This window comes from Mobula birostris, chromosome 7, assembly GCF_030028105.1.
Source record: "Mobula birostris isolate sMobBir1 chromosome 7, sMobBir1.hap1, whole genome shotgun sequence".
NCBI lineage: Eukaryota > Metazoa > Chordata > Chondrichthyes > Myliobatiformes > Myliobatidae > Mobula > Mobula birostris.
The window spans coordinates 72,955,093-73,099,271 of record NC_092376.1 but is presented as its reverse complement, the minus strand read 5'-3'; the positions used below and the strand labels follow the sequence as shown (position 1 = coordinate 73,099,271).

The 144,179-nt window shown below is 40.3% G+C and overlaps 1 protein-coding gene across 3 annotated transcripts; it reads right to left on the bottom strand.

The window, feature by feature from the left end:
- Positions 1-34,383: 34,383 nt before the first annotated feature.
- On the bottom strand, positions 34,384-132,306 carry amotl1 (angiomotin like 1). 3 transcript variants are annotated; one of them, XM_072263405.1, is made up of 13 exons: positions 132,191-132,306; positions 111,127-111,273; positions 109,341-110,268; positions 102,422-102,695; positions 81,025-81,169; positions 79,047-79,139; positions 61,421-61,566; positions 51,623-51,772; positions 49,067-49,257; positions 42,870-42,995; positions 40,892-41,148; positions 37,006-37,179; positions 34,384-36,250 (listed from the first exon to the last, which is right to left on the bottom strand). In XM_072263405.1, exons 3-13 carry the CDS (start codon positions 110,207-110,209, stop codon positions 36,144-36,146), a joined length of 2,532 nt encoding a protein of 843 aa, XP_072119506.1. In that variant the 5' UTR covers positions 110,210-110,268; positions 111,127-111,273; positions 132,191-132,306; the 3' UTR covers positions 34,384-36,143. The 3 variants fall into 3 exon arrangements, with proteins under 3 accessions (XP_072119506.1, XP_072119504.1, XP_072119505.1); XM_072263403.1 differs by having other exon boundaries at positions 34,385-36,250; positions 37,006-37,182; XM_072263404.1 differs by having other exon boundaries at positions 34,385-36,247; positions 37,006-37,182.
- Positions 132,307-144,179: the final 11,873 nt, after the last annotated feature.

Sequence of the window (144,179 nt, the reverse complement as noted above, 5' to 3'; positions counted from 1 at the left end):
ATGTGGGCTCGATATTTATATGCTAAACACAAAAGGCAATCGCTACTTATGAAGTTATAGACAATGCATGGACAATGCTTCCTTTTGAAGCTACATACAAAACATCACACCTTCGGATTTCCTCCTTTCCTCCTGACGCCAACATGTTGGTACTCACAGCCTTTAGGAGTGCAAGTCAAATCCACAATACATTTATTTGGTATTTTACGTGCTAACATAGGACAATTCATATTTATAAAGTATAGGTAATACTGTCTTTGAAACTACCTGTAAACTTCACACTTCCATCCGCAGCGTCTGGCTAGTATCCTGATATTCACAGCTTTTAGGAAGTGCATTGTTGTGAACTCAATCCACAGTACTTTGTCAAACAGAAGACTGGTGGCCAGAGTCACTTAAGTGCCAATGAATCATCTACCCAAAAACTCACTCTAAAAGGCTCGAGGCAGGCTGGTCATGGAACTGCGACGCACTGAGGCCGGGTTCGGGCTAGCCCTCTCCGCCTTCTCGACGTAGTCCCATTCCCACTCCAGCAGGTAGTTGGACCTGTCAGTCAGAGCCTCCAAGTTCTCTTCCAGCTCTCCCAAGGCAAGGGCATCCTTTAGTTTGTCTCGGCGTCTGTGGCGGTACAGAGTGGCCAAGATCCCCCTGTTCCAGCCACTCTCTCGGGACGAAGTCCGAAACTCAATAATGTAGTCGGCTGCTGACCGACTGCCCTGACGCACCTTAATCCGATGAGGCTCTGCTTACTCCGGCAGGATGATAGAACACCCTTCTCATGGCGGCCATGAGCTCCTCCAAATCCAAGAAAATCTCTGACCTTTGCTCCCAATGTGTGGTGGCCCAGGCCAGGGCTCTCCTGGTCGGGAGTGAGATCATGAAGAACACCTTTCTGCACTCCGCAGGGAACTGGGACAGCTCGAGTTCAAACACCAATGAACACTGAGTCAGGGAGCCTCGTCAAGAGCCGGGGTCGGAAGGTGGACTGGTTCCACAGAGTGATCAACAGTCTCACCTGAGTGACTCTAGCTTCCTTCTAGCAATAGTTGGTACACAGTGACCTGGAGGCCGGGTATCTCTAGGCTCTGCCTTGAAGTTTTCTTGCAATGGCTGGCCACAGCTGACGAAAGTCTTGATACCCTAGTGGGTCCATGTTAGGTTCAATTGACCTGTGACAAGAGAACCAGGAGAGGATGATTAGGACCCAAGTGCTGGAGTATCCGGGACTAGAATTGAGACATGAATCGAGACAAGACAAAGACAGGGTTCAAAACGAGTCGCTAGATGAGAATCCAAAGCAGACCTGATGATTGAGCACCGAACCTCAGTTCAAGTGCTCTTGAAATATTGAAACAACACACGCAACACGCCGGAGGAGACTCAGCAGGTCAGACAGCATTGTTTTGGGCCGAGACCCTTCGTCAGGACTGAAGAAGGAGGGGGCAGGGGCCCTATAAAGAAGGTGGGGGGAGGGTTGGAAGGAGAAAGCTGGTAGGTGCCAGGTGAAAAACCAGTAAGGGGAAAGATCAAGGAGTGGGGGAGGGGAAGCAGGGAGGGGACAGGAAGGAAAAGTGAAGGAGGAATAGGGGAAAGCACAATGGGTAGTAGAAGGAGGCAGAACCATGAGGGAGGTGATAAGCAGCTGAAGAAGGGGGCAGAGTGAAACTGGGATGGAGGAAGGGAGTGGGAGGGAATTACCGGAAGTTGGAGAATTCTATGTTCATACCAAGGGGCTGGAGACTACCTAGACGGAATATGAGGTGTTGCTCCCCCAACCTGAGTTTAGCCTCATCATGGCAGTAGAGGAGGCCATGTATGGACATATCTGAATGGGAATGTGAAATAGAGTTGAAGTGGGTGGCTACTGGGAGATCTTGTCTGTTGTGGCGGACGGAGTGGGGGTGCTCGATGAAGCAGTCCCCCAATCTGCGTTGGGCTTCACTGATATAGAGGAGGCCGCACTGGGAGCACTGGATGCAATAGATGACCCCAACAGACTCACAAGTGAAGTGTTGCCTCACCTGGAAGGACTGGGGCCCTAAATGGTGGTGAGAGAGGAGGTGTAGGGACAGGAACGCTTACAGGGATAAGTGCCGGGTGGGAGATCCGTGGGGATGGACGTGCGGATAAGTGAGTCGCGGAGGGATCGATCCCTGTGGAAAGCGGAGAGGGGTGGAGAGGGAAAGATGTGCTTAGTGGTGGGGTCCTGTTGAAGGTGGCGGAAGTTTGCGGAGGATAATGTGCTGAATCCGGAGGCTGGTAGGGTGGTAGGTGAGGACAAGGGGAACTCTGTCCCTGTTGTGGTGACGAGAGGATGGGGTGAGGGCCGGAGTGTGGGAAATGGAGGAGATGCAGGTGAGGGCATCATTGATGATGGCAGAAGGGAAACCACAATCCTTAAAGAAAGAGGACATTTGAGATGTCCTGGAACGGAAAACCTCATCCTCGGAGCAGATGCAGCGGTGACAGAGGAACTGGGAATAGGGAATGGCATTTTTCCATGTGGCAGCGTGGGAAGAGGTACAGTCGAGGTAGCTATGAGAGTCAGTGGGCTTATAGAAGATGTCAGTGGACAGTCTGTCTCCAGAAATGGAGACTGAGAGAACGAGATAGGGGAGAGAAGTGTCTGAGATGGACCAAGTGAACTTGAGGGCTGGGTGGAAGTTTGAAGCAAAGTCGATGAAATTGAGGAGCTCAGCGTGGGTGCAGGAAGCAGCACCAATGTAGTCGTCAATGCAGCGAAGGAAAAGTTGGGGAGCAGTACCAGAATAGGTTTGGATCATAGACTGTTCCACATAACCAATGAAGAGGCAGGCATAGCTAGGGCCCATGCGAGTGCCCATAGCTACACCCTTGGTCTGAAGAAAGTGGGAAAAGCCAGAAGAGAAGTTATTGAGTGTGAGAACCAGTTCCGCCAACCGGAGGAGGGTAGTGGTGGTGGGGAACTGGTGAGGTCTATTGTCTAGAAAGCAGCGGAGGGCTTTGAGGACTTCTTGATGGGGAATGGAAGTGTATAAGGATTGGACATCCATAGTGAAAATGAAGCGGTCAGGACCGGGGAACTGGAAGTTATTGAAGAGGTGGAAGGCATGGGATGTATCCCGGATGTAGGTAGGGAAGGGATGAACTATGGGTGACAAAATGGAGTCCAGGTAGGCAGATTTAAGTTCAGTGGGGCAGGAGCAGACAGAAACTATGGGTCTACCGGGGCAGTCAGGCTTGTGGATCTTGGGGAGGAGGTAAAACCGAGCAGCGCGGGGTGTGGGAATTATGAGTTTTGTAGCTGAGGATGGAAGGTCTCCGGAGTTGATAAGGGCGGTGATGGTACGGGAGACAATGGTTTGATGTTTTTTGGTGGGGTCCTGTTCCAGGGGTAAGTAAGAGGAGGTGTCAGAGAGCTGCCGTTTGGCCTCAGTGAGGTAGAGGTTCGTCTGCCAGACTACTATGGCAACAAACATGCTGCCGTAGTAAAAAAATTATTGAAATCCTGACACCAAAACATGGATCTTTAAAGGGCCGTGCCAGCTATCCATATTCCAGAGAGTTGGAGCATCTTAACCCCCCCAGAATCTGGGGCGGTCTTGTAACAGTACCTCCTTCTACTTGTTAACCAAGGCCTCGATATCCCTCAAAAGCCAAGGTTCTCATTACCCTTACCTTTTACTCTGCAGGAACATACAAACTCTTTCCTCTCAAAATTTCATTTTTGAAGGCCCCCTACTTACCAAACACAGCAACCTGTCCCAATCAATACGTACCAGATCCTTTCTGATACCATCAAAATTGGCCTTTCTCCAATTTAGATTCTCAACCAGAGGACTAGACCTATCCTTCTCCATACTTATATTGAAACCTGTGGCATTATGATTACTAGATACAAAACGTTCTCCTACACAAACCTTTGTCACCTGCCCTGTCTCATTCCTTCATAGGAGATCTAATATCGCGCTCCCTCTTGTTGGGACCTTTGTGTATTGTTTAAGTAAACTTCCTTGAATGTATTTGATAATCCCTATCCTGTTCAGCCCTTTTACAGTATGGGGATTCCAATCAATATGTAGAAAGTTTAAATTACCTACTATTACAACCATATGTTTCTTGCAACAGTTCACGGTCTCACTACAAATTTACTCCTTTAAATCCTGCTGACTATTAGGTGGTTAGAGAGCTTAACATGACCTTGATAACAGAGGATTGGTTGCAAATTTTGAAGCTGGTTAACTCTTCTTCGATTTGTGCCAGTCATTCTCTAAATCAATTTAAAATTGTACATCGTTATTATTTAACAAAGGAGAGATTGTCTAAAATATTTCCTAATGTAAATAGTCAGTGTGATAGATGCAAAACTGAGATAGCTATATTGACACATATGTTTTGGTCGTGTTCTGTATTGAAGCAATTTTGGAAATCTGTTTTTTCCACAATTTCTAAAGCTTTAAAAATCAATTTGCAACCTAATAAATTGACAGTTTTGTTTGGTGTAATTCCTCAACATATTCATGGTATTTCTATATCAGACCAATACGTAATTGCATTTGTTACATTATTGGCTAGAAGGGCTATTTTATTAAAATGGAAAGATGCCTCTGCTCCCACTTTGATACAATGGTTCTCTCAGGTGATGTTATGTCTTAGTTTAGAGAAAATTAGAAGTCGAACTTTTGATCCTAGATTTGACTTTGAGAAAAGGTGGGGTTCTTTTGCCCGTTATTATCATTTGATTTGAGTTAATTAAGATGGTCCTTTTCTGATGCTTGGGTAAATGGATTTGGTTGGCGGATTGATGTCTTTTTTTAAATGGAAGTTTGTATGGCGTATAGCTCTGGGTTTGTGCTCCAAATGGGTTTTTTTCCCCCTTTTTTTGTTATTAGGGGTTTTTTTCTGTTTTAGTTAGCAGGGGTTCTTTTTTTCTTTTTCCATAAAAAGAAAGCTTTAACATTTTGTTTTTTTTATTATTATTGATATACTGTTCAGCTTGGTTGATAGTTTAACTCTTATTCTACATATGGATATGTTGTCTTGATTATTTTGATGTATTTTTCTCTGTTGTTGATTTTCAATAATAATTAATAAAAAGATTTAAAAAGACTATTGGGTGGTCTGTAATATAATCCCATTATTGTGGTCATCCTTCTCTTATTCCTCAGTTTCAGCCCTATAGCTTCAGTCTATGAGCTCTCTAGTCGGAACACAGCTGTGACATTTTCCTGGCTAGTAATCCCTTCCGCTCTATCACGCCTAAAACAACGGAACCCCAGAACATTGAGCTGCTGGTCCTGTCCCTTCTGCAACCCAGTCTCACCAATGGCTACAGTGCCATAATTCCACATGCTGATCCATGCCTTAAGCTCATCCACCTTTCCTTCAATACTCCTTGCACTGAAATACACACATCTCAGGAGCACCATGCTCAACCTTTCAATTCCTGACTTTGTACGTAGGCTTAATATGTTTCTCCACAACCTCTCCTCTACCTGCTCTTGCTCTCTGGTGTGCTGATTGGTGTCACTCCTGTAATATTCTAGTGCATAAGCACTGGTATGGGATCAAGCCTTCAGTACAGGTCTGGCAATTATTGTGATAGTATTGGATTTGCTGATTGAGAAGTTCTAAACTCACATGAAGATGTTAAGCCCTATTGGATATAAATAGCCATGAGTACTCTCAGTAAAGGGACAGAATACTATAACTACCTAAACGTCAAAAACTAGTTTATTTCTCTCTTTTTTCTCAACAGTGAGTTTTAGCTGCCAATACCAAAGAGAGATACTTCCAGCTAACAGAGTAGTTGCAACACAGTTCATTTATTTTCAGTGATACACATTTTAATCCAAACAATGTTCTTTAAACACATTTAATACTCATAGGGAATTTCTATCTTATAAAGCATTTCTAAATTACATACTATTTCTAAAACACAAAGAATTTCTAAAACAATTCCTATAAACAAAAAAAAAATACCAATAGTGCAACGTATGAATTGTCAGCCGTGGAACCCAAAGCCAGAGGAATGGTTATAATCACTTCATCTTCTTATCATTCTTCTGCATGTTCTTCAGCCACTCCTAAAAACCCTAAACTGCTCTCTGCATTTATACCCCATTTCTATCCCTTGGGAGACTTCACATGTACAAAGTGTATATGATATTTCCTCAGATACCCCTTAACACAAATGGTGTAAATGCATTGTGGAGACATAGATCTCAACTTATTATTCACAGTTCACAATTAATGCTAACTTCCTTGAATACATAAACCTTCTAACTATAAACACATCAGTTATTTGATATGATCAATGATATTAGATATCTGGTTCTGCAAGCTTCCTTGAACTAAACAATTTTAAGTCAGCTTGTCTGAAACATGTCAAATTGAACAACTCATTGTTTCATACTGCATCTCAAGCAGTAGTAAACTAGGTGTACTGAGCTAAATCTTACTTCTCACAGTGTGTCTACTAGAGCTTGTTTGTAAAGCTGTTCTATAGAACTACTTGTTTTAACTTCAAGCTGATAATTGCTTTCATTTACATTTAAAGAACTGAAAACTGACTTTGCAAACAGCAGTTAGTTGGAAGTTACTTACAATGGTTTGTGATCTTATAAGTGTCAACTGCTGTGTTTAGAAAGCAAGATTATCAAACAACCCAGAGGCCAACTGGCCAGGTGTGAATATCCATCACCCCCCCCCCCACCCCGCTAAGCAAATACTTCTAACTCAGCTTCTTTGTATGGTCATCAGTTTCAAGATCAAGACTCCTACTGGGACTTCACTTGGGAACATTCTGTCACTCCTTCATCTGTTCCAGTAGGTTACTGTTGCTAGAAAGACTAGCTTTAATCCAATACTTAAAGAACTCATCGGGTATTTCCCAAAGTAGGGGTTTCTGTGTGATTTTCACTTTAGAGTATTCAGTTCCTCAAACTCAGCTGCACATATTTCCCAAACCTCAAAGGAATGCCACCATTATAATTGTCCATAAACATGTGACAACAATGCATCAATGCCCGTATTACAAGTCAATATTAGTCCATTTTTAAGATCTTCTTCCCCACAAGCAGTTCTTGCTATTTCCTTGATGGAAGCAAGTCACTGTCTCTGTCACTGTTAGTTCTTCATGTCCGCTGACCATGTCTCTCACTAAGCTGAAGAGAGTTCAGCTCTTTTTACAGGCATGTTCTCGTTGCTTTCAATGCGATGCCTGACTTCACTCAGGTTTCCTGAAAACGAGTTTCATAAACAAATAACTTCTTTTGCTCAATGTTTAGTAATCTCACAATTTAAACATAAAACATTATATCCATCAGCTACATGATTTCACAATATAATAATACACATAAAAATGAAACATTTACAAAAGTAAGGAAGAGAACAGTTCCTCTGTGAGGATTCTCACTATACCTTTAATTCTAAACTCCCAGAAAAAAGGTGTCACAACATAAGGGTTTTGGTTATGTTCCTCCCAGGTGAATGAACATCCACTGGCGTACTGTAACTTAACATTCTGGTACCACCAATACCATCTACCTGCATAACTTTCTTCCCATTTTAGTGATTATGGACACTGGGTATAATTATTCAGATCTTCCCCCTTTACTTGTTAAGGATTCGGCCTAACTGAGAAGAATTGACACATCTTCCCATCTTTTGTGTTTTCCCAGACAACTTCAACTGAGCAAGGCTACTCAGTCTGTTCTGTAACATGAATAGTGGTATTAATAGGCCTCGTGGCCCTTCTTGTTGCATTGTAAGATTACCACATACAACATAAGTAAAACACATTCAATCAGTTCTACCTTGTGACAATATAACACTTCGTAGACCTTGGAGGCCCTATGATTACATTTCCATTTCCGAAGAAATCACAATGAAATAGGTTAAAAGAGTATCAGGAGTATAACATACCCCAAGTTGAGGCAAGAAACCTGCATATCTTTAGGCAATGTTAGTGATCAGGATGGGAAAAGGAGAGGAGCAAGAATAACATGATCAGGGCAGTCATTGCTTTTCGCTCTTCCAGTTAAAGATGAAACAGAAGAATACTTTAGGTAAAGAGGCAAGTAAAGGCAGGAGATAGCAAAACAGTCATACGAGACATAACCCATAATAGCACAGGCCGGGTATGGGAGCAGAGTTTTTGAAGTGGAGCCATTACACAAAAAACAGAAATCTTCAAACTTCCATTCTCGCAGGCTTCGATGTCTCAACAGAAAGAGCAGCACAAAAACAATAATTCCAATAGCTAGGGGAAATGTCTTATGGGAACCTGCAAAAATAAATCTTGAGCCCAATTTAAAGTAGTGCCAATCCACTCAGAAATGGCATTCACTGCTGCAGATGCTAACTTTGCAACAGCTGCAAAGGTCTTAACTATTGTTTCAGATGGAGTGTTCAGCCAGTCGGGCGCTTAGCATGAATCTGAAAAGGACAGAACTTGTGAAAGGAGGTGTCTCACTTGTCTGACTGAGTCAGTGTAGTGACTCTTGGAATGATAGAGAAACATTCTTTTAATTTGACCTTGAGTTTCTTCAAGCCATTGCTGACGAATACCAAGTCCTTCTAAAATATTCTTTGTGCCATCCAAACTCAGACTTGCATTTTGTTTTGAGGTATGAAACATAAATAAAATCATCAAATTACTCCAGGAGTCATTTCCCCTATAAACGGCATTCATCAATTTCTCTAGTGCCTCACAATCTCCGGGCTAAAGACAAATAGCTTTGCATTTTTCAGTGTATGCCTGTCATATAATGGTTTTAACAACTGAGCATAGTCAATTCTGAAAGCTCTAGCATAATTCAGTAGGCCTAGGCTTCATGGTAAGGCTTTTAGGGTCTTCCGATATCCAACTCGAGCAACTTTTTATCTAAATTCCGGTGTTAAACCACATCCCGGATTGGTAATTGTCATGCCTAGGCCTGGGTTTGTGATGTTAGAAGTGGCAGCTGCTGTGTTTAGAAAGCAGGATTAGCAAACAATCGAGAGGCCTACTGGCCAGGAATGGATATCATCACATATTTCCACAATAATAGTATAAGGTTCGTCCATTGTCATCGATGAAGACCTGGACACCATTGATACTTTTTACGAGGTCAAGTTGCTAGCTCGACACTCAACCCAGCACAGATGGAAATCTTGCCCGGGAGCGGCCCAACTGGATTCAAACTCGGGAACTTTCGCTCCAGAGTCCGGCGCTGATGTCACTGCGCCACCAGCCGGCGATGATGGTGTTGAGACTAGCGTTTGATTTGGATTTAAGTGAGGGAGAGTTGTGCAGCATCAGCCTCACTCTCTCATCCCAATTCCCATCTGGATCCAGTGGCAAGACAGAGTCAAGACGGCTGGAGATGGGACCTGGCGCAATGGATGACTAGGACGTCTTCTGTGTCTTGTCGTGCTCTACACGTTCCACGACACTTGCAGAGACCGCCTTCTTGACCGTTGGACCTTCCATTGGTCTCGTCCGCTCAATCTGCTGGAGTCTGTCTTCACATGCTGGGATAGACAACTCCCTATCTCACTGAGGGTTTGAGACCCGTCGGCTACCCTCACCTGGTTTAGCCGGCTTGTCGAAGCCGTTGCCTGGGGTGTGGCAGCTGTCGCATGCAAACAGCTACAAGGAGCCACAGGTGAGAGCTGAGTTCCAGGTGAGGACCAAAGGTGGACTAACCGCCTTGAAAAGGACATGACATGTTCCCCCCACCAGAGGTGCTACCCCTCCCTGACACCCTATACAGCCCAATAGTATAATAGTATATTCAGTCATTGGAGGATAAAGCAATGCTCAAGTTAAAGTATGATGTTTATTGATCCTCTCTTCAGAAGTTTGGCAGTGATGAAAGGAGTCATAGAGTCCTTTATGTATGGTCCCAATACCTTCCTCTTCAAAGGTAAGTCCTTTCTCCTTTGTGAGAAGCACAAACACACAATTCCTGCTCCTTGTATCATAGATGATAGAAGAGCCATGATTCTCACTGCCATCATCTGCCATCGCTTTTTCCACAACTTTGCAACTGATGTACAGTTTCCATGCTGAAGGAGCACCATTGAGTAGAACATACTGCAGGTCAGGACATTGTTCTCTCACGGTTTTACAATAAAATACTGCCAAATTAAGATCTCGTGTGTTTATTAGTTTCTGTGATTTTAATTTTGTGCATTATTGTGAAAAACAGAATTTTGCCTTTGATTGCTTCATCAAAACCTGAAGACTTATATTGGTGTGGATAAGTTCCCAGGCACTTCCTTAAGAAACAAGAATAGAGGCTGGTGAAAAATGATATTTGAAATGACAAATATTTGGGTAAAGTATTTTGAGTTTCTTTTTTCCTTCTTACTTGATAAAAATTATTGTGAGTCTGTTGCATTCAGAAAGGAACAAAATACTACTTTATTCAATTCTATTTTATGAGTTCCATCACTTAAGCAAATGACTAATCAGGGCAGTGCATTTTTCTTGTTAGGATCAAATTTAAACTCAGGCAAAAATTCATGTGCTACATTGTAGTGATCTCAAATATGATCATCATTCAACTAAACTATTCTGCTGCATGGTATTGATCAGTCTGGCTCATTCAATATATTACAGCTTAAGTCAGAAAATATGTTCACATAGTGCTAGGCAATGAGGTTATTTAAAATAATCTAGGTATTAGGTAATATAGTGAAGCGGACTGGTAGAACTGCCCTTACTTCACCCCAATCCAGTTATTTAAAGGCTGAATTTTATTTATTTCTGGTGTGGTTTCTAAGTTGGGATATCTGACCTTTATGATTTAGCCAAGTGACAGCACAAATACCTGAATTAGGATTCTAACAACTTAATATCTTGACCAGGCAATTGATGATTAGATGAATATTAACCCTACAGGCAACAGAAATGTTAAAAATATAACTTGCATGAATAGCTCGCTGGTTAAATTTACTTTGGTCTTTATTATTGCACCCATACAGAATTGTGTATTTTTTCAATATGTCTCCTGCACATATTAAATTCAGCATAGAGCCGACTTCACTGTCAGCTGTCAAGATCACTTAAATTAAGACACCACCGTGAAGAGGAGCCTTTTCAGGATGAGGGCTGGGCTGCTGCCAGGAGAGAAGAAAACCTAGGAGGAAGTACAGCTGTGCCTTGTTCCACACTAATTCAGATCTCAAAGCACTGCTGGGGCTTTATGAGGCACTGGTCAGACTGTACTTGGTGTATTGTGAGCCATTTTGGGCCCCATATCAAAGAAAGTATGTGCTGGATTTTAAGAGGGTCCAGAGGAGGCTCATAAGAATGATTCTGGGAATGAAAGGGTTAATGTATGCAGCGTGTTTGATGGCACTGGGGTTGTACTCTCTTGAATTTAGAGGAATTGGGGGGGGGGCGGGAATCTCTTTGACACCCACAAAATATTAAAAGGCCCAGATGGAGCGGACAGGGAGAGGACGTTTCCAGTAGTGGAAGAGTCTAGGATCAGAGGGGCACAGCCTTAGAATACAAGGACATCCCTTTAGAACAGAGATAAGGAGGAATTTCTTTTTCTCGAAGATGGCGAACCTGTGGAATTCATTGCTACAGACAGCTGTGGAGGCCAAGTCTTCGGGCTTATTTAAAGTGGAGGTTGATGGGTTCTTGACTATTAAGGGAATCAAAGGTTACAGGGAGAAGACAGTTGAATCGAGTTGAGAGGGAAAATAAACCAGCCATGATTTAATGAGGGAGCAGATTCAATAGGTTGAATGGCCTAATTCTGCTCCTATGTCTTATAGTCACTCAAACCCTCATGTTTCAAATGTGCTAAGGATATAACCCTGAAACCTACGTGCTGCTTTATGTTTCAACTCACTATCGGCTGTCTTTACTCCAGCAGATAGTTGTTTGCACCAATCAAAGAACATTTGTAGGCAAGAGACGATGAGAATGGGTCATATACTCTTAGAATCTGTTGATAAGTCCTTGCTACCAGTTACACAGTTGGCATTTCGGGTAGCAATGAAGGGCCTCCATCTCTGGTGGTGATCAGGGCTTCTTTCATCATGTCAGTAGCTTCCTCTTAGTTTTCACTACTGTCAGTCATGCAAGTCCCAGGTGGAGATTCAGGAACACCATCGTACTCAGATGTAGAAGGATTCTTCATCGCTGTTTCAGTAACAATATTGTTTTACCAGTCAGAGAAGCTTTTGAAAATGGACAAGTGAATTTGAGGGCAGGGTGGAAGTTGCAGAAAAAGTTGATGAAATTGATGAACTCAGCATGGGTGGGTGAAGCATGTCCTCTTTTTCTCCAAAGAACAGGATCTCCCATCCATTATCATCGATGCTGTCCTCACCTGAATCTCCTCCATTTCCTGCCCATCTGCCTTTATGCCATCAGCCCATCCTTCCAGCGCCATAAGATTCCCCTCGTCCTTACCTACCATTCCACAAGCCTCATCATTCTCATAACTTCCGCCCTCTGCAAATGGATCCTACCACTAAGCACGTCTTTCCCTATCCCCTCCTTCACCTGTTTATTTCGACTGTTTATTTCCTTCCATAGATTTTGCCTGACTTGCTGAGTTTCTTCAGCATTTTGTGTGTGTTGCTCAAGCTTTCCAGCATCTGCAGAACCTCTTGTGTTTATAATTGTTTCTGTGATTTGAAGGTTGTCAGGGGTGAGGTTCTGAAGTTTGAGTACTTGGTCCCTTGCTTTTTGTAATATATATTACTGTTTTATACTTAACAATTGGGTTATGATAAAGAGTTTTGTAGATAATTCAAACTTTGTCTGGGTGATTGGCAGTGAAGAAGCTGGCAGGAGATATAAACAATTCAATCGGATAGGTAGTAAACTGGCAAATGGATTTCAATCCAAAGACATGTGAGTAACTGAATCTGGGGAAATACAGCAAGACAAGGGGATAGAGGAAAGGATACTGAGAAGTGTGGAGCATGTCCACAGCCACAGATCATAAAAGCATCATAACATTTTTAAAAAAGAATACTTTCATTTATCATCTGAGACATCTGACATGTTGACAGACCATACGTTGGGATTATTTTATGCCCTGTGCGGCTCTTTATTCAACTGGGCTGAGTAAACTCGTTCCTATTGGAGGAATCGTTATGGTTCACTCATGGTAGGTTATGGATCTGGGGGCAACAGGAAAAGACATATCCATCGTTGAAGAGGTAGCTGATAGAAAAACTTCAGCGACAGCCCACTTGGCTGCTCACTGGAGCCATAGAACGGCAGTGTTGTATTTCACAGAAGTACTTCAGTCCACCACGTCCATCGCAGCCTTTTTGCCTGTCTGCACTAATACCACTTCCCTGCATTGGAACTGTATCTTTCTATGCCTCACCCAATTAAGTGTCTGTTTAAATGCTTCTTGAAATATAGTAAGTATATCGGATTCCACCTCCTCCTTTAGCAGCGCTTTCCGGATATCAACCATCTGTGCAAATAAAGTTAACCCTCACTTCCCTTTCCTCTCATCTTAATATTAAAAAATACCCTGACCATAGGAAAAAGGTTTTGACAATATAATCTTGTCTATGCCTCTTCTAATGTCAGACACTCTATTAGTCACTCCTCAACTTCCTCCACTCATGTTTTGCATCAGAGTGTGTAACCCGGCATTACGTCCTCAAAGAAAGGAATTGATTTTACTGAGGGACTGGTCCTAAAGAATGAAGAAGGATTAGATTTATTGAGCACTTTAGCTCCACCAACAAAATGTGAAATTTCCTTGTGGTTAACTACTGTATTTCAATTCCAATCCCCAATCCTGTTCTGTTATGTTGGTTAATGGCCTCCTCTTAAGATTCCATAAACCTATTCCACAAGACATAGGAGCAGAATTGGGCCATTTGGCCCATTGAGTCTACTCTGCCATTCAATCATTGGCTGATCCTTTTCTCCCCTCCTCAGCCCCACTCCTCAGCCTTCTCCCCGTAACCTTTGATGCCATGTCCAATCAAGAAGCTATCAATCTCCACCTTAAATTCACCCACAGCTGCCTGTGGTAACAAATTCACCACCCTCTGGCTAAAGAAATTTTCCCACATCTCTGTTTTAAATGGACGCCCCTCTATCCTGAGTCTGATCCGCCATTTTAATTGTGTGGAAATAGACAGCCTGGGTTGTTGGTTTGGATCTCCTGCAGGGAGAGTTAAGTGAAGTGTAACAATTTTTGAGGAGTCCAGATGACGGGAAAATAAATGAATAATTAGCTGATAGTTCAGTGAAGTTAACAGGGCTCATGCCCAACGTCAGACTTCCCCACTCAGGACTGGCCTCAATACTCATCTTCTGCCATGATGAGGCCACTCTCAGGATGGTGGAGCAACACCTCATATTTTGTCTGGGTAGCCTCCAAACTGATGGCAAGAAAATTAATTTCTCAACTTCTGGTAATTTTTCCCCTTCCCCTCCCCTTCCCTCTATTTTATTTCCCACTCTGCCCTTTCACCCCTTTTCCTCACCTGCCTATCACTACCCCCGGTGCCCCTTCCCCCTGGATTTTTTATATGGTTTAAGATGGTAGGGCCCCCACGGAGCCCTGATCTCAACATCATCGAGGGGGTCTGGGATTACCTGGAGAGACAGAAGCAATTGAGACAGCCAAAATCTGCAGAACTGTGGCAAGTTCTCCAAGATGCTTGGAACAACCTACCAGCCAATTTTCTTATAAAACTGCATGACTGTGTACTTAAGAGAATTGATGCAGTTTTAAAGGAAAATTTTAAAAGTTTTAAAGGTATAATTGACAAAATCCACATTGAACCACTGTTGGGGTGGTTTACAGAAGTGATTTGTGCCAAAATTGGACACGGTATTTTTGACTGGACTTTAGCCAATCTTGTGCATTTTCTGGGAAAGAGAAAGAGAGAAATCACAGGAAGAGCTGGCAAGAATGATCACTGGATAGACTTCAGAAGTAATAACCACCACGTCATAGATGAACATCGATCTCTCAATGTATGCCAGGGTAATCTTCATATCAGTGTTTACACCTGTGGGGCAGAGATCCTGACAAAAAGTGCCCCTTTTTGTGGAGATCTGTCTTCTTAATGTAATGGACCACTCACCATAAAACATGGTGCTATCCAGAAGCTTGATTCAGGATGCGCGGGAATTTTATATATATATATTCAAATATTCACTTAATGCAAATTGGTCTGAAATAAACATACCTAGGGGTATCTTAGATATAGTCATCTAATTTCTGGTGCTTTTTATGTCCTATCTCCAAAGGAGACGTGGCAGTGATTTAATAGAAATAAATAACAGAAGAAAATAAAATAATGGATAAGTTATACAGAGTAAGTGTAAAATATATTGATCTTGAATATGGAAATTCTTGGCAAGGACAAAGTGAACCACAAACTCTGAAGACATTGATCAGCAATTACTCAACAGCAGGTGCTGCTGTGGTGAGGGAAGATGATATACAATGTTCCTGTACTGGTGAGGATGACCCATTAACATCATCTAATTCTCCACCCAGCTCTGAAAAAGCAGCAGCAAAATTGAATGCGTCACCCTCTGGAGGGAACGTACACACACCACCATCCATGCTGCCAGGCTGCCGCCTGAAACTATTCTTAGTTGCCGTAGCAGCTTTCAAGCTCTTGAAATACCAGTTAATGAGTATGCAAATATTTGATCTATTTTTCCCAATTTTCATTTTGAACTTCAGCATCCTCATCAATACAGAAAATCAAATGAAATCTTTCAGTGCAAAGAATAGACATTAAGACCCTAAACAACTGCAAGTGGTATCTATTATTGAAAGTAAGTAAAATCGAACTGGGACATAACTTGAATCAACTTCAAACAATATTTGTAAAACAAAATATCCAACAACAATGTGAGCTTACTTTTCCATCCACCAGCTCTTGGAGTTTAAGAGCTCAAGGGATTGCTGGCTTAAAAAGCTTCATAACTGACATTTAACTTGGACATCTTAAACATTCATCAGGTTGGGTGCTTTATTCAAAGAATGGAAACACTGAAAACAGGGACACAACCTCTGTCTCATTATTTATCATTTTCTTCTGAATTTCCAGTCCCAAGTAATCTCTTAACAAATGTTTCCAAAGGGATTGGTTATTGATTGAAACCCAGTAGAAGCCAACCAGAGATGGGATACTGTTGTCTAAAACCGTACTGAGAAAGGAGGAAGAGGGCTTTCACCTTCCCCAGTGACAATTCATTCCCAGTGGACTTGTAGGGCATGTAGTCATAGTCATAGTCATACTTTGTTGATCCCGGGGGAAATAGGTTTTCGTTACAGTTGCACCATAAATAATAAATAGTAATAGAAATAGTAATAGTAATATTACTATTAGTAAATAGTAAATAGTAATAGTCATAGAAATAATAAATAGTAATAGAATAGTAGTAGAAAAAAGTAATAAATAGTTAAATAGTAATATGTAAATTATGCCAATAAATTATGAAATAAGTCCAGGACCAGCCTATTGGCTCAGGGTGTCTGACCCTCCAAGGGAGGAGTTGTAAAGTTTGATGGCCACAGGCAGGAATGACTTCCTATGACGCTTTGTGCTGCATCTCGGAGGAATTTACACTGTGCTGATATGTTCACAGTCAATTAAAGGAACATGCCAGCATACACTGGATGAATTCCTCCATTGATAACTATTAGGAATTACAGTTTTATAGTACTGTAGTAGTATTGGTAGTATTCTGATTTGTTCTGAAATTCATTTAAATACATAATTTGTTACTCAATTAAATGGTATTTTGCCTTTTTTAGCAACACACACACAAAATGCTGGAGGAACTCAGTAGGCCAGGCAGCATTTATGGAAAATAGTACAGTCAATGTTTTGGGCCAAAACCCTTCAGCAGGTCTGGAGAGAAAAAGCTGAGGAGTAGATTTGAATGGTGGGGGGAGGGGAGAGAGAATTGCCTGGCAATAGGTGAAACTTGGAGGGGGAGGGATGAAGCAAAGAGCTAGGAAGTTGATCGGTGAAAGAGACAGAAGGCCATGGAAGAAAGAAAAAGGGCGGGGGTGGGGGGAAGGAGCACCAGAGGGAGGCGATGGGTGGGCAAAGAGATAACATGAGAGATGGACAAGGGGATGGGGAATGGTGAAGGTGCGGGGAGACATTACTGTAAATTTGAGAAATTGATGTTCCTGCCATCAGGTTGGAGGCTACCCAAGCAGAATATAAGGCGTTGTTCCTCAAACCTAAGTGTGGCTTATCCTGACAGTGGAGGAGGCCATGAATGGACAAATCAGAATGGGAATGGGAAGTGGAATTAAAACGAGTGGCCCCTAGGAGATCCCGCTTGTTCTGGTGGACGGAGGTAGATGCTTGGCGAAGTGGTCTCTCAATCTATGTTGGATCTCACCGATATACGAGAGGCCACACGGAGTGCACCAGACACAGTACATGACCCCACCAGGTGAAGTGTCGCCTCACCTGGAAGGACCCTTTGGGGCCCTACAAGTGGGATCCCAGTGGCCACCCATTTTAATTCCACTTCCCAGGCCAGGCTTCTCCAGTATGGCCCCTCTTCTCGTTGGACTCTCTACGTGGTGATTTAAGAAACCCTCCTAGATGCACCTAATAACTTCAGCCTGGTCAAAGCTTCTATATAAGGGAAGTTGAAGTCACACTGTTGTTCTTACACCTTTCCCTAATCTGTCGGCATATCTGAACTTCAATATCCCATTGGCTGTTGGAAGGATCTGTGGTATAACCCTATTGGTGTGATTGCAAGAGTCTTGGTCCAAAACATCAACTGTTTATTCCCCTCCATAGATGCTGCCTGAATGCAGAGATCCTCCAGCATTGTGTGAGTTGCTCAAGATATCCAGCACTTGCAGTAGGGGACCTTTCTTAGTTTCATCCAAATAGCGGATGGCCCCTCCACTGTGTCCACTCTGAGCATAGCTGTAATATTATCAAATATTATCCCTGATTAACAGTGCAACTCTCCACACCTCCACTCTTTTACCTCCTTCTTTTTCTTTTCTAAGAACATTAAGCATCCATTCCTATCCCTTTCTCAATCAAGTTCCTGTTATGGCCACAACATCATAGTTCCACATGCTGATCCATGCTCTAAGTTCATTGCCCTTACCCGTAATACTCTTAACGTATTTTAACATGACATTCCCATTATGTATGTCTATTACCCAGTTCTTTCCTGTCCTTACTGCTCATGACATCTACCTTCCACTAAATCCCTCCAATTTCTGACTTGGTGCTGTTTCCTAAGCTAGTTCAAGCCCTTCCGATTAGCACTAGCAAACTTTCTAGGCAGTTAAGGTGCAACTCATTTGTGCAGGTCACCCCCTGCCTCAGAAAGGGTTGCAGTGATCCAAGAACCTGAAACCCCACCCCCTTCATCACTTCCTCAGCCACACATTTATCTGTTCTGTCTTTCTATTACTGCCCTGACTAGTACATGGCACCAGGAGTATGCCAGAGATGACTACCTTCAAGGTCATGCTTTGCAGCCTGTTTCTTAACTCCCTGTGCAGGACCTCTTCCCCCTTTCTACCGATGTCATTGGTGCCAATAGGCAGCATAACCTCCAGGTACTCCCCCTCTCCCGGAGAGTAGCCACCCTGAGACATGCTCCACCCAGGCACCTGGGAGGCAACACACCATCCCATCGTCTCTTTCGTGGCCAAAGAATCTGCCGTGCGACCTCCTGACTATCTCTCAGAGCAATAGTCGGTAGGGATACTGACTTTATCCCTACAAGCAGCCAAAGTGATACACCTGCCCATTCACCTCCTCCCACACCTCTATTCAGGGCCCCAAACAGTCCTTCCAGGTGAGACAACACTTGACCTGTGGATCTGTTGGAGTCATCTATTATGTTCGGGGCTGCTGATGCAGCCTCCTCTACACTGGTGAGACCTGTCGTAAATTGGGGGATCACTTCGTTGAGCACCTCTGCTCCATCTGCCAGAAGTGGAACTTACTGGTGGCCAAACACTTTAATTCCGATTCCAGTTCCCATTCTGACATGCTGGCCCATGGTCTCCTCTTGTGCCAAGATGAGACCACCCTCAGGGTGGAGGAGCAACACCTTATATCCTGTCTGGGTAGTCTCCAACCTGATGACATGGATATCGATTTTTCCTTCTGGTAAAAGTTTTTTTTCCCTCCTCCCCTCTTCTTCTATTCTCTACTCTGGCCTTTCACCTCTTCTCCCAGCCTTTCATTTTCTCCAGGGTCCCCTCCTCCTTCCCCTTCTCCTACGGTCCACTCTCCTCTCCTATCAGATTCCCTCCTCTGCAGCCCTTTACCTTTCCCACGCACCTGACTTCACCCTGTCACTTTCCAGCTAGCCTCCTTCCCCTCCCCCACCTTTTTATTCTTATGTCTTCCCCCTTCCTGTTCAATCCTGGAGAGAGGTCTCGTCCTGAAACGTCGACTGTTTATTTATTTCCATAGGTGCTGCCTGACCTCCTGAGTTCCCCCAGCACTTTGTGTGTGTTGCTTTGGATTTCCAGCATCTGTAGACTTCCTTGTGTTTATGACTTTATCATTCCCTGCTGAGCCTCATTGCTGGCCACAATGCCACTGACCTGAAAGTTGCTGCTGCTGTGCCCTAATAGGTCATTGCTACCCCAACGGTATCCAAAGGGCTATGCTTGCTGCCGGGAGGAACGGCCACAGGGGGACTCTGTATTGTCTGGCTCTTCCCCTTCACTCTTGTATCGCCACCCACAGCTCCAATCTGCTAATTAAATTTGCCGACGACACTACATTGATTGGCCTTACCTCAAACAATAACAAGGTGGCCTACAGGGAAGAAGTCATCTTTCTGACACAGTGCTGTCAAGATAACAACCTCTCCCTCAATGTCACAAAAACAAAGGAGCTGGTTGTGGATTACAGGAGGAATGGAGATGGGCTAACCCCTATTGACATCAATGGATCTGGGGTTGAGAGGGTGAACAGCCTTAAGTTCCTTGACAGAAACGTTATCGAGGATCTCACATGGTTTGTACACACCAGCTGAGTGGTGACAAAGGCAAACAGCACCTCTTTCACCTCTTACGGTTGAGGAGGTTTGGTATGGGCCCCCAAATCCTAAGAACTTCCTACAGGGATACAATTGAGAGCATCCTGACTGGCTGCATCACTGCCTAGTGTGGGAACTGTACCTGCCTTAATCACAGGACTCTGCAGAGAGTGGTGCGGACAGCCCAGCGCATCTGTAGTTGTGAACTTCCCATGATTCAGGACATTTACAAGGACAGGTGTGTAAAAAGGGCCTGTAGAATCACTGGGGACCTAAGTCATCCCAACCACAATCTACTCCAGCTGCTACCATCTGGAAAGCGGTTCTGCAGCATAAAAGCCAGGACCAACAGGCTCCGGGACAACTTCTTCCACCAGGCCATCAGACTGATGAACTCACGCTGATTTGAGTGTACTCTATATTACATTGACCGCTCTATTTATTATAAATTACTATGATTGCACGTGGCACATTTAGATGGAGACTTAACATAAAGATTTTTACTCCTCATGTATGTGTAGGATGTAAGAAATAAAATCAATTCAGTTCAATTGTAGTGGTCACTCAACTATTCTGCAGCCCGTCCCATAAGTGAGACCACCTCACTAAACCTCTTGTTCTCTGTGTCCTGGACAATCCTAAGTACGTACAACTTTGCTTCACATGGTCAATCAGGGGCTGCAGCTGGGCTCACTTCCCACTGATGAAGTCATCAGGGGCACTGCGCATCTCCCTGATCTCCCACTTCCTGTAGTGGGAGCATTGCCACGGCCCAAACAGATATCCCAGCTCCCAGGAACAGTACATCAAAGGCAAACCACACCTGATCAGCCTCCTCTCTAAGAAACCTTCTGAACCAAAGCCACAGCACTTGTGTTCATCACAATACACCTCAAACACAGCCACTCCCAAAAATAGCTGAATAATGTCAGTTTACTTGCTACCTGTTCATGTTGGGGCAAATGGATGACATGTTAGTTACATGGTTTTCTGATGGCTCAGATTTGCTAATGTGTCCTGTGACTGGAAGTAAACTAGCACTGGAAACTCGGAGCTATCTTCCATTTTTTTAATGTACAATATAACCTGCTAAGATACTTTTTTTTTGAGAGTTGGTGGTCTCAAAGAAACACATAAAGCTCAGAAAGTTAACGACAACCTGATAAAGTGATGAGGAGTACAATTGGAGAGATTTAAGGTAAATACAAAAGAGCAAAGGGGAGGAAGGTCAAAATTCAGATTTTCCTCGGAGTACCCATGGAGTACTCCAGCACAAGTTGCTGTTGACTACAAAACTGTATTTTTCTTCAAAGGGAAAATTAGTTTGTTGATTGAAAAACAGAAATTTTAAATGTGGGAAAGTGGGAATTGAAGTAGTTATCTTAGATGCTAAATAAATGAATTGAGCAAACAAGTTCATTGCTGCCAATTCTCTGATTTACTGAAATAAAATAAGTATACTTTCAATTTTAGACTCCCAATTCTTGCTGCTAGTTTTTCACAGGCTGCTCCAGTTAGAATTCTGATTATCCCAATAGTTAAACCCCAGAGCTTGCTAATCCATTATTTAAAAAATATTCTGACCAATTTAGTTTCAACTTACTGAGAAAATATGACTCTAGATAGAATAAATCAAGAGGAATTACTTCCCTGAGCCGTGCAGTCAAAAGTAAAGTTGGGGTCAAAAATCTTTACCATGTTTAAAAAAACTTGAATTTTTGTTTCAAAAGTCATGAGCGAGAGGGCAATGGTGTTATACTGGCAGGTGGGGTTAGGTTGGGACAAACGGAATGGGCTGAACGATCTGTGATTGTTAGGAAAAGAAGCTGCATAGTGCACAACTGTGTACTTTTCTCTTCTAGTATTTGTGAATTCCTACGGTTTTTATGCAGTTTTGCATCTTGTAAATGAAACAGTGCGCAACAGATAACAAATACAACTTACTGATTGACGCAGAATATAAATGGACTAATGTAAACCTGCTACTGGTCTATCACTGGTGACCAACACTGATGTAGACTGTTCTACCTGGCAGTTTCAATGACTTTTCTTTGTAAACAAGCAGCCCCTTTTACAAGTCTCCCAAGCTTTATTTTCCGCACTGCTAATTGCTCACATCCACTTACATAATTACAAAGTCAAAACGTCTCCCTTAGAGTCCAACCAGTGCACTGAATGTACAGCAGATCTCTTCATGGGATGACTGGCTTTTGCCATCCTCACAAGCATCTGTGTCATCTGAATGTCTTTGCTGACACATGTTAATTCCAGATTTTTTGCAAACAGGTGCAGGGAAGAAACGCATGGGAAGTTTGTGAAGCATGCTCGTGGTATTCATACCAGACATAGATGGAACACTCTGGGAGCTGTCGAAACCACTTCAAGAATTTGCTAATAGAGTGACTGTTTAACCACATGAAAACGTTGGCATTAATATTGTGCTGGGGACACATGGGAAGTGCTTTTTATCTGCTTCAAAATAACATTATGACTCTTATGTTCAAGAGTAGAAGGTAGAGTTGCAGTTTCATGCTCTGCTATGTTTTCCTCAGAGGTGTGAATCTTGCAGATTTGTGAAAGGGTAGCATTCATAAGAATGGAGAATTGTAAATACTTTCTGAAGGAATTGAATCTTTGCTATGAGTCAGCCCCACAGACACTAAAGGCAAGGAGCCATTATTCTGGCATCAGCCTCTGTTTATGTTGGGAATTATTCCTTGCAGCAGGCTCCATGCCAGAGAAGGTACCTGCACGTCTGCACAAACTCCAGTAGGGGTCTCACTGGTCGATGTTGTGAAGTGCAAATAGGAGGCAAGCTGAAATCCCTCACCCACTGAGGCCAAAGACATAGTCTTTCATCCAGACAACCTGCAGTGACTACAGCTTGCTGCCTGCATTTTCCTGTATGGATTAACCTCATGCATTTTGAAACGTTGTAAATCATTTTGAATAATTGCTTGAGATGGAAACTAATTTTATGCACGAACCTTGGACACGAAAGTCCAAAGTGGAGTTTTGAATCTCAAGGCCCAGTTTAGGCCATCTTTAGTACAAGACTTTGTTTTAGAAAAGGATTTGAATTGATTTGGAACAGCTTCTGTTAAGTGTCTGATTGGCAATGAAAGTGCCTGCTAAAGCCCATCAAAACAAATGTACATCATCTTAGTAGCTTCAATGAACAGTCTTTCCTAATAATGACCAGCTGAACAGGAATGAACATGTCATGACTGGGAATTTCTAGCGCAATGTTAGCTTTCGCAATTCACCAGTTGCCAGATCGACCTTGAATCCTTTCATATGTTTCCATCTTTCCCTACGTTTCCATTTTACATCTGTCAGCCTCTGCCCCAGCGCTCCCCCTCTCCCTCCCCCATCTGTTCAGCATTTCTTTCCACTCCACACAACCCCCTCCTTCCCCACCTGGTTCCACCTACCAACCTCCATCTCACCCTTCCCTTCTGCTTCTATATCCCTCTGCACCCTCAGCCCTAATGCAGGGTCTCAGCTGGAACTGGAGATTATTCCTTTATTTTCACAGATGCTGCTCAATCTGTTGAATTCTGCCAGCTGCTTTTTTTTATTATTTCAACATTTGAAGTCTCATCTAGCTCCATAGACCTTGACGCATTTGGTGTATATTGGGATTGGAGTGCCTGTCTTCCTGCAGGATGGTAGTGTCTGCACTCACCACTGTTCAGCAAAACCTTAACGTTAACAGTCCTCCCTAAAGAAGCTGGTCCATTTTTGATAGAATATTTTTATTTTAACTAATGTAAAAATCAATTAACGACCAACTTGCAGACACATTTTGATGCAGACAATTTGCTTTTGTTTCAATTTGAAGCAGTCTAAACACATGCTCATTGTGATATTAAAAGTCATTTACTGCAGTTTCAGGGAGGAATTGCCACTGTTGTTGAAATGGAGGCTTCTGCATCAGTGGAAAGTTCAAGGTAACGTACACATTTCATTAATGACTGAACTCTATTCACCTATAGAATTATAAAAAAAATGTATGGCTTGATAAAAATACTTAAGGGTTGTGTAATAAGAGTACCGTTGAACTGGGATAACACAAAAATAAAGGGTTTGTATAACAGAACTTCCTAAGTACTAGTTTAACAGTTCTCTGTTGCCTTGATGGTGCGTTTCAACTTTACCAAGTGCCTGATCGCAAAAGCGGAGACTGATAACTTGCGCTAGATTTTTGTATGTGTAGAGGAAATGCTTCCACTGTTGACCTTTAATCACAACAATGCTCAACGGACATGGACAGACTGAAAGAAACATTAGGAACATTACTAACTTTACGATCAGAAGATGTAGAATCCTTGTGAGTAGAGTTAAAAAAACTGCTAGGGTGAAAAAAAGCACAGATGGGGGTAATATACTGTACAGGCCTCCAATCAGCAGCCAAGGTATGGAGTACAAATTATAATGGGAAATAGAAAATGCATGTAAAAAGGGCAATATTACAATAGGCATGGGGGATTTTAATATGCAGGTATGTTGGGAAAATCAAGCTGGTGCTGAATCCCAAGTGAAGGTATTTGTAGAATGCCTATGAGATGGCTTTTTAGCAGCTTATGACTGAGCCCACTAGGGGAAAAGCAATTCTGGATTGGGTGCCATGTAATGAATCATATTTGATTAGGGAACTTAAGGTAAAGGAACCTTTATGAGACAATGATCATAATATCACAGAATTCTCCCTGCAGTTTGAGAGGGAGAAGGTAAAGTCGGATGTATCAGTATATAGAGGAGGAAAGGGAATTACAGAGGCATGTGAGCAGAGCTGGCCAAAGTTGATTGGAAGGGGAAATTAGCAGGGATGACAGCAGAACAGAGCAATGGCTGGAGTTTCTGGGAGCAATTCAGAAAGGACACAATAGACAGTTCCCAAAGAAGATGTATTCTAACAGGAGGATGACACAACTGTGGCTGACGAGGGAAGTCAAAGATAGCATAGAAGTAAAAGGCCGCATAAAATATAGCAAAAAATATTGTGAAGCTTTTATAAACCAACATAAGGCAACTGAAAAAAGCAATAAGGAGTAAAAAGATGAAACATGAAGGTAAGCAAGCAAATAATATCAGAGAGGGGACTAGGAGTTTTTTCCAGATATGTAAAGAGTAAAAGAGGAGAGAGTGGATATCAGACTGCTTGAAAATGACAGTAGAGAGGTAGTAATGAGGGACAAGGAAATGGTGGATAAACTTAATAAGTATTTTACGTTAGTCTTTACTTTGGATGACTTCAGCAGCATGTCAGAAATTGGAGGGTATCGGGGGAGGAAGTGATTATTAAGGATAAGGTGCTTGGGAAGCTGAAAGATCTGAAGGTAGATATGTCACCTGGATCACATGGACCACACCCCACAGTTCTAAAAGAAGAAGCTGAACTGATTGTTGAGCCATTAGTAGTGGTTTTTCAGGAATCGTTAGATTTGGGAATGGTTACAGAGGACTGGAAAATTGCAAATGCCACCCTTTAAGAAGGGAGGGAGGCAAAAGACAGGAAATTATAGGCCAATTGGCCAGACCTTAGTGGGTGGGAAGATATTGGAATCCATTATTAAGGATGAGATTTCGGGTACTTAGAGGCACATAATAAAATAAGCCGAGGTCAGCGTGGTTTCCTTAAGGGGAATTCTTGCCTGACAAATCTGTTGGAACTTTTTGAGGAAATATCAGGCAGGATAGACAAAGGAGAATTGGTGGTTGTTGTTTACTTGGATTTTCAGAAAGCCTTTGACGAGGTAATGCACAGGAGGCTGCGAAACAAGATGGTATTGCAGGAAAGATACTAGCATGGAAGGGGGCAAAGAGTACACTGGACAACAAATTTTTTTGAATGTATTACTTCCTCAGAATTTTTTTCTGTTTATGATTGACCAGCTAAAGTAGAACACAAATATAATTTCAGGCTACTTGTATCACGTAGGAATTTGGAGAAACAAGAAATTAACTTTCATTGAATATAATCCGTTTAATTGTATAACAGTGCTGACACTTTGCAATAATTCAACTCAGCTAAAATGTTTTGTTGATAATTTTCATTTGTACTCAGTACCTGAAGCTTCTTGCTTAAGTGTCTAACAATAATCAGCCAGCATTGATGGATTCCAGTTACCCTGATACAGTTTCTACAGAACCACAAATGTCCTGGTGAAACCTATCACTGTGCTCGTCATTGACAGTGACAATATTTGCAGAGAAGAAGTCTAAATGACATGTTGCACTTCATAGTTTTGTATGCTGGTATGCATGTTGTCAACCAGCTGCATGTAGTTTGGTGCTCTGTAGTTAACAAGAAAATTTTCAACAACATCCTTGAATATTATTCCATACAGTTTTCTCTGGTCCCACTGAAAGTTCTGTCGTTGATGACTTGTTTGATTGTGGACCAACAAAAATGTCTTCCTTAATCTTAGCATCAGTTATTTTGGGAAACATCTGTCTCATGGAAATTTATAGCCTTTCTAAGACCCATCCTGTCATGCAGCATCTGCCTGCCTAAGCATGCCTGGACAAGATAGAAAACTTTTCAGCTTACATTCTGCGCAACATTTTAATTGCATCGAATTATGAATTGAAATAACAAATATAGGTGATTTTAGAAAAGTGGTGTGTAGTAGGGAAATTTCATAGTTATTTTCATGATCAGCAGCCCAAAATCCATTAGATACACCACAAAGTATTGAGGAAGCAAAATATTTTTTGCCCAGTGATATTGAAAGGCCGAGGTTGAGTGGATGTGTAGAGGATATTTCCTACAGAGGGGGAGTCTAGGACCAGAGGGCACAGCCTCAGAATAGAGGAATGTACCTTTAGAGCAGAGATAAGGAGAAATTTCTTTAATCAGAGGGTAGTGAATCTGTGAATTTCATTGCTGTGGAGGCCAAGTTATTGGGTAATATTTAAAGTGGAGATTGAAAGTTCTTAATTGGTCAGGGCATCAAATGTTACAGGGAGAAGGCAGGAGAATGGGGTTGAGAGGGATAATAAATCACCCATGATGGAATGGCAGATATGTGTTAACTTTTTCTACCTATTGCTTTCTGCCCTCTTTCCCTCCAACACTCCCCCACCCCCACCTCCATCCAGCATGAGCTAAGCTACCCATTTCTTCCAGGGATCTCACAAGACCACCAGTTATCTTGCTTTCCGCTAAGGGAAACGTTGAGATCCTTGGCTGCTAACAGTGGCTGGGGACATGGGGCACCAGAGAGAATGGTGAGTGAGGAACCCTTCTTAATTGCCCTCCTGACATGAACTTTTGGTCCATGGAGTCACCAATAGAAAGGCTTTGCTCATTCATGTACCAGACCAGGGGGAGCAGGAGAGAGGACATTTCCCTGACAGTGAATGCAGCATATCCACCGAATCCAGACCCTTATATCCACTCTCTTTCCCTCAGACAAACAGCACCATACTCAGTGTGAAAGTGGTTGCTCATACTGTTTCGCAACGCTTCATGAATGGTACACCTCCTTTCTACACAGGATGCCCGTAGGGCTGATTTTCACCCTTGCACCAAAATAACTTCCTTTTACTTGGGCCTAATTTCCTCTTCCCCACATGCTTCAATCGCTAAGGTGTTAGTCAACAAGAAAGGTGCATTTTTTTTTCTTTAATAACATCACCATAGCAGTTAGGATTTAATGACAATCTGAAAAGTTTGATGGCAAGTTTATCTGGCGTCAATTCTGGTAAATAAATTACCAGATTCATTTAATTCAAAATAACTATTTATCGAGGTGTGAATGGGGCTCAGCTCAACTCCTTATGCCATGAATTACAGCTCTACCCTGCACCCTCCTCCTTCCTCCTTTATCTCAGTAACTTGGTAAAAGCAGCACTGCACAACTTTCCATAGCCTTTCTTTCATCTCCAACTTTGCCCTTTCTCATAGTTCCGAACACTGTCACTTACCTCCGTTGTGGATCTGCTCTCCCTACCATGCTTTACTGGCTGCCAGATATGCCAAGTCACATGTCACACAAATTGGTTTTTGAAAGGAGGAGCCTTATCCTAAAGCAGGGCATAGTAAAATAGTACAACATCCCTATATGCTCCACCCCATAGTTCCCATCTGCTGGACAAAGAAAGACCAAGAGTAGGAGGATTCAACAACAAGGGAAATGATTGCTGCAATGGGATTTAAGAGTTCAGGGTTTCTTAGTGATCAAAAAGAACAGGGACACAGTACAGCAACACTTTTACTGGGGAGGGAAGGGGATCAATCAATGTAAGCCTGTGAATGCCATTGGAGGAAAAATAATGCAAAATGCCATCCCAGTACAAGGGTGGAAGGGAAGAGAATGAACAGATAAATATTTAATTTTGATTAACTGAGCTGCTTAGTCAGATCACATTCAGTTTCAGTGGGTGGTCTATCTGAATTTCTTGAACTCTCATCAGACAGCTGTTAAAAGCACAAATAGACATCACTTTTTGGGAGAGTGTTGTCTGCATGTCTGTCCCACCATTCACTGAAAGTATGTTGGTCAGAGTTCTAACTCCACATTTCCTTGGTGTCTATCTCTAACAATGGAACCAAAAGCCATCAAGAAATGAACAACAGATCCAGTATCAAGTGCCAGTTATAGACTAGTTCCAAATTTTTACAACTTTCAATGATAATCTGGAATGCCGTTCTGCACAAATTTCATAGTGGATGATAATTAATATACTGGGATTGGGATCTTTTCAAGGCACAAGTGTTTTTAAGAAAATAAATAGAAATATTATATATATTTTATTATGTGCAAAAGCAAATATTAAAAATCTAGAATGAAAGAAAATAAACACCATCTTTGTAAAACATAGCTCATTGACTCAATCACCAGTTAAGTACCGGCCAGCCATTGCCTTCCCCTCTGTAACAATAGTATTTTTTTTCATAATTCTAGCAGTGAGCAGAAATATTTTTACACAAGTCTGCCAAAAACATGTGCTGTCTGGAATGAACTCAGCAAAGAACCAAAAAGAAAACATTAGCAAATAATGGCCAAAATCATGCTTCTGGAAAACTTTGCTTTACTGTCAACATGGTTACTAAGTACTTAAAATAACTCTCTCTTTTAAAATCAGTAGTATATATTTATGAAAATCCGTGAACTATTGGAACTGTAATGGCAATTCTTTACGTGCACTCAATAAAAGTCTTATTTGGCATATTTCTAATATATTGCTGTCATTGACTTTTTAAATGTCATCTATTTATGATGACCCTGCCTGGATTTCCAAATCAGATTCATCCAAGTTACAAACTTAAAACTTGATCAGTAAGAGTCAATGGAGAAATATGTTACTAAACCTCCACTTTTTGGTTTCATAAGTAATATTTAATTTCTGTGGGCGGGGAATAGCAGTTTAATTGGTGGGAGATATTTTTAAAGTTGTAATTTGGTGGGTGGCATGTTATTATTCCAAAGTATCTGCTCTGCTGTGTTTCAGTAGGTCCTTGGGAATGACAACATTATGCAAAGGAAAGCATACTTCAGCCAATTCTTCACCATTTAAATTTCTTATGAGATAGGCTTTTCTTTTTCCAATATTTTTATTAGTTTCTACACAGAAGAATACAGAGTACAAAAAGTATATATAAAAGGTCAAAAAAGATTTTTAAAAACTACCAATTACATTATATCTATTCATAATAACAATCTCATTACCCCACATTCATGTAAGTTAATCAATAGTTATATTGAAATACACTAACTTATTACAAAAAAAATCTATCCCTTACCAAGACCGAAACTGTTTATTAAGGAGAAAAAAAGGTAAAATACCTTCTCATATAATAAAAATTAACAATAGCCAACATCTGAATTTAAACAACAAATTGAAGGTTTTGAAAGTTTTGAAAATAAGTCAGAAAAAGTCCCAAGAGCTATAGACTTTAAATTGATTTTTTTTGTTCTTGCGTTTCTAGATGTAGAAATCCACCTGTCTGAGCAAATTGAAAGATTCATGAAGGAGTACCAGACAACCAGCAGACAAAGTGATCTTTCCTTTCTGTAGACACAAACATTCCTCTTCTGGAACCACTAAATGATTACCTGTAATGCTGGTATTTCCCCAAAGCCCTCCTGGAACAATACGTTAGTCTTTTTACTGTTTGGATGAACTAATATGATGCCAGAACTCAAACCTGCTGGCCTTAATATATCCATCTTGGAAAGCTTCTTCACAAGTTCAGATCATTAGATGACCAGAAGCAACACAATTTCATCCATTGTAAGGGGACCTGAAGATATTGAGCACAATAAGAATGCTGCATCAAGAAGTCAGTAACAAGAAATGGGGGGATTAAAGCATGACTCGATCTCTTTGCAAGCCTCGTGATGTGTGGAGATGGTTGCATGAGGAGTTCAGATTATCTTAGCACCTTTTTCACATCAAGTGTTCTGACCCTTACTTGGAGGCAGGGCAGTGGGCTAAGCACACATTCCTGAGGTGCACCAGCTGATAGATTGAGCTGCTTTTGTTACAATTGTAAAGACATAAATATTTTGTAACAAGCCTCAAATATTTTGTTATCAACTCAAAAGCATATTTTACACAATTTTCTGCTACCACCATTATCTTCTTCCAGGCAAGCAAACAATTGCATTTGAAGCTAAATAATTATGATGAACTTCCCCTGGAAATTTGAGTGCTTTCAACTGTAGCCATGCAAATGCTGTTTAACCACCATGAATGAGGTGAGAATTTTATCTGTTTCAAATAAATTAGATTTCTGCTTTTTCACACCTGGAATATTTATGGTCAAAAGATCTTGTGACAATCTAAAATATCTGGAGAAACCATTAAGGTAACTTAGCTTTAAATAACAGACACTAAATAACTCTAAAACACGCTCTGGGAAACTGTCTTGGTCAATGTTGTTGAATGATACAGTTCAATATGAACATGTATGTGTCCACTCATTGAATATTATTTTATGGTTGTGAAATTGACCAGTTTTACTATTAATTTGCTTCCAATTCCATACTTGAATCAGAAGTTTACAGTTCAGGCTTGCTTTGACGAGCTCAACTCTCATGCCAAACTGATTTGATACCAACAGTGTCAAATTGGGATGTAACATCTTAGATAATGCCATCACTTAACCACACATAGAAAAGGAGGTGAAATCCCTCCTCAGCCCTGTTTAAAAGGATGCCCAAAAACTTGAGGAATTGGGTTGATGAGTTGTGTACATTTGCATGCTTTTTATTGTTGATGCAATTTGGAATATCCAAAGATAGACAAAAGTCAAAAGGAAGACAGGGTGGAAAGGGCCCAGAAGCCAGAACAACTGAACACAAGAGAGAGTGAGGCAAGAGGGGGAATGGTACGGACCTGTGAGGACCCATTCTGTAGGTCTTAGGGAAAACATTGACCGGAGCAACACTTGACATGTCTTTGTTCCCACAAGAAGTTTACGGAAGTTTATCACATGTTGCTGGCAGATCCGCAGCTAACAGTATTTCAGCAGGTTCTAGCCAAGGTAACACTGATACTGACTTTATGTTTAGGGTGATGCTGGAAACATAAGTCATATGTCCATGTTGGCAACCTAGCAACAACCCCTGCTCAAAGAAAACTAATTCTTCCCTTTCTCTCTGGGGTACAGCAACCAGCAGAGCAATATAGGGGATCTTCCAGGAGGGCAGGAGTCTCAGCAGTGTAAGTTATTAATCTGACCAACACTAGCCACAACCCCATTATTTTGAGGTATTCATGTTATTTCTCCATTAATGTCCAGCTTGTTAATGATGGTCAATGCACTATTTGGTCAGGTTCTATGATGTCTCTGTGTACCTGAGGGGAATCACATATAAGAATCACACTGTTACATGAAAAGTTCTACCAGCTATATTAGAAAGATTGCAAACAAATGAAAACACCGCTATCAGCAAGTTCTTCCCAGTTCATCCACCATTCTGATTTGGAAATACAGGAGCACGTCCTCCTGTCCAAAATTATAGAATTTCCCAAGGAACAGCACTATAAGATTTGTTGTGGTACCTAACACAGTGTTAAGGGCAATGAGGAGTGATAGTTAATTACTCTCCTGCCAGTAACATCTGCATCCCAGGAATTTAACTAAAATACTCAAGTGTATATTACCTTCTGGGTCACTGCTCATCTTAGCTTCCAAGTCATGAATACAAAAATTAAATAAATCATTCCAAAATGTATCCAATCCAAGCTAAAACTACCCCACTATTGATTAAGAATATTGCTGCATCCACCCTTCAAATTTATCTTTTGCTTTCTCCCCTCTATCTATCTAGACTTACAGATGTTCTCCTAGTGGATGCAATCAACCAAGTGGAACACAGTGGCTCTGTAGGACAAAAGTGAGTAGCTACAGACATGGATGAGATGTTTTAAAAGCTGCACCATCTCATCACAAGTACATCATCCTACTGTGGTTAGCTGTCTGACAGCAATAGCAGGGGCATATTCAGTTTCATGGTGATGAGACTTCCAGAAAGAGAGACCCATACATGATTTGGGCATTAAAGCTGGTTGCTGTCTAAAGGTGATACCTTCATAGCTCCTTTGCACAGATCTAACTGGCATCATGGCTCTGGATGTTGATTTACATGTCAAAAGTCAGAGCTTCCACAGTCTGCTGATGCTGAATTGAAAGTTGTTGCCTGGTCATCTGAATAGTTATACATCAAATGTATGTGGCCATAACAGAAGGAGCTCTATGACCTGTATAAACTGATGTGCAAGCCAAGAACTTTTGGGAAGACTTACCAATGTTCAAGAAGCATATTTATTTGGTCCAGAAGCTTTTATCTGCTTCCAACCATATTGAAATCCTCCTCTGATTATTCTTTAGCAACATATGCTCTACCTCATCTTCCAAGCAGATATATCTGGTGAGTAGCATGCTGTGTGAAGCTACTGATGCAGTTACTGAGATAAAATTTTATGACCAACATGCACTATGCAGGGGTCCTTAGTAATTTTGCGGACTGGATCCATGTCTAGTGCTTCTAACAGTGTCTCCTCTATTGCATTAGAGCTCTTTTGGAAAGAATAGGATGTTGTATTCTAACATAGTTTTCACCAATCTTCTCAAACTGATGGGATGAATTCTACCAGCAATTCCAGGCAATGTGCAGAGGAACCACTCAGTGACAGACACCTCTGTGGTAGCCACTTACAAAATTGGAACCTATAGATAAGCAATGAGTCAGTAAACTAGCCATTTGGTACTGTTTGGATAAAATGGTTATGATTACAACACAGAACAATGGCCAACTGATCACATTAATTGTAAATTCATTCCAGCACTATACAACCTTGTTTCCCTTGATATTTAACTTGAATCGTAAATTCTCCGAACCGCCATTAGTTTTTTAAAATAATAGTTAACCAGATTAGATTCATGAGTTTTCTATTTAAACTTTATTACCATTTCTGACCCTAACATCAGCAGAACTAAAGTGAAACTCCCCTCTTTCCTTTCAATCCTCAAAGCACTCAGTTCAGCCCAGGAAGCCCCATTTATTAAATTAGAATAATGGCCTCTTTGCATCTTCAGTGTACTTGCTTTACTCTGTTCACCAATGCTGCAAGTATCATAAGTATTCAGTTTTTTTGCTAAATGATCTATCTGTTTTCCAGTGGATGATTTTACTGATCTTTAATACCATCACCTGGAATTACCATGCGAGAGCTTTTATTTTTCCAGTGTTTTTCCTGTGGAAGATCTATAGATTCTCCCAAGAAGCTGCTACATGAGTTGTTGATGTCATTTCTTTGAGATGGCCACCAATTTTCTTCTAAGGTGTGGCAAGCAATCTGGGAAATCCATGGGAAAATTATATCACCTGACCACTGTTTCTGCGAATAGGCATTTCCTAATTTTGCAAGAGCTTTTATCATTGAGCTAAAATCAAGTATGATACTTTTAAATAACAGCTTTACACAGTAAGATTAATGAAGCACAGTTCTGCTGATGAAGCTATTTCTACCAACAGTAATCATAGTAGGTATTTTACAGTTCAGATTTTGAGATGTTGCTATTTAAATGGACACATCAAAATAAGGTCAGGAAATTTGTGTTACCCCAGCTTCTTGTAACATGTTTAAGCAGGGTCAAGATATAGTAGCGACTAATGGGTCTTCAGTGTGCTTTGATTTTCACACACATTCAGAATAACACTGGGTATTGAAAATAATCATGGTCAGTAACACTTTATAGATCATCACAAGATCTACTAATACACTCAATCTTTAAATTATGATAAACCCTATCCCTGAAAAACAAAGCAACTTTTTTCCTTATTTCTGCAGAATGAGTGGGTCACTTTTGACAATAAACATGATCATCTATTTTCAAACAACATAATAAATTGACCCATGGAAACTGTATGCTGCCGACATCCATTTTTTCTATGGTAGATAGAAAATAATATGCTAATTTATACTGACATTTAGATTAATCATGATAATCATGGTAAAGTAATGGCTAAAGCATTGCAGTGTTTGGAGATACATTAATTCTTCCCTCTCTTCGTGTTTTACTTGTACGGAATTAGTTAATCTATCATCAGGTTAGGTAAGCACTGTTGTATAATGCGAAGCATTAGCATTATGTTGCATAGTGATGGTCAACAATATCAATGACTCAGTTATTTATTTCTGGACTCTGCCTTTTTTCCCCCACCTTTGAATGGCATTACATGGATACTAATGCTGATATTTTTCTACGATTCTTAAAATATACATTGGAAAGCTGCTTCAGTAGGGTCACAGAATCACAGAACACTACAGCACAGAAACAAGACCTTCAGTCCATCCAGTCTGTACCAAACTATTAATCTGCCAAGTTCCATACCCTTCCCAACCATGTATCTATTCAAATTTCACTTAATTTTGTATACCTCTATCAAATCTCCCCTTATTCTTCTACCCTCTAGGGAATAAAGTGTTAACCTATTCAGCCATTCCCCATAACCCAGGTCCTCAAGTCCCGGCAATATCCTTGTAATTTTTTCTGCACTCTTTTGACCTTATTGACATCTTTCCTGTAGTTAGGTGACCAATACTTAAAAATTAGGCATCACCAACATCTTAAACAACTTGAATATAACATCCTAACTCCTGTACTCAATTTAATTTATGAAGGCCTATGTGCCATTTTGCTTAAACGATTCTATCTACCTGTGACACCACTTTCAAAGAATTATGGATCTTAATTCCCAGATCCCTCTGTTCTACCACATTCCTCAATCCCCAACAGTTCACTGTATAACTCCTACCCTGTTTTGTCCTCCCAAAGTGCAACACCTCACACCTGTCTGTATTCAATTCCATCTGCCATTTTCCAGCTGGTGCAGATCCTGTTGCAAGCTTTGATAGTGAACACTCCTTGTTCATGATATGTTGAGCTTAAAATTTAAAACCTAACGCATTGTATTTTTTGATTAAGTACAGAAAAATTATAAAGTAGACAAAATGCAGATTTACACAATGCAACAGTGCAGCCTGGTATGGTGCCTTTTCAATTGTCTTTTTAATATCTCAATATTTGTACAATTGAATGGTTTATTGAAAAGCAATAAAGGTGCTACTTTATACTGTCTAGCATGTACACATGGTCATGTATTCAGAAGTGCAAAAGAGCCACAAAACATTGATCCACTATGAATGGAAGAGAAGTGCATAGATATACTACAACGAAACATGTTGCTCAGAATATTGTATTCCTAGCTCGTATCATTTGAGCTGAACAGATCCATCAAATACATTGCAACAATAAAAAACGCCCACCCCATACTTTCCATCTCATCTACTTTCTTCCTCTTTGCTCTTTAAATTTCAAACTTATTTACACCACATTCCTTCCGACATATGTGCCCTCATACTTTCCATTTCATCTTCTGTCTTCCTCTTTGCTCTTTACACTTCAAACTTATTTACACCGTATTCCATCTGGCATATGTGCAGACACGCAAACAATTTCACAATTTCCCAGAGACAAGTAAATCTGTTTCCAATACAGTATCCACCTTCTTTGAAAACAATTCTTCACAACTTCTGAAGACCCATATATTTGTGATTCTTGAGTCTTTAGTGCAAGCTTCAAACATCCATAGACTGAGCAGCAGCAGTAGTAGGCAAAATCCTGTTTTTAAATGAGGATTTCTACCACATCACCATCAAGGTCAGGTTTGTAGGAAAAGCAGCTATTTCTTCCTTTAGTATCATGTGACCGGGTATGCAAGTTGGAAGCATCTGCTAGAGAGAAGGGAAATATTATGACGAGTCAGTGCTTGGGGGTGGATAATTCCTCTGTTGAGTCTCAATCTTAAAAGGCACTATCAATCTGAAAGTGTTTTGCAAGTCTTATTAAACATTGTTTTGAAGACATTATGCAATTGCGTCAAAGTACCTTGAAGGCATTATATATTTTGATGATGCCTTGGAAATTCTTGATAATTTCTCCCAGCCAAAATAAAAGAGGTTTTCTCAACAACTTTTAAACTTTTATGTTTTAATAGGCAGAATTTAATGTATGTCTTCCAGAACATTGAAATCAATGACAATCATTAAAATTATTGCTACTACTGTTTCTGTTCACTCAGATTCTCTTGAATATAATTAATTCCAATCCAGAATATAATCCTACAGATATTATTTGTTTCACAGGCTTGCTTATGTGGCCATTATTTAAGTGAAATGACCGACAAGCAGCATCACTAGGCTATTCAGACATGTCTAACAGGCTTTTTCTTTGAATGCTGTCCTGACCCAAAATGCACTCAAAGATGTAACAAATTATCACCAAATACCAAATCATGAACCAGTCTCACTTTCAGTTTCCTAATCAATGGAAAACATGGTAATGGAGTCTGTTGAGCACATAGTGCCAAAAGTGATCTCTAGATAGCCCATTGTGTTAAAGCTTAAAATTCTGAAGAAGTATAATGTTTTGGAGGAGGGCTAGATCAACTTTATGAACTACAACTTCCACAATGATCACCCTTCTTTACCTGATTTCTCAGCATTGCTTCGTGCCGATTTAGGTCTCACAACAGGGCTGCTGACAGGGGTTGTGTTGAGACGCCTTCTTCCATGGATAGGAGCACTGCTTGGTCGGATCAATTCAGGACTTTTATCTGTCTGCGTACTGTTGTCCTTACTGCCAGTCTTACTGTGTGTGGAAACTACTGGAATTGAAAACACATTTGCTTTTAAGTGGGGAACACAAACGATTTTCTTAACCATCTTTAATATTAAGCATCTCTGTGAAATATAACCTGATAATCTGGCTGTCTAGCAGCTTTATTTGTTTGCACTTTTTAAATCGGTTTGATGTTTAAAAAAAAAGATCTGGTGCTTTCCCAGCATATACGATGAATAAACCCTTTTTGGGCTTCCAGCCAGGTAAGGGTATTGATTTTTACTGACGTTTCGATGACAAACTCTGCCATCTTCATCAGGGATGATGTCTGGTCATGTCTAGTCCAGTTGTATATATACCCACGCCATCCGTCCCTGATTAGTTAGTCCTCATCCAATCAGGTTTTCGCTGTCCCACCTTGTTTACAATCGAATTCCAGTTCTTATTTAAGATAACAGAGAAATTATTGGTTGCAGAACATTGCGTTCGCAATTACCATATGATTGACTTCGACGGCACAAAACTACTGTGCCAAGCCAATGACTTTTGGGACCACCTGGAGAAGGAAGCCATTGAAATAAAACTGCAGAAAAAGAACTTTAACAAAGACAAAGATCTCGCTCCACATAAGAAATGGAATTCAATTGTAAACAAGGTGGGAGAGCAGAAACCTGATTGGATAAGGACTAATCCAATCAGGAAGAACAGACATGCCTAGGCATCATCCCTGATGAAGATGGCAGAAGTTGTCATTGAAACATTAGTTAATACCTGCACCCAGCTGGAAGCCTGAGAAGAGTTTATTGTTTTAATATAAGTAAATACAACAAATATGGTTATGTTTAAAAGTTACCTGATAGGAAAATCTTTACCAATTTGCACATATGGGTAAAATTTTCAGTCAGTGTTCATGGATGAACAATTAACAGTATGACATTTCTGTGCTTACATGTTAAAACTTCCTTCTTGTTGCCACTCAATTCATGAACTTTATTCATGTTGTCTTGCACCATGGTGTGCTTGCAACAACTTGGAGCTTAATGCTATCAAGACAGTGGAAATGAGGATTGACTTCTGGTGACAACCCGCCACATGATGCCCCTTGGAAATTAATGGTCAGGCTGTGTCTGTGGTTGAGTCAAATTTCTGGGGACTACGTTACCAATATGTTGAACAAGCATGTGATACCCATCACTAGGAAAACCCAGCAGGGTTTGTTCTTCCTATGCCAGCTTAGGAAATACATTTCAGAGTATATCCTGATTAATTTTTACTCAGCCAGCATTGAGAGTGTTGTGATCACTTCTATCACTGGTTGGTTTCCTGCCACTTCCTCCCTCTCCAAGGCTAGGGTGCAGTGAATGGTCCACTCGGGGGAGAAGATTATAGGCTTTCAGCTACCGACATTAAAACACCTGCTCATTGTCAGAGCAAAGCAGAGCTGAAAAAAATTACGCAAACATGAGGAATTCTGCAGATGCTGGAAATTCAAGCAACACACATCAAAGTTTCTGGTGAATGCAGCAGGCCAGGCAGCATCTTTAGGAAGAGGTACAGTTGAGGTTTCGGGCCGAGACCCTTCGTCAGGACTAAATGATGAAGCTAGTAACAGATTTGAAAGTGGGAGGGGGAGATCCAAAATGATAGGAGAAGACAGGAAGGGGAGGGATGGAGCCAAGAGCTGGACAGTTGATCGGCAAAAGGGATATGAGAGAATCATGGGACAGGAGGCCCATGGAGAAGGAAAGGGGGGGGGAACCCAGAGGATGGGCAAGGAGTATAGTGAGAGGGACAGAGGGAGAAAAAGGAGAGGGAGAGAGAGAAAGAATGTGTGTATATAAATAAATAACAGATAGGGTATGAGGGGGAGGTGGGGCATTAGCGGAAGTTTGAGAAGTCAATGCCATCAAGTTGGAGGCTACCCCAGCAACTTTGATGTGTGTTGCTGAAAAAAATTACTGCTGACTCCCCCCACCCTGGCATTCACCTATTTACCAAATTACCATCAGGGAGAAGCTACAAGTCCATCACTATTAGGACAACAGGACATCTCCAAAACTTCTTTCCTGTAGCTTCTCAACAAAACTTGCTCAGGTGTAATACCCTAACAGTCCCTGCATAACACATGTTAAATGGTCTTTCTTGCTCTCCTTGTTCTGTTGATAATTATTGAGACTGTTCATATGTTCACATTTATTTAAGTTTGATTATTAACATCTGTGCATGTGACTATTCTGCTAATTGTTGATTACTCACGGCTGTTAGCACTATAGTCTTGTAAATTGTTGCTTGTTATTGTGTTGTGTGTTATGGTATTCTCCCGTGTTTTACGCTTGGCACCGAACCAGCATCAATTCTGGCATGTTTCACACACTGGCAATAAAGAGATTCTGACTCTGATTCACTCAAATTGGCCGCAGGCACTGCTAGAGCATTAAACAAAATAGATATGGAATATGCGCTTAGTGAGTGAAAATCTGTATTACTTCCCTTTTATAGATTTGACTGCTGCTCAAGGAAATGTAACCAAAGATTAGGATGCTTCAATGAAAAGCCCTTTATAGAGATGTACAGGTAAAAAATCATAAGCAAGTCACCAAAAAAAAAACACTGCAAATTGCTAGGTATAAAAATATAATATTGTAAAGCTTAAGGAAAAGGTTTCCTCCATATAAATCCAATTGTGGAGAAAGCTTCTATAATTTAGTTACAAATAGTGAATATGAGATAGTATTTTGAAGATTTGAATGTAGATTTATATTCATTTAATTGGCATAATCTGTCACTGAAGCTTTACATGATTCAAATTTTCACTTTGCAGTAGTTGCATAAAATAACCATGCTAGTGATTTTGTGTGGTATAAAACAATTTAGACAAGCAAAGCTCCTAGCTCCATCCTAAGGTTATGCTGAGGTAACATCGTGGCTTGGGAGAGAGCTCTAATTCTGCTAGTTTTTCCTGACAGGTGATCAAATATTCTTTTTCTGACATGCAGAATACATGGACTTAATTGTCCACTATAGGCAGGACTGGCCAAATTGTTACTATTCAACAGTTATGACTCACAGAACTGGTGCTGCCATTTGGTAGAAGAGGTGGTGAGACCCCAGCGTCAGTACATCTGTATCCTATTATGATTCACTGCTGCAGGGATAGAGTCCCAAAAACTGGGAAAATCACTCTAATAAAGCACATAAATGTATCTGAATTATAATGATCAAATTATTCCATTTCTTATGAATGTCAAAATCAATGTTAACTGAATTACTTATCACCTACATTTTTCTGCTGCAAAGAACTCAAGGAGCATTGACTGGTACAGCTAGCATAAGTCTGCAGGTGAGTGGTAGAATCTGGGAGATATGATAGAAGTATGGGGAAAATAAAGTGGGATTAGTATAAATATGTGCCTGATCAGCACTGACTTGGACTGAAGGGCCTGAATCCATGCTCCATGACTCAATGGCTCGATTTTAATGGGCATTTCTATTCTTTGCCTGGCAAGTGTTCATTCCAGTCATATGTCAACAGATACATCTCCATCCATGTTTTGCTCACAGATTTTAAGCATTCGGGTAAAAGCAAGCAGCCTAAACAGGTTGATATAATAAGCTTTCAAGGGGGCACGAGTATCTGAAATGTTCTTATGAGAGACAGTTGTGTGGGCCACTGGACCCATTGCAGGTCAGGGTCACCATTCGGCTGGACTTCAGATGGCCTGAGTATATCAGAAATGGGAAGAGCAGATACTCACCTACACTTCCATTCCAGCCCTTTTCCTCCTTTTTCCCATCTGCTATTTGAGAATTGCTCAGAGATGTCTGGCGAGAATGCAGCCCAGATATAGTGGAGATAGACCTGCCAGTCCTCAGAGATCCGGTTTCCGGTTTTACTATGTCTTTCCTAGATCGCTGCTGGAGCACTTTTATCATGGCATCTTTCTCAATAAGCTGTGCATGAAGGTTTTTTATTCTGTTAGAAATGCAGTTGAATCCTGTTATCTCTGCCAACCTGGTAGAAATAAAAGAACATTTTGATTATTAATTGCATAGCACTGGAAAAAATGTCACTCGTACTCACTGATTTTATGTACATCTTAAAGCTGATTATTCCTTTTCACTACTGAGAATGCAAAGTTAGTTCGATGGGCACAGAGCCATTTATGTATTATTATTTCATGTTATTATCCTTCACCGCTAAAGAAAATTTTCCATTTATACCTTCTCCCATGTGCCTCTCTCTTGACTATTTTGGACTGTATACAGCATTGCATCTAGACACTATTGTTGTTGTTCCTTGCTATTTCTTTGCATTTTTGTCTGTATTGGTTTTTTTGTTTTACAAGGCTGAGTTGCTGGCTCGGTGCTTAACACAACACAGATGGAAAGTGTGCAAGGAGCCGGCAGGATTTGAACCTGGGACCACTCGCCTTGAAGTCCAGTGAAGATGCCACTACACCACCGACTGGCCAGCATCTTTACATTGCCCGTATTTTATTAAGAGTTTGCAGGTTATTTAACCTTCCCTGTGATTGTTGCAACTCTTAGACATCTCTCTTCAATCCATTTTTCCCCAATCTACTCAGTTTTCCCATTTTCTTCACAAGTTAACTGCCATTTATGTTCAACATTTTCAATCTGCAGTTAGTTTCCACCACTTTAACGTTCTCTTTATATAATACTGAATATCTAAATTAATCAGTCTCTACCTATGATAAGGTTGGGCACGTGGCCAAGTGGATAAGGTGTTCGTTTGGTGATCTGAAGGTCGCTGTTTGAGCCTCAGCTGTGGCAGCATGTTTGTGTCCTTGAGCAAGTCACTTAACCACACATTGCTCTAGTGTCTGTGCGAGGAGTGGTGCCCCACACAGACTTCCAATCTGTGCCTTCTAAGGCACGAAAATGCCCAACGCAGGCCTTTCATGGTCTGAGTCGACGTTCCCTCCCTCCCCCTATGATAAATCCAAGTTCAAAATCAGGAACATTACAAATACCACCAACCATCCAATCCTCATTAATCCAGTAAATATGCTACTCAAAATGGAGGTAACTCAATTGCCAGACGTAATTACAGAACGATATACTCGTGAAAAATAATCTGTTCTAGAATATTCCAAGTGCAAATTTGACTTGCAAAGCCACATTTTTAACATCTGTTACCCTTTAATGTTTCTTCATGGAGTGTCTGGGATTCCAGTCCTGGTTTGCAGTAAATGCAGTTAAAGTTATTGTGCATGCACAAAGGGTTGTTGCCATGGAAACAAGCTGGTTTGTCTACACATGTATAGCATGTGCCTCACCTGCCATAAAGACCACCAGCCAACAGAACAAGAAGTGTCCATGTTCAGTTGTTTAGAATTTGTTCATCTACATTCCAAGGTTTGTCAATCAAATAAATGAGGAAGAGGTAGTTCATACCATCCATCTTGTCTCATTCATCCATATAACTACTATGCTCCAAAATCTTACTTAAATTTGACATCTAATTCGAATTTTTAGTCTCCTTGCTTACTTTTACACTCGATCATCCCTATAACCATCATAGATACCTTAATTATACTGCTGTTAAAAGTATCCCACAGTAATTTAAATCTCTACTGGTGGAATATTCTTGAGAATAAAGTTATAGTATTTTCTTTCATAACTGTGGCTATTAAGGAAAACTCAAGGATCATTCTGTACAAGAAACAGCAAATTTTGCAGTTCGATCTTAGTTGGGAAGATGAAATGTACCTGTGTTCTGTGTCTTGGTATCTCTGATTTGATTGCATTCTCTCCTCCTCCTCCTTCCAGCTTCGTGCTTCGAGTGAGCTGTCATTGTAACTGCTGTTTGGTGAGTGATTTATTATAGTGGTGTCCCTGGTGACACAAGAGAAATTTCAGTTCTTCCAAGTGTTCAAGAACCTTTTATGCATTAAATAAATTCAATTCAGTAATCTTAATGCAGTCAACACTGTCTGATACACAGATATAATAGCAAACAGGAATGAGAGGCGTGGAAGTTTAAAAGAGGTAGAGGCAACCTTTACAAGAGGGAAAGGTTGCATTTGGATCAGAGGAGGGCCGAATTCCCTAGTGAGGAAATCTGCTTTTGCCACCAGAAAGGGCTTACACTGTATTGGCATGGGGCTGAGGCTCAAACAACAAAGTCAGTGAGAAGATGGGTACATGCAGCAACCAAAGAGAGCAAGCCTGGCAATCAGGATAACCATATTGATAGTAAAACAGCAGATAAAGTAAAGGCATCCATTAGTCTTGCAAGACCATGGATCTGTGCCTGGAAAGTCTTCACTCTCCAGGGTGCAGGCCTGGGCAAGTTTGTATGGAAGACCAGCAGTTGCCCATGCTACAAGTCTCCCCTCTCCACGAGACCAATGTTGTCCAAGGGAAGGGCATTGGGACCCATACAGCTTGGCACCAGTGTCGTCGCAGAGCAATGTGTGATTAAGTGCCTTGCTCAAGGACACGACACATTCCCTCGGCTGGGGCTCGAACTCACGGCCTTCAGGTCACTAGTCCAATGCCTTAACCACTTGGCCACGTGCCCACAAAAGAGCAGATAGAACCACTGCTTTAAATTGCTTGCAGTGTTATACACATAGACTAACAGCTAAAGTGGATGAACCAAGGGTGTGGATTGCCATTGAGGTATAGGGAGTAGGATATTGTGGCCATTACAGAAACGTGGCTGAAGGAAGGGCAGGACTGGCAGCTCAGTGATTCAGGATACAGATTATTTAGGCATGTCAGGTAAGAGCATTAGGATTGTTGCCTTTTTGATAAGAAGAGGTATAACAGTGGTGCTAAGAGAAGATATTCCTGAGGGATCATCTAGCAAGGCTATTTGTCTGGAACTTTAAAAATACGAGTGGTCACCTTGCTTGGGCTTTAATGCAGAACTCCAAATAGTCAGCGGGAGCTTGAGAAATTGCACATAGTTATGAGAATAGCAGGGTAGTGCTAGGTATCTCAATATTGACTGGACCACCCAGAGTGCGAAGAACCTGGATGGGGTGGAATCTGTGCCATGCATTCAAGACAGTTTCCTCATTCAATAATATAATATATAGAGGAACCTACTCAGGAAGGAGCAATAGTGGACCTCCTCTTAGGGAATGAGGTGGGCCTAGTAACTGAAGTGGCAAGATCCAGTGACCACAACTCTATCAGTTTTAAAATGGTTAAGGAAAAAAAGAACAGGTCCACAGGTTAACGTCCTGAACTGGAACAGGGTCAACTTTGAGGGCACTAGGCAGCATTTATTTGGGGTCTACTAGCTGACTCTATTTAAAGGCAAAGAAACAGTTGCCAAGTAGGGGACTTTTTAAAAGGGTTATATCAAGAGTCTAGAGCAGCATTTTCCCGTTAGGGTGAAGGAAAGACATTCCAAGTTCAGAGAACCATGGTTGGTCAGGAATATTAAGGAAGAGTACAGTGCCCTTTGGCAACAGGGTATGAATGAATCCTTCAATGAATATAAAAGGTTTAAGACCAGGCATAAGAGTGCAAAACTTTATATCAGATGGCATTAGCTACTGGCAAAGTTCCAGAAGACGGGAAGGTGGCTCAAGCTGTTCAAGAAGGGTAGCAAGGACAGATCAGGGAACCTGACATCAGTTGTAGGGAAGTTAAGAGAGGGAATTTTAGGGACAAGATCACCATCATTTGGATGGCTAAGACCTGATTATGAATAGCCAGCATGGTTTTGTGTGTTGGAGGTCACGTCTGATGTATCCTTTGGAGTTTTGGAAGAGGTAACTAGCAGGATAAATGTAGGCAGGGCAGTGGATGTTGTCTTAAGTAGACTTTAATAAGGCCTTTGACAAGGCCTCACAGTGGCAGGCTGAGCTGGAAGGTTAGCTTGCATGAGATTTAGGAAGAAATAGCCAGGTGGATTCATATTTCGCTCAATGAAAGGAAGCAGGAGTGATGATTGAAGGTCAATTGTTCAACTGAAGGCTTGTGACTAGTGAGGTGCCCTCGGGGTCAGTGCTGGGACCTCTTATTAATTATTTACGTAAATGATTTGAATATGAATATACATGGCATGAACAGCAAGCTTGCTGATGATATTAAATTAGGGGGCTTGTTGATAGTGAGGCAGGTTACAGTCACTTGCAAAGAGACCTTGATCAGTTAAGGAGATGGACTGAGGAATGACAAATAGATTTCAACTTAGTGAAGTGTAAGTGATGCATTTTGGACATTCAAACCACAGCAGGATCAATAGTGTGAATGGCAGTGCACTGACCAGTGTAGTGGAACAGACGGACAAATGCAGTTGTCTGACAGTTCAAAGTTCCAAGTAAATTTATCATCAAGATACATTTACGTAACTATATACTAGCCTGAGATTCATTTTCTTACAGGTATTCACAATAAAATAAATAAATATAATAGAATGAATGAAAAACTACACTCAAAGACTGACAAACAACCAATGTGTAAAAGAAGAGAAATGTGCAATTGCAGTAAGTAACTAACACTGAGAACATGAGTTGTAGAGTCCCTGAAAGTGAGTCCATAGGTTGTGGAATCAGTTCAGTGTGGAGGTGAGTGAAGTTACCCACACTGGTTCAGGAGCCTGATGCTTGAAGAGTGAAAGTGTCACAAAAGGAGACGGTGGTGGAAAGGGTGTTTAGCATGCTGGTCTTCATTAGTCAGGGCATCAAGTTTAGGAATAGGGACATTATGTTGCAGTTATACAAGTTGTTGGCAAGGCTGCACTTGGAATACTGTGTATAGTTTTGGTCACCCTGTTATAGGAAAGAGGTTGTCAGGCTGGAGAGGGTGCAGCAAAGATTTGAGTATGCTATCTGGACAAGAGGGTCCAAGTTACAGTGAGAGATTGGTCATGCTGGATCTTCATTTCCTGCAACACAGGAGAATGAGGGATGACCACATGAAAGTTTATAAAATCATAACGGTTATGCGTAAGGTGGACAGTCATAGTCTTTTCCCCACGGTTGGGAAGTATACAGCTAGACAGCACAGATGCAAAATAAGAGAGGATAGATTTAAAAGAAACCTGAGATGTAACCTGAGAAGATAGCAAGTTCTTAGAATGAGCTGCCAGAGGAAATGTTCGAGCCAGATACAACTCTAACACACAAGAGGCATTTGGTTAGTTATATGAACGGGAGAGGTTTGGAGGATTAAGGAACAAATGTGGGCAATTGAAACTAGCAGGGAGGACGATCTGATCAGCAGTGACCAGATGAACCAAATGGCCTGTTTCTGTGCTGTATTACTCTGATTCTGACTTTATGACTTCAAATTATACTGTTTACATCATTTAGCTCTAGTGGATTCTGGAAGTACACTTTGCAATGGTAAAATAATAGATATTAGCAGAATGTATTACTAAAATTAAACAAAGAAAAGTAAAGAGAAAGATCAAACTGGAAGATTGGACTAGGCAATTTATTTCTCCACCCGGCATCACAGCGCAAACTGTAATCCAGAAGCCAAGCCACAGAAAAACCTGAACATGGCCTACATTTCTCCTTTCTTAGTTCAGTCAAATCAGTGTAAAGTTCCAAACCTAGTATTATGAGGGGTCTATATATTGTTTTTGAAAATGCTTAACAGTCAAATCATTACATTATTTTAGCTACTTTAAACATACACACTTTTTCTGTCCAAAACATTATAGTTTCTTTGGAATTTCTCCAACATTCTTTTCAAAGCCACTGTCATACTTCCTGTGTACACAAGCAAATCAAATGGAACTACGCTATACAACTCAAATCAATGGAAAGCTCCGCACAAAGACTGAAAAGCAACCAATGTGCAAAAGAAGAGAAACCAGAACATTTGGATCATGGTCAGCTCAGCTCTTTATTTAGACTATTTTGTCTTCATGTCAGAAAGTGGTAGCAGTGTTAGTCAGAGACTTCCAACTTCCACCCTGCCCTCAAATTTACTTGGTCCATTTCCAACACCTCCCTCCCCTTTTTCTGTCTCCATCTCTGGAGACAGTCTATCTATTGATATTTTTATAAAACCTCCGATTCTCACCGCTACCTGGACTATACATCTTCCAACCAATCACTTATAAAAAAAATACCAACCCCTTCTCTTAGTTTCTTCATCCCTGCCACATCTGCTCTCAGGATGAGGCTTTTCATTCCAGATATAATGAGATGTCCTCCTTCAAAGAAAGGGGCTTTCCTTCCTCCACCACCTCCACCTCTCACCCGTATCTCTTCCATTTTGTGCACCTCTGCCCTCACCTCATGCTTCCGCCGCCACACCAGGCTTCCTCCTGTCCTTACCTACCACCCCACAAGCCTCTGCATCTGCCTTCTCTAAAGGCATCCCACCATCAAGCACATCTTTCCCTCCCTCCACCCCCCCCCCCACTTTCCACTATCTGCAGGGATCACTTCATACACAATTCCCTTGTCCACTCATCCCTCCTCACTGATCTCCTCCTGGCATTTATCCCTGCAAGCTGAACAAGTGCCACACTTGCCCCTTGGCACCTCCTCCCTCACTACCATTCAGGGTCCCAAAAAGCTCTTCCAGGTGAGGTGACTCTTCTTTTGCGAGTCTGTTGGGGCCAACTACTGTATCTGGCGCTCCTGGTGTGGCCTCCTGTATATCGCTAAGACCCGATGCAGACTGGGAGACTGCTACGCTGAGCATCTACGCTCCATCCACTAGAAAAATGGGATCTCCCTGCCATTCCCATTCCGACATGTTAGTCCATCTCCTCCTCTACTGCCGTGATAAGGCCACACTCAGGTTGGAGGAGCAACACCTTATATTCCATCTGGATAGCCTCTAACCTGATAGCATGAGCATCGATTTCTCAAACTTCTGGTAACTGCTTTCCCACTTCACCATTCCTCATTCCGGTTTCCCTCTCTCACCTCATCTCCTCTCATAGTTTCACCTATCACTTACCACCTTGTACTTCTTTCTCCCCTCCTCCCACCTTCTTACTCTGACTTCACTTGTTCCTTCCAGTCCTGAATAAGGGTCTAGGCCTTAATGTCGACTGTTTACTCTTTTCCATAGATGTTGCCTGTCCTGCTGAGCTTCCCCCAGCATTTGGATTTCCAGCATCTGCAGATGTTCTATGTTAGTGTTAGCTACAGACTTGGTCAGTAAGCATATGAGGGTCTTATGATGTGAGCATTATTATAAGATACTGATTTCCTGTTTGACCTGTTGTCAACAGCAGGACTTGATAGTTGGCATGGGAGTGGAGGGAAATATTGACCCAAACAAGAGAAAATCTGCAGATCCTGGAAATCCAGGCAACACACTCAAATATTGCCCAAATTGCATAAGGGCAGCTGCTTTAAGTTTGCCTCTGTGCCACGGCTCAGCAGTGAAGTTCGCTCAAAGGTGGATAAGTGATCTTAACCAGATTAAGAGCCTTTTCAACCAAAGATTTCAAATCTGATTTGGTGCCCATCTCCTCGTGCAAAATTCTGCAAATGCCCCCTTAGAGTGTTGCGGTTGGTCAAGAACGAAAGAAAGGGTCTCAGGCTTGCATTGGCTGGATTTTAGTATTACACATGAACTGTGTATAGCAGTTGGTTTTATGGGAAGGTATGGAGGAATACCAATACACTTTCCATGTTATGAGAGTTAAGTAGCTACGAGCTCACAATATACTTCACAATAAATTTCCAGTTTTAGGTATCCTAGAATTAAAGTTGCTACCTGCAGCTCAAAAAGAGGGAAAGAAAATTAGAGGAATAGAGAGCGAATGCAAACACCACCTCTCAAAAAAGAACAATGCTCTGGAAGTTTAACAGGCAGAAGACAGAAATTATCTGAGGAAGTCCAAGCACTCACATATCGTAATGTAAGTGGAAAATTACGGGCTGTCTATGAAAGCTCAGTGCAACTAGACAGTCAGCCATATGTTTCATGTTGCCCATAACTCCGTGCTCCCAGTGTTTTATCACTACCTCTGAGCAGCGGCTGTAGCAGCAGCATCCATAGCAAAGTGTCGCATTGCTCTTTCTTCCAAATACTTTTGTTCCCACTTGGTCATGTCAGCCTCCAGGGCCAGGATTCGTTCCTCCTTTTCCCGTAATGACTCCATCAGTGCCGGCGTATCGTACTCAGGAACGTTGGCCATCACGGGCCCACCATGTCGCTGCAACATTAAATAAAAGATTGGACTTTAAAATCAATCTGATTCCAAAAGTATCTGATTACTCAATTCCAGACATTTCTGATACAGCTGAAGGGTTCCTGCATCTGGCACCAATTTTTCCGCTCTGTACAGTGATCATAAATATAGTCTGGCAAAATCAAGAGAAGTAATTTTGCCAATTAATCAATTATAATGCCTAACGCATGCTACTTTTACTTCTGCTTTTTAAAATCTCTATTTAAGGCATGAATGATCATACTGCTGTGGAAACACAAGAAGGTTGATCATTGTCAGACTCCAGAAAAATCACCACTAACTTCCTATCTTTGATTACTTCATAGCCTGAATTACAATCCCACTTCTCTCATTACTATTCCATACTTATCATGCTGTACAGGTACAAGAGAAATACAATAGCAGCAAATGCAATGACATGCAAATAATATTAGCTGGCAAGAAATGGAGAACCAAAAGTGCTATGACAATGAAGCTTGATATCATCTGATTTTGTTGTTTATTTAGAAAGAATCTTTTTCTATTATGTGTTGTTTGGTTATCTTTGAATAAATTACTTTTGCTTTATTCCATAACTTCTGATGAGTCTGGACACAAGGAGAAGCTTTGGTTGAAATGAGCAGTTAGCAGAAGACCAGATCTATCATCTAACTATTGTTGACAGCAGAAGCAAAATTACTCATCGATTTTTATCATGAAAAGTAACTGATATACTCCCATCTTTATTAAACAAAATTCCACACATTGAAGTCAGATGAGGCCGGGATTAAAAACTAGATGCAAGATCAACTGGGTTAAGGATTATAGTGGCGGAGTCAATTATTAACAAACATGGCATAACATTACACAGAAAGTAAATCAGGGTTCAGGACCAATTACGTGGAGGAAGACATGAAGTACAAGAGGGTACAGAAAAAATTTAAAGTCATAGTTGTTAACATGTATAACCAATAGACATGAACAATGGTTCTTGGAATTTTGTGTATTCAGTGAATTCTGTAGCAATATCTTCAAATGTTAATTTGTTTTGGGCTAGATGTGTGAGTGTAAGATAATCTAGATCACAATGTGTTCCTCCAGTGGCAAAATATTATACAAGTGTTCATGATTTCATAAAAATAACATTTCATTTTGATATGCAAGATTATTTTTAGCTGTAGAAACAGACTTTGATCTAAATAAGCTATGGTAATTTTCAGCAGCAAATTAAATTTACAAATTTAAATAAATAAACAAACATAGGCCTAGATTTTGTATTTTCACTGTCAAGATGTAAAACTAGACATCAATTTAACAGGAGTTTAACACAAATACCCAATACCTCCTTTACAATTTTTGCTAACAGAATCAAACAGAAACATTTGAATTGATACAGATTTAAAGTACATCCTTACAGACTTGCTATAAATTCTTGTTTTGTTGCATGAACTGTGAGTTTTTAAATAAAATATTACACTTTACCTCCTTGCCAATAAACACTCTTTTACTGAGAAAAATGACTGCATCTGGCTCACCGACTATCAACGCCCCCCCCATGAACTAAATAAATACATCTGACATTCATAAAATTCCAATACAAATCTGTCAACCTGCCCCTGCTATACCTCACTGCTCTCTGCTAACAGACTCATGGACCACTTCCCAACCTTTGGAGTCAATGCTCACCAAAGTTAGAATGATGAAATTCACAAATAGGCGCCTTTAAACCAACTAAGTCAAATACAAAAGTCATGGTTTTCTCAGGATATTCGTTTAATTCCATTTATTTCAATGGATCCCCTGGAGTTGGTGCGAGGTTTAAAGGCTGTTAAATCTCACCAAGTTGCTGTTCCAATGAAGTCCAGGGGTAACACACTGGCTCTGCATAGTGACCGTCAGTGGTACGGATGGTAAAGTGGAAAAGGTCTATGCCAACCTAAGCCAATGCTAGCCCTGGACTTGAGGCCTACCACACTGAAAGGTAGGTAGTCCTGGCAGAAGTAAAGGAACCCAGGTAGAAACTATGATCTATCATAAATAATAAAAGGTACATTTGGTTTTGCTCCTAAGTTTAAGCATTAATTTTGTCTTCACATTTTCTATCTGCTCCATTTAGAGTACCTCCTGTATTCTAAAAATCACCCAAATATACCACAAAGCATATAGATTCTGTTTTAATGAACAGAAAATTCTCCAACTGACAGTTAATTAATCAAGGAAAAGTGACAATTTAAACGCCTATTAAACTTAAATAATTATTAACATGCCTATCTTTGTCGTGTCTATAATTCAATGCTTTTGCTTTTGATCCAACAATGCAGTGGAGTTCCTTCTGAGACAAATACAGTAGGATGAGTGAAAGCAGCAGTACCTGTTGCACTCGAAGAGATTCCAGCTCTCTCTCCAGCCGCGTGCGCAGCCTTCGTTCCATCTGTTCCCGCTTTTCACATGCAGCTTGCAGCTGTGCCAAGGCCTGTTGCAGCCTTTCCACCCTCTCCACGTACATCTGTTTCTTCCTCAACTGTCAAGAATACAATTTTTCAGCACCATCTTTCCATCTCTGACAACATCTACAAATTCTCAAACATTGTGAACAATAAGCAAACCTCACAATGTGCATTTCTGTATTTCCTTACTCAATATCCAAGAATTAACTCCCAAGGATAAATATTCATCCCTGCTGACCTAAGCTCTGTTTGATCTATTTGCACGACATGGTAAGTTAGCCCTGTGTATAGAACTTCCAAAACAAAGTTTGATTTTAGTCCAATTAAATTTCAAAAACAGCTTAACTTGCTGAAGGTATTTGATCATGCATTCAGTGTATATGACCAAGTTTTAATTTCGATCTCTAGTACTAAGGTCAATCTGAAGTGCACAAATATGGAGTTTATTTCAGTATTCAGGAAACTAGGTAAAAATGTTCAGATGTTGAAACACTGAAAAGATATACAATACAGAAGTAGTATTTCAGTTTATTTGACTTGTGGATAATGCTCAAAGCATCAGATGAGGCAGAAATTTTCTCTTCTCACACTGGCTCATGAGAATCTGATACACTTTAAGACAGTGATTATGCAAAAATAAAGCTGTCTTCAAAGGAATACACTTAATAAAAGCAAATTAGTATGTAGCCGAGGAAGGGTTCTCATATTGCTGCCTAAACATACTCAATTCCACTTGGCTTGTGATGGTGTTTTCTCTGGCTGGAAATACAGGAGCCAATGGTCACGGTCTTGAAATGAAGGGATAATCATTCAGAATGGAGATAAGAAATCTTTCTCCCCAAGGACTAGTGAACCTTTATAATTCTGTATCCAAGTGGGTTGTGGATGCTCACTAACTGAGTGCATTCTAGACAGAGTTTTAATATTAGAAGAATGGGGTGTTAATACAGGAAAGCAGTACTAAGGTCAAAGATGAACAATAATTCTATAAATCGCTGAACAAGCACGTGGGACTGAATTGTTGACTGCAGCTTTCTATGTGAAGAGATGTTTGTCACTGCAGGCACTTACAGAAAAGGCTGGTTAAAAAAAGGTACTTTTATGAATGTGCAGTTGCAGTAGCAGGATCCACGTTAAAATCATGGACAACTGACAGTCACTTCTGAATCTCTTCCTGACTGGTGCCTTGTCCCATTTGACTCTCCCACTTTACATCTTTTCTCTTTGTACCCCTTTCCCGTTTGTTTTGCCTCTCTTGTTTGAACACTCACCCAAGAACTGCTGCTGCCCACAGGGAGCTCTAAATTTCAAAGCCTTGATTCAAAAGATTAAAATTTCAATATTTAACTGTTAAGAAGAACATCAAATATAGTGAGGCAAGGAGTCGAAGGAAATTTTTAGCAACACACACAAAAGGAACTCTGGGAGTCCAGCAGCATCTATGGAGGGGAATAACAGGGTCGATGTTTTAGGTTGAGGGCCTTCATCAGGACTAGAAAGAAAAGGGTAGAAGCCAAAGTAAGAAGGTGGGGATAGGGGAAGTTTTTACATTGTTTACTGGGAGCCCTAAAATATTAGAATTTCCCTTGCTAACTAAAGAGGCACTTTATAAAATAAAAGCATTTCAGCTGCTATCCTAATCCAGTGTATAGTATATTCCATTTTTATTCCATAGAAGTCTTAAAATATTAATTAAAAATTGGATACTTAGCTTCATTTGTTAACTTTGTGAATTCACCAATGACTATCTGCTCAACCTGCTTGAAGACATAACAACTGGGTGCAAGGACTTCCTTGGAACTTATGCCTGGCATTGACTGGTATCCAGAAGGGAGAATCTTGTGCCACAGAGTTCACTAGATCTTTGTGGAAAGCTTTAGTGAATACCAGCCGGAAGTGTAATTACAGTGTGGGAGCAGTGAATCACCAAATACACACTGATAAACTATGTATATGCAATTTCACAGACTCTCAGTTTCTTATAAAATTACGAGAAACACTAATTATTTCATTTCATTACATTTGCAAAGTATGGCATATTAAGCTGAACTTCCAATACTAGAATATCCTCTGATTCTATGACAGATGCAGTCAGCCCAGTGCAAATTCAAATCTGGCATACGAGGAGTTAATAAATACACCTGATGCTCCATCAACCAAATATATTGTGCACAGGCCTATTTATTCTATAGGTTTTCTTGATTCAGAACTTATTGTTTACTTATTGTTTCAAAACACATCACAGAGCTTAACATAATTTTAAGTTACCCAAGACATAAAATGCTCCCTTCAGAAACTACAACCTTGGAAGAATTAAAACATTGCATTCTCCATGTGGCAGAACATGGTAGAAACAGCAAGGAACAAACCAGATAATACAGCCTTTGAAGAGTTTCATCAACAACATATCCTAACATATTTTATTTACTTCGTTAAACACAGATTTTTACTCAGTTACTTTTTGTCCCCATACTGCAAATTAGCCTTTGTCTGAAGATGCTTTTGCTATGTCAGGGCACTTGCCTAGAGTCCTGAACACAGTGGTTTTGCATCCATTAAGTTATGAACCCTCATAAAAGTTCTCAGTTATTTTTCTTGAGGGTGAGTGTTTTGAAGCCTTGGCATAATTTGACAGATCAGCAGAACCTTGATGAATAGAGACAATCAGTCATTTCCAGCTGCTTATGCCATTTTGCCAAAATTTCCACCAAGAACCCCATAATGTTAAGGAATACAGTTTAGGAGAAGGTCCATGAAACTTAGAGCACTGACACAGTGGCTTGGACAGATTTTCAGGTGGATGATAAGAATTAGCATTTAGCACGCATGAACAAGGGGCCAATTGGGCACAGCCTTTAAAGTGTGATAAAGCTCCTAGGTAACATTTCAAAATATTTAGAATCATAAACAGAAACAAGATCAGAACCAGGTTTATTATCACTGATATATGTCATTAGATTCATTGTTTTGTGGCAGCAGTACCATGCAAGATATAAGACACAAGAAATTATTGTGTTATAATAAATAAGTAATGCAGAAGAGTAGTGAAGTAGTGTTCACGGACTGCTCAGAAATATAATAGCAGTGGCAAAGAAGTTGTCCCCAAAACACTGGGTGTGTACCCTCTTATGTTTGTTCTTTAATGAATTCAAATTTGCATGAGTAAAAACACTAGAACTATTTTAATTACAGATTGGATTCAGCTCAACCATATTTTACTCCGGAACTCAGCCCACCAAGAATGTGTCTATGTCCCAAACACTAGTGTCACTTCCTGATCCGGGTGAAGCACCCACATTGCACACTTGGAACTGAAGTTCTTTATTATGTATGGACATAATAACACATCTTCCCCCTTTAATGAAAACAAACACAGTAGTATGTCCCTATAAACCTGTAAAACACAATAATGCTTTCCCACAAAGATATTTACATTAGCTTTAATTGTAATAAGCAAATACAGTCCCTTATTCACTCAGCAGCTCTCAATCAGTCTCCAAGATGGCTTGATGAATCTTTATGGTCTGCTATTTGTCTCCACAGTTGTATTGCTTTCACTTGCTGCGTAAATACTAGTGTCTTTTTGAGAATTTTGAACAAGTTTATTTCTCACATCTGCTGGCCACTTTGCTGTACTGACAGGTGACGTGTCACAATTATGGGTTGGAGCTTGTGGTCATAGATCCCTACGGTTCCTTCTCAAAGGTGTTCCTCGCTTCACCTGGATCTGGTAGGAATGTGAAGCAACTTCTTCTTGCACATATCCTTGTACGGACCATGCACTGGAATGGTCATCTCAGATTCGCACTTGATCTCCAGGTTTCGGATTGGTAAGCTTTTCACAGTCCTGTAATGATACTGTTTCAGTTTGTCTTTCTCTTTCTCCTTAAACAATTTGACTTGTAGGGGGTCCTTTAGGTGTCAACAGGTTTTTGTGCACTGGAAGGTTAGTGTGTATGTGTCGACCCATCAGCATTTAGGTTGGTGACAGGCCATTCTGCAGTGACACACATCTGTAAATCATCAGACATTTGAGGTAGTGCCTTTGTCCATTTTGCACCTTTTTCATGAGGCCCTTCACTACCTTGACCAACCTCTCTGCTAGGCCATTAGATTTGGGTGATGTGGGCTTGAAGTTGTATGTCAAACCACTGCCCCTCCCCCCCCAATCATTAGCCAAGGACTCATTCACAGCTAGAACATTGTTGACCATTGTCTGATACCACTTCTCATGGAGCACCATGCCTCGCAAACACAGTTTTCAGGAAGGTGATGACCGCTTTGCTGGATGTTGATTGCAGTGTTACAAACTCCGGGTAATTGGAAAATGACTCTGTTGTAACATTGTGACCCTTCCCATTACACTCAAACAAACGCATTTCAAATTTGAATGTCAACTTGTCTAGTACAGGTTGTAGTGTAAGCTGTTCTGCTTGCTGCTTTGGTCTGTAGGAAAGACATACCTCGCATGAAGCAGTGGTCTGGCTGATGTCTTGGTTCATTCTTGGCCAGTACATCACTTCATAAACGCTCATTTACATTTCTCCTCACCCAGATGCCCTTCATTATCTTCTGGAGCATTTCCTTATGTCGTGACACTGGAATCAGAAACCTGTTCCCTCTGAAGACCATATCTTCCACTACCGACGGTTTGGCTCTACATGTACAATACTCCAGAATACGCATTGGGCAATTGTTCTTTGTTGCTGGCCATCCTTTCTGTATTGTCCTTTAGAGTACTTTCATCCGTCCCTGCTGCTGTCCTAATCTTCTCTTCTATCAGGAGATACTGAAATGCAGGTGTCAATCATGTCAACATAGGTCTGTATATCTACATGAATCCCTTGGACATTCTTTTCTTTCTTGTTGACTGCTGAAGACAATACATCAGCAGCAAATATATTTATATTCCTGGTATGTAAATCACATTCATGTCATATTTCAGCAGCCTAATCAACATGCACTGTAACCTCATGGGACAGTCATTCAGTGGTTTGGACATAACAGAGTCCAGTGGTTTATGGTCTATTTCCACTTTGAAAGCTTGTCCATTGATATACTGATGAAACCTTTCGCATGCATACATGCTTGTGAGATGCTCTTTCTCTATCTGTGCATAGTTGGTTTCTTCACTTGTTAAAGCCCTTGATGCATAGGTCACAGGTTGCCACGTGTCAGCATCCTGCTGCAGTAGTACTGCTCCAAGGCTGTACTGGGATGCATCAGCCAGGATCTTAGTATACCTTTCTGGATCATAAAACTTCAGCACAGGCTCTTCAGTGAGGATTCATTTCAGCCTCTGGAAACATTCTTCCTGCTCATGAGACCAAATTCATTCATTTCGCTGCTGAAGGAGCGACCCAAGTGGTGCTGACACAGTTGACAGTCGAGGGATGAGCTTAACCAGGTAAGTCACCATCCCCAGGACGTCTCAATGGCTGGCAAATTTCTTGGGCCAGGCTTCACTACCTCTTCCAATATGACATCTCCTATAAACACCAAACTCATATTTCTCTTTATTTAATTTCTAATTTATATTAAGTGGCACGTCAAGCATCTGTCTCAGTCATGCATTATGTTCATCTTTGGTGGACCCCAAATGATGATATCATCCACCTTGAGCTCGACACCAAGTATGCCCTCAAAGACCATGTAGATCTTTTTATGGCAGACTTCTAGTGCGGACAGGATTCCAAACAGTAACTGAAGGAAGCGTTATCTTCCCTCTGGTGTGTTAAAAATACAAAATCTCGAACTTGCCTCATCAACCTTTATCTGCCAAAACCCTGGATAATGTGTTGAGTTTGCTAAACCACTTGATGCCTGCAAACCAGGACATGATTTCCTCCCACGTTGGCAGCTTAAAGTACTCTCTCTTGATGGCTTTAGTGACATCTCTTGGGTGTAGACATATCCGCAATGCTGCATTTTCCTTTTGCACAATGACCAGTGAGCTCACGAAATCTGTTGGTACTTCAATTTTCTGTATGACATTTATACATTCTATTTGTGACACCACTTCGGACTTCATGTTATGTTTGTTCTTTAACTGGTATGTTCTCTCCAGTATAGTCTGCCATTGTTAATTAAATGATAAATCTTGCTCCTTACTTTGAGTCTTGTAATCCTCCATGGATAACTGATTTACCTGGGCTCTGGTGTCAAGCTTGAATAGAATTACTGTTTCATTCACAGTTACCATTTCATCAGCACTGGCAGTCTATAGAGAATCTACAAAGACTTCCTCCATTTCCTCAACAAACTTGTGCTTTTTCTCTTGGTAACCTCAGCTTTGCAGAACCTTGCAGAATGATTCTTCTTACCATAATTATTACAGGACTTTCCATAAGCAGGACACAGCTTTAGGATGTGTCTACCTCCACATTTGCTACATTTACTGTTTGAGCCTACCTCTTTACTAGGCTGTTGCTTTGGGAAGTGCTTTGTGCTCTGCTCCCATTTTCACAGCATGCACTGTTGTTTCTGCTCTATGTAGCTCCTTAGCTTGTGCTTGTGTGGTCTCCGCTGCCCTACACATATTCACTGCCTTTTCTAGCATCAAATCTTCTTCACGGTGCAAGCCTTCTCTGAACACAATACCTGGTATTCCACAAACTATTTTGCCCCTTACTAGTGAGTCTCTCAAATCTCCAAACTCACAGGACTTACTCAGCGTGTGAAGCTTAGTTTAGTATTGATCAAAGTTAGCACCTTGTTTCTGGTCACAGGAGAAGAACATGTACCTCTCAAACGTAACGTTTTTAATTGGGACAAAATACTCCTCCAACTTTGTCACTGGAGTGTTCAAGGCTATCTCATCAACTTGAAAGCTGTTATAGATGTCTAAAGCATCTTCACCAATTACGTGTAGAAAGATAGATGCTTTCAATTTATCCTCCGTGTCTCTGGCTGTACTCACTGCTAAATACATATTGAATCGCTGTTTGAAGCATTTCCAGTTACCAGCTATATTTCCAGTAATCTTGCATAGCTGTGGGAGGACTCAGATTATCCACTGAGGGGTTTTTTAGGCTCTTACCTCAATTTCTTGGTGAATTTCGAGATGGCGTGCTCTCTTCCCAGCAGCTTCTCTCCATCAGAACCTAGCGTCCATTTCTTAGTCACTCGTGGTACTCAGTTATGTTTCATATTTCGGCCTCACGCTGACTTCTGACACCATGTTACGTTCGTTCTTTAAACAAATCTAAATTTGTGCCATTAAGAATGCTATAACTATTTTACTTAAAGATTTACAGAATGGTTCCAGCTTGACCACATTTTACTCCGACACTCCAGCATGCCAAGTATGTCCTGATCACCAACGCCACTTTTGGTTCCGGGTGAACCACCTACATTGCACACCGGGAACTGAAGTTCTTTATCATGCACACACAAAATAACTCAAACCCTCTGGCTCCTGTATTTCCTCCCTGATGGAAGTAATGAGAGGAAAGAATTTCCTGGATAGTGAGGGTCTTTAACGATCAATGGCGCCTTCTTAAGGCACTGCCTTTTGAAGATATCCTTGATGTGAGGAGGCTAGTGCCCTCGATGGAGGTGACTGAGTCGACAACCCTCTGCAGCTCTTTTCAGTCCTCTGCATAGCAGCTACCATAGTAGCCAGTCATGCAACAAGCCAGAATACTCTCCACCATATAGCTGCAGAAACTTGCTAAAGTCTTTGGTGATATATAAATTCTCTTCATACTAATGAAGTATAGCCACTGGCGTAACTTTTACATGATTGGATCAACATTATGGGCCCAGGATAGATTCTCTGTGATGTTACTGCCCAGGAAGCTGAAGTTGCTCACCCCTTTCTACTGGTGACCGTGCAATGAGGACTGCTGTGAGTTCTCCTGAAGCCCACAGTCAACTCCATGGTCTTGCTAATGTTGAGTGCAAGGTTGTGGTTGCAACACCATTCAACCAGCTGATTCCTTTACGCCTCCCCATTGTCATGTGAGATTCTGCCAACAACAGTCCTATCATTAGCAAATTTATAGATGGTATTTGTGCTGTGCCTAGCCAGGTATCATGAGTATAGAGAAAGTAGAGCAGTGAGCTAAGCACAAATCCTTGAGGTGCACCCATGTTGATTGTCAGCGAGCAGGCGTTATTACCAATCTGCACTGATTGTGGTCTCCCCATGAGGAAGTCAATGAACCAGTTACAGAGAGAGGTATAGCGACCCAGGTTTTGAAGCTTGTTGATTAGTAATGATTAGACTATAATCAATAAACAGCAGCCTGCCTGTTGTCCAGGTGGTCCAAGGCCAAGTGAACAGCCGTAAAAGGAACACAGAAAATATTTCTAAAATGTATATATGACAATAATTTCATGCAAGCATGCTCTGCTTTGTACTTTACATGTGGAGTCATTTCCAAGGTGACTGACACTAACTTCAAAGGAAAATTTCCAATGGGCTTTTTAACGTTCCCAAGTTAAACTACTGGATTAAAAAGTTAGGATGATGGCAAGTGCTCTCACTTAAAGCACTATCTGTATTTCAGGGAAAAGCAGAGGGGCTTGGGAGGTTCTGGCAAGCAGTTAAGCTGGCAATGGTCAACTTGCTTTGATCTGTACTTTTTACCCCTTGCTAAGGAAGTTCTTTGATTTATAACTGGGCTACTTGTTAAAAGACTATGAAGTTAGGATGGTAAGAACAGCTATATTTTGTAAACAGGATATGGTGGCAAAAGTTTAAATTGTCTCAACTTAGTTCCCAGTAGGACTGATCAAAACACAGCATTTTGCACCACTAAATTTGAAATGGTTGCCTCATCCAGAGACACCACAAGGTTTAGAATGAGCTCAGTCCTGGCACAGCCTCAAGAGGAGGCACAGCAAGTATTTCAAAGACAACCTCAAGGCAAGCATGAAGTAATGTAGTGATAAAGTAATTCAATTATTGGAAGCTCACTCAGCACTGCTCTAGATGGACTAAGAATATGCTACAAGCAGCCAGCACTTTGAAACCACACAATGGCAACAGGAAATGGAAAATTGGGAAAGGCAGAAACATTGTGGCACCTCCAGTGTGAAGCCAAGCCCCTGTCCATCCCACACCTTTGGGTTGCCGTAGACTAGGATACTGCCAGATTGAACTATTCCCATAAAATATTCCTTACTACACAATCACAAGCTATCTGAGATGTAAAATGAATCGTACTCTTGTGTCAAAACTCTCTGGATGTTGAAATTAATATGAATTCAGATTATAGTTTGGTTCTGTGCTTCGTGTGAAAAATGAAAATGTTTAAATTCTTACACAATCTTTATACACCTTAATGGACATGCAGAAACACATCTTTAAAAAAAGGGATTGCCTTTGAAAATATTTTAACCATACATTTCAACTGTGTTCAATCTCTGATGCCCGAGGGAAAAGTAAATGGGCTTTCCAAAAGTTGCTATGTAGTGAACTTCAGCTTTATTTTCTGTAAGGAATGACTTAAGCAAAAATGGACACAAAGGAGCATCAGCTAAGATAATTAACATACATTGACAAAGAACCAGGAATACGGATAATTGAAATTTAACGTTTTTGTGTTCAGTTTTGTTTTGATACACCATTTTCACAGCGCTAAATTAATCTGTAAAAGTAGCAAATCTGTTTGACCTACTGTATACCAAATACCAACTGTGTTGAATCTGGCTGTCACCAAGGTGCACAATCAAATCAAACTAAATGATACTCAACATTGTGATTATCAGCTCACCTCCTCCTCCAATCTGACCACCTTGGCCTGGGCATTGTTCAGTGCCTGTTCCAAGATTTCAATATGTTTTCTCTGATCCTCATTGGTTGAATGCACTGTGGCTAGTTCCATTTCCAGCTTTTCCTTCTCTTTCAAATACTCCTTGTCTACATTAAAAATGGAGAACAAGGTTAGCTCCGTGAAGCAGGTTTTCTGTTAGCTGGAATCAAGCCAGACAGACTCAAGCAGAAAGGAAAGCTAGTCATTTAACGTAGCTCATATTTCTCATTTGAAAATCTTTGCAGTTAAAGCTATATTCAATGAATTAGATGGTAGACATTTAATATTTAGAGGCACTTGATTTTGTTTGTATCAGCAACCAAATAGGAAAAAAAATTACCAAGAATTTTTAAGAAAGCAAAATGCATTTAGTCTGTAAAAGTAATTCTTGAATCCTTAGTGCCAAAGAAAATCCATATGCTGTTATGTTTGTAATTTCCAATGATGGATGTTCACATATATTATGGAATTAGGGCTAATAATGGATGGGGAAAACACTAATTAATGGGAACAATTAAGCTGGTGAAATTCATTGTTGCTCACTTTTCTTATTATTCCAAATGGATTATTGGTTTGCCTGTATTGAGTAATCAAAATAAAAAAATCTGCACGATAACCTGCATCTCTCAGAAACAGATCAAAGCTTCACCTACAACTAATCTCTTTAAAATGCAATGATTAATGCTGTTTAGGTAAATGCAGCAACAGGTTTAAGGATAAGTACCATTTAACTTGAGCAACAAAAAGAAATTAGAAATTCTTAGCATGCTATGCAGCACCTGTGTAAAAAGAAGCAGCGTCAAAATTTCATTTCAGTAACATTTCATAAGAAAATTCAGGTCACTGAGCTAAAGCACTACACCCCTTCTTCTCCCCACAGATACTGCCTAATTTCCTCAGCACCTCAGCATTTTCTGTTCTATTTCAGATTTCCAGTATTCATTTTATAACTTAAATAATTATACTGCTTCTTCTTATAAATAATAGTGCAAATTGTGCCACGTTTGGCTAGTTGGGGGTGAGCCACGTAATTGGGCCAAAATGTGCTGGTTTTGATGTGTCCCAACGAACCAGAATCCACTGTACATCCGTGCTGACTCCTGCCAATTCTATTTTTTTTTTTCTAAAGACCATTTTACAACTTCCTTGGCAATATGTTCTGGCATTTCTCATGTGACTGATGCCAAGTTAACTGGTGGGTATGTATATGCGTGCGCGCGCGTGTGTGTATGTGTATGTGTGTGTATATATATATATATATAAAAAAATTACAGGGCATTGTGTCCAGGGGATTTACCGGCTCTCTGTTTTACTCACTGTTCTGCCAAAAAGCCTAAAGATGATTACTTTCATTCTTCATGCACTTTTAGGCCTGTTATTTTATGTGCTTCTTAACATGTTGTTTTGTGAAGGTAGGACAACATGCTTGTTTAATTTTCTGCTATGTCTTCATCCCCCAAAAATAACTCTGAGACCCTTTTCCTAATTATTTGTTTTTTACTTATCTGTAGTGTTTTACAGTCTTTACACTCACTGCTAGATTACCCTCATGTTCCACTTTCTTTTTACTATCTGACATTGGAATATGTACATTGATTATGGCACTTGAATGGCCACCAACCCTGTGAACTGAAAGATGCACAGTCTCTTGTTTGAGAGCATTTACACCCAAAAGTAACGATCTTCAAATGTGGCCTTACAGAACTCTCTACCAACCCATTATTGCAACCACTATACATGAATGAAGCAACTTTATAAATAACCTGAGCCGAGGCAATAATTTTAAATAGGAGCTACATGATAATGATAATGACTGAGGCACAGCAGGCTTTATGGAAAAAGTATAGTCTAGGGCTTCATCTACGTATTTCCTATTCTCCATTTAGTATCAGGAACATATATACTGGCTTCATATTACAAACTGACTAAAGGCACTTTACAGGACTGTTACTAAACAAAATAAAAGGCAGACACACAAAGGAATTATCAGTGTAAATGAGGAAAAGACTGGTCACAGAGGTAGCTTATAAGAGGAACCTTGTGAGAAGAACAAGTTATAAAGAACAAACAAAAAAAGGTCCGGAAAGGACAGAATTCTAGCTGTTAGGGCCTAGAGACCTGAAGATATTGTGGAGCAATTAAATTTAACTACAAACAAGAGGATAGAATGGGAGACTACAGGTCTTTTGGAGGACTGCAGAGTTGGAGGAGATCAAGAAAACTAGGGTGGAAAAAGGTCACAGGGGTGTAAAAACAAGAATGGGCAATTTTTCATCAAATTTTATAACTGAAAAAGATGATACCATTGCAATCAAAATATTTGCCTCCCAAAATATTTAGGTATGACTAATCTGGACAATAGAATAAACTGGTATAATAGCAATCTGATATCTCAATTTTTTCAACAGCTCTTTGGCTTATGATACCAGTGCTACCCAATTACTAAGCATAGTAGAATTCACCCTCATTTCCACATAAACATGGCACATATTAACTTTGGTTGATCAAAATAAAGGAAAAACATCAGCTGTGCAGCTACTGACATCAACGTGACACTATGTTTGCAATTATAATGAATTCCTTCATTGTCCTAGAGAGTAGTGCTATATGCTGATTATAATATGCAGAAAAATGCTTGAAATCTATTAAATTACTTGATTGTGGCCTCAAAGGTTTATTTACAATTCCAACTTCCTAATAAAATTTTATTGAATTTTATGATTTAACTTTCTAACAACCAGTATATTGTTGAATTTTTGCTTATATAAATAGCAAACAAAAGTAAAGAGCCTTCAACTATTGATTCAATCAATATCTTTCATAAATGGCAAGCAAGCGATACAACAGCCCAGTCTGATTGATCGCTACTAAAATGGAGCTGATGTTACATGAGACAACTGCGAGGATGGCTACCCTGTTCATGACATGAGGAGAATATCTCTAAAGCTTGCGAAAAGGATCAAATCCAAAATCCATTCCATATTTTACAATCACTGCATATTACATCCTGCTTTTCATCCCACCTTCCATCGATCTGGAAATTAAAAAGCCATTTTCACTCAACAGCTCAGGTACACAGCAGTGCAAAAATCAAGGTAGATAAAACTAACTAATCAGGATTTGTCAATTGTTTACAACCTCAAGTATTTCCTTTCCACCAGTAACATTTACAGCATGAAGATTATAGAGTTCATCCGTGAAACAATCAGAATTCTGAAAACAATCCAGAATTTCATTTGGAAAACCTCCACACATTAATCCTGACAAGGTGAGGTTTTATTCATCAGTCATTAAACAGTCGGTGCTGGAAATACTCAGCAGGTCAGGCAGCGTCTGTGTTCATATGCTTTTAGTTAAAGATGTGAAAATGATGACAGGTAAGTGCAGAATGCTTCAGCCATCATGTTGATGGGGCTTCTCTATCCGTGTAACAGAAGGATGATACGAAGTTCACATAGTTAATCAACTCCATCTCTCTTTCTGTTGTTGGTGAGGAACAGTTACAAGGCAACTATTGCAACACTTCAAAAATATTCACGGATCTGAGAACAGACATGACAATGCATTTTACAATCAATGCATTGTGTTATTTTACAACAATTAGAAAATATATCTTAGCATGGTTTATCTCCAAGATTCTCATACATTCATGTAATGATCCTGCTTACAATGTCCCCAGTCATGATGTCCCCAGTCATGATTCATCCAACTTCAGTTTAACAGCATAAGAAATATGAGCAGGATAGGACATCTGGCCAGTCGAGTCTGCTCTGCCATTCAATAACATCATGGTTGATCTGGCTGTGAACTCAGATCCATCTATCTGTCTTTTCCCCATAACCCTCAAGTTCCTGCCCCGCAAAAATCTATCTGTGTCATGAATATATTTAATGAGATAGCCTCTGCTGCTTCCCCGAGCAGAGAATTCCACAGATTCACCATTCTCTGGGAAAAACAGTTTCTCCTCACCACTGTCCTAAATTTATTTTCCCTAATCTTGAGGCAACGTCCCCTAGCTCTAGTCTCAACTACCAGTAGAAACAACTTTCCTGCCTCTATCTTATCTATCCCTTTCATAATTTTGTGTTTCCATAAGATTCCCTCTTACTTTTCTCAATTCGAGCGCATATAGTCCCAGGCGATTTAATCTCTCCTCAAAGGTTAACCTTCTCAAATTTAGAATCAACCTGGTGAACCAGTTCTGCACCACTTCTATCGTTCCTCAAGTAAGCAGACCAGAACAGCATGTAGTACACCAGGCAAGGCCTCACTGGTACCCTGTAAATTTGCAGCATAACCTCCCTGTTCTGAAATTCAATTACTCCAATAATGGCCAACATTCCAATTTCCCCTTGATAACCTATTGGACCTGTAAACTAACCTCTAGTAATTCAAGCACAAACACACCCAAGTCCATCACCACAACCATATGCTGCAACCTTTCAACATTCCAAAGTGGATGACCTCACATCCTGCAATACTATACTCAATCTACCAGGCACAGTGTATTATGCCTCAACAATGGAGACTACAATGGAATGAGGGAGGATTTAGCTAATGTAGACTAGCTAATGGTGACAGGCTATATGGTAGGACGGTTGAGAAACACTGGAAGACTTTCAAAGAGATTTTTCATGGTGCTCAACAAAAGTATGTTCCAGTTAAAAGTATGGACAGTAAGGAGGGGGAGAGCCAGCCTTGGATAACTAAGGAAATAATAGAAGGCATCAAACTAAAAGCTCATGCGTACAAAGTCGCCAAGAGTAGACTGGGAAAACTTTAAAAAGCAACAAAGAACCACTAAGCGAGCAATAAAGAAAGGGAAACTAGATTATGAAAATAAACTAGCACAAAATATAAAAATGGATACTAAAAGTTTTCATAATTATATAAAGCAGAAGAGGGTGGTCAAATTGAACATAGGTCCCTTGGAGGATGAGAAGGGGGAATTGATATTGGGTAATGAGGAAATGGCCGAGACTTTGAATGACTATTTTGTGTCAGTCTTCACGATGGAGAACACATCTAACATGCCAAAGAGAGATGTTATGGATGCGATAGGTGGTGAGGATCTCAATACAATAGCTATCACTAAAGAGATAGTGCAGAACAAAGTTGTGGGCCTTAAGATTATTAGGTCCACTGGTCTTGATGGAATGCATTCCAGGGTACTGAAAGAAATGGCAGAAGTTATAGCAGAGGCTTTGGTGATAATTTACCAAAATTCTAAATGACAATAAAAGAGGACTGAGTGTTCTCATAATCTAAAATTCTCTGGATTCTGGACAGGTCCCGGCGATTGGAAAATGGAGAATGTCACGGCACTATTCAAAAAAGGATGTAGGCAAAAGGCCAGTTAGTTTTAAACACAAAATATTCTACAGGTGCTGGGGTCAAAGCAACACGCACAAAACGCTGGAGGAATTCAGCAGGTCTGGCAGCATTCCTGGAAACGAACAGCAAACATTTCGGGCCAAGACCCTTTGAAGGGTCTTGGCCTGAAATGTTGACTGTTCATTTCCACGGATGCTGCTCGACCTGCTGAGTTCCTCCAGCGTCTTAGGCCAGTTAGTTTAACATCTGTAGTTGGGAAAATGCTTGAAGCTATTATTAAGGAAGAAATAGCAAGGCATCTGGAAAGAAATGGATCCATCAGGCAGACGCAATATGGATTCAGCAAAGGCAGGTCCTATTTGACAAACTTACTGGAGTTCTTTGAGGATATAATGAGTGCAGTGGATAGAGGGGAACAGATGGATGTTATTTACTTGGATTTCCAGAAGGCATTCGATAAGGTGCCACATAAAAGACTTATCCATAAATAAGGATGCATAGAGTTGGAGAATTATATATTAGCATGGATAGAAGATTGGTTAACTAATAGAAAGCAGAGAGCTGGGATATACGGGTGTTACTCTCATTGGCAATCCGTGGTGAGCGGTGCGCTGCAGAGGTCGGTGCTGGTCCTGCAACTGTTCCTGATATATATGAACGATCTGGAAGAGGGGACTGAGTGTAGTGTATCTAAGTTTGCTGATGATACTAAATTGAGTGGAAAAGCAAATTGTACAGAAGATACAGAGAGTCTGCCAAGAGATATAGATAGGTGAAGTGAGTGAGCACAAGGGTCTGGCAGATGGAGTACAATATTGGTAAATGCAAAGTCATCTACTTTGAAAGGAAAAATGGAAGAGCAGATTATTATTTAGACGGATTGAATTTAAGAGCAGGGAGGTTATGCTGCAACTGTACAAGCTACTGGTGAGGCCACAACCGGAGTACTGTGTGCAGTTCTGGTCTCCTTACTCTAGGAAAGATATAAAAGATGCTGGTGAACGTAGCAGGCCAGGCAGCATCTCTAGGAAGAGGGAAGGTCGACGTTTCGGGCTGAGACCCTTCATGGTTGATCTGAACACACTTTTGTGTGTGTTGCTTGAAATTCCAGCATCTGCAGATTTCCTCATGTTTGCGTCGAGGAAAGATGTACTGGCTTTGGAGCGGTGCAGAAGAGGATCACCAGGATGATTTCAGAGATGAGGGGGTTAGACTATGAGGAGAGATTAAGTCACCTGGGACTGTACTCACTGAAATTCAGAAGAATGAGAGGAGATCTTATAGAAATATATAAAATTATGGAAGGGATAAGATAGAGGCGGGAAAGTTTTTTCCACTGGCAGGTGAGACTAGGACTAGGGGCCTCATGTTTAGGGGCAATAGATTTCGGATGGAGACAAGGAGGAACTGCTTTTCCCAGAGAGTGGTGAATCTGTGGAATTCTCTGCCCAATGAAGCAGTGGAGGCTACCACAGTAAATATACTTTAGACAAGGTTGGATGGATTTTTGCATAGTAGGGAATTAAAGGTTATGGGGGAAAAGGCAGGTAGGTGGAGATGAGTCCATGGTCAGTTCAGTCATGACCTTGTTGAATGGCGGAGCAGGCTCGATGGGCCAGATGGCCTATGCCTGCTCCTATCTCTTATGTTCTTATGTATCTTTGTTCAGTCACTTAACCCATCTATATCTCTCTGCAGACTCACCACATACTCTGTGCAATTTGCTTTTCTATTCAATTTAGTATTACAGCAAACGTAGATATGTTATAGTCCTTCCCTTCTTTCAAATCATTAACAGTAAAGAAAATGTGGGGCACCCATTTTGAGACAAAAAATTCAAAGGAATTGAGCAGAACATTTCTGAAGATCAGATGCAATTGAGATTTATTAATAATTCTTGATCCTCAGCTATTTTTAATTGCAGCACAGAATCAAAAGAAAATAAAAATATTGATCGAGCCACAGTTAGAAAACTGAATGCAGCTTCTGAATCCTTCTTTAGTAACATACGTCAAAGACCAAGTAAAGGATACAAAGGAGATCAATTAATTTCATGTCAGTTATGCAAACGACAGAAAACAGATCACACTGTGAGAGCTGTAAAGACAGAGAAATGGGAAAAAAGAAATGCTGGAAATCTTCAGTAGATCAGGCAGTAAAAGTCCAGGTTGATAATCTTTCAACAATCTAAAGATAAACAATTTAAATAAAAAGACATACCGGGGGTGGAACTGATGAAGAAAGCACAAAACAGAAGCTCTTTGATATAATGGAATGCAAAACAGATGAAATGATCAAAGGGATTATGGACAGAGCAAAAGCATGTGGTGATGGAACAAGCAAAGTAACAAGGCTTTTATTTGCAGCAATTTCTCAGTTAAAGAATCACATTGTATATTGGTGATGATTGTGCTACACAGGTTTGTGAAACAACTTGCTCTCTGGGCTTAAACATCTATGTGAATATTCTAGATCAGGGGATCCCAACTGGGGGTCCACGGGCCTCTCCGTTATTGGTAAGGGCCCGTGGCATAAAAAAGTTGGAAACCCCTGTTTTAGAGAGTACTAGAGCTGAAATACGCCAGGAAGGAAAGGACCAAAATCAAAGTTCAAAGTAAGATTATCAAAGAACGTATATGTTACCATATACAACCCTGAGATTAATTTTCCACCAGGCATTTGTAGGGAAATGGCAAATCAGAATCAGAATCAGGTTTATTATCACCGGCATGTGACATGAAATTTGTTAACTTGGCAGCAGCAGTTCAATGCAATACATAATCTAGTAGAGAGAGAAAAAATAATAAGAAATAAAACATAATAAATAAACAAGTAAATCAATTACGTACATTGAATAGATTATTAAAAATGTGCAAAAACAGAAATACTGTATATTAAAAAAGTGAGGTAGTGTCCAAAGCTTCAAAGTCCATTTAGGAATCAGATGGCAGAGGGGAAGAAGCTGTTCCTGAATCGCTGAGTGTGTGCCTTCAGGCTTCTGTATCACCTACCTGATGGTAACAGTGAGAAAAGGGCATGCCCTGGGTGCTGGAGGTCTTTAATAATGGACCTTGCCTTCCTGAGACACCGCTCCCTAAAGATGTCCTGGGTACTTTGTAGGCTAGTGCCCAAGATGGAGCTGATTAGATTTACAACCTTCTGCAGCTTCTTTCAGTGTGTGCCTCCATACCAGACAGTGAATGCAGCCTGTCAGAATGCTCTCCACGGTACAACTATAGAAGTTTTTGAGTGTGTTTTGAAATATACAATAGAATTGTATGAAAAACTATACATGAGCTGTAAAAAGACTTCGAAGGCAAGTCTATGAATCAAATATGACATATGTAAATAATCCATATTCAATTATTTTTCAGAAAATGTGTGTTGGGTGGCAGGGTGGAGGTGTAAGGTGCTCCTTCCCTCCACTAACCTATAGATTACCCTTGAGCAAGGTGTATCACCTGCTAAGCCCCTAATCAGGGTCACGTGAAGCCATGGGAGCAGGTGACGAATGTTCTTATGAGCAGCCGGTGCACATCACAAATCCTGGTTATGCGACCACTGACGCCAGGCAGTCAATCCCTGAAGTATATTGATAATGGCTGGTAAGGTCATGTAAAGACACTGTCCAGAAGATGGCAATGGCAAACTGCTTTTGTAGGAAAAATCTGCAAAGAACAATCATGGTTCTTTGACTGCCATAGCCCACACACTCCTGTTTCGGGTCAAGTGGATTAATTCATTGGTATTCATTTCCAGTTCTCTGGCTGCTGTCTCCATCATCATTTGTCTTTGTCTTCCTCTTGCTTTCTTCCCTTCAATCTTTCCCATAATTACCGTGCATTCTAACTCCTCTTTCCTAATCACATGTCCAATGAAGTTACATGATCTCATACATTATTTCTCTTTTGGTGTTTGCTCTGTTCATGACATCCTTGTTAGATTTAGATTAAGATTAAATTATGAGGACACGCAGTCCTCTTTTATTGTCATTTAGTAATACACGCATTAAGAAATGATACAATTTGTTCCTCCAGAATGACATCACAGAAACACAAGACAAACCAGGTCTTAAAAAAACTGACAAAAACCACATAATTATAACATATAGTTACAACAGTGCAAGCAATACCATAATTTGACAGAAGAACAGACCATGGGCATGGTAAAAAAAAAAATCTCAAAGTCTCTCGAAAGTCCCATCATCTCACGCAGATGGTTGAAGGAAGAAAACTCTCCCTGCCATGAGCTTCCAGCGCTGCAAACTTGCCAATGCAGCATCCTGGAAGCACCCGACCACAGTCCGACTCCGAGTCTGTCCGAAAACTTCAAGCCTCCGACCAGCTCTCTGACGCCGAGCACCATCTCTGCTGAGCGCTTTGACCCCGGCCCCAGCAATAGGCAAAGCCGAGGGTTTGGGGCATTCCCCTCCGGAGATTCTCGGTCGCACAGTAGCAGCGACAGCGAAGCAGGCATTTCAGAAGTTTCTCCAGATGTTCTTCCGTGCTTCTCACGGCTGTCTCCATCAAATCAGGATTGTGCACAGCATCCTACTTCACAAATATGATATCAATTCGGAGCGGCCGCACGCGCTGCCGTCTTCTCCTCCCCTTTAGATATTCGTTTCGTCCATGATATTCTTTGCATCCTCCTCAAAAACCACATCTCTGCTGCTACAATTTGTTTCTTCATGTTATGCTTTAAAAGTGCTAGTTCATTATTTTGACAGATTTGAATTTATTGTTTTAACCAATAAAAAGAATACACAGTGCAACAGTTTCTTTGTGATGTAACCTCGAAACGAATTAGAATAACTTTTCAGAGTAGATTTTTAGTGACAATAATGAGAACTGAGAACTGCTGATCAAACTGGTGCAAGGAAGTATTATTTTGTTCGTCCACGTGAATATGGATTTGTTAGAAGGTGGTAAAGTATGTGGAGACACCAGTGACTGTAGACACTGGAACATGGAGCAAAAATAAAACAGCTAGAGGAACTCAGTATTGGAGGCAAAGGGATGGTTGATATTTCAGGTTGAGACCCTGCATTAAGATCCATCGGCTTCTGTACAGTAATATAAAGGATGTTTAGCAAGATATGTGGTAGAAGTCATGTCATGCAACATGAGGAACAGTAAAATTGTGAGAACAAAACAAAGTAAGTATCTTCATAATGCCATTTATAAAACGTATGCATTTTAAGTTTGTGCATTTTGGTTTTCTGAACTTGGATTAATTCAAGATTCTGCTGCCTTCTGGAACACAAAGTAGTGAAAATGTAAATGCAAAAAAAATTGTACTGTAACTGAAATAAAAACAAAAAATGCTAGAACTGCTCAGCAACAATGGTCCCTCTAACTTCTATTGACCAGTGAGCTCACAAATCTTGAGCTGTGCAATTTTTTGCCTCGTGACAACAAGTGCCCACTGCATTTTACATATAGAGGTATTCATTTTAACAGCTAGCAAAACACTGTCAATAAGAACTTTGATCTCCTCTGGGTTTAATCGTTTTCACTCTCATTCATCTGCACTCTCACAAAACATACGTAGCAGGCCGGTAGCGGGTAATGAAGGATTTTCTCAGCGAAGCTTTTCCACACTGTCCATATGTGATTTGTGACGCTTTAAAAAGTAAAGTTTCCAAATATCACTCCACTTCTTCCCACTTGCAAGGTTTCCAGTAACTTCTGCATTGTGGTAATACACACAGGTAACAACAGTTTCTGCATCACACATAAATATCTTTTGTAGCTGCACATTCCTGACCTCATGAGCTTTCGGTGTAGTAGTTTCTACTGTTTTATTAAGCCATTCCACTTTAAATGGACAAGCAGTTCTTTTGCACTTCATGCCCTTCTTTGGAATTTGATATTGTGAATCAATAATTTCTTCAATAAAAATAGTATAAATAAGCCAGTTCTAAAATCTGCAGACAAATCATTAAAAACCCCACGTTGTCAACACCATCCGCATCAGAAACCAGAAAAGGCAATGTGATTGTGTGTGATCGTGAAATATAATTAACATGCCAACAAGGTGGAGGGCGACAACCTTTCGTGCGCAGTTTAAATTCCTTTGTGTGTTAGTAGCAAAAGATGCGTGCGCATATACACATGCACACCTCAGAGGGAACATTACTCAGCAAGTGAGGCAGCATTGTAGGAAAGAAAACTAGATGATGTTTCTTGTTTGAATCCTTTCATCAGAACTGGGAAATGAAAATACAGGTTTACTTTCAATAGCAAAGATAGGGGAGAGATGGTTAGAACCAAGGGAATACGTCTTAAATGGCAAGAACAAATGAGGTAGTGTAGAAGTTAGAAATACACTAAATTGCAGGGAAGTAGTGAAAGTGGTTAAGAAAAAGCACAGAAGGTCAAAAAGGGGGAATCCAAAGTGGTATTGAAGATAAAGCCTCACTAAAGGATTGATGCTTACATTGGAAATTAAGAGAATTAACAACGGTTATAAAAAAAACACAGAAAGACCATTTTGTATATACCTAATGACCAACTGTCTACATCACAATTCAAAGCTGAATGCCAAAGGATACAAAATCAGCCCATATACCACATTGTGCAGATTTAATGTTGTACAATGCTTGCTGTTTCCAACAGCTCCTGGAAAGTGAGACCTGGCCTCAGACTTGCGTATATGAATAGTGAAATGCCAATTTGGAGCCATACTGCCAGATTCAGAGCAGCAAATTTGTCACTTTGCTCCACCCTCAGGTCAGCCCCCAACGTGACCTGCAGCATCCCAGACACCACTAATTTCAATAGGGATTGTAGTGCAAGGATTCAGGAGGCAAAAGACATTTCAAAAATACATTCTTTAATGTTTTCAATATCTAAATAATTGTTTCTTAGCAACTTAATGTTTAAAAATATATATTTCTGTTTTTATAAATGTTTTTAATTGTGGACATCTTTAAACTGACAATTTTTGCACTCTGCAATGCTCTTTTCCCTGTTTTGCCAACTGCCAAGGCTAGCTATGGGACAGGACTGACTTACTGCAGAATCAGGACTAGGCTACCATCCTCTCAAGATGAGTCCTTTATATCCTGCAAGATGCAAACGCTGGCAAGGACAGACCATAATTGTGACTTGGCCTAACCCATTTTTTTTTTAAGCACATTCCAATCAACTAACTTTTATTAAGTACTTTTGAACTAATTTATACTTTCAATGGAATACATACGATGGAACAACATCTAATTGAATTTAAATATAGATTAAGAGAAAATGGTCAAAGAATGGTAGAAGCGCTTTGTAGTAAATAGATCTGTGCAAACATAACAATGAGGGTGGTTTTAAGTGATATTCCCAGCCAGAATGGAAATTTCTGCTGTAAATTAGTGGATTGCTTTTGGCACATAAGTTGTGTGTGTATAACTATCCATCCCTCTCACCATTTGATGGAGAAATTATGCTGCTTTTGTAGCGAGAAGGTATTATAGTGGCTTGGTGTTTCTGGCCAGCACTCTGCAACACTTTGAATGATACAGCGATACAATATATATTGTTATTCCTTTCCTTTTAACATTATTTCATCTTATTCAGCATTCAGCTCCACAGACAAGGAGCAGCCACTTGGGTTAGAGTAACGTGCTGACTAGGGCTTCAATTTCACTGGTTAGCTCTGAACAACCAAATAAATTTAAATCAAAAGGACATTGTTCAATCAGAATAAAATGAATTGAAATAACAGTAGGTACCATCAGGTCTTCAATATCTAATGAACTGATATGTGGCTTACTAGTTGACATCAGAATGGATGGCTAGATCAAAGACGCTTACAATAATGTATTTAAACTAAATTACTGTTAGTTTTAATTTAGATGACATCTTTTCTTCAACTAATCTCAATAATTCATTTTATATTCCATGCAGACATTCAAAAAATGTTATGGCAAACTTCCAACCTGAGATTAGTTATATTCACCATTGCAAGCAATTTGAAGTGCTTAACACTTTTCTGAAAAAAAATTAACGAATGAAAGACAATCCCCAAAACCTACAGTACAGGTGAATCTGCTGGTATTTATATCAAGCCTTCTGATACATTCTGTATCTGTAACGGAAACTAGCTTAGAGGCCAGCAGATGGGATAGCAAAACAGAGCTGGCACGCAGCCAAAAAACAGCATCTTCCAGCAGCAATGAATGGTATTTCTTGGTGGTCCATGTTAGAGTCTGATGATTGAAGCTCGCTATTTGCTTTGCGTATTTAGGGTATGCAAAACTCCTGGCAGGAGTAATCCAATGAGAAACTGTAGACCTTTAACCAGCAATGCAGCTGCTGTTGGCATTCCCAATATGTGCTCCGTCCAAACTTAATTCAAGGGAATGTGCTAATATAGAAGTGGACATACTATTTCTGCACATTTAGTTATGGAAATAAAACTGCTATCACATGGTGCAAGATTCTCATTTTACTCAACACTTCAAGCCCAATAGTGCATTTCCTTTTTTTTTTAACTGATGGATTCAAGAGTTCTATATGCTTAAATGAAAAAATCTAACTCTTACTGTACAACTTTCCGCAAAATTATCAATGGTTAAAATGAAAGAAAAATATTAATGAAACAGTTGCTTTATTTTTATAGCATCTTGATCACATATGTGACATTACATCATTGGTTTATATTTGGTTCAATATGTAAACTGAGTCTAGGCTAACAGACAACAACTTAGTTTCATAATATGTAGTTTATTTTTAATTACTCGAGGTCAACATCACAGCTTCCTTTCAAATGCTGTGTATTTTATGTAGAGTTTCTCCTCCTGACAGCTTGCATCAAGTTTCTCGCTGCTGCTGTCAGGGAGGAGGTACAGGAGCCTCAGGACTCACACCACCAGATTCAGGAAGTTATTACCCCTCAACCATCAGGCTCTTGAACGAAAGGGAACAACCTCATTCACCCCATCACTGAACTGTTCTCACAAACTATGGACTAACTTTCAAGGACTCTTCAGCTCATGTTCTCAATATTTGTTGCTTATTTGTTATTAGTATTTTTTTTATTATTTTTGTATTTGCACAGTTTGTTGTCTTTTGCACACAGGTTATCTGCCCTGTTGGTGCGATCTTTCATTGATTTTATTATGGCTATTGGATTTATTGAGTGTGCCTGCAAGAGAATGAATCTCAGGGTTGTACAGCACATGGTGACATGTACATGCTCAGATAATAAATTTACACTGAACTTTGAACTTGATGTCAGAAAAAAATCTAACACCAAAGCATGTCCTGGTGGAAAACAAATCTCGACAGTTCAAATTTTGGAAACAAAAGCTATCTGAGCAGTAGATATTAGTGCATGCAACTTTAACATATTTCACATTTCCACTAATGGCTTTGATGCATAAAAAGTTAATATTTTTGTGTAAAGAATAGTACTACTACAATTAACCAGAATATTTACACTAGGAGGTTACTACTTTAAGGTTCAAACTACCATCACTTTCAAAAATAAAGTTTTGTTCTTGTCTAATAACGTTATGATTGCTACATGGTTAATTCTGCTTTGTATGGTTATACAACTAAATTTTAAAACTGTATTTACTTCAACTTACTCAGAGTCAGTGTGGAAACAAGGCCTTCAGCCCACTGAATTGGAGTTGCCCATCAAATAACTATTTTTACACCAATCTTACACAGATTCCCATCACTTCCCACAGTGCCCACTCACCTCCACACAAGGGTAAACAGGAGATACCAAAAGTCACACGAGAACCATACAAATTTCACATAGAGCATTGGAAGTGAAGATTAAACCTGAGTTAGTGGAGTTGTGAGGTGCAACACCACTGATCAAAAAGGCGCAACAGCGCCTTTATTTCCTGTGGAGCATGAAGAAAACTCACCTCTATCCCAGGATACTGACAGACTTTTACCGCTGTACCACTGACAGTATAATCACCAACTATATCTCAGTGTGGTACGGCAATTGTCCCGTATCGGACCGCAAAGCACTCCAGCGTGTGGTGAAAACTGTCCAGCGGATTATCAGCACCCAATTGCCCACCATTGAGAACATCTACCATAAACGCTGCCTGGGCAGGGCGAAAAGCATTATCAAGGATGCATCTCACCCTAACCATGGACTTTTTACTCTCCTCCCATCCGGTAGGCGCTACAGGAGCCTCCGTTCCTGCACCAGCAGGCACAGGAAGAGCTTCTTCCCTGAAGCTGTGACCCTGCTGAACCTCACATCACAGCGCTAAGCAGTATTGCACCCATATTGTACTGTCTCAGTACTTTTATATTTGTGTGCTGTAGCACTTAATTTTTATTCGCAGTTATTTTGTAAATAACACTATTCTTTGCATTTCTGGTCAGATGTTAACTGTATTTCATTGGCTTTGTATCTGTACTCGGCACAATTACAATAAAGTTGCATATAATCTAATCTAATTTGTGCCACTGGGCTGCACAAACTTGTCCCTTCAATTTGAAATAATTATAATTTGAATTCAAAGATGTATATCCCTTTAAAATAAATACCAGGTGTACAGATAAAGCCATATTCCCCCATTTACTGACCTATTTTTGTGACAAAGAATTGATTTTGAAAGCAGCCAGAATGTACAGTAGCTCTGTCATGGCGGGAATATTCCTTCAAAAATATTGGGGGAAACAAAATATCACTACCATTTTAGGTCAACTTGAAAGTATGCATTAAGGTGCTATACAATTTCAGTTCTTCCTTTTTTCCTCTGCTTTTGTTGATCAAGAGAACAGGTTAGCATTTTGAGGAATAAAATTAGTGTAATCAGTGGTTTAAGACAAGACTTAAAACAGCTGTCTCTAGAAATTTCTAAAGCATCAAATTACTTAGTACTTAATGATTAGAACCATAGAACCATAGAAACTACAGCACAGAAACAGGCCCTTTGGCCCTTCTTGGCTGTGCTGAACCATTTTCTGCCTAGTCCCACTGACCTGCACACGGACCATATCCCTCCATACACCTCCCATCCATGTATCTGTCCAATTTATTCTTAAATGTTAAAAAAGAACCCGCATTTACCACCTCGTCTGGCAGCTCATTCCATACTCCCACCACTCTCTGTGTGAAGAAGCCCCCCTAATGTTCCCTTTACATTTAGAAAAGCACCCTTGGGTCACAACATACAAAACATGTCAGTGCCTGTAATTTAATTAGAAGCCAAGCAGTGGTATAGCCCTAAGCAAACAATTGGCATTCAACTGCTGCATAACCTCAACTGAGCATATACATAACTCTCCGAAAAGAAGGAAACAACAAATTTCCTGTAAAACAATCTCCTTTTTTCATGTGTTGTGAATAGTTCCCATCATTTCTGTGGAAGATACCTATATTTGTAGCTTTGCTGATCATTATTGAAGAGTTGCATGGAGATTAACTCATTTAGCTGAAAGGAGCTAGGTTTGGTTCAGGCAAATTTCCTTTCAAAATAATATTTCAAGTGGTCCCAAACTGAAGAACCAGCTTTCAGGCTGAGCATTAACATTTTAGCTCAGAAATACAAATGCTTGCTATGGGTCTGAGTAACAATTACTGTACACATTTTTACAGATATTAGTCCTGGTTTGAAGTATTAATGGTTTTGTTCTAAATAACTGGATTGACTGGAGGTTTATCCCTGGACAGCAATCCAAATTGCAAATACAGTAATATTATTGTGTTGTTTTTAAACTTCAAAATCTGGCTCTCTAGATAGTTTCATCCAAATTATTTGCAGCAGGCAACTGTTTTACTAATAACATTCCCCTTCAAGCTTCACTTAGTAAACCACACAAAGCAAATTGCAAAAATTCTCATTCCATTAGGACAAAGCAGTTGATCTGTGTTAGCACCCAGTCTTGACATACACTGGGCAAAAAAATAGAAGCCTTCCAAATCCAACTAGAAAATAAAACAAAGAGGAGGAATGTGAATCTAACAGAAAGCGGGATTGAATTTTAACTTTGGGTTTTGATTTTATTTTTTTGGGTAATGCTGATTTTGTCCTCCTTGTTTACTTTGATGCAGCACTGCCATTCCATTTCACCCCAACATCTCAACAACATGCAGAAATTATACTTGCAATTCACTTTTTATAAAAAAAAAGAGGAAACTATTACACCTTGCTGTAATCTATGTGTCCATCATACTAAGGTTCAACTTTCTCTGCACATCAAAAGAAGAATTTTATCTTTAACACAGAACATCCACCTGAATCCCAAAGCTTGTTCTAGGAAATCTGGTCCATAGTACTTACTCTGAGTAGTGTAATGACCCTCTGTTGCCATGCCATCTTCAGCTTCATCATACACCCTGCTGGCTATCTGCCTGTTAGCAGTCTCTAGGCGATCTATGTAGAAATAAAACATATTGCTTCAAAAATATTAAAATGTTATTTATGACAAGTTGTTGCAAAATAGGCAAACCAAGTCTTGTGCTACTTCTATTACAATTTTCTCAAGTGTCCTGCCACACAGATTATGACCGATACTTTAGCACAATTTCTAAAAATTCCAATTGGCTCTCAAACCACTTACCTATCCCTGTGTTTCAGACAAGCACTCATTCATTTCACCTAGATATCTAGAGTCTTGTTTCTATTCCCATTTGTGATCTCCCAACACTAGCCAAAACAGACACAGAATTCTTTCCCAACTATCATCCTTTCTCAACCTTAAACTATCTCAAATTTTGGTTTCCAAATAACTTTTTAAATTGGTAGTGCCACAACCATTTTGTGAACTATGAATTTTCACAAACAGCAGTGAAATAAGGACTGGATTTTCTTTATTTTTGGGATCATTTAAGCAATATCTTTCAGCCAGGAAATCTGTGTTACTTCAGATTTATCATCTCAATTAAAAGACAAAATCACAGCACTCAAACCCAGAAGCATGACTGCAATAATGAGACAAGACATGCGAACATACTCTGAAGATAAAAATCAATGCAAAATTAACTTCTGAACCACAGGAAATCCTGTTAATTTGAAACTCGACAGTGAAGCAAGAGTTTGCTGAGATTCTCCAGCACTAGAACTGGATTCTGTGATGGCTTAGAGCCCACAAGGGATCCATATGGAATATAGAACATAGAAATTTACAGCATATAACAGGCCCTTCAGCTCACAATGTTGTGCCAACCATGTAACCTACTCTAGAGCCTGCCTAGAATTTCCCTACCGCGTAACATGTGGGGGAACTTCTTTACTCAGAGAGTGGTAGCTGTGTGGAACGAGCTTCCAGCAGAAGTGGTTGAGGCAGGTTCGATGCTGTCGTTTAAAGTTAAATTGGACAGCTATATGGACAGGAAAGGAATGGAGGGTTATGGGCTGAGTGCAAGTCAGTGGGACTAGGTGAGAGTAAGAGTTCGGCACGGACTAGAAGGGCCCAGATGGTCTGTTTCCATGCTGTAATTGTTATATGGTTATATAGCTATATATAGCCCTCTATTTTTCTAAGCTCCATGTACCTATCTAAGAGGCTCTTAAAGGGGCCTATTGTATCCGCTTCCACCACCGCCGCTGGCAGTGCATCTCATGCACTTTGTGTGCATTTTATTTTAAAGGAGATTTTTACAGGGGCAAAGAACAACAGTTGAAATAAGCAACACGAGTTTCCAAATATATTTATTTGCTTCAGATGCATCTGAAAGTCTTGAGATCTTAAAGAGAATGGACAGAATATGGAATGGTACTCACAGGGACTGAATTCAAGGATGAATAACTAGCCTAAGAAATAGTCTGTAGTGGTGCATTTTCTCAATGGGAGTGTCACACCACACAATCAGCCTTTCTATTGATTTTTCAAATTTAGATCAAATAATTGAGGGTGTAAAGAGCTAATAAAACATTATATGCATGACAGTGTTACATAAGTGTGGGCCCTGGACATAATAGGGAGATGTGGTGAATGTTTTCTGGGAATAGAACATCAAACAAGCTAACAAGTATTTTTATCCAAACTTATCCTATAACCATAAATCTGCAAGCCAACACTTTCAATGAGTACAAGAATGACAAAGATCTTATATATGCGGATGCTGGAAAGGAAATTGCAAGCACATCAAACACTAAACTTAGTTAAATGATAGCAAGTTCAGAAATATTATGCTGGATTTCATTTGTCATCCTAAACACTGAATGTTATCCTGCTCTGCAAAATTAATCAGTTATAGAATGCGTTTCTGGTAAAAACAGATATTTAGCAACTAATTTCACTGGATATTATAAATACCTCTAAGGTCCCTGTTGAAATCATGTAATCTTCGTATTTCTCCCTCCAGTTTGTTCCTCATGGCTTTATCCAGAGTCTCCCGCTTGGTGCTGGATTTTACCAGACTCTCATGGGCTTCTGAGATCCGCTGGATTTCCATTTCAAACTGTAAAAGAAAACAAAACAATGCACTGTCGGTTAACGTTTGCACTCATTTTCACTTCTTAATGGGCTACTGAGAGTGGAAAGCGCATGATTAGAAAAACATGTACCTGTGATTTTATTAATGTGAATGGAAATCAAAAATAAATTTTTTGAAGTTCAGGCAGACATATGCAGACCTATTAAGTTTGAAAGAGAAAGTTACATTAGTAGTTTTAATTGGAATGAAAGGGAAAGCCTGCTTTCATATTAGGCAATGGCAAGATAATGAAAGGAAGGCCACACATTCCAAAGTTCACATGAAGCTCAACGGAAAGTTTTAATTGAAATGTTTCCCCTAGACACCCAATCATAAAACCATTTACTTAAAGTTTTTTTAAATTGCATTGGTTGTGGGAGAAACAGAAACCACAGCATGAAGACAGCGTAGGAAAACCTACTCTGTGACTGTAGGAAGAATATCAGTGTGAACCCAGTATCAAAAGTGAGACTATTTTCGTGGAATATTGTACCTGTTGTTTCTGGCCTATTCACTCGGTTTGTAAGTATTCCCTTTCGCTTCTTTACATCCTCCTCAATATTCAGACTCCATTCTGATTTTATACCATCAGTAAACTTGGAAATATGACATTTGGTCCCTCAGGCAAAACATACTGTACATATACATCAGGAATAGTTGGGGGCCACAGCACCAATCCCTGCAATGGCCACTTCTCACAGCCTCTCAGCCTGACAGGTATCTGTTTATTCCCACTCTTTGCTCTCTGTAAGCTATTCTAAATATTAATCTGTTTATTACTCACAATTCTACACACTCTTTGTTGACCAACCAATTATGTGGAACCTTAACAAAAGCCTTCCAAATATTGGCTCCCTCTTACCAATTCTACTAACCAATCCCCTCAAAGATTGCTAACACATTATTCAGACAGGATTTTGCTTTAATAAATCTGAACAAACTCTGTTCAATTCCATTATTCTTTTTAAGATATTTGGTTATTGTATCCTTCAATATAGATTCCAGTACTTTCCCCACTTCTGCCTTTCGGTTAACAGGTTAGTGATTTCTTATTTTTTCTAGGTAGGTAGGTACCTCCAAACCACAGGAACAACTCCGGAATCTATAGAATTTTGGAAGATTTAAACCACCATCTCTATAGACATCATTCTCACAGGATACAAGGAGAAAGTGAATGCAGAAGTGAAGAGAGAAGTGAAGTAAAATGACTGAGACAAATACAAAAAGCAAAATAAGACAGCACAGCTGCCACAATAGACAAAATATCTTAATTTGTACAAAATAAAGAACAAAGACAAAGTTATAGATAATAATAAAGAATGAGTATTCAGGAAGCAACATTTATACTTGTCCTTCAGTTTGCAGTATTTTGCACTACATGTTGATGAAAGTACAAAGTGATAACCTCGTAGGTGAAGTGTTTGAGACTAGAGTGAATCGGACATGTAAATTTTTAACTAATCAGTTTGAAGGAATGTGAAATTAACCATGCAAGTACTGAACAGGAATAAAATCATGGCCTGGTATTTGTTGCAAGACTCTACAACCATCTCTGAATCACCTAGTAAATGCCAATGGCAGTGCATCGATAAATCATTTTAAACATAAATTGATCTTAAAAATATGAAACTTTATCACGAACAAGAGACACCAAAAATGAAAAAGAAATCAAACTTTAAGACACCTACACTTTAAGGAGAACTGGAAACCAAAGAAATATTGTTAAATTAATTAAGAAAAACTGTGTGATTACCAACACAAAATCTGACTAAGTGGTGTCACAACAATCTCTTGCTCAACGTCAGCAAGACCAAGGAACTGATCATTGACTTTAGGAGCAGGAAACCAGAGGTCCATGAGCCAGTGCTCACCTGGGGACCAGAGGTGGACAGAGTCAGCAACTTTAAATTCCTCGGTGTTATCATTACAGAGGATTTGTCCTAGGTCCAGCACACAGCTGCTATTACGAAGAAATCATGATAGCACCTCTACTTTCTTAGAAGTTTGCCAAGATTTGGTATGTTATCTAATACTTCAACAAACTTCTATAAAGTTGTGGTGAAGAGTATATTGACTAGTGGATCACAGCTTGGTATGGAAACACCATTGCCCTTGAATGAAACAGCCTACACAAAGTAGTGGATGCAGCTCAATTCGTTATGAGTAAAACCCACTTCACTATTGAGTACATCTACAAGGAGTGCTGTCACAGGAAAGCAACATCCATCATCAAAGACCCCCAATGTCCAAAAAAAAGACTTTCCTTTTGTATTTGCATAGCTTATTGTCTTTTGCACACTGGTTGTTTGTCTGTCTTGTTGGGTGCAGTCTTTCATTGATGTATTGTATTTACTGTGAATGCCCACAAGAAAATGAATCCCATGGTTGTATACCGTGACATATATGTACTTTGATAATAAATTTACTTTGAACTTTGAACACTTGATTCCCCGTTTGTTGTTAGACAACAACATTGGACAATAGGTTTGAAAATACTGCTAACTCTTTAGGCTCGTCAGAATCCAGAAACACACTGGGCAATTCAAATGGAAGTGTCACTTTAGCATTCTCATGCTCAAAGTTGTTTGGGTGGCAGCAGGAGTTTTACTGCTTGTTTTCCTCCGATGGGAGTGATTTGCAACATCAGCCTTGGAAGTAAACACCCTTCAAATAACAGACTTCAAGGGCTGCTGCAACATTACAGCACAACTGTAACCAGGAGTAATGTGCAGGACCATGTCTTTATGGTTAAAATAATATAAACATTCATTCAGAAGCAGGCTAGTTTGTTGTGCTTTCAATGGTCATGTGGGCTCCATTCGTAAACAACTAATGTTTTGACAAACTTTCAATTCCTTACTTCACCTCCCTCCTTTCCAAACACAATATTTGAACAAACAATGTGCCAATGATTAGATTTTTTTAAAAACAGGAATCTGTAAATAGCTCTTTCAATGACTTACGTGGAACACATTAGAGAGAAACAATGCTGTTAAAGTATCTGTAAGTAAAAGTGTCACCACCCCAAATACAGAGAGGTACGCAAGTCAGTATGGAGAATAACTCCGTGCAGTCTTGGCCGCAAAGTGGAATAGCTGGAACAGGTGCCGGCCATAGCTGGCATTCATCTATAAAATGTTTCCTTGGGTTGGATGGAACAATATTCAAGGCATCCTTGCAGATGAACATATTAGGCCCTCATGTACTTTCCTTGTTGATTGCATTGGGATGCACCAAAGAGATTGCAAGAGGTACTTATTCAGGCACTTGAACTGGCAAGCCAGAGAAGGATATGCAGGCAAGTGCGATTAATATAGATGAGCAAAGAGTTCAACCTGGCTGTAGTGGGTCCAAGGACTGGTTTTGTCCTGTACGATTCTATAACTCTCTCCTGGCTCTCTGTTTTCACCAGTGCTGAAATGTACCCTCAACAATATGACGAGTTTATACTAAATGGGTTTCTCCAATGGAGTTTGTCACCAAAACACCAGTTAAAATTGACACCTGGACCCAGCTGAAAGCCCAAGAAGGGTTTATGAGTCATATACTTCGGGAAAGCACTAGATCCTAATTTCTAGTGCTTTGAGATGCTAATTTCCTAATTCAGTTTTCAATTCTATGTCTACTTGAACACAAGAGCATTTTAAAATTACTTTAAGGCTTTAGACACTGGCATCTGAGAATTGATTTTTGCTTGCAGCTCATTCCCCTTAATAGCTTTAAATAACAGGTTCGGTTGATCTAGCCCTCTTAATGTAGAATTGGTAAGTGTGGAATGAACCAGAATCTGAATCAGTTTTAATACCACTGGCATATGTTGAGAAATTTGTTGTTTTGCAGCAGCAGTACATCATAATACATAATAAAAAGTATATATAAAAAACAAAATTAAATTAGTGCCATAGAAAGAGGGAAATACTGTGGTAGTGTTCATGGGTTCATTGTCCATTCAAAAATCTGACAGCAGAGAGGTAGGCACGATAAACAGTATTCTTGGTAGGTAGGCTAGGGCCAGGAATATCCTAAGTCAATGACTCAATTGTGCCCAATGGGTAACCAGTGCTCCAGAAAGTTATGACCAGTGACTTAACCCCTATTGGGATCTAAGGCTGGAGACACAACCCAAGTGGTCAGAGGGCTGATTAATCATAATGTACATGGAATGAGAGGAAAAGAAAAAAAATGTATCAAAAATAAGAGTGAGGCATTACATCTAGCATCATAAGTAACTCAGCAGTTGGGTTCCTATATACAATATCCAGATTCTGAATCTGAATATTGTATGAGAATTACATGGTTTATTGAAACTATAAATTACCTTATTAATGTTGCCTGTATAATGGTTATTATCAGGATGAAATGGTTGCTAGGACATTAATTAGCAACGGAAACACTTATGCTGAGACTCTTTTCCATATTAAGCTAGACTCTTAACAGATCGGCCAGCAATTTAAGCTGAATCACAACCCTTTTTTAATTCAAACAGATGCATTTTTTTTTTCTGCACACCCAAGATCACAATTCTTACGAACAGTTTCTGGACTGATATCATTTCCATTTGGCTTGGTGTCAATTTCTGTCTTGTATCTTTGAAGTGCTTTAGGATATTTTACTGCTGGTTTGAAATGGATTGGGATTGCTTATCAATGGGTCATACAGACTATTTAATGCATTTCAAGATTGCACTAAATCCAATTAATTTTTTTTAATATATTGCATAGGGAAAGATAGGGAATAGAGAAATACTCTTCTACATATTGCACATGCACTGCTTTTACTATGATGTGAATAATTCAAGCACTTAATTTCCCAGATAAATATGAAACAAGTTTAATCCATTTGTAGTTCTGCTATATTTTACACAGTAAATAACAACATCCTGAAGAGTGTTGCAGAACAGAGTCTGAGGGGTACAATACATAGCTCCCTCAAAGTTGTGCTGCAGATACAGAGGATGGCGACAATGGCACTTAGAATGTTTGCCTTCATTGATCAGGGCACTGACAAGAGTTGGGATGTCACTTGCAGCTGTACAAGATGTTAATGAGGCCACACTTGGGGACCTGTGTGCAGTTTTGGTTGCCCAGCTAAAGGAAAGATGTCACTAACCCAGAAAGGGTGTAGAAAATATTCACTAGGATGTTCAGAAGGGCTGGACAGTATGAATTACAAGGGCAAGACTAGGTATACTGGGGCTGTTTTCCCTGAAGCATTGCAGAGGTCTTTAACAGCACAAATGACATAGATAAGATCAGTCTTTTTCCCAGGGTGAAGGGATTTAAAGCTACAGGACTTGGGTAAATTGTGAGAGGCAAACAATTTAAATGGGGCCTAAGGAACAAGTTTTTTCACAAAGGATCGTGGGTCTAATGAAGAAGCTGCTGCAAGAACTTGTAGAATTATGTACAATTACAATGTTTAAATGGCACTTAGACAGTTAGGAAAGGTTCAGAGTGAAATGGGTCAAATGCAGATAAGCGGGACTAGCTCAGGTAGACAACTTGGTCGGCCTGAATAGGTTGAAGCAAAAGGCTTGTTTCAAAGCTGTATATCATTCAATATTACATAACTCTATATTCTCATCAGCATCAGCTAAATATAGTTTAGTGACTTTCAGAGAGCTTGATTATTACTCCATATTTTCACTTCTATCAGGTTTTGGAGTTGTCATTCAATGTTATTACTTAATGCACAAAGCTCGATTTTTAAGACAGAGATAAACAGATTATTGATAAGGAAGGGCTGAAGATTTCAAGAATAGATGGCAATGTGAATTGAGGTTACATTCAAGAGCAATTGTTGTGATAGCATTAAAGATACTCAACTCCTCCTATTTTGTATGTGTGTATGCTTAAGATACAGAGGCAGAAATAAACAGGAGTTACAGAGAGATAGTCACCCCTAAGAGTCAGTAGACGGGAAGCTGGTTGACTGTCAGGAGAGGGAAAGGGAACAGACTGAATGAGCAGAGCACCCCTGTGGCCATTCCCACCAATAATAAATATATCATTTTGGATACTGTTGATGGGGACGACCTACCAGGGACAAGTTGCAGTGGTTGCGTCTCTGGCACTGAGACAGGACCCTCAGCTCAGAAGGGAAGGAGGGAAAAGAGGAGAGCAGTAGTGATAGGGGATTCGATAGTTAAGGGGACAGATAAGCGGTTCTGTGGAAGAGATCGAGAATCCCAGATTGTCTGTTGCCTCCCTGGTGCCAAGGTCTGTGACATCTCAGATCGAGTTCTCACTACTCTCAAGAGGGAGAGTGAGCAGCCAGATGTCGTGGTCCATGTAGGGACCAATGACGTGGGTAGGAAGAGTGAGGAGGTCCTGAAAGATGAGTTCAGGGAGTTAAGCACCAAGTTAAAGGACAGGACCTCCAGGATAGCAATCTCAGGATTGCTACCAGTGCCACATGCAGGCGGGTTTAGAAATAGTAAGATAGCGCAGATCAACACGTGGCTGAGGACATGGAGCAGGAGGGAGGGCTTCAGTTTTGTAGATAATTGGGCAGTTTTCCAGGGAAGGTGGGACCTGTTCTGGCACGACGGTTTATATCTGAACTGGAGGGGGACAAATATTCTTGCAGGTCGGTTTGCTCGAGAGGCTCCAGCGGATTTAAACTAGATACAAGGGGGGAGGGGAACCAAAGTGTAGGAACAGATGTAGGGGAGAAGGAAGAAAAAGGAGATAGTAAAGTTGTTTGCACCGTTAGTGATAAACAGAGAGTAAGAGGTGGAAAATTTCTTAAATGCATTTATTTCAATGCTAGGAGCATTGAAAGAAAGGTGGATGAGCTTCGAGTATGGATTGGTACCTGGAAGTATGATGCTGCAGCTATTAGTGAACATGATTGCAGGAGGGGTGTGATTGGCAACTAAATATTCCTGGATTTCGTTGTTCAGGTGTGATAGAATCGGAGGGACAAGAGGGGGAGGTGTTGCATTGCTTGTCAGAGAAAATATTACAGCGGTGCTCTGGCAGGATAGATTAGAGAGCTCGTCCAGGGAGGCTATTTGGGTGGAATTGAGGAATGGGAAAGATGTAGTAACACTTATAGAGGTGTATTATAGACCAACTGATGGAGGGCAAGAATTGGAGGAGCAAAATTGTAAGGAGATAGCAAGTATTTGTAGTAAGCACAAGGTTGTCATTGTGGGAGATTTTAATTATCCACACATAGACTGGGAAGCCCATACTGTAAAAGGGCTAGATGGTTTGGAGTTTGTAAAATGTGTGCAGGATAGTTTTTTTGCAGCAATACATAGAGGTACTAACTAGAGAAGGGGCAGTGTTGGATCTCCTGTTAGGGAATAAGATAGGTCAGGTGATGGAGGTATGTGCTAGGGAGCACTTCGGGTCCAGTGATCACAATGCCATTAGTTTCAATATAATTATGGAGAAGGATAGGTCTGGACCCAGGGTTGAGATCTTTGGTTGGAGAAAGGCTAACTTTAAGGAGATGAGGAAGGATTTAGAAGGAGTGGATTGGGACAAATTGTTTTATGGGAAGGATGTAATAGAGAAATGGAGGTCATTTAAAGGTGAAATTTTGAGGGTACAGAATCTTTATGTTCCTGTTAGGTTGAAAGGAAAGGTTAAAAGTTTGAGAGAGCCATGGTTTTCAAGGGATATTGGAAACTTGGTTCGAAAAAAGAGAGAGATCTACAATAAATATAGGCAGCATGGAGTGAATGAGGTGCTCGAGGAATATAAAGAATGCAAAAAGAAACTTAAGAAAGAAATTAGAAAAGCTAAAAGAAGATACGAGGTTGCTTTGGCAAATAAGGTGAAAATAAATCCAATGGGTTTCTACAGTTATATTAATAGCAAAAGGATAGTGAGGGATAAAATTGGTCCCTTAGAGAATCAGAGTGGACAGCAATGTGTGGAACCAAAAGAGATGGGGGAGATTTTGAACAATTTATTTTCTTCGGTATTTGCTAAGGAGATAGATATTGAATTGTGTAAGGTAAGGGAAACAGGTAGGGAAGTTATGGAAACTATGGTGATTAAAGAAGAGGAAGTATTGGTGCTTTTAAGGAATATAAAAGTGGATAAGTCTCCGGGTCCTGACAGGATATTCCCTAGGACCTTGAGGGAAGTTAGTGTGGAAATAGCAGGGGCTCTGACATAAATATTTCAAATGTCATTACAAATGGGGTTGGTGCCGGAGGATTGGCATATTGCTCATGTTGTTCCATTGTTTAAAAAGGGTTCTAAGAGTAAACCTAGCAATTATTTGCCTGCAAGTTTGACATCAGTGGTGGGTAAATTAATGGAAAGTATTCTTAGAGATGGTATATATAATTTTCTGGATAGACAGAGTCTGATTAGGAACAGTCAACATGGATTTGTGCGTGGAAGGTCATGCTTGACAAATCTTAATGAATTTTTTGAAGAGGTTACTAGGAAAGTTGACGAGGGTAAAGCAGTAGATGTTGTCTATATGGACTTCAGTAAGGCATTGACAAGGTTCTACATGGAAGGTTAGTTAGGAAGGTTCAATCGTTAGATATTAATATTGAAGTAGTAAAATGAATTCAATAGTGTCTGGATGGGAGACACCAGAGAGTAGTGGTGGATAACTGTTTGTCAGGTTGGAGGCCGGTGACTAGTGGAGTGCCTCAGGGATCTGTACTGGGTCCAATGTTGTTTGTCATATACATTAATGATCTGGATGATGGGGTGGTAAATTGGATTAGTAAGTATGCAGATGATACTAAAATAGGTGGCGTTGTGGATAATGAAGCAGGCTTTCAAAGTTTGCAGAGAGATTTAGGCCAGTTAGAAGAGTGGGCTGAAAGATGGCATATGGAGTTTAATGCTGATAAATGTGAGGTGCTACATTTTAGTAGGACTAATCAAAATAGGACATACATGGTAAATGGTAGGGCATTGAAGAATGCAGTAGAACAGAGGGATCTAGGAATAATGGTGCATAGTTCACTGAAGGTGGAATCTCATGTGGATAGGGTGGTGAAGAAAGGTTTTGGTATGCTGGTCTTTATAAATCAGAGCATTGAGTATAGGAGTTGGGATGAAATGTTAAAATTGTACAAGGCATTGGTAAGGCCAAATTTGGAGTATTCTGTACAGTTCTGGTCACCAAATTATAGGAAAGATGTCAACAAAATAGAGAGAGTACAGAGAAGATTACTAGACTGTTACCTGGGTTTCATCTCCTAAGTTACAGAGAAAGGTTGAACAAGTTGGGTCTTTATTCTTTGCAGCGTAGAAGGTTGAGGGGGGAACTTGATAGAGGTATTTAAAATTATGAGGGGGAATAGATAGAGTTGATGTGGATAGGCTTTTTCCATTGAGAGTAGGGGAGATTCAAACAAGAGGACATGAGTTGAGAGTTGGGGGCAAAAGTTTAGGGGTAACACGAGGGGGAACTTCTTGACTCAGAGAGTGGTAGCTGTGTGGAACGAGCTTCCAGTAGAAGTGGTAGAGGCAGGTTCGATATTGTCATTTAAAGTAAAATTGGATAGCTATGTGGACAGGAAAGAATGGAGGGTTATGGGCTGTGTGCAGGTCAGTAGGGCTAAGTGAGAGTAAGCATTCGGCACAGACTAGAAGGGCCGAGATGGCCTGTTTCCGTGCTGTAATTGTTATATGGTTATAAGATAACACTAGGTTGACCTAGCCATATTCTCATACTTTAAAAATGTAAATCTACACCCCCCAATTTGTGAAGTAGAGATGTCTTATTTAAACATCTTGTGCATAAACAATAGAGAAGGATGGGTGGAATACCAGTATAGCAATGTTAAATTGACTGGAAAAAAACAGGTTTGATAATGCATAAAAACACTTTAGTGCCAACAATCGTAGCAGTGAGTGCTTCTAGTCAAGGAAGAGAAACCATCAGATATTGTGCACTGTCAATGGTTTTGCATGGTTGAAACAGTATGCTGCATTAAAGTGAGGTTAAAAACATGCAAATGGGTGCATTTTTTAAATTAGTTTCAGTGCAGACTTACATCTAATTAACAAAACTCTATTGTATAATTTGAATTTATTTTGTTCCTGCATTTGCAATTTACTTATTAGATCCAGAATAGAAACAGTACTTCATTAAAAACTCTGCTCTTAATGTAGACTTTGAAAATAACTTGGAGAAATTCCAATAAACAATTAATTAAAAAGTGCTACTTTTACTGAAATCTCTGAAAATGGCAGGCAATCATTTATATCCACCAACTTGTGCTGGACAGGCAAGATCTCTGGACAAAAACAAAAACGTCTAACAGATTTGCAATTAACTTGGTTTTGTCTGAGCCCAACAAATATTCTTTCTAGTTCAGCCTGACCTGTAATGATATCTGCTGAGACATGCTGTACTCTACTATATATGACATAAAGTATGAAACAAAGGAAGCTCATACAATGCCGAGCACATTCATTTCTACAGAATAAAAAATTGTAATCTCCGCTCAGATGGAAACAAAAAAAAAAAAACAAGTTGTTGGAGAAACTCAGCAGGTCAAGCAGCATCTGCAGAGGTAAAGGGGTAGTCACCATTTTAGGTCAACACCTATCTTTCAAACAAATGCTTTTGTTTATAAACACAGTGGGATAGATGCCTGGAACGTGCTGACAGAGGAAGTTGTGGAAACAGATATGAAGCATATAGACAGGCACATTAAAAGGCATGGAATTGAGGGATAAACACCGTGTGCAGGCAGATGAGATTAGTTTGGACTGGCACCATAGTCAACAAAAGGCAATGTAGGCCAAAGTTTGTGTGCCATATTCTCCCATGTTCTCTGCATCAGTCTTGATCTGCAACATTGATTACTCCCCCATCAGTTGGTCCTTTGTTCCAGGCTTCAGCATCTGCAGTCAGCAGTGCCTCAGATGGAAGACATTTTCATCATTATGCCTACGCTAGAACAAACACCACACTAGATCTATCCATCACAAATCAATACTCGTCAGCCACAGAAACTCTTGACTGTGATCCTTCAATCATTGTAGGAAATAAAGTCAGGGGAGAACTAGTAAAATAAGTAAACGCCAGCAACCTATAGTTAATTCTTCCCTGTATTTTCCAAAAAAAAGTAAGTGTTTTCATTCCCTTCAAGCCAAAATGTAGTAAACAATCTATCTGCTGGTCCTTTAACTAGTAACTTGCAGATCATAAATAGAACATAATACTCCCTGGTCACGCATACTGATCCTGATATGAAAATGGATTACATCATTGTTGTCACTGGAAATAGTGATGAAGGCACAAATTCTTTGAGGTTTCAGATGCAGAAAGTGACATGCTGCTTCTAGCTCTTCCAGCTCTTCTTTGAAAGAAATTGTAAGATTTCAGGATAGCTTGTCAGTGGATGTGTTTTTCCCCCTTAAAAATACTAGTAGTCAAAGAAAAACATAACCAATTATTCATCATTCTCCCACTCTTGTGCCCAGGGTCCAGGAATACCAAGCACAATCCTCTCGATGAGTATGTGCAGATGAAGCAAAAACATCACACTTTTGGGTAACTATTTCAAATATCTATTTCCAAATATGTGCAGAGCATTTATTATCCCAGTTATCAGAGTATAGGATATACCATCAGACAACTGCTGAGAGCAAAAATAACCAACCAGCCAATTACAGCCCATTTCTACTCTTAGCAACTTACCTAACTTTGAATCTAACACCATTTTGAATGGCCCTGCCATACTGTCCTGTCGGGTCATTTCAATCGTCTCTTTGAGGAAAGAAAGTCTTACTAATATTTGTTTCAATTTAAAAAAGCTCACAAGTTGACAGTTGCACTGGCAATGGTGTCTGGTGTTTGGATACAGACTTCATGTCATAATGCAGAACAAAGCATAATTTAATACTTTACGCCACTGAAGCAGGTCAATTAGTCCACCTAGACATGTCAACCATCAAGCACCCATTTTTACACTAATCCTACCCCGACCGATTTATTCTTTTTTTTAATGAAACATTGTTGAAACCATGATTCATCATGGTTACTAATAAATACAAAACCTACAGCTCAGTTATGGGTGGACGGCTGTAGTTTGATGTTATTTTCATACAATTATCTGGCATTTTCATTTGCACTGTTCTGTTCCTGTCATTACCAATGGAAGACTTCTATAGTTAAACCTACAAGCTGAAAATGTACTAATCACAAGATCACGCCAGCAGTCTGATGTACATTTCAAATATTTTGCAAATGGCAACAAACGTTCAAGTTCCTGTGATCAATATCTCCAAAAATCTGTCCTGTGCCCAGCACACTGATGTAATCATGAAGAAGGCTCACCAGTAGTTCTACTGCATGAGGAGTTTGTAAGATTTAGAACAATACCAAAGACGCTTCCAAATTTTTTAAAGATGTAAAGCATTCTGACTGGTGGCTTCATAGCCTGGTACGAAGGCTCCAATGTACAGGAATGCAACAGGCTGTAGAGGGCTGTAGACTCAACCAGTTCCATCACAGGCAGAAACCTGACCACCATCAACATCTTCCAGAAGCTGAGCCTCAAGAAGGCAGCATCCATCATTAATGACCCTCACCAATCTAGTCATGCTCTCATTACTACCATCAGGGAGAAGTTATGAGAGCATGAAGTCACACATTTACTGATATAGGAACAACACCCACTCCAAAATCAGATTTCTGAATGGTTCATGAACATGACCTCATTATACTATTTTACCATAAATAACAATAAATAATGCAAAAATGAAAATGGTATAATTTTTGTCTGCACTGTCAGGCTTATTTGTCTTTCATTTCCTTTCTTTTATCTCCCTCCCTTCTTAATGAGTGGAGTGACATTTGCAATTTTCCAGGTCCTCCCGAGCAATCCAGAATCTAGCAATTCTTGAACGACCACTATTAATGCCTCTGCCGTTTCTTCGGTTATCTCTTTCAGAACCCATCTGGTCCAGGTGACTTATCTACCTTCAGAATTTTTAGCTTCGCAAGCACTTTCTCCTTTGTAATAATAATAGACCTCTCTCTCTGACCCTCTACAATTTCTGCCATACTGTTGACATCTTCCACAATGAAGAGTAATGCAAAATACTAAAAGTTTATACATCATTTCTTTGTCCTCCATTGCTGCCTCTCTAGTGTAATGTTCCAGCAGTCAGATATACACTCTCACCTCTCTTTTGCTCTTTATATATTTGAAACAAAAACTTCTGGTATTCCTTATTATATTATTAACTAGCTTACCTGCATATTTCATTTTTTTCTCTCCTTATTGCTTTTTAGTTGTCTTCTGTTGGTTTTTAAAAGCTTTCCAATCCTCTAACTTCCCACTAAATTTTGCTATATTATAAGCCTTCTCATTTGCTTTTATCCAATCACAAGCCAGAGAATATCTGCAGATGCTGGAAATCCAAACAACACACACAAAATGGGAGGAACTCAGCAGGCCAGTCAGCATCTATGGGAAAAGAGTACAGTCAACGTTTCAGGCCAAGACCCTTCAGCAGGACTGGAGAAAAAAAGGATGAGGAGCCTCTCCCCCTAACTTTTAAATCTAAATCTTTTTTTCTCCAGTCCTGCTGAAGGGTCTCAGCCCAAAATGTCAACAGTACTCTTTTCCATAGATGTTGACTGGCCTGCTGAGTTCCTCCAGCATTTTGTGTGTGCCATTTGCTTTTATGCTGCCTCTGACTTCCCTCATCAGCTATTGTTGCCTTATCCTCCAATTAGAATACTACTTCTTCTCTGGGATGTATCTATCCTGTGCCTTCCAAATTTCTCCTAGAAACTCCAGCCATTGCTATTCTGCCATCATCCCTGCTAGTGTCCCCTTCCAGTCAATTTTGGCTGGCCCCTCTGTCCTGTTTCTGTACTTCTCTTTATTCCAAACTGATACATCTGATTTTAGTTTCATCCCCTCGAATTGCACAGTGAATTCTATCATATTATGATCACTGTCTCCTAAGGGTTCTTTTACCTTAAATTCCCTAATCAAATCTGGCTCATTTCACAACCCCCATTTCAGAGTTGCTCTTTCCCTACTGAGCTTAACTACATGCTGCTCTAAAAAGCCATCTCATAGGCATTCTAAAAATTCCCTTTCTTGGGATCCAACACCAACCTGATTTTCCCAACATACCTGCAGATTAAAATCCCCCATGACTATTTATAACCTTGCTCTTTTTTACATGCCTTTTCTATCTCTATCTAAGTAAATGGCAGGATACTTGGTAGTGTGGAGGAGTAGAGCGATCTGGGGATACATGTCCACAGATCCCTGAAAGTTGCCTTACAGGTGGATAGGGTAGTTAAGAAAGCTTATGGGGTATTAGCTTTCATAAGTCGAGGGATAGAGTTTAAGAGTCGTGATGTAATGATGCAGCTCTATAAAACTCTGGTTAGGCCACACTTGGAGTACTGTGTCCAGTTCTGGTCGCCTCACTATAGGAAGGATATGGAAGCATTGGAAAGGGTACAGAGGAGATTTACCAGGATGCTGCCTGGTTTAGAGAGTATGCATTATGATCAGAGATTAAGGGAGCTAGGGCTTTACTCTTTGGAGAGAAGGAGGATGAGAGGAGACATGATAGAGGTGTACAAAATAATAAGAGGAATAGATAGAGTGGATAGCCAGTGCCTCTTCCCCAGGGCACCACTGCTCAATACAAGAGGACATGGCTTTAAGGTAAGGGGTGGGAAGTTCAAGGGGGACATTAGAGTAAGGTTTTTTACTCAGAGAGTGGTTGGTGCGTGGAATGCACTGTCTGAGTCAGTGGTGGAGGCAGATACACTAGTGAAGTTTAAGAGACTACTAGACAGGTATATGGAGGAATTTAAGGTGGGGGTTTATATGGGAGGTAGGGTTTGAGGGTCAGCACAACATTGTGGGCTGAAGGGCCTGTACTGTGCTGTACTTTTCTATGCTCTATATCTCCTGTTGTAATTTGTACCCCACAACCTGGCCACTGTTTGAAGCCCCACATATAACTCCCATCAGGATCTTATCAGCGGTTTCTCAACTCTGCCCACAAGGATTCTATATTTACTGATCCTCTGCCATTTCTTTCTGAGGATTTGACATCATTTGTTTTTAAACCAACAGAGTCACTCCACCCTGCTGCCTGCTTGCCAGTCTTTTTGATACAATGTGTATCCTTGGATATTAAACTCCCAACTATGATCCTTTTACAGCCATGACTCATCGATGCCCATGTCATACCTGCCAGTCTCTAACTGTGCTAGAAGATCAGTCACCTTATTCGCTACACTGCATACGTTCAAATATAAGTTCTTCAGTCCTGTATTCACTATCCTTTTCGACTTTGCTCCCATGTTCCACTTAACTCACCCTACTGACAGCAATTTTGTCCTATAATCTACCAGCCTGTCCTTCCTCACAGTCTCATTACACATTGCTTCTACTTGTATTCCAAATGCCCCATCCTCAGAGCTATCACTCCTGTTCTGACCTCCCTGACAAATTAGTTCAAACTCTTGCCAACAGTCCTAGCAAACGTACCCACAAGGATACTGGTTACTCCAGCTCAGATGTAACCTGCCCTTTTTGTACAGGTTATACCTTCCCCAGAAGGGATCTCAATAATCCAGAAATCTGCCCACTGTACCAATTCCTCAGCCATACATTCATCTGCCAAATCATCCTATCCCTGCTGTCACCAGTCTGTGGCACAGGGAGTAATTTGGAGATTACTACCTTTGAGGCCCTGGTTTTCAACTTTCTTCCTTATTCCTTATTTTCTTTCTTCAGGATTTTATCTGTTTTCTCACCTCTGTCAGTAGGTAGGAAAAGGGATTTCCAGCTGTTTACCCTTCCCCTTCAGAATGCTGTAGACCTGATCCGACGCATCCCCCGATTCAGGCACCTTGGAGACATCATACCATCCAAGTGTTGCCTTCACATCCACAGAATCTGTTGTCTGCTTCTCTAACTATAGAAAACCCTATCACTCCCTTCCTTTCTGAGCCTCAGAGCCAGACTCAGTGCCACAGACCTGAAAGCTGTGGCTTCCCACCGCCCCCCCCCCACCCCGCCGTAGATCGTCCCCTCCCAAGATTATCCAAGCTGTATATTTACACCTGAGGGGAACAGCCACAGGGGTACTTTGCACTGGGTGCCTATTCCCTTTCTTGATAGTCATACACATACCTGCCTCCTGCAATTTAGGGGTGACTACCTCCCTGTAGCTCTTATCTATTGCCATCTCATTCTCCCATATGAGTGGAAGGTCATCCAGCTGCAGTTTCAATTTCCTAACATGATTTATAAGGAGATGCAGTTCGATAAACCTCGTGCAAATGTACATAGTTATCAGGGAAACTGGAGGTCTCCTAGAGTTCCCACATCTCACATGAAGAACATACCACTAACCCATGATCCATTCTCACTTCATTAACTACGTAGCAATAGACAAAGGAAGAAAGAAAAACTTACTAGAAATTTAATTATAGCCTTTGTCTCTTGAGCCTGGACCACTCTAACACTGGCTCACTCACGCAATGGCTGCTCCGCCTACACCTTGCTTTTTTATACCGGCCTTTACCAAGTGCCTAATAGATAGTTATGATTGAAGCCTGTTGAAAAGTCCCAAAAGGCCTCAAGCTCCTTTCCAACGTCATTTCACCTCTCCCACAAGCGAGTGATGATTGAAGCTCATTGAAAAGTCCACCCAAATGTATGCCATTTAGTTCTTGCTTCCTCAACCCTGGGAAAAAGACTGTGCAAATTCACCCCATCTAGGCCTCGCATAATTGTATACACTTCTGATATACTGTATGTTTTTTGGATTGACCATGGTTCACAATCTAATATAAACATACAAAAAATTCAGGACTCATTTCTTTTTGATTAGAAAACAACCATAGAACTTAGTTATGAGTGTGTACAAGAAGCATTTTTCACTAATTTATTACAAGAGCCAGAAGTTTTCCATATATTGATTACAGTTCTGTAATAGTTTGGCACATACAAAAGCAAAACTGACACGGGTATATGGAAATTACAGTTAATTAATGTAGCCTAAACAGAGAAGTGGATCCATTCTTTGGTACACAGCCTTTTAATAAATAATCAAAAATGCTAAATTATAGCAGTAATATTCTGTATCTGATAGCTAGAAGAGTAACAGGACATAGACGGAGGGACAAAGAGGAAATTTAGATACTAGGCAAGAATTCTGAAGAGTCGGGTTTCTGAAAGAAAAAGCTAAATCAAATTTTAAAGTTGGAGAAATTTTCATAATACTGATGGATAAAGGTTTTATTACTAATGCAGTAGCCAGAGCAGGATGGAGTTTTATATAAATTCGTAGTAATTGACAAATGACAGATTAAATGATTGGTTTACATTTAAAATGATCAGCTTTGGTTTTTTGGTGAGGTGACTGGCATATATTCAAATGTCTGACAGTTACAAATTACACTGTGTAATGGGTTTCATGAAGTTTTCTTGCACCTTGACATTCTATTTATTAGTATTATATTAAACAGATATAAGCAGAGAATTCAAAGAACGCAGGAATGTTATTATTCTTCACAACGAAACATACACACTTCAAAACATACACACCCCAGATCAAAACACTTACACACAATTTACAAATGTACTTCATCAGAATCTATGATCTTTCAGTTTCACCCCAGTCTGCCTCCTTTTCCGAAGAAAGATGACAATGTGGAACTAATTCTCTTTATCAAATATCTGTCTCCTTTTCTGACTCACATTGATAGATGTTTCCAATTGGAAACATCAACGAATGCTAACATTTTTCTTTGCTAAGTTGATCAGAGTCAGAGAGCACAGAATAGCGACCTTCAGCTCTCCATGGACATGCCTGGCTACTTTAATCCCATTTGTCCTCATTAGTTCTGCAACCTTCTAGTCCTCACTCCACCACCTCCCCAGGAACCATATTCCAGATAGCAACCATTAACAGTATAAACAAACTTGCCTTAGATGTCCTTTTAAACCTCCTACCACTCACCTTAAAACCTCAATTTACTCCTCAGCCTCTTTCCAGTACCACTGAACTATCCTGCCACCGCAAAACAACAAACTTCATGCTATATGTCAGTGATAATAAACCTGGTTCTGATTCTGCTCTTAAAAGAGCAAACCCTATCCATCCATTATCTCCCCATAGCTAAAACTTCAAGCCAGGCAACAGCCTGGTGAATCTTCTGCACGTTCTCCAGCACATTCACTAGCTTCCCATAGGGTGGTGATCAGACCTTACACACGATATTGCAGTTGTGGCCGAACTAGCCGTTTGTGAAGTTGCAATATACAAGGTAAGTATGCTATATTGCCTTTCACTGCCCATTGCAGTGCTGCCACTTTCAGGAAACCATGGATTTGGACCCCTAGGTTTCTGTTCATCAACATTGCTCAGAACCCTGCCAGTTACTGTGCATGTCACACTCCTATCTGACTTCCCAAACTGCATCATCTCACACTTGTAGGGATTAAATTCAATCCGCCAGCACTCCAGATGAAGAGAAGCAAATGCAAATGGAATCCTAATAGCATAAAGCTAAATAAAAACTAAATAAAAGTTGGGTCTTAACAGCAGCTCATCAAAGAGCCATCCAGGACCAGCCTACTGAAAAGTCATGTAATGGACCGTGTCAATTCATGGAGACATTTGAGAGGAGTGATGGCAAACACAGAGAACTTTAGTAGCTGTAAGCACACAATACAGTTTGAGTACCGCACTGCTTGAGATCCACAATCCATATTCCTAAGGCCACTAGCACCAGGAACCTTTTGTTGAGATCCCCTTTTAAGATTTAACTACACTGGAGGCTTCTAATTGATGCTATTTTGTCCTTGGGCTCAATAAACACATGGAGACTCAAGCAACTGCAGATGATGAAATTGAGAACAAAAATCAAGCTGACAGAGGAACTCAGCATGTCAGGCAGCACCTCTGGAGGGAAACAGTTGATGTTTTAGGCTGAGACCCTTCATTGCACCTGAAACAGTAGAAGAATGGAGATAGCCAGTATAACGAGGTTAAGGGAAAGGGTGCAGTATGTACTGGAAAGTACTAGGTGTAACAAGGGGGAAGGGCTTGATTGACAGATGGAGTCCAATGGGAGTGGGAAGGCAAGGAAGTAGCAGGTGGAGGTATAAAGGCTGATTTATACTTCTGTGTCAAATCAACACTGTAACCTACGCAAGTGGCCTACACGCGTTGTGAGGATTTATACTTGTGCATTGGTGTGCCTGTGTCGCTCTGCAATTCGGGCACGTCGCGCATGTGCACAAACTTGCCCGTGCAAGGCTTCATGGTCATGGTAGTCCTTCTCGGGGTAAACAAGTTTAAGGCGAACGTCTGTTTTCGTAAAAGCAAAATGTGTCCTCCATAATTTTGGAGGTCTGTAAAGCTTGATGGAAAGCATTGCAGCCAGAGTTCCTTCCCTGTCCTTCAGTCGCCCAATGGGAAGCTATTGCAGCGTAGGAGGAAATGCAATGCTACCAAGCGGACCAATCACAGTTGTTGCAGTCTGCATTGCCGCGACACGTAGTTACATTTTGGAAGAGGTGCACGTCAGGCTATGGCGTAGAGATCCACGTAGGTTCTGCGTAGGGTTTATGGCGTCGATTTGACACAGAAGTATAAATCAGCCTTTAGGCTGAAGACCATGAAATGTGATAAGAAAGGAAGTTGAAGAGTGGAACTAAATAAAGAAGGGAAGGTGAACAAATGGGAACAGTGGCGAGAGGGGATCCAGTGGCAAGAGTGTGTGGGTGATGACAAGGTGGAGTAGCTAGGGGAGGGGAATGAAACTGCTGATGGGGGCTGGGGCTGTATTTGAAAAGAAGGGTGTGTGAGAGGACCTGGGTTCATCGAAAGGAGACATAAAAGGACAGAGACGAAGCAGGTTATCTGGAATTGCAGAATTCAATATTCCCACTGTAACGTTGTAGACCTCGCAGGTGGAATACAAGGCACTGTTATTCCAGTTCGTGTCTGGCCTCACACCGGTAATGCAGGAGGCTGAAGACTGACAAGCCAGCATGGGAATGGAATTAAAATGGCTTGCAACAGTCAACTTCAGATGGCCACTGCAGTGCTTGGCGATTCTATGCTTGGTGTCACTAATACAGAGGAGGCCAAATCACGATCACGAAATGTAACAGACAAGGAGGAGATGCCTGCAAGGGCTGTTAGATCCCTGAATGGTGATGAGCAAAGAGGTGTAGTACATGTGTTACTCCTCTGGCTGTAGGGGAAAGTTTATGGGAAGGTAAGAGATGACTGAACCAGGGAGTCATGGAGAGAAAGCAGAAGGGAATGGTGAGGGAAGGATGTAGCTGGAAGTGGTATCACATTGCAACTGGAGGAAATTTTCAAGAATGATGCACTGCTTAGAGAGGCTAGTGCAGTGAAAGGCAAAGACCAAGGAAACTCTCTCCCTGTCTGGGTAGAGGTGGGGCAAGAGTATAAATGAAGTGTAGGTAATGGAGGGGATGTGGGTGCAGGCTCCATCAACCACAGGTGCAGGGAAGAGGCATGCTTCCTGGGGAAAAAAAAAGGTTATCTTAGATGTACTGGAGTGGAAGGCCTTACCTCAAAAGCAGGTACGGCAGAGATGGAGAAACTATGAGAAGGAATGGTCTCCTTATTAAGGAAAGGGTGGGAGGTGGTGTAGCCTTGATAGCTGTGGGATGCTAACTCCCTCCTGTACTTTCAGCCCAGATGAAGGATCTTGGCCCAAAACATCAATCAACTTGTCTATCCCCCTTCGCAGATGAACCACAGAGTTCCGCTGGCAGATTGTTTTTTTGATAACCACATGTGTACATCTACCAGAGTGAAAAAAATGATTGGGTATACTGAGAAAGCGCCAAGTAGCCTTGAAATAGTATTGGATTAAGTAATAGAATAGACTCATCAGTTGTTACTGAAAAAAACTGAGTACAGCATCTCAGCCAAAGTACTGTCACACATGGTTATGCTTATTCCTCTTGAGCAGTGTTCAACATCAGGGCTCCGTTCATTAGATTTTGATGTAACACCCATGGTTTATTCTTGAAAACATTCCTAAAATCATAACATGTTTAGGCTCTAGTTTCTCGTTATGCAGCTTTTATTTATCTGTTCCTTCGGGCTAATGGAGGCAGTTATGTTGCTTTTAGAAATTGGCTATATAACAGATTAAGTCATATGGCTAGCAACTGCTACAAATACCTTAACAATGAACTACCTTTGAAACTTGGCTGGTTGTTAATGCGAAAGAACAAAGGAACCACAGTACCTTTTGTAGCTTTGCAGTTTTCTCACAAAAACCATCCAGTTCCTGGCGCAGGGCTCGGTTTTCTTCTGATAACATCTCCACCATCTGCTGTGCACGTGCCACAATTGAAACAGCATCAACAGAAAATTGTTGGTTTGAGGCAGATGCTGGCTGTGGCTGGGGAGAAACAGGCTGGATTGTTGCAAGCTGCAACTGATTTTTTTCTAGTGAGCTCTGGGAAGACATGGGGCTGTGGTGCTGCAATGGCTGTGGTTGACAAAATGCCTGGCATTGCCTAGTGAAACAAAGAGAGTATCACAATAAAGATAAAATTAAAACAAGTGCATGAAATGGCTCACTTTATATTGCATCTAGCTGTACCATACTTTAAGGTCTCAGGACATCTGGATGGTAATGTCTACGTGGCTAAGAACCTCTGGAATTCCATTCCAATAGCTTTCCACTATCATTCCAGTATGATGCTCCTTAAAACCTCCATTTTGACCAACTTTTGACCACTTGACCCATTGTGATCTGGTATCACATTTTGATGTCTATTGAATCCATTTGGCAAATGTCACTTGGTAGTATCATCAGATTCAAAAACTCTCAGATTAGTCATAATGACAACAAAATCCAGATTCTACAACTTAACTATTACGTTTACCAATTCACATAAAGCACAATAAGGTCCAGTTTGCTAGCTCTTCTTCACCTCATTCCTTATTGGGACTTCAATGTTCCCTGTAATATGACAGGATTCATTGTTTAAAAAATTGCCTTTCCTGCTTATTCCTATAAAAATTTTAACCACTAAATCCACCCCTCTACCCATCCCCAGAAAGAGGGGTTCAATGATCAAATATACCAGTCAAGTCAAGCTCAATTGCTCAAACATACCACCATGGGGCATAGGTCTCTCTAAATCTATGCCCCATGCTTCTATATTCCAGCAGCTAAGGGGAAGGACTTAAAAGGGACCAGAGGGGCAACTTTTTCATGCAGCAGGTGGTGAGTATATGGAACAAGCTGCCAGAAGTGGTTAAGGCAGGTACAATAGTAACATTTAACAAGCAGTTGGATAGGTTCATGGTGGGACAGAACTTAGAGGAATAATGAATCAAGCACAGGACAGTGGGACTAACTGGGTGGGCACAATGGTCGGCATATGGATTCACTGGTCTGAACAGCCTGTATCTGTGCTGTATAGCTCCACAACTACAGTGTCTATAAAAAGTATCCCCCCCACCCCTGTCCCCAAAAGTTTTCATGTTATATTGTTTTACAACATTGAATCACAGTAGATTTAATTTAATTTAAGTAGTCACCCCCTTTAATACAGCAAGCCAATTCATCACTAAATAGTGGCTTGAAGGGGGTGAATTCTTACGCAGTCAATTATTTTGTGTTTTATATTTTAATTAATTTAGATCACTTACGTAGAGATCTGTTTTCACTTTAACACGAAAGAGTCTTTTTCTGTTGATCAGCGTCAAAAAAGCTAAATTAAATCCACTGTGATTCAATGTTGTAAAACAATAAAACAAGGAAACTTCCAAATGGGTGAATTCTTTTTATAGGTACGGTATGTACAAAACCTAACTTACAACTAGGGTCAACAACACACATCAAATTTGCTGGTGAATGCAGCAGGCCAGGCAACATCTCTAGGAAGAGGTACAGTCGATGCTTCAGGCCGAGACCCTTTGTCAGGACCAAGGGTCTCGGCCTGAAACGTTGACTGTACCTCTTCCTAGAGATGCTACCCGGCCTGCTGCGTTCACTAGCAACTTTGATGAGTGTTGCTTGAATTTCCAGCATCTGCAGAACTCCTGTTGTTTACAACTAGGGTCACTAGTGAGTTCATGCTACAGGATGCACCATGCCAGACCCAGTGTAAGCCATTGTGCTGTAGCTCATGAAATTTCTTGTCATTTGTAAACACTGCTACTAAATTAATTTTCTGAAAACAAGTCTTGCCAGCCCTTCAGTTGGCCATTTAAACACTTTTTTTAAACAATATGAACCAATAGTTTATGTTCCTGCTGGCACACAATTCCATACATTATTCAGTTCATTTCTCAATCTGTATTTTTCATTGGTATAAGCTTATTTTTTTTTTACTCAATGCAAAAATATCTTTGCAAAAAATGAAAATGGAGAAAAAGAAAATTGTAGATACAAATGGTCTTTAAAAGTTCTTTGCATCTTTAAATCTCTTGTGGATTTGGTTTTCATATAATTCAAACAGCTGCTCCTGAAATCTCAGAAATTCTTCTATTTAAGGGCCAACCAATATCGAACTTAACTGTGTCTTTCCAAAATTTCCTTTGTCTTTCATTCTACATTGCTAGTTTTTTGTAAAAAAAAGTACTCAGGCAGCTTATTTAGAATTCAAATATAATGCAAATCTTCTGGGAGACATTTTTAAAACGAATCACTAGAAAGCCAAATAATTCATTGCAAGATTTTTTCCCCTTTTCTTGAGGGAGTTATCCAGAACATTGATTAGACTTTGCTTTAGAACTACTAAACAATTGGATTATTTGTACTTGCACTGAGGAACAAAGACGGGAGAACAGAACATTTTCTGTTTCTTTAGGATAGTGTTTGGAATGGTCAGCCCAGCAAACTATGGCTCCATGCCAAATTTTTAAGTTTGCAACACATTAGTCCCAGCATTGCTAAAGTATTTTGACTTGCTACTGCATTTCACTCTATCTACTGGAAATTTCCACAGCTAAAATGACATAAGTATTCGCCAAATAGTGGTTCCTTTGTAACATAAACTCTGTGGGCTTATGTTCACTGATATCTCAGTAACACAGTGGTTGTACTACATTTTTATAAACTAACTTTGAATATTGACATTATTCTATTTTTGAGCGATTTCAAATTATTTTCCAAAATCAGTTAGTTGATTTATAAATTTGCTAGCACCTCTTTTTAAGCTGAATATTGTATTGTCATGCAATATTATTTGAATAGAAAGGCATATTATGGGGAAATCACAGCAGTGTCTTCCAAAGTTCTGCAACAAGAGGCATAAAATCATGTAGACACGAACAGGCTATTTCCAAGTACAGAATTAACACGGCTTAAGCAAAGAATACAATAAAACTGATATGATTAGAAATTGTTTTACTATAAAATTTCAAAAAATATCTGGCTGAGAATACAACTGGTGGGTAGATAAGCTTGTTTGCTGTTGTTACAGGCTGAAATTCAACGTATACTTCTGAGATATAGGATTTCACAGCTATAAATGCTGTCTGGAAGTTAACAAACCAAGACTGAAAAATATTGACAACGTTTCTGAATCTTTGTGGTTTAGATGCTTAAGAAATTATGAATAGACAAAATATAAGGGACACCTCTTTTTCCTTATTAGGGGGAGAGATAGAGAGCCTGTGGTATGTTGAATGACTGAGTGAACAAGTAGTTTTTGAGGTACTGCAAGTCTGTGTCTTTATTGATGCTTTGCTGCAGGCTTGAGTGGTCGGTGGAGGGTGCTGATGTTTTTTTGCTGGTGGGGGTGGGGAGGGTGTTGCCTTACTGTTGCTTGCGTATGGGAGGGTGAATTGGGGGTTGGGCTTTGGGGTTCTAACGTTTTAACTGTCATTCATTCTTTGGGGCACTTCTCTGTATTTGTGGATGTCTGCAAAGACAAAGAATTTCAGGATGTATATTGTATACATTTCACTGACATTAAATGTACCTACTGAAACCTATTGTTGGTGAAATTTACTAGTGCCAACCTTTATGCACCGCTATCAGTGGGAGCTTAGATTCTCAAGGACAATCTTCCCTTACAGTCAAGTTTTAATCTGGACTCCTCATTATTTGCAATGTAACAGTACAGAGTTCCACTAGGATTGCCCTGCTCTTAGATTTCAATGTCTGCACATTTAGCCTGAGATCACTAGTACCCCTGACAAGTAGAGGCTCCATTCAAACTTAAGTTTCCCCCACCACAAAAAATACTTTATTCATAACATTTACAATTGAGCAATATGGGGCATTCTTCTGTACCCATTCACTGCACCCTACATTTACATTTGCTTCTTACTATATAACCATATAACAATTACAGCACAGAAACAGGCCATCTCGGCCCTTCTAGTCCATGCTGAACGCTTACTCTCACCTAGTCCCATCTACCTGCACTCAGCCCATAACCCTCCATTCCTTTCCTGTCCATATACTTATCTAATTTTTTTTTAAATGACAAAATCAAACCTGCCCCTACCATTTCTATTGGAAGCTCATTTGAGATAAACATAATATTTACCTTATGCCAGTTTTTCTTTCCTAAACATGGGATCAGTGATAAATTTTGAGAGGTTTATGCAGGACCTAACTTCTCAGTGCCCAGTGATGGGTGGGCACTAGACCATGGTCTTTCCTCATAATGCCTTGGTGGAACTCAAACCAGCAACGTGACCAGTTTACTGATAAGTTCTACTGTAATCAGATAAAGTGAGTAACATAATGGATGAAGAATGAAAGAATCCAGCACCACTTTAAAGTAAATGGTACACCAATAAAATGTAGCATTAACTTTCTCCAGAGAAATATTATTGAACATTGAACTGCTACTTGCTCCCCGCCTTCAAATCTTTTCACCTCTTTCACCATGCCTCTGACCTTCCCTCTTGTGCTAGTTTTCTCCCCACTCTTACCTCATTCCAACAAATTCCTCTCTCATCATTAGGACTCACAAGAAGATCACAATTAACTCCCTTAGCTCATTTAAAAATATGCCAACTCTTAATGTAAACACAGTTGCTACTTTTCATAAGTTTAAGCAAAGTTGCCACTGGCAGACAAAACTATTATGAACATGAACTTAGAAACTAATTGATATTGCCCTGCAGCCATTTCCTGCATGTTACCAAACGTAAGCAACGAGGTCAGCAGGACACAGACAAATGCAGTTGAGAACACTGGAGCTCAACATTCTTCTTACAGCACCCGATCTCTACAGCTATAACTAAACCTTGTCTGTTAGCTGGAGCCAATGATGGAGATGTATAGATAAAGATGATATCCCAGAAATCGGGAGTGGTGAACTATTTTGAGAAGGTGTGCCCAAATTGGCAATAATCTTCTAAAAAATTCTCTAGCCTGTTATGGTAATTTTGAGCAGAGATTATCACTGATTAATGAATTAGTAACAATACTTTCAGCTTTTTTAAGGAAAAGGGAGGAGTCCTGTTACTTATATATGTGTATTCATTGTTTTAGTATTAATGCTAGTATAACAGAGACAGACTGAAATACATGAAGCAATTTAGAAAACTTGTCAAAAGTTATTAATATTAATCTTTTAAAAAGGCAATTGAAAAAAAACATCACTTTTAAGTAGTATTGACATCATAACTGTTTACTATCCAAAATATCGATGTGTAGACCAGGTCTGCAAGGATAGCAAAACGTATTATCCAACTTCACGTGGTCTCACAACCATCCAGTCAAACTAGCGTGAGATCTTTCTTGTGAAGACATCTCATTGATCTCAGGTTATAAAAAAGTCACTTGCTGCTTAATTTGGTAGAAAAGATAATCACTAGTTACCTTTTTTATTATGACTGGGGTTTAAAGAATCAAGAGGTGGTACTGCATACCATGTGCCAACAAATTTTTGGCTGTGCCATGCAGGGCACATGTGCCATAGGTTCGCCACACCTGTCCCAGCTAATGGCAAAAATCAGAGGATTATCCAAGGGGAGGGATCTGCTGAGCTTAGGAAGTGTAGAATCTTCTCCAATAGACCCGGTGAGCTGAAATGCCAGTACTTTAACTTCCAAAGTCAGTATAAAAGCCAGAAAATATTATACCTAGTGTACTATATAACTAAACTGTACCACTGAATGAAAATGGAGATAGAAGTGACCTCCAAAATTACTTCAACATAGTTTGCAGAGAAAACTAATGTTAACTTCAGGCTTATGATGAGAGGAAAAAAACAAAATTATTTTTGTGATGATTTTATCATTCCAAATTATATCCATCACTATTTTCATCAGTGACAGTACTGGGAGAACTCAATAGGGCAAGCAACATACTGCATATGGGGCAAAGGATGGTTGATGATTCAGGTTGAAACCCTATATCAGACAAAGTGCCTATGCATCTGCCTCCGCAATTAGTACTTGAAATGTAGAGTTCTTCTATTTATTTATTTTTTATTTGGAGATATGGCACAGTAACATGCCCAACGAGCCAGTGCCGCCCAATTACACCGATGCGACCAATTAATCTACTAACTCCTACATCATTGGAATATGGGAGGGAACTGGACCACCCAGAGGAAATCCATGCCGTCACTGAGAGAAGGTACAAACTCCTTACAGACAGTGGTGGAACTAAACCCATTTTGCTGGCGCTGTAATAGCATTATGCTAACCGCCACGCTGCCATTCTCCCTACGGCTTATCTTTTTAAAAGTCTAGATGTGTCCACCATGTTCTGCAAGCGCAAATTCAAAAGTCTCACAACCCCATCGGTACAGTGTGCCCACGTGACACGTGTAGGCACCGCAGACTGATGAAGTGGCACAGTGGTGCTGCCAACCATCCTTTGATCCAACCTTTCAGTCTTCACTGGGAATACACCACCAGAGAATTCAGAACGTAAATCAAAATTTTCTTTACAAGCATGACAGAAACTTAAAAGGTCAAAATTCTATAAATGAATGCTGGCATTTTAAATGGACCAAAATTCTCATGAAACACATCTTTGAATTTGTGAAGTGTGCACAAGGTTAGGATCAAAGTCTCATACATCTGATACCATTTCTAGAAATGTAAGTAAAAACAGAAAACAATCCCAGAGAAAACTAGTCAGTACACATCATAAGGAATCTAACATTATACTTCCACAATTTCTTCTATTTAACATACATTTTTGCCAAAAGTGCAAGCAGAACTGTTATTACCTAGCCGACCCATATTCTGGTGGTGATTGATAGCGTAGGATGGTTGCTTCCTGTCTAATGGCAAGAGTGCCAGTATACGGTTTTGGCAATTCCTGAAGAATTCCTGAGGGTGCATCATTGTAGAAGTGCCCAAGCTCTTGAGACTGATTAAGTGTTGAAAATATCTGCCTGACTTTAAAAGGGTATTCTGGAGGTGGACCTCTTGAATCTACTCCTTTTGTGGGGGTCTGTGAAGATGGTTGTCCCCCATTCTTGAAGACTTTGTTACTTTGTTGGGAAGGAATATTGTTGCTTGAGACAGCAGGATGTGACTTTACACCATTCCGTTCCAGAGAAAGTTGCATTAACCTCTCACTAAGTGAACGAACATGACCTTGTTTAAGTTCCTTTAGTGCTTCATCTTTGTGCACCTGCCCAGAGCTTACTCGGTTGACTGTTGGTCTCCCCTCAGTCTTTGCTTTCTGACTGGTGGCTCCGGTAACATATAAACCAGGAGCAACAGTTGTGTGCTGCTGCCCTCTGAAGAACTGAGACTGTGCTTTGGCTTCCTCATAGGTTGGTAGCTCATCAATATTCTGCTGCACTATAGTGAGTTGAGCCTGCTTCTCCATCACAGTGTTGTCCACCTGATGCTCTTGCCCTTGAGGTTCTTGGCGTGCTGACTGGTGGACCATTTGTAGATCTTCCTGCACAAGGTTTTCTGTAGAAGAGTGCGTGCTCCCAATGTTGTTGGATGGTCCTGCACTCCCCGTGGCTTGCTGTTGTATTGCCAGTAAGTTCATGTTCTCATTTGGATTCCCATACCTTAAATGCTCCTGAATTAAGCGCTGCAAAACATTTCCTGTTGCTACCTCTTCTGAATCTCGCATTTCAAATTTCGGAGCCCTGATGAGTTCCTGAGGAGGATGGCTGGAAAGTAGCTCTTTACCTAGAAAAAAAGAGTGCTATATTTTTTATGTGTTTAACTTAAAATATAGGCAGTGGCATTATTTGAACACAAATACAAAGTGCATTTTCATCCTATACAGGACAGCCAAATATTGCAATATATTGAAATCAGTAACAAGTAGTTGCAAATATCAGCCTTGGCTTAATGACAACATTTTCATACAAGTCAGAAAGTCACAAGTACAAATCCTGTTGTAGAAACTTGAGCACAAAATCTAGGCAGAATCTTCATTTGCACTGTAGTATGTCTTTCAACTGAAATGTTAAGTCAGTCTTCTTTCCGCCCATGCCACTATTTGAAAATTCAAAATTTCACGCTACCATGTTTCCCTACATTCATATTGCTTTAAAATGTATTACCTGATTATTTACATTTTTCTAACTTTGTTAAGCACCACTGTTCTATGTGTTTGCAATGTAACACAAAGGCTAAGTGGACTTCAAAAATATTCCAGTGTCTGGGAAGTGTCAAGAAAGAGGAGAACAATGCAAGATCTTTCTTTAGGTACTCAAAGGAGACCTGTAATGCACTGATTTCTTTGAAATGTATTGCTGTGCTGTTCTGTAAGGCACTGGGGATTTAAATCTATGTTCACAAGAGAACAGTGAGTTCAAAGTAACATTCATTTATGCTGTCAGTTTGTCTAAATTTAAAAGTTTAAAAGAAATAAACAGAGCATTTGTAAGTCAGTGATATAAACTGAACTTCAATTTCAAGCACACATCTTGAATCTCTCATTAATAGAAGTAATTTTCCTAGACCACACCCCCCAATACAGACCAGAACTCAATTTTCATTTAACTCTTGCGATCAGTGAAAAGTCAGACAGAAGGGTACCTTCTTCACTTGCATCAGTTTCTTCTCTATTTAATGGAAAATATGCATGATGTAGTTCAATCTCTTCATAAGAACCCTGTTCATATAGATACCCATTTTGTTCTAATAGACAAAATGGTGTACCAGGGTAATAAGCATCAAAGGAATCTGTAAATTAAAAGAAAATGTCAATTAACAGCAGCAATCCACCTAGTTTGCAACAAAGACCAGGCATCCTTGGGCTCTTCATTGTAAGTACTATCATTTGATGAATTTTGCTACATTGGAAAGATAACAAAAAATAATATTTGACAGTAATTTTAGTTTATTTTTACTTGCTTAAGTTTTTAGTGTATTTTAAAACCAATCTAGTGCAAACTATCAATGTTCCTTGATTTCTATTTTCCTTCTTACTTGCTGCACTACTAGATACCACCATTAAGAGACATTAGCCCAAATTCCTGTGTAATGTGCAGAATTCCCTCTCCTCCTTTTTTCTATCTTTTAAAGTTTTAAAAGATTAAAGTTGAGCTTATTGTTGTACGCACAAGGACATATATACACAGGTGAAATGAAAACCTTACAACAGCATCACGGGAACTTAGCATTCACAAGAAAAACATATTTAACAAATTATACACAATTTTTACAGAATAGAATACAATTGCAACAAAAGTCCACTTTCATGCAATGTGATCAAATTGGTCACATTGTTGCTAAAATCTAGTGATTTGGCTTTTGTTGGATGCTTCAAAAACCAAATGGTTTAAGGAAAGTAGCTGTTCTTGAATCTGGTGCTGTGGGACTTTAGGTTTCTGTACCTCCTTCTCGATGGTAGCTATGAGAGCCAACAATATTCTTCCCTACACAATGCCAGGAAATAAAGTACAATGAACTAAGTTGCTGAGTGTACTCAAATGTTGAGAAATACGGCAGTTTGTCCACTTCATAACCATCAGTGTTTCCCAGTTCAATTCTATTTAAAATGTAGAGAAATGAATGTGAACACAAAGGACAAAGTATCTGCTTTCTACTATGATATAATGCTAATGCCATGGTTGGCTGTTCTACTGTGGTACTAAAGACTGGGTTGTTGAGCTTAGCCCTAAATGTTTGATTTTCAAGCAAAGGAGGAGAGTTTCATTTAGAAATTGAGGCATTAAGAGCAAAATAGTTCCCAAGACTAGTGTTAAAATAGATCAAAGCAAATTTCAGAAAACAGAAATAACCATATTTGAAGCAAAATTATGAAGCAGAACCAACATAATCTTTTCAAGCAGTGAATCAGTGGAATTCTTTTTCCAGGGAAACACTAAAGGTTACTTCATTAAATATATTTAAAACACAGTTAAACAAATTTTTGCATAGCAGAGAAATTAAGGATTTATGGGAAAAAGGGAGCTAGCTGAGTTCACGGCCAGATCAACCACGATTCAGCCAGAAACCAGCTCATAGAGTCTATACTGACCATGATGCTCACTCATCTCCTGTTATTTTCACCTAAAAAGTGGGAATTTTAAAACAATCCGACTTATAAAATAATTTTTAGACCCTTGGAGCTTGTTAAGCTATTATTATATTTCACTGCACTATCGAACTTTGTTGCAGAGCAGATTTGACTGGCCAGATGGCCAACTCCAGCTCCTATTTTTTATGTTCTTGCTTTGCAGATCTTAATGGGGTAAACTTATTCCATTGATTTTTTTCCCCTGGAATTGGTTGCCAGTTACCACAAATTGGTTGCCACCCCAGGCCTTCAATAAGCGAAAGCAGGTCTGTGGGTTACTTTAATGGCAATCCTACCTAATTTGAATTGTTACATACAAAGTCTTCATTATTCATTGACTTGCTGTCCATGGATCCATACACTTACGAGATTGGCCACATATTTCAGAGAGCATTAGTAACATACCACTTTTCTTCAAAGTCCTTGCTTTTGCATCCTGTTTGCCATGAGGCAGATTGCATTTGATGTTGTTTCACCTTGCCGAGTTAGGAACACTTGGGATCCAAAACATGGGTAGATTTATCAGAGGTAGAATCTAGACTGTAATCTGGGTGTGTGGCTAATGCCAGGGTTAGGAACATCAGGCATCAGAAGATTAGCACACTTACAGTTGGAGCCAAGATCCAGCATTGCTGGAACTAAGGCCAGGGACATTAGGAATCAGCAATATATGAACAGTACTCATTTCAGAGGTCTTCCAGCACTGGCCAGAAATTAGTGAGGAGAACTAGGTGACACTATTAGTAGTTGTCTTAATGACAGAAAGAATATGATACAACCTCAGGAGTACACAGCTTCTTCTAAATGTGGAGAACCACAAGTTCTTAACAAAGATTTTCTGCTTTCCCCTGCGGAGCGCTCGGTTAGAGATTTATCCAGCATAATCTGTGAAATGCCTGGGATTTGAACTGTTTGGGAAATGCTTCTGATGATAAAACATTATGCTTTGTAAAAAGATGCAACAAAGTTCGATAGTGCAGTGAAATATAATAATAGCTTAACAAGCTCCAAGGGTCTAAAATATTATTTTATAAGTCGGATTGTTTTAAAATTCCCACTTTTTAGGTGAAAATAACAGGAGATGAGTGAGCATCATGGTCAGTATAGACTCTATGAGCTGGTTTCTGGCTGGAGCTGGGGTTATGAATTTGGGCGATTATATTGACAACTCCTGGTTGCTGCTTCAATGTAGCCACTAGCCACTATCATAGATGGTAAGAAAAGTCCATAGAAAATAGAAGAGTACAGAACCATCCAGAGTTAGTTATTCTCCTCCCTGCAAGGCGGCAGTAATTCAAAGACATCTGAACTGAAAAATACAAGCTAAAGTGTACATAGAAGCTGTTATAATGATCAGTCACAGACTTCAAATGTTTGTGCTGAAGAAATCCCAGAGGATGAAGGAGGACAGAACAGAGATGACGGCAGAAGAGCATTAGCCGGAATTTCTGGAAGCAATTCGGAAGGCACAGGATATATACATCCCAAAGAGGAAGAAGTATTCTAAAGGAAAGATGACACAACCATAGCTAACAAGAGAAGTCAAAGCCTACATAAAAGCCAAAGAGAAGGCATATAGTAGAGCAATGATTAGAGGGAAGTTAAAGTATTGGGAAGCTTTTAAAGTATTGGGAAACAGAAGGCAACTAAAAAAGTCATTAAGGTAGCGATGGAATACAAAAGTAAGCTAGCCAATAATATTAAAGAGGATACTAAAAGTTTCTTCAGATACATAAAGTGTAAAAGAGAGGCAAGAGTGGATATCAGACCACTGGAAAATGATGCTGGAGTGGTAGTAATGGGGGACAACAAAATAGTGGATGAACTGAATAAGTTTCTTGCACCAGTCTTCACTGTGGAAGACACTAACAGAATAGTAGAAGCTGCAGGTGTCAGGGGGCATGAAGTGTGTGAAGTTACCATGATTAGAAAAAGTTCTTGGGAAATTGAAAGGTCTGAAGTTAGATTAGTCACCTGGAGCAGATGGTGTGCACCTCAGAGTTCTGAAAGAATGTCTGAAGAGATCATGGAGGCATTTTGGAATGGTTCTGGAAGACTGGAAATTGGGAAATATCACTCCACCCTTCAAGAAGGGAGAGAGGCAGAAGAAAGAAAACTATAGGCCAGTTAGTCTGACCGCAGTGGTTGGGAAGATGTTGGAATCGATATTAAGGATGAGGTCACAGGGTACTTGAAGGAACATGATAAACGCATCTCTAGTCAGCATGGTTTCCTCAAGAGAAAATTTTGCCTGACAAATTTATTGAAGCTCTTTGAAGAAGTACAAGCAGAATAGACAAAGGAGAATTGGTCAATGTTGTGTACTTGGATTTTCAGAAAGCATTTGACCAGGTGCCACACGTAAGGCTGCTTAAGAAGCTGCAAGCCCAAGGTATTACAAGAAAGATTCTAGCATGGATAAAGCAGTGGTTGATTGGCAGAAGGCAAAGACTGGGAATAAAGGGAGCCTTTTCTGACTGGCTGCTGATTACTAGCAGTGTTCCACAGGGGTCTGTGTGGGACTGCTTTTTATGTTGTATGTCAATAATTTGGATGATGGAATTGATGGCTTTGTTGCAAAGTTTGCAGACAATATAAAGATGGGTGGAGGGGCAGGTAGCTTTGAGAAAGTAGAGAGGCTGCATAAGGACAGACAGATTAGTAGAATGGGAAAGAAATGGCAGATGGAATAACTAACATTACTCAAAGCTCAGATATCCTCCAGTGACTATATTACAGAACTAACAAATATTCAAGAAACATTGATGAGGCCTCTGAATATTACAGACCAGTTAGCTTCAAAAAAATAAGGAAAATATTGAAGCCTCGACTCTTAGGCTGCAGTAACAGTGAAACTATCAGTGCTCACCATCTTAATCCCATGATGTTAACAGCAACGATGGGACTTGACACAAACATTCTTTAAACATACAAATACTGACATTGTCAATGACTTAGCTCTCCTCCAGTCTGTGATTAACAGGCCTCTTTAAGGAATCAAGGGATCCCTTGTATGCAATGAATTTAAGTTATTTATAAACAAACCTCACTGCATGATTTACTGTAAAGCTACACTTTGCTGCAGAAAGCCTTAGTTTTTAAAATGTGGACAATTGGGCAAACATTCTGACACTTAGAAAATTCTAAAGCATGAATCTCATTTCTAAACAAGTAGTTAGAGAAAATCGAAGTAAATTCAAGTAGAGTCAATATGGTTAAGAATTGGAAATGTCTTACAAACTGATTACACTTGGAGAATCTAACTAGCCGGGTAAATGAAGGGGGAAGAGCAGATGTGCTGTATTTGGATTCACCTAAACCTCAAATGTCAAGCTGCAATATGTGAATAATGATTACATTTGTGAACTTCAGAAGCTGTGTTTCAAGACATTATCAGCTCAATCACTAAAGCACAAGAGGATGACCTTACACTCAGCACCCAAAAGACTATCTGCCTCCACTACCCTCCACCAATAAAGGTCCACCCCAATATTCAAAAAATAATTACATTACTTCCCATAACTTGAGTCTTTTTTTGGACAATGGTTCAATTAATCACTGCTCCCTTATGCCAAAGTACAGCACTTGGTTGAGCAAGGAAAAATGCACCTAAGATCAGGGCCTCAGGTCTGATGTAAAACTCATTCTCCTCTGCAGCAGTGATCCCTACCCTCTGAAATCCTTCTGAGACCTGAACTATCTACAGCAGCTAGCTCAAGGCTCTGGAGGAAAATCACCAATATTGTGTTCAAAGTACATTTATTATCAAAGTACATTCATATCGTCATATACAGTCCTGAGTTTCATTTTCTTGCAGACACACTCATTAAACCCAATAATCATAATAAAATCAATGAAAGACCACACCAGCAGGGGGGGCCCGTCCATGCGCAAAAGACAACAAAATGTGCAAATAAACAAGGAAAAAATAAATAATGATAATAAATATCAAGAACATGAAATGAAGAGTCTTTGAAAGTGAGTCCGTAGGTTGTGGGAACATTTGGTGACAGGGTGAGTGAAGTTACCCCATTTGGTTCAGGAGCCTGACGGTTGAGGAGTAATAACTGTTCCTGAACCTGGTGGTGAGAGTCCTGAGGCTACTGTACTTTCTTACTGATGGCAGCAGTGAGAAGAGAGCATGACCCACTGGTGAGAGAGTCTCTTAAGATGTATGCTGCTTTCCTGCAACAATGCTCCATGCAGACACTCTCAATGGTGGGGAGGGCTTTACCCGTAATGGACTGAGCTGTATCCACTACTTTCTAACAGGATTTTCCATTCAAAAGCAGTGGTATTTCCAGCCAGTCATTATACTTGCCACCACACAGTTACAGAAGTTTGTTAAAGTTTTAGATATAATGCCGTATCTTGTCCAACATCTTAGGAAGTAGAGACACTGCTGTCCTTTCTTCGTAGTTCCACTTATATGCTGGGCTCAGGACAGGTCTTCTGAAATGATGACACCAAGGAATTTAACGTTGCTGACTCTCTCCACCTCTGATCTGTGATGAGAACTGGCTCTGGTTTCCTCCTCACGAAGTCAATAATCAGTTCCCATGTCATCAAAATCCTCCAAATTCACTGAAAGGCAAAGCAAATCAATACCTGTGTCCTCTTACAGAGGACATCCCTGGCATTCAGGCCCTATTTATGTTCAATCTGTTATACTAAGCTGTCCAAGTCATTTATATGCCTGACAACTGTCCCTTAAAACAGTCTATTCTGAGCCCCATCATGGGGAGGGGGAGGGGGAGGAGAGAGGGAGGGGGGAGAGGGAGGGGGGAGAGGGAGGGGGGAGAGGGAGGGGGGAGAGGGAGGGGGGAGAGGGAGGGGGGAGAGGGAGGGGGAGAGGGAGGGGGGAGAGGGAGGGGGGAGAGGGAGGGGGGAGAGGGAGGGGGGAGAGGGAGGGGGGAGAGGGAGGGGAGAGAGAGAGATAGATAGAGAGGATTGATTCAAGGATGCACTCAAAACTTCTTTGAAGCAGTGTCACATCCCATATGACTCCTAGGAACCCTAGCTCATGACCACCAAAAGTGTGGAAAGAGCATTTGGTATCAAGAACCTCAAGGCTATTGGGCCTTCTTTAAGTGTCAGAAGAAGCAAACCACCTCAAAAAAAAAAACACTAGGTCACCCTATTGACCAATTTCTGTCCCCTTTAAGTTAGAATCTCTGGATTTTACTGTGGTTTCGTCAGCTATTTCAGAGCCCACAAAACAATGGTACAGCAAGTCATCGTCATCCAAAAAGGACTGTCTAAGGCAGCAGGAGACCAATTTTCTATTAAGAAGTGAATACTAAGATATGATCCAATTCAGATAAGAAATTTTGGGCAAATCTTTTTATTTATGGAAAATCCAACATTAAAAATCATAAATGTCAGTCAATACTGATAAACCCAATAAGGAAGTAAAAGAAAATCTTACGCAGTTAAAGACTAGAAAGAAGCTGAACATGCTATCACAGGTAGCATTTTAGGGAAGATTAGAAAAGCAAAGCAGAAAAAGACAGAATGAAGATTGGTTACAGCGCAAGTACAAAACAGGCCATTTTTGTATGGTGGACCACTGGCTAGAAATTCTGATAAATTAAACTGATGTTGCAACAGGCAACTGATGACTGTTAAGCAACACACACAAGATGCTGGAGGAACTCAGCATCTACGGCTTCTGCAGAGTCTCCTGTGTCAATGGTACAGAAAATCTGCAGATGTTGGAAATCCAAAGCAACACACACAAAATGCTGGAGGAACTCAGTGGGCGAGGTAGCATCTATGGTTCCAATCACAAACAAAAGAAAATCTTCAGATGCTAGAATCTGTCCTGCCAAAGGGTCTCGGTCCAAAACATTGACTGCACTCTTTTCCGTAGATGCTGCCTGGCCTGCTAAGTTCCTCCAGCATTTTGTGTGTGTTGCTGTGTCATTGGTGCTTGTTGCATGGGTGAACCCTTCAGATTAAATTTCAATTGCACATTTTCACAAGAAAGAATAGGGTTGGGAGATAATTTGGGAAGAGGCCAGGTAAATAGTCTGGATTAATAAGTAAGACGACTAACTTTACAGCATTCCCAATCCAATGCTTTGTTACATATAGTCGTCTCAAAGGTGACAAACAATGATTGCTCTCTGGACAATTTGACCTAAACTCTCTTGCAACACTCCAAGAGGGACAAGGCGTAGGGGAATACTACTCTCATCTCAGAAACAAGTTAGGCCACAAAGGTTTGTCTGGCTGAATTTCAAGAGTGACATAAAATAATCTGGAAACCCTGTTTCACAATGAAATGTAAAGCTTTCAAATGTTTAAAAACAGAAAACTGTCATGCTTTTAACTTTACAGGCATTTGTAATTCTGGAGATCTACCCCAAAGGTACATTCGAACACAAAGTCCCGCAGCTAGAAATCCTCCATTAAATGCTTCACTTTTTCCATTTTGAAGATTAAATGCAATTATTAAATAAAAACATTCGATCTACATTTTATAAAATCTAATTACCTTATTTAAATGTAGAAACCAAATTTTAAAATCTAACCTGATATTTTTGGTCAAGAAAAAAATCCCACCCACATGAGTACCTGTTGTTAAAGCTGATACTGAGGTTGAACATTTGTGAATGAAACACTAGTGCAAGAAACTACCATTAAAATAGTTATAAACACATTTGCAGTAACCCAAACACACTCAGAAATAATACTCAAGTAGATTAATTAAAAACATTAAGGCACCTTTTCCCCTATCTGACATCTAACTATTAATTTCAAAGTTCAACTGACAGATTCCCAGTCCATGAAATGGGATTTTGAGGAAACAGAGTCTAGTTAAATAATGCAGGTGTCACAGGGCGACTCTTAACTGGACAGGAAAGCAACACTTCAGCCTGTGGGTGAAGTACCAAGTTTCTGTCCAGTTAAGTACACTCAGAATTTAAACTGAAGATTGACCTCTATATTACAGCCTTCGTTCTAGCTTGCAGCCATGATTTCAGCTCATGAAAATGGCAGCAAGTCCATTCTGTAAATGGAAATAATTTTAGATTAATAAATTATTGACAGTAATTACATTAAAGTGTTTAAGAAAAAGGCACAAGGTCATTCATGATTCTGTGTTTGGACACAGGAAAAACTGAATGTGTAACAAATCTTCAAGAAACCTTAATGAGGCCCCTGAGTATTACAGACCAGTTAGCTTAAAAACTGAGGAAAACATTGAGGCCTGGACTTTTAGGCTGCAGTAACAGTGAAACTTATCAGTGCTCACCATCTTAATCCCATGAGGTTAACAGCAACTTTGGGACTTGACACAAGCATTCTTTAAACATACAAATCCTGACATTGTCAATGATTTAGCTCTCCTCCAGTCTGTGATTAACAGGCCTCTTTATGGAATCAAGGGATCCCTTGTATGCAATGAATTTAAGTTACTTATAAACAAACCTCACTGCATGATTTACTGTAAAGCTACACATTGTTGCAAAAAGTCCAAGTTTTTAAATGTGAACAATCTAGCAAACCATCTGACCTTTATAAAATTCTAAGGTATGTGTGTACAGTATCTCATTACTAAAGAAGTAGTTAAAGAAAATCAAAGTAAAATAAAGTAGATTCAACGTGCTTTTAAGAATTGGAAGTGTCTTACAAACTGATTACAGTTCTTGAAGAATCTAACTAGCTGGGTGGATAAAGGGGGAAGATAAATGCTGTATTTGGATTTTGAGAAGCCGTCTAATGAGGTGACAACTTCAAGGTACCAACAGAAGAGCTGATGAAATATGAGTTATTAGCATGTAGAAAGAATTAACAGGTGATCAAAGAAAAGCAAAGACTGGACACAAGGCTCATGTACAGTTGGCAAGCTGTAACAAAGTGGGATACCACAGGAATAAGGGGTATAGATGGAGAGGGTCGGTGGCTTTAAATTCCTGGGCATTAACATATCAGAAGATCCGTCCAGGGACCAGCACATAAGTGTCATCACAAAGGAGGCACAGCAGCATCTCTACTTTCTTAAAAGCTTGCATAGATTTTGTGTGTCACTAAAAACTTTGTCAAACTTCTCCAGATCAACAGGAATAGTTGATACCCTACAACCAGCAGGGTCTGGAACCAGAGTGGATAACTTCATTCACCACTAGTCTGAACTGACTCTACAGCCTACAGACTCATTTTCAAGGACTGCTTTACACCCCGTTCTCAGTATTATTCTTAATTGCACAGTTTAGCTTCTTTAGTACATTGGTTGTTTGTCTATGTATAGTTTTTTTTAAAATTCTATTGCATCTCTTCTTTTTCCAGTAAAAGCCTGCAAGAAAATTAATTTCAAGGCAGTATATACTTACTTATACTGACTTTGATAATCAATTTACTTTGAACCTTGGCCTCAATACCTCCTTGTGCAATTGGATCCTTACTTGCAGACCCCCGTCAGTTTGGATTGGCAACATCTTCACCACAATCTCCATTAGCACAAGTGGACTGCTAGGCTGGGTGCTTAAACCTCTTGCTTTGCTCACTTTACACTTATGACTATGTCACTATAAGCACGGTTCCAATGCCATATTCACGTTTGCTGATGACACCACTATCATGGGTGGTGATAAATCAGCATAGAGGAGGGAGAATGAAAATCTGGCCAAGTGGTGCCATAAAACCAACCTCTTATTCAATGTCAGCAAGACCAAGGAGCTGATTATTGACTTCTGGAGGTGTAACATTGAAGCAGGTTCACGGGTTTGGTGAGTGAGGCAGAAAAGAGTGACTGCAAGTAAGTACATTAATTATTTATTTGCAAACAGTAAAAATTGGACCATATATTCACGCTCCCCCAAGTTACACGAACTACAAAACTAAATATTCAACAAACACATACTTAATTAAAAGTGCATGCCAAGCAGACCTTCAAGGGTTTCTACACAGCATGCCTTAAACAATGGGAGAGAGAAATAAGCTCCCACATGTGCTACTCTTTATATCCAGGATATTTGAGACAGACACTAGGTAGCCACCCAGTGAGAAGAGCAGCTGCAGTTTCTAAACTAACCAATCGTGATGGGAGCAGCTTTCGACAAGAAGAATAGGCCGCACCCTCTCCCCCTACCCCCCCCATGGGACAGGAGGAGGAGATGAGAGGTCCATGAGCCAGTCCTCATTGGAGGATCAGTGCTGGTGAGGGTCAGCGACTTTAAATTCCTTGGCGCTATTATTTCTGAGGGCTTGTCCTGGGCCCAGCACGTAGTTACAATTACAAAGAGAGCACAGCAGCACCTTTACTTCCTTCGGAGTTTGTGAAGATTCAGCATGACATTTAAAACTTTGACAAACGTCTATACATGTGTAGCGGAGAGTATATTGCACACCCCCATGTCTCCAGATGATCCTTCAATCTCTGATTCTGAGGATGACGTGCAGGCTGCCTTCAAAGGAGTGAATCGAAGGAAAGCACCTGATCCAGATGGAGATCCTGGCTGAGTACTAAAAACTTATGCCGACCAACTGGCTGGTGTATTCATGGATACCTTCAACCTCTCACTCCAGCAGTGTGTGGTACCCACCTGATTCAAGCAGGCTTCCATCATACCGGTGCCCAAGAAGAGCATGGTAACCTGTCTAAATGATTATTGGCCAGTGGCACTTACATCTATAGTGATGAAGAGTTTTAAGAGGCTGGCGTTGAAGCATATCAAGCTCCTGTCTGAATGGTGACTTGGATCTGCTCTACTTTGTCTACCAAAGCAACAGGTCCACAGCAGATTTTATCTCATTGGCTCTTCACACAACCTGGGAACATCTGGACAGCAAAGCTGCATACACCTTTATCGATTACAGCTCAATATTTAACACCATCATCCCTTCTAAACTAATTAGTAAACTCTAAGACCTGGGCCTCAATACTCCCTTGTGCAACTGGATCCTGGATTTCCTCACTTGTAGACCCCACTCAGTTCAGATTGACAATATCAACTCGTTCACAATCTCCACATGCACAAGAGCAACGCAGGGATGTGTACTTAGCCCCCAGCTCTCCACCTATGACTTTGTGGCCAAGTACAGCTCCAACACCATAGACAAGTTGCCTGACGGCACCACTGTTGTGGGCTGTATCAAAGGGGATGATGATTCAACATACAGGAGAGAGACTGAAAACTTGGCTGAGTGGTGTCATAACAACAACCTCTCACTCAATGTCAATAAGGCCAAAAAACTGATTGTAGACTTCAGGGCAGGGAAACCAGAGGTCCATGAGCCAGTAATCATCGGAGGATCAGAGGTGGAGAGGGTCAGTAACTTTAAATTCCTGGGTGTCACTATCTCAGAAGACCCACCATATAATTATAATTGCGAATAAAGAACGACAGCACCTCTACTTCCTCAGGAGCCTGCAGGGGTTAGGCATGTGATCAAAAACCTTGGCAAACTTCTACCGATGTGTGGTGGAAAGAATGCCGACTGGCTGCATTATGGCCTGGTATAGGAACATCTATACCTTTGAGTGGAAAATCCTATAAAAGGTATTGGATTCTGCCCAGTACATCACTGGTAAAACCCTCCCAACCATTGAGCACATCTACTTGAAACGTTGCCATAGAAAAGCAGCATCCATCAAAGATACTCACCGCTCAGGCGACGCTCCTTTCTCACCGCCGCCATCAGGTGAAGGTACAGGTACCTCAGCACTTGCACCACCAGCCTCAGGAGCAGTTACTACCCCTCAACCATCAGGCTCTTGAACAATAAGGGACGGCTACTCTCATTTAAGGACTCTTATATTGATATTTCATGCTGGTTATTTATTGCTGTTTATTTATATCTGCACTTGCACAGTTTTTTTGCAGTTAGCAGTTCCTGATGTTCACAGTTACTGTTCTATAGATTTGCTAAGTATGCCTGCAGATAAAGAATCTCAGGGTTGGATGTGGTGACATGTATGTACTCTGATAATAAATTTTACCTTAAACTTTGAATATTGTCTGGCTGCATCACAGCCTGGTATGGAATCACCAGTTCCCTTGAACGGAAAAGCCGAGAAAAAGTAGTGGATATGGCCCAGTCCATCATGGGGAAAGCCCTCCCACCATTGAACACATCTACATGGTGTTGTTGTGGGAAAGCATACATTATCAGGGACCCCCACCACCCAGGACATGCTCTCTTCATGCTGCTGCCATCAGAGAGAAGGTACAGGGGTCTCACGACTTGCCCCACCAGGTTCTGGAACTGTTATTACCCCTCAACCATCAGACTCTTGAACCAAAGGGGATAACTTCACTTGCCCCATCACTGAGATGCTCCCACAACCTATGGACTCACTTTCAAGGAATCTTTAAGTCATATTCTCGATAGTTATTGTTTATTTATTTATTATTTTTTTCTTTTTGTCCTTGCACAGTTTGTTGTCTTCCACGCACTGGTTCAATGCCCAAGCTGGTGTGGTCTTTCATTGATTCTATTATGGTTATTATACTATTATGGATTTATTGACTATACCTGCAACCAAAATTAATCTCTGAGTTATATATGGTGACATATATGTAGTTTGACAATAAATTTATTTTGAACTTTGAATAAATGCTTGGGTCTTGAACAATGTAAATGACCTATGCAGTTGGAAGGGCCCAAGTGTAATATTCCATATTTGTTGACAATAGCATTAAGAGGAAGTTATAGAAGGATATATTCTTTTGCAGGCTGTTTAGGGATGGCTCACGGGGTCAATTCTTGAAATGAACAGATTGACTAAAGTTGAGCTGATCTGCGCTCTTCGAAATATGAGACTGACCTTTCTGGAAATTTTCAGATTCTGAGGGTGTTCTAATATCAAATGTAGGAGGATGTTTATAAGAGTCTAATCAGTGGTCGTCGTTATTAACATAACAGTATGTTACAATTCACTTAAGTCTTTGAGTTTCTTTTCTGCGCATATAAGAACATTCTGCATAAATGCAACCACGGACATGATCTTTTTGATATTGCTGGAACTGAAGTGCCATTTTGAAATGTATCAATCCAGTTCCAAGGCCCATAGCACAAAACATTTAAGGAAAAAAAGCTTTAAAATGTATTTTAAATTCATGTCCAGGAGATGTTCACCGTCCTCATTTCTATCTTTGGGAATACTGTAACATCTTAAATGCTTACTATCATTATAGTTTAAGAAAGCATTGTTAACGGTACACCACATCTTGGTTTTGTGCATCAATGTAAAATTTAAAACATTGAGCAAAATTTCAACTTTTTCAGGGTAACAAATAATCAGAGGACCAACCTTAATGCACCACATCTGATTAACTTCAATGGAGAAAACAAAACTCAGGTGGTTGCATTAATGGCAATATTCCTTTTTAGGATGAACATTACAAACCATTTCTTAGCAACATTTAAAAGTATTCATTAGCAGCAGTAAGGTTAATTATTTTGTTCCTGTATTTAAATATAAAGAAACTTAATCCCTGTAGAATAATTTTCTTCTGTCCTGAGACAGCTGACCATATCCCTGGACAACTAAATACTTTATTAATAACAATGTTTCTGTGGTAAACTACCACCGCAAACAATGAAGAGGCAAGCAATGGTGAGGCCGACTTGAGCGTTGAGCCGTGAGGGTGCGATGCAAAGTCGGAGCATGGCATGTTTGAGGAGAGGTGTTCAGAGCAAGGTCAAGGTATGGTTCAGACGTAGACAGAGTCAGAGATGGACCAAGTGAATCAGAAAGGAATCGGTGCTGAGGAGTTTCACAGCTCATCCACCTGAACCGGAACGAGGCTGGATCAACCTAAGTGCCAAGCCTATTTGGAAAGGTCAAGAATGGCCTTGGGCTGGGCAGCGGGGTACAGGCCCAGAGCGTATCACTGTGGCACAGCCTGAGTCCTAGTGTGGGGGAGTGATCCGGTACTTAGATGATTCATGCACTGCCCCAGATACACCAATAAGGCAGGGTGACAAGACCAGAGGCGAGGATCGGGCCGATTCCGCTCGCATTCCACGATGTTCACTCCTCTCTCCTCGGTGCTGAGGTTGGGAGACTGTTAAACACTTCATGTCTGCGAGCTTCACGGAGATTTGCCCTACTGTGTGATGAACTGAGACTGAGGCTGAGGGCATACGCCAGCTGCTTTGGGTCTATGGATTCAACCTGGTTCTGAATGCTGTTGTTTGCTTTCACTGCTTACATGATTTGTGCTTTTCTTCATTTCTCTCAGCCTTAGGCGTTGGTCCCTTTTTAAAAAAGATGGGGTTCCTTAGGATTTCTTGCTTTGTGGTGAATCACAAAGTTGTATCATTTATACATATTTGATAATAAACGCACTTGGAGCTTTGACCTGCCCACCTCCACCATACGGACCTGAACGCAGCTGTTCATGGGAGCTTAGTTCTCCGCTCATCAATGTACTCTTAGCTTAAGTAAATGAATTTAACAAAACATTAGCTCCACTTGTCACTAAGTAGTAGTTTCCACTATTGACTTCAATGACACTGCTATGATTGCACGATATTTAATTATTCCAACAAGCAGCAGGTAGCGCTGCAGCCTAAACCTGGAAAATGCCTATTTTCAACTTTATCCATGTCTAAATTTGTGTGTGAATTTTAAAGGAAAGTCATTCTGCATTTCTTTACATTTCAAATAACATCAGGGGTACACCCTTGGTTACTTAGCTGTAACATTTCCTAGATATGAAACTACACCTTGAATGATGTCAATTTCAATGCCAACATATCAACAAATGCTCATTTTGCAATAATGTTAGGGACAAATAAAATAATGCAGTATATTAGTGCTCCTGGATGAAGCACACATTAACAATTCATCTATGATACATTCCTGATCGCAGCCAGGACCAACTTGGCAAAACGGTGAGACACTCGGTATTTGGATACAAGTCCCATTTATTTATCTGCAATGAATTATTGCGCTCACTTTAATGACTGATGTCATTGTTGGAGAAAAGAGGAATCTACTAATTCAAATAATTCAGAGGAAAGTTCCTCTAAATAACTAAATCATCTTGAGGAGGATTACATTTAGGAAAAATAAACAAACTTATTAGTAAATTATAATGTAATGGTGTTAGGCATATTCCAAAGTGGCAAAATAGAATGCCTTATATTCATTGAATCCTCTGGTGTAACTGGCTCAAGCTGGTGTTTAATTCCACACAAGCTCTGTTGAAGGGTCTCAGCACGAAACGTTGGCTCGTTATTCCTCTCTATAAGTGCTGCCTCACCTGCTGAGTTCCTTCAGCATTTTGTGTGCATCACCCAATACAAGTTTCCTTTTATTCATCTGGCCTACATTTCAAAAAATATATCAAGAGTTGCAAGGCACAGGGTTAATCCAGGTTACAAAAGGGAGTCATGTAACTTCAACGTTCTCTACCTTACCTATAAATGCACACAATCACTCATCTCAAAACGTCCATCAAAATAAAAGTATTAAATATAATAAACAACTGATCACATCACCATAACACCTTCGCAGACTTCCTGCATGACCTGTCTTTCATTGGGGGATATGGTGAGTACATGTAAATTAGGGAGGGAGCATAATACTGTGTAAAAGAAGATAATAAGTATACATTTCTAACCATCACTAAGGTACTCCTTTCATCAACATTTGCTACAGATACAAACAATAGAAAGATCCTTTACAACTGTTAACTATCCACTGACCGCAACTTTAGAAAATGCATTTACAGTGATCATCATGCCTCTGTCAGAAATACAACAGCAATTTGTGCCACATTTTCACATCTACTGAGAACTGGATTAACATAATACTATGGCTATGAAATCTGATGACTGAGTATTGTATATTGGGTCTATACCATGCAATAGTTGATAGTAATTACAATGAGTTTTTTTTAAACGGTAATAAGAATACAGAAGTAGAAAAGTTAGCTCTTCAACCAGCATGGAACAGAATACCGGCCACACTTCAAGCAACCTGCACAGTCTTTGTAAAGGAACTATAGCTCCTTTGACCTTGATTGATTCGCTGTCATGATCATTAATGGACTAATACTACACCCCAAAACACCCGAAGTAACTTATTAGTTAGGACTCAGTGGTTAAACCATCCCACGTATATTTTTATTAGTTTCCAATGATTTCTTAAGGTTGTCATAGCCAGAGGGTGAGAGTGAGGATATTTCCACTACCTATTAAATGCTCCCAGTGGTATGTATCTCAAATAGCCTCTGATAACTAAGTCCAGCTCCTGTCCTTCATGTGTGGCTTAGCTACTAAGCCCAGCAGAACTGTTTCAACTGAAAGGAGAAGAGGCAAAGGCGGGTTACTGGTGCATTAAAGCCAGTCGCTCCAGGCAGTTGGGAGCTCATCCAGAAGGAAACTCTGATCTCAAACCTCCACTGCCTTGCCACTATACCCACTCAAGGGGAAGGTTTCAGCAGCAAACCCAGAGGGAAAATCCAGACCTGGAGTCCCTAAGGCAGTTCTATGTTGAGTTCAATGCCGACGGGCAAGTCCTGCAACTCCATATCCGTGTCTGCCCTTCCTTTGGATTCTCCAGCTGCTTGGAGAGGGGGAGTCTGTTGCATGGGCAAGTTTTCTCTCTATATCATACTGCCCTAGCTTGCGTAAACAACAGTGGTTGATCCCGACCAATGGAGGGCTTCAACAGTTCCCATGGGGATATATTCATTCAGTGATTTACAATGACACAGATAGGTAGATGATAGATGGACAAAAGAGATTCTGCAGATGACAGATGGAGCTGGAGCTATTGTAGTAATGCTTAAACAGAACTCAATTCAATTTAGATTTAACGTGTGGCGGTAAATGTATTGAACAAAGGTGATTCTGGAAGTCATGATACAAAGTCCATCATACTTACGACAACCTAAATAGATTTTTGGCAGGGAGATAAAAACATGTAATATTTGGGACTAATCAAATGAAATGCAAAAGTATTAAGTAGTCTTATGAAATACTGTGTTCTGATTTCTTCTCAAAGCTTACTAGAACAGCTGAGAAACCTCAGTGCAATTTAGGCATTGTGGTACAACCTTATACCTGAATTACATATGTAAAGAAAACATATAACCAATTTTGAAACTTCTCACTTTCATACAGCACAGGCTGAACACAGACAGTTTGACCATATCTCTCCAACATCCACAAAGTTTTATCCATACTCAATCTCTACTGATGTAACCCTCAGCTGCAAATTGTAAAACCAATCTCAAGTGCTGGATCACTGTTCCTCTACCAGAATCTCTTGCTCTCTCCTCAGTACTTCCACACACAAAGGTCTGTTATATTCTGTTGGAAATGCTACTGCTCATAACCCTGGAATAAAAACACTCTGCAACAGGGATACAGTTATATCTGAAACTATGCTATACTCAGGCTCAGGTTTGATATATTAAGTTTGCAAAGTTTGATATTATATATAGTTTATAGGGGAGGCTTCTTTGACTCCATATTCACCTCACCCATTAGAATTTGACATAATTTCTTGTAAAACTAATTATCCTTTACGTACAGTCAACATCTAGAAAACTGGTTCTCACAGGAATGCATCAAATCCATTTGAACTTTCTCCAGATAACTGTTTCATCAAAAGATAAGTCAAGAAGTAGTCTTGACAATTTGTTTAGAGGACTAAAGATTAAAGGTTACCATGGAACCTAATAAAAATGAGGAGTTCATTTTCTAGGGAATGAGAAAGTTACTAACAGAAATGAAGTAATAAAAACAATTATGAAGTGCTGTTAAAAATCAAACATGTTCACTGAGCAAAACATTCTTTTCCTTAAATCTTACTTACAAAATAAGCTTAATCTTAACATGGTGAACCATTCAAGTTTGGAGATAACATCAGAACCAAAAACAGATGACAGTGTTTTCACCGTTACTATAGAAGTGCAGTGATGCCATTTAATACTGTAGGATTAGTGCTAAAGCCTGGCACCAGCACATCATTGGGATAGAATGAAGTTGGAATGCACATAATGGGTGACCTCCTGTGGCAAGTAGCTGACCTGAATCAATCTCAATTTTTTAAAGATTGTGTTCTAAGAAATTGCTGATAACAACTGATAGGAACTAATCAGAATATAATTCTGCAAGTTTGTTACTACTGTTTAGTAAAGGATTACAAACGGCTAGTAATGGTCTACATTGGTAGCTTGTGGACAAAGTTATGATTTCACATGAACAAACAGGAATTTACCCCCACACCCCAGGAAATAACCTCTGTACAGTGAAATCACTATTTCATTAAAAGGACCATTTTCATGTCGTACATCAATGATTTGCATCTGTAAAGGGATGTGGTGGGCTAATACAACTCGTGTGAATTGCATTGAACCACACAAGAACAAAAAGATGGAAGCAGTACTATTTATGATGTAACACATGACACTTTTAGGAATAGAAACTCCTATAAATGACCAACTTGAGTATCACCTCAATTGAAAATGAGTGCAATACAACGGAGGGTTAAAAGTTAGTAGTGAAAGTGAATCAGAATTTTAAAAGTACTGCTGTATAGCAAATTCTACTTAAATGGATCTGAAGTGATAACCCACTTACTATTTCAAGCATAATTATTTTGTACAAGTATTAAGTGGGGACAAGAGAAATGGCCACAAAGTCATTAAGTATCTGGTAAATACATGGGGAAAATGTGTGTGGTTCTCATCAACAGATGATATGCAAACTAAAAGCATGAAACTAAACTCCACATCAAGGAAGTTTACTAATCTGCAGATGGGAAATTGAGTGATATGGCCACTTCTCAATGACACACAGCAGCTTGGGGGTGGGGGTTATTTTTAACAATGGCAGAGTCAACACAATGGAGCAGCAAGCAAAAAACATTTTCTAAAAATTACAATAGTTTACATTTGATGCAACACTCAGAATGCTGGAGTAACTCAGCTGGTCAGGCAGCATCTATAGAAATGAATAAACAATCAACATTTCTCCAAACTTCTCCCATCAACTGCCAGTTGTACTCCTTCCCCTCAACCCACCTTCTTATTCTGGCTTCTTCCTCCTTCCTTTCCAGTCCTGATGAAGGGTCTCAGCCTGAAACATCAAAAGTTCATTCACTGCCATAGATGTTGCCTCACCTGCAGAGTTCATCCAGCATTTTGTGTGTGTTGCTCTGGACTTCCAGCATCTACAGAATCCCTGTTTATGACTTACATTGATACTTTTTCTACATGTAGAAAAATACCTCAAGGCACTTCACAGAAGTATATTCAGACAAAAATTGGTATATGTTCAAATTTGGATGATTAAAGAATGTTGGAGACTGAACTTAAGAAGGATCTTGGGGGTATGAGGAAGGGCTTTAGAACCGATTTTGAGAGGGGATCTAGTTGCTGAAGTTAAAAGCAGAAGACCAGAATCTGAGAAAAACTGATTTCCTACAGATATGTAGATTTGAACTACAGCATGACAAGCCCATGTTCCGATGAAAGTATGAGAATTTCAACTACTTTTTGTAATGACGATTTGCAGCCATGTACGGTATATGGTATGGAGCCTACTGAGAGCTTTGATTGTTCAAATCTTTCGTAAGTGGGCCAGAAGACCACTGGAATAGTTGGGTGTGAAGAGGGATTTTGTCCAGTCCATTGGCAGCGATGTTAGAGACCAGATAAATCTGTTTTTTTTGTGACAAGGTGGGAAGAAAAGCCAACTGATGTTGAGTTTGTGAACCAGTTTGGTTCAAAGAAAAAATAAAGTACAATCGAAATAAAATTTAGCAAATGTTCCAGGCGATTCTACCTGGGTCCCTCTAACTTCGCTCCAAACGGATGCTGCCGACAAACTGCCTTCGGTTTAAGGGGCGGAAGGAGGCGGCTGTTCGGTCGGGAATTTGCCTTGCACAAGCTCCCGCCAGTTTCTGGCTGCCAGGATCGACGTCCACACACCGAAAGTCGAACCCGTTGTGGGTGAGCGGGCGCGAAGAGTCGGACTACAGCTGGCCTTAGCTGCCCAAACTGGCCGGCGGTGAGATAGGGACTGACCCCATCATTAATGTGCCAGTCATGAATGAGAATTGCTTTGCAAAACTTTCACCAGTCGGACAAAAAGCAGGCATTTATGGACAAGTTACTCCGATTAAATCCACAGTATTTACCATAAAACATATAGTGTACCTGGGGCAATAGCCACGGAGAGGCTCGCACAATTTGAAGCCTAGCTCGATTTTAAATGTTAAACTATACCCTGACGGTGGGCCCACTCTGTAGTCTGCCGATGAAGTTAAGTGAATACAAATTAATACCCCCACCCCCAAACTTTTCACACACCTCGGGCGTAACCTCTCCCGTTAACCACTCGCGCCCCGAGGGGGAAACCAGTGACAGGAGACAACTTCAGCCGCGAATGAGAAGCCAACAGTCAATATGTCGGCAGGTGAGCCGAGCCCATTCCCCACTTCCCATTCATCGGCCGCCAGCGGAGCAACGCCCAGCCGCCCCCGGGGCGTCCCCTCTCTCGGGCAGGCTGGAACTGAACACGGGCAATGCTTCCCTCGACTTCCATGCCCCCGCCAACCCTCCCTCCCTCCACAGCACAAGTTGGCGTAGACAGCAGCAGTACCGGCAATCGATGGAAACTTTCGGCGCAATCCTCAAACCTTCTTGTCCGGTCTGCAGATGTGTCCCTGCTGCCTCGGCCAAAATCAAGCTTCTCAAAAGTTTGCAGGAACTATCGATGCGGGTATCAAACCCCCATTCCCAGCCGAGAGAGAAAGACCAACGAACCGAATTGAGCCGAGGGGCTGATGGAAGGGGAAAAGGCTTCAGCCTGAGAGCAGCGCCAGCCAACAACAATCAGCCCCATTCACAACGGAATGAGAGGAATGACATAGCTTCACCTAATGCAGCAGAGCGCCGGCCCTCTGGGTCCTAGCGTCACTGTGCAACCGCCAAGTACAGTACCCGAAGGCCGCAAGATTTCACCTGCCATAACACTGGTTTCCACAGGATACCTGCTGTGGAGTAGAAATGTATTCTAGACAGTCTGTTTACAGATCAGCATTACTGTTATAAAATGTATTATTTCTTGAACCAGGCACATTAACATTATAGCCCAAGAGAAAATCCAATGTTACTAGGAGGAATTTATTCGTTATCAAATCAGATGAATTTTTGGATCTTAGCAATAGTGAAGTAACTTTTGTAATCATACTGTAAATTGCTAACCCAGTTTGAGGCACCTCACTACATTTCTATCTTCCCCTTTGCTCACCAGACTCTAGAAAGTAAGGGGACAGCCTCGGAATAAAGAGGAGAAACTTATTCAGCCAGTTGGTGGTGAATTTGTTGTCACAGAGGACTGTGGAGGACAAACGACTGGGTGTACTTCCCGCAATGATTGATGGATTCTTGATTAGTAAGTGGGTTGAGGATTATAGGGAGAAGGCAGGAGAATGGGGTTGAAAAGTCAGCCGTGATTGAATGATGGAGCAAACTCAATGGGCTGAATGGCCTAATTGCTCTTATTATCTTATGGTCTATTGTCTGACCCATATGAATATGTGGATGTAATCACATTAGTATTCAGACCTCAATCACCAGAAGTACCACTGACTGAAATCCTTCACAATGTTAAAGTAAAAGTTCAGCTGAGTAGTAATTTTTGTTTCATTTCAATATAATTTAAGTGTTCTTAAACCTAAGGCATGAAAAGAAATGATTCTTCAAGATTCTCAAGTAGTAAAGATCAGCATTCTAGGGACTTGGTTACAGTCTGGTGATGGCCAGACCATCCCTCCTGGGGGTAAATTTTCATCCTCAGTAATCCATGCCCTCTCTTTATGTGGCATGTTTGATATCATTTTTTTAGTAATCAATAAAAAATGTGATGTGCTTCATTAGCAAATTCAACCCTATTGCTTATATATTACGATGGTTTATGGTGAAGAAAGGTGAAGAAATTGTTTTGGAATTTAATTCTCTTGATTTAATATATCATGCATAAAATCCATATTTTTGTAGGTATACATTTAGTCAGTCTTTAACAATTAAAGCATCAAAATAATGGAAATTGCAAGAGAAAGTCCCAACTGTAACTTTCATATTCTCTAATTCCTTTGATTTCTGGAGATTTCCTACCACTGAAAGAATGAAAGTCCTGCAGTCCTTGCTTTGTTATTTTCAGATTCCTATTATTTATGAGTCTAGCACTATTTTTCTCGCTGTTTTGTTCATTCTTGATGTGCATATTGATTAAAATAATAGTGTTAATCTTGCTAATATCTGATTTTGATTAATTTACATATACAGGTATAGTTAAACAGACTGACAATTTGAATGGGACAAATACCACCCCAATCATTCCTCCCACAGCTCAGGTAGTATCTGATGTTGATATTATTTCAGACAAATAATTGTTGGGTCACAGTAATAGACTGTAAATCCATAGGATTAAATTTTGTAGAGTAGTTCTTAGTAAATGAGCACTGGGTCTGAACTACCCTTTTTATTTATTCCTTTTCTGGAATCTATATGTCATTTGCATTTATTGCGCATTTCTAATATCCCATAAGAAGAGGGATGTCCTATAATATCCCATAAGAATTTCTAATATCCTATAAGAGCCATCTTATTGAATGGCTGCTATTCTGCCGGTGAAGGTACATCCGTAATTCTGTTAGGTGGGAAGTTCCAGGATTTACACCCAGAAGTGATCAAGGTCCAGAAACATATTTTGAAATCAGGATAGTTTGAAACATGCATACTCTTTCTTTGTGGATTGATAGGACCCTGATCACTATTTAAATGTGTATTTCAGGTGTTAGAAATGTTCAGAGACTTTAGATGAATCCACACACTTGTGTTGGCGGGAACAACACTGAGAGTTCTAGGCAACCTATCTAGTAGGGTGCATTAGATGTCTAAAAACAATCTGACCATTTAAGTAACCATAGGGTGGGTGAAACTTATTTCAAACTTCATGTGATTGAAATTGTTTCTAAACATTTGTTACACTTTCTAAAGGCTGTAAATGGGGTAAGGAGGGAGATATTGGGTCTGGGAAAACAGAAGAGGCAAAGAAAACCAAGGTCGAAGCATAAAACAACATCTAAGGAGAAGAGTGGCTTGGACCCCTCTGTATTTGAAGTAGATGTGCTCCTGTGAGCTGGGTGAAAGGTTTAGTCCTGTTTGTTGTTATGGAGCACTTTCCCCACAAGACAGTAAAATGACAGGAGATTGCAACCTGATCCAAATCTCTGTACACCTGACATATGTAAACAGAATCCCTTCAGGGTTCTGTTAACATTTTGGCAGCACAGTGGAGAAGTTCCAAATTCTTGGCTGTCATTAAGAAGAAATTCTATACAAGTTGTAGTTTCAATAATAGATAACTGACTCAGCATTTTTATTTTAAACTACATGCCCCAGATATTTATCAGTATTGATGTACAATTGCAAAAATATAGGTTGCCATCTGATATCTCATCTACTTTGTCATTTGAGAGTTCCAGCAATGATCTTTGATCATTTCTTTGTGCATAATGGATCCAAGTTTGGTCTAGATTTGCATTGTGATATGAACGGGTTGCTCTATTGGCCCAGAAACCCCAAAGTTTACCTCAATGTTACCTCTCTCAATCGTATCACTGCGTTGTTGTATTTGTCCAACAAACAGGATTGCAAAAGTCAAATGTTTAAACACAGGGAAGTTGTTATCTTTAACAACTGGCACAAACTCTATTTCCTAACTCTAGGTTTAAGTTGAGAGGTGAAAGGTTTAAAGGGGATCAGAGGGGCAAACCCGTCCACACTGAGAGATTGGGTGTATATATGGCATGAACTGCTGGAGGAGGTGATAGTGGAAGGTACAGTTGCAATATTTAAAAGACATTGAACAGGTACATGGATAGGAAAGATTTAGAGAGAAATAGGGAAAGTGCAGGCAAATAGTATTTGTATAGACAGGCATCTTGCTCAGCATGGCCATGTTGGGCCGAGGGGTCATATTTATCTTCTGTGTGATTCTAAGGACTAGATTAGATTAGATCAGTTTTAGAATAGGAATCTGGTTTAATACCACTGTCATATGTCATGAAATTTGTTATTTTGCAGTAGCAGTACATTGCAATGCGTGAATTAAGTAAATAGTGCAAAAAGAAAAACAGTAAGGTGGTGTTCATGGGCTCATTGTCCATTCAGAGATCTGATGGCAGAGGGGTAGAAGCTGTTCCTGAAATGTTGTGTAACGTTGTAAGGTTTCACTGCTAATGTAATGGGCTGTCTGTAATGTTTCACTGCTAATGTAATGGTTTCTCTGTAGCAGCAGTGTTTGGGTTATGACTGAAGATAACGGGGGCTTTGGAATGTGCGCCATCTAATGAGAGGCATGTTGTTGTTTCTTGTGGGTCTGGGAGCAGGAATTTCACAGTCTTTTGTTGGGGAGAGATGAAGAGGGAAGACGCGAGTGGAGAGAGCTGGTAGACTGCTGGATGGAGTGGACTTGGAGCGAGGATCCGAGGGTCCGTGATGCTCGGAGGAGGTCAATGGGGAACAAATGGACAGAAGTGTGAGCTCCAACGTGTGCATTAGACTGTTTCATGTGAATGGGCCCTGTTTCTTTTTTTGTTTCTTTACTAACCTATAGTCAAATTAAGAATTATAATAGTTTAATTGCATATTGTATGCTGTTTGTTATTCCGTGGTACTGATTGGTAACGGGGGAGCACTTCACGCAGCATCCACCCAAGCAAGAGTTCTCAAGTTTGGCCGGGCCGGGGGCTGTCCTCCCCCAGATTAAGCCACTAGCTGAACCGGAGGGGTACAGTTCATTGTGTGTCTTCAGGCTCCTTGATGGTGGCAATGAGAAGAGGGCATGTCCTGGGTGATGGGGGTCCTTAATGGTGAATGCTGCCTTATTGAGTTATCACCATTTGAAGCTGTCCTTGATTTTGGGAAGGCTGGTGCCCATGATGGAGCTGGCTGAGTTTACAACTTTTTGCAGCTTTTTCCAACCTGTGCAGTGGCCACACTATACTAGACAGTGATGCAACTAGTTAGAATGCTCTGCATGGTACATCTGTACAAATTTGCGAGAGTCTTTGATGACAAACCAAATCTCCTCAAGCTCCTAATGAAATATAGCTGCTCTCGTGTCTTCTCTGTAATTGCATCAATATGTTAGGCCCAGAATAGATCTTCAGAGATGTTGATATTAAGGAACTTGAAACTGCTCACTGCTGAACCCTGGATGAGGACTGATGTGCATTCCCTCAACTTCCCTTTCCTGAAGTCCACAATCAATTCCCTACTGACAAGGTTGTTGTTGCAACGCCATCCGTCTAGCTGATCTACCTCACCCCGTACCCGTCCTCGTCCTCGTCACATCAGAAATTCTGCCAATGATAGTTGTGCCTTTGGCAAATTTATAGATGCCGTTTGGGCAGTGCTCAGCCACACAGTCACGGGTTTAGAGAGAGCAGAGCAATGTGGAAATACGCATCCTTGAGGTGTGCCTGTGTTGGTTGTCAGTGAGGAGTAGAGATTATTTATGATCCACACTGACTTTAGTCTCCCAGTTAGGAAGTCAAGGCTCCAGTTGAAGAGACCCAGGTTTTGGAGTTTGTTGATAAAAACTGAGGGTATGGTTCTGTTGAACACTAAGCTGTAATCAATAAACATCAGCCTGACATAGATATTACTATTATCCAGGTGATCCAAGGCCAGGTGGAGAGCCAGTGAGATTGCATCTGCTGAAGACCTATTGTGGCGATGGGCAAACTGCAGCAGGTCTAAGTCCTTGCTTAGGCAGGAATTGATTCTGGCCATGACCAACCTCTCAAAGCACCTCATTACTGTAAGTGCGAGTGCAACTGGGTGATAGTCATTGAGGCAGTTGACCCTGCTCTTCATGGCACTGGTATGATTCTCACACTTTTGAAGCAGGTGGAAACCTCTGACTGCAGCAGTAAGGAACTAGAGATGTCTTTGAACACTCCCGCCAGTTGGTTGACAGAGATTTTCAGTGCCCTACCAGGTACACCATCAGGGCCTGATGCCTCGTGAAGGTTCACCCTCTTGACAGATGTTCTGATGTTGGCCTCCGAGACCGAGATCTTAGGGTCACCAGATGCTGCAGTTCATCAACAAAGGCAGTTTCTAGGTGCTACAGCTCAGAAACTGAGATCGGAAGTTAGCATGATAACAGGAAGAGAAGCAAAGAACAGGATAAAATAAACATGGATCAGACCAGCAGTGGGAAGTGTCATGAGCCCTGCGGGCCTTTGCGGCCAGCCAGAGAGCATTGGGCATCTAGGTTTCTCGAGCACCTGTATTTACTAATTGTTGTCTTAACTGGAGTCGTAAAGCCCTTGTGCTTTCTGTTTAATCTTGTGAAGGTAATTGTGACTGGCACGGGTTTTATGCATTCTGTGATTATTTAAAGTACACTCTCGCTTAGTACTCTTTGCGACCTGATTGCTTGAGCGTATATGCAGTTGAAATGTTTGCCATATTGTTAGCACTAGAATGGAGTGAGCAGGTTGATTGTAATAATATTGTGATATGTAGCAATTCTGTATCGGCCCTTGCAAGCATTAAGATGGGTACAGCTAGAGGTCACCAGGATCTGCTTTATGAAATCCTGTTTGCAAATTCAAGACTGGCTAGGCAAGGCAAAAATATCGCATTCATGTGGGTTCCAGCACATTCAGGTATTATGGGAAATGAGACAGTAGATAAGCTGGCAAAAGCAGCAGTCAAAAAAGGATCTATAAGAGGTCAATATTAAACTATCAAAATCAGAGGGGAAGAGCATGTTGTGGAGGAGGATAAATCAACAGTGGCAGCAGCATTGGGATAGAGCAATAAAAGGAAGACATTTACATTCAGTTCAGAACAGAGTAGACATGGGAATAAGTAGGGAGTTAAGTGGAAGAAGCAAGTAATTATAAGTAGACTGAGAATTGGGCACAGTAACCTTAATGGTACTCCGGCCATCATAAATAAACATCCAACAGGTTTTTGTGATCTATGTCAGGAGACTGAAACAGTAGAGCATATCCTTATTTCATGCAGGAAATTTGCACAGGAAAGACAACAAATGTTTCAACAATTACGCAAAATAGGACTGGTAGAGAACAGTGTTAAAGGTTTATTAGAATGTGGGGAGAATGATCGGGGAGAAAATGGTTGTTTAGTTTTTCAAGGGCGATGGGACTGGAAAGAGGGCTTTAAAGCGAATGGACAATGAGGGACAATAAATCCAGAAGATGGCAGTAATGCAACAGTGTGGATGCCAACTGCCGTAAAAACTCAAGGAAGAAGAAGTACTCTTCATGGAGCCCTTGTGTGGGGAATGATTTATCTTGTGGTGTGCCATTGACGCTCTGTTGGTATTCCTATGTATAACCTCTTGTTTTCATCCTCTTGTTTTCATCTCTACATGGGAGTCTGCCACTTCTCCACAACTGGCTTGAGTTGTTGCTAGTGCTCACCGTGGCAGAAGGAGTCTGCTCCATCTACGGACACAGTGGATGTACAACAGTGGCTTGTGTATTGGTTGGCTAGAGGTGAGGATGCCTTCTTTACTCAGTTTGTGTCCTGCGTCTAAGTTCTGAGCCTCAGGACTCAGACACCCAGGTTCAAGAGCAGTTACTACCCGGCAACTATCAGGCTCTTGAACAAAAGGGGATAAATGAACATCGACTTCTCTAACTTCCGCTAATGCCCCACCTCTCCCTTGTACCCCATCTGTTATTTATTTTTATACACACATTCTTTCTCTCACTCTCCTTTTTCTCCCTCTGTCCCTCTGACTATACCCCTTGCCCATCCTCTGGGTCACCCCACTTGTCTTTCTCCCCAGACCTCCTGTCCCATGATCCTCTAATATCCCCTTTGCCAATCACCTGTCCAGCTCTTGGCTCCATCCCTCCCCCTCCTGTCTTCTCCTATCATTTTGCATCTCCCCCTCCCCCTCTCACTTTCAAATCTCTTACTAACTCTTCGTTCAGTTAGTCCTGACGAAGGGTCTCGGCCTGAAACGTCAACTGTACCTCTTCCTAGAGATGCTGCCTGGCCTGCTGCGTTCACTAGCAACATTGATGTGTGTTGCTTGAATTTCCGGCATCTGCAGAATTCCTGTTGTTTGCATAACTAAACTCACTTGCCCATCCATTGGGATCTCAGGATGGTATTGAGAATCTTGAATTCATGCATCAGTTGCACACAGAATCCCTGCATTAAAGACATCCAGGGATTAGACGAATATCATCTGCTGCAGTGAGATGATCAGCTTGGTGAAAGATGGATTTCAGTTGGCCTGAAAACTGTTCTATCTTCCAATAAGAGGATGCTCATGAGCAAATGTGGCTGGTTGGCATACTCCAGGGGGCTGGACTATGCCCTGAGGGATGAAATAAACCTTAGTAAAGCCACCACAAGCGCTTTGTGAGGAACGACCATAGTCTAATGTTCTGTCACTTCGAGACACTGAGGGGTTGGTGCCTGTGTCAAGGCATGTGAGATACTTCATCAATGTAATATTATAGGAAGAAATATGGATGGTGTTGACATATAGTAGCTTGGGAGAACATATTGGATTGCTAGTGCAATGAATGTAGAGAAAGGCAGGCCCTGATTGTAAGTTATATGAATACGGTATATTTTTGGTTAAAAGGAGGAGTGCATTACCTCACAAGATTTGCAGAGCACACCCTTTTGGAAAAGTCTTTGATTCCCATGTTGGCTACAAAACCAGCGTGAAAAGAACTATCTTTGATCACGAGAGATTGTACTGTACTTTCAGTTGGACTACCAAATAACTTTGCTGCCGCCTTCATGTCAGCCATGAAGTAAAGCAATTTGTTACGTGTGCAGGGAAGGTGCTCAGAGGAAAGGGGAGTGATAAAGACAGGAAGAGGAATTGGTGACAGAGGCAGCTCTCACCTAGATCTCAGATGCATAAAACAGTATGTCAAATTACATATAAAGTTCAAAGTAAATTTATTGCCAATGTACATAAATGTCACCATATACAATCCTGAGATTCATTCCCTTGTGGGCATTCTCAGTAAATCCAGTAACTATAATAGAATCGATGAAAGACGCACCCAACAGGCACAACTGGAAGTCTGGAAATGGGCTTTCTGTGTGGTCTGTGGCTGGCACTCCAGAGTATATTGTGGATGTAGTAGGGTGATTTAAATGATCATTAAAAAATGCCAGGGTCATGACTGAGAAGCAAGAAGTAATGAATGAAAAGGTTGGAATCCCCACTATCTAGTTGTTCATACTTTGATCAAGTACTGTAGATATAGTTGACTGCTGCAGGTTTATCAATCTGTAAGGAATTTGTTTTATTCCCTCTAATATCAGTCATTGAAAGGTGCTTTTCTTTAAATAAGTACACTTTTATTGACATTCTTGTTTAATTATATTTTACATCTGGCTCTCTGATGAAAATGTGTTCGGAAATTATTTGTTTGGAAGATGTAAAAACTTTTTTTTAAAAAGGAGATTCTGTTTAATTAACCATGAACATGGGATCTGCTATTTGTGGAAGAAGGGTCCAAACGTCTACAACCCTTTATTCATAGAGTCAGCCAGAAAAAGTTCCAAATTTTAGCCTGTATCTCTTTGTTCTGGAATCCAGGAACAACAGAAATAGTAAAGTTCTACCCTATCAGCTCTACTTAATATCTTGAAAACTTTGAAGTTACCCCTAACCTAAATTCCAGTGAATACAGAACAAGTTGGTGTAAATCACTCCTCAAAAATTAGTCCTTGGAGTACAGAATTTGCTAGCTCTTTGCTGCATTCTATATCAGATGACCTCAAACTTTCCAATACAGAAATCCATTTGCCACAGTTGTGCCTGCTTGTTCAATCTCTTTGTAATTTGATACTTCCATATGTAAACCTTCACCCTTTATAATGCTACCAATTTTTGTGTTATCCCACACAGATATTTGTCTCTGTACCCTCTCATCTATTATAAAAAATGATAGAATATTTTTCATTACATTCTCTGAGCTGGAGCATAAAATCTATTATTCGTTCTCTTCTTATTATTCGATGCTCAGCAAATTTCCAAGTCAATAATTTACTTTTAATTCCACAATCTTCCACCTTAACTAGCATTATCTTCCAAAAGACCTTTATTATTATTATTATTATTATTAGGTCTCTTCAATAATAATTGCATCTTAAAAATATTTGATCCAGTTACCTACCCTTTAGCCACTTCAGCCATTACCCACCCTTTAGAAATTCATGCTGGATCTCTTATGTCGTCAATGCGTCCTGTCAATCTACCTTAGTTTGCAGATCTCACTAATTTTCCAATCACGGATGATAGTTCAGTGGTTTATAATTTCCTGTTTCCCTCCTCTGACATTTTCCAAAGTACAATATGGCATGTGCGTTTTGCAGTGTAAAGGAATGATTCCTAAAATAAAGGGATTAGGGTGAGGGCAACTGCAAGTTTCCTGCCAAGTTCCTTTAAAACCCCGGCCCACAGTATTTGTTGAGTTTATTACTGGATAATGTTTCTATTAATTTCAGTAAGATGATCCCTGATTCAGTTACTTTCCTTAGACTGTCTGGCATGTTATCTTCTTCATTCACAGTAAATACTAATGACAAATAATTATTAGACAGATCTGTGATTTCCATATTTTCATTTACAATATTACTGTAATTATTTTTTCAGGAAGTTTAGGTTGCTTCTGAACACATCCCTTTACCCAATGTTGAAAACCTGTGCCCCTCATTTACCATGACAGGCACAATGAAAAATAAGTGTCAGTACATCTATCCATGCCTCTCAAAGTCCAACCCTATGTTCCCATCATGAGAGGAGGAAATGGGTAAGGCCAGCCTGCAGGGCTCCAGTGAAGCTGTACAGGCCAATCCCCTGTACAGTGAATGCAATGGATTTCAGAAGTGCTGATGAACTCCAACCATACCATCGACTCCAGAGGATGATGGAGACTGGAGGTCATCGATGGCCGATGCTCCACTTTGGACTTAAGGGCCAGGTAAGTAAGGTTTATCCATATTTGATCACAAAAGTTTGAAATGGGTAAGGTAATTGTCTATTAAATATGATGTATTTTATTCAGATAAATCAGCATAGAAGGGTATTCAAGAATAGTTGTATTTAGTAGTGGTGTTGGGCACGTAGCCAAGTGGTTAAGGCATTCGGCTAGTGATCTGAAGGTTGCTAGTTCGAGCCTCAGCTGTGGCAGAGTGTTTGTGTCCTTGAGCAAGGCACTTAACCGCACATTGCTCTGGTGTCTGTGCAAGGAGTGGCACCCCACACAGACTTCCAATCTGCGCATAGTAAGGCATGCAAATGCCCGACACAGGCCTCTCATGGTCTGAGTCAACGTTCCCTTCCCTCCTGTATTTAGTAGTCATTCAAAATCTACAGTATTCTGGAACAAGAGGAACATGCAGTTATAAAGAAGGCAAGACAGCGGCTATGTACAATTGCAGAGCCACATATACAATTGCAATTGATTTTCCAGAGTTCCTTCAGCTATTCTTCTGAAGTAAAGCAGACACTGGTTAAAGCCCATCCTTAATGCAGATACTGGAAATCCAGGGCAACATACTTAAAATGCTGGAGGAACTCAGCACATCAGGCAGCATCTATGGAAAGGAATGAAGAGTCAATGTTAAGGGGCAACACCCTTCATCAGTACTGGAAAGAAAGGATGGTGGGAGGTTCTAAGGGGGCAATATAGATAAAGGGGGTGGCGGAGGCCCTCGGTGGCAAACGGGTCTGCTTAGGGGTTACAGGCTTAAGTTAGGAACAGAATTACTTATTATAAGCATTTGACACCCAGTGCCTCATAATTGATTACAATGATCACGTAATCGCCTCATCTCTTGCTAATCCACTGTTTTCTTATACTTTGCTCAAAGTGTGTTATAGTTGTTGAAAAACAATGTGACACTTCTGTATTTGGCATCCTGTACCATGAGAAATCTGGATTGAAGAAATTGTGTTATTTCCAGGCCTGGCCTGTGCATTGTTGCCAATCACTAATGTAATACTATGTTATTTAGTACGATTCCCATACTCCAGTCACACAGTGATGCATTTCCTGTGAATTAGAGTATAGCATTCAGTTGGGTAAAGCTCAGAATCTGCCCTCTCCAATGGCCTTGACCACATTTCTCCAGCTCATGGCCCAACCAAGATATCGCTGACCGACTCTATGTACCTTCAGGCAGAGAGTCAAGTTTTTCCTGAGCTATGATGATATCATAACCTTCCCCTTTATTGATCGCAGCATTTGAGGTTGGATTTAAACACTAGGCCATTAATCCATAATGAAAATGGCAGAAGCAATGAAACTGTCCGTGTTCCCTGAACATTTGAAGAGAACACATTCTGATCAAGCAAATAAGAACTTGGTTTATTTTCAGTCACCTTGTGAAAACTTTCAGAAACGGAAAACACTTCAAAACAGGTTTGCCAGCACCTCACAGTGAAACAGTGATAGTTTGCATGCTTCATACAACATTTCATTGCTCACTGGTAAATCTAGGAAGCTCCACAAACTGTACAAGAAATGATTCTGCTAGCAGCAAGGGAGATT

Excerpts from the sequence above, each read along its gene's own strand:
- amotl1 (XM_072263403.1), bottom strand. The coding sequence starts at position 110,209 with ATGCGAGATTCAGAAGAGGTAGCAACAGGAAATGTTTTGCAGCGCTTA. Across the intron at positions 79,140-81,024 it reads TTTCAACAGGGACCTTAGAG|ATCGCCTAGAGACTGCTAAC; the intron begins GTATTTATAATA and ends ATTTCTACATAG. Across the intron at positions 51,773-61,420 it reads TGGTCAGATTGGAGGAGGAG|TTGAGGAAGAAACAGATGTA; the intron begins GTGAGCTGATAA and ends TATTCTTGACAG.